Raw genomic sequence first — 144179 nt, 5'->3', positions numbered from 1 at the left:
GTAATTCCTTTACCTTTTCACCCATCCCCCAAACACCTCTTCTATCTGGCAACCATTAAAATGTTCTCTGTATCTATGACTTTATTTCTGTTCTGCTTCTTTATTTTGTTTTGAGATTCAATTGTTGACAGATATATACTTATTGCCATTTTATTGTTCATATTTTTATCTTTTCTTCTTCTTCTTAAAGAAAACCCTTTAACATTTCATGTAATACTGGTCTGGTGTTGATGAACTCCTTTAGCTTTTACTTGTCTGGGAAGTTCTGTATATGTCATTTGATTCTAAATGATAGCTTTGCTGGATAGAGTGATCTTGGTTCTAGGTCTTTGCTTTTCATCGGTTTGAAAATTTCTTGCCAGTCCCTTCTGATCTGCAAAGTTTGTTATTCTTAACAGAATATTAATACAGTAATTAGTTTTTCCATATTAATATTAATATAGTAATTATTTTTTCAGTTGACTGTCTTAGGGAAGCTCCCTTGTAGGCAACTAACTGCTTTTTTCTTGCTGATTTTAAGCAAGAAAAAATTCCAAAGGATATCTTTATCCTTTGGCATTTTAATTATGATGTGTCTTAGTGTGGGGTTTTTTGGGTTCGTCTTGTTTGGGACTCTCTGCACTTCTTGAATTTTCATGTCTACTTCCTTCATCATGTTAGGGAAGTTTTCTGTCACTATTTTTTCAAATAGGTTTTCAATTCCTTGCTCTCCCTTTACTCCTTCTGGCACCCTCATGATATAAATATTGGTATGCTTGAAGTAGTCACAGAGGCTCCTTATGCTATCCTCATTTTGACGGGATTCTTTTTTTCTTTCTGTTGTTATTTTTTAAAATGATTTTATTTATTTATTTATTTATTTTTAGACAGAGGGGAAGGGAGGGAGAAAGAGAAGGAGAGAAACATCAATATGTAGTTGTCTCTCATGTGTCCCCTATCGGAGACCCAGCCCACAACCCAGGCATGTTCCCTGACTGGGAATTGAACCGGCAACCCTTTGGTTCGCAGGCCAGCACTCAATCTACTGAGCCACTCCAGCCAGGGCCTTCTTGCTCTTCTAATTGGGTGTTTTCTGCTTCCTTACATTCCAAATTGCTAATTTAATTTTCTGCTTTATCTACTGTACTGTTGATTCCCTGTAAATTATTCTTTATTTCAGTTAATATATCCTTCATTTGTGACTGGTCCTTTTTTATAATTTTTATGTCCTTTTTTGTGCTGTTGAAGTTCTCTCTTAAGTTAATCTACTCTTCCCCTAAGTGCTTTGAGCATTCTTCTAACCAGTGTTTTGAACTCTGCACCTAGTAGATTGCTTGGCTCCATTTTGTTAGGTGTTTTTTTCTGGAGTTTTTGTTCTGTTCTTTCATTTGGGATATGTTTCTTTGTCTCCTCATTGTAGCAGCCTCCCTGTGTTTGCTTCTATGTATTAAGTAATGCTGCCATGTCTCCCAGGCATCATAGGGTGCTCTAATGTAGTAGGTGTCCTGTAAGGTCCAGAGGCACTGCCTCCCTGTTCACCCAAGCTGGGAACTCCAGGTGTGCCCCACCTTGTGGGTTGGGTACACCCTCCTGTTGTAGCTGAGCCTTGATTGCTGTTGGCATATCAATGGGAGGGACTGACTCCCCCCCTGCCTCAAAGCGATTGGCTGCAAGAAGTGGCTTCAACCATTGTGGAGGATCAGCAGTGGAGGGGTCCACTCCACAGAGCAGGACTTACTTCATCATGACTCTGGTGCCTGCTAAGTCCGCTCCTTGAGTGTGTTGCTTGTGGAAGTGGTTTGGTGGTTTGGTCTGAAGCTGTCCACTGTGTGTGCTGGCTTGAGGTCTCCTACAAAGTGCAGGCCAAGGTCACTCACCACCTGTATTTTCTTCAGGGCCACCCAGAATGAACTACAAAGTGACCTGTAGACAATTGCTTCTAGTGCTGGCTTTATAGGTGTCCAAGAGATGCCAAGCTGCAGACCAAGGCTAGCTGCTGCTAGTGCCAAGCCTGGGGTCATTAGCAAGAGGTATGGCATTTGCAGAGGACTGATGCTGCTTGTTTGAGATACTTTAGGAAAGTATGAAGAGTGAGCCAAGACAGACCATTTGTATGGAAAAAGCCACTGGAAACAGTTAGGCTAGGCTCAACAGTTAGGTGGGGTAGGGTCCCAGGGAATCACCAAGGTGGGGTGAACAGTGATAGACAGGTTGCTGGGGACTCAGATGTGACATCTGTCTGACAGTTCTGTGGGAGGAGTGCCCGGAAAAGGAACAATGGCCTCCGTCAGCACTTCTGTCCAGGATAAAGCTGCTCCTCCAGTTCTCACCTAACACGAGACAATTCAGCTCCTCCCTGTATGTCTCTGATGCCCCTTAAGCTGCTTCCCCAGTGCTTGAACTCAGAGAGAATGAATTCAAGTAGCCTCTGGAGGAACTGCCTGGGGCTCTAGAAGCCCTCTGTCTCACTCAGCCACATACCCACTATTTTTACAGCAAGAAGTTATGGACACTTCTGTTCCTGGCACTGGAACCCTGGGCTGGGGGGCCCGGAGTGAAGCTGGGACCTGTCATTCCTCATGGGAGACCTTCACAGCCAAGATGTCCCTCCTAAATTTTATCCACCATTCATGGGTGTGGGACCAGCCTGGTCCACATCTCTGCCCCTCCTATCAGTCTCAATGTGGCTTCTTTATATCCTCGGTTGTAGGACTTCCATTCAGCTAGATTTCAGGTGGTTCTGAATGATGGTTAATCTGTAGTTTAGCTGTAATTTTGATGTGATTGTGGGAGGATGCGAGTACCACATTTACTTATACCACCATCTTGACCAGAAGCCCTATTCTTATATATCTTCTGTTCAAGTTGTTGGGACATTTTTAAATTGTAATTTTTCTTATTATTGAGTTATAGTGGTTCTTTATTATATTCTGGGTAAATATCCTTTGTCATATATATGAATTCCAAATGTTTCCATAGGGGTGCACCATGCTTTTCAATTTTCTGAAAGAATCTTTTGAAGTATGACATTTTTCATAGTTTATATGAAGTCCATTTTATAATTTTTGTCTTTTATGATTTGAGGTCCTCCAAAAAACAGATGCTAAGATAGAATTAGATGAAGTTTATTGGGGAAAACACAGGTGGAAGATAAAGAAAAGAGAGAGAAGAAGGGACAAATGAGGGGAATCTGCAGTCTATGAAAGGAGAGGGAAAAGTAAAGAAGAGCTTCAGTCTGCAGTTCAAATCTGAAAAAATATCTCATGGGAAACTCAGAGCAAAAATTTTTGTTATTGTAGTTGTGTGTCAGACAGGGATGGCCCAGTTCTAGTACCCCTCCACTGCTCATTCATTGGCTGCTAGTAGCCTGAAGAACGCCTGATCACAGTGTGACTACTACAGTGAGTCCAAATGTATAGTAGCTGGAAGGTGGTTGCTCACTATTATCATAGGAGATTGTCTTGAAGGGAGATCCAAGTGGCATACTTCCCTGTCACCTCAGTGCACCCCTTGTACAGCACAGATGTACTTTTCTGTGCAAGTTAAGAGAACATCTTTTTTATGGTTGATATAGCTTTTCTTCCTGAGATAAAACTTAGAAGATGTTATTGGTGTAATGAACTACAGCCCCATTGCTGTTATTGCTCTCCAGACTACAATTATGCTTAATCCTCTTCCTTTTCCACTATTTAAAATTCCATCATCTTCAGATATCACCTTTCAGGTCTTGGTGGTTTACCTCGTGTTAAGGGCTCGAATCCTTGCCAACTATATTCTTCTCAGCCCAGGGTCCTGCAAATGTGCAGCAATTCACACTTAAAATTGAGCAAAGTAGTACCAGGAGGTGCCCAAGTGAATTGCCTGGGTTCAAACCAAATAAAGTTTGTTTCCTTCTTCTTCAAGTCTGAATAATATTCCATTGTATGTATATACTATGTTATCTTTATCTATTCACCCATAAATGGACATTTAGGTTGTTTTCTTTGGCTATTGTGAATAATATTGCAGTGCATATGGGAGTGCAGTTTTCTCTTCAAGATCTCGATTTCAATTCCTTGGATACATACCCAGAAGTGGGAATGCTAGGTCATCATATGGTAGTTCTGTGTTTAATTTTTTGAAAAACTTCTCATACTATTTTACATAAAGGCTGTACTAATTTACACTCCCACCAATGGTGTGCTAAGGTTCATCTTTCTCCACATTCTTACCAACGCTTGTTTTTTTTCTTTAATAATAGCCATCTTAATAGGTGTAAGATGATATCTCACTGTGGTTTTGATTTGCATTTTCCTACTGATTAGTGAGGTTCAGCTCTTTATTACATATCTGTTGGCCATTTGCATGTCTTCTTTAGAGAAATGTATATCCGGGTTCTTTGCTCAATTTTTAATTGAGTTACTATTATTATTTTCTCTTGAGTTACAGAAGTTCATTATATATTTTGGATATCAGCTCCTTATCAGATATGGCATTTGCAAATATTTTCTCCTATTCCATAGGTTGACTTTTCATTTTGTTGATTTTTTCCTTTGCTGTGCAGAAGCTTTTAATTTGATGAAATCCCACATTTTTTTTCTCTTGTTCCCTGTGCTTTCGGTGTCACATCTAAAAAATTATTGCCTATACCAATGTCAAGGAGATTTTCCCTGCGTTTTCTTCTAAAATGTCTTATGACAAGTCTTCTGGTAGATCTTATGTTAAGTGTTCTTATACCACACACATGTGCACACCCACAAACACGCACAAATAATAATAAAGGGGGTAGGAAAAAACATTGGGAGGTGATTGATATGTCTATGGCCTCAATGGTGGTGATGGTTTTGTTACCATTGGTGTTTAGCTAGAAAAGAGGAACAATGGGGACTAAACATTGAGCTTAATAAACTGGGAAGCAGGGACCTGTTTGCTTCACCAGGAAGCTACAGCTTTTCACACTCCAGGGGACCACAGCATTGTGCTCTGATAAGGGGATTAGCATTCCTCCCTTCCCCCTCTCCAGTAAGGGATTGTTGAGGGGTGCAGAGGAAGGTGCTGGACCATTGAGGCCTGTCTAAGGGATGTAAACTCATCCAAAGCTCATGAAAGCTTGGGAAGTTGATTGGTTCTTTTGAGAAAACACCTGGTCCATTCCAAAGCCAGGCTCCTGGTTATAATCCCAGTGGAACAAAGAATCTGTCTCTCTCTCTCCCCCACCCATCAACACACTTGCCAGTGTGTTCTCACACTCTCTCAACCAGGACCACACAGCCATGTGGGTTTAACAACCACCAGGGCCCTCAGCAGATGGCATGGGCTCCAAAAAGACTAAGCTCTGTTCTCTCTTACTTGCCTGTTGACCCACACTCACACCGTGCACGTTCCTGTTCTCTCCATGACCACATAGCCCTAGCAGCCACATGGCCCAGGGCCTCAGGGACTCCACATACAGGCTCCAGGAGGGAGCCTGAATACCACAGTACAGCAGTGACCTGCAGCTGGAAACACACACTAAGCTAGCCAGACACTGAACTGGACTGCACTTTAATATGGAGCAGAAACTCTAAACACTGGCTTTTGTGTTGGCTGTGCTGAAGACAAGATTGGACTTTTTCCTTGGTGGGACAGGTGGAGATGGGACATTGAGAAGTTAGGAGGGGAATCCCCTTAATTTTACATCATCAATAAACAATACCACAGAGTCCCATCCTCTTGTGTGGGTCTCAGGAAATTCTTTTTCTGGAGACACCGTAAGAATTCATTTTCTACTGATAACAGTTTCATGGGTGTATACTTATCCCCAAACTTACAAAGTTTTATACATGGGTAGGCAAAAGTAGGTTTACAGTTGTTCATATTGAAAAGACATGCAGGTTATGATTATTACAATAGCTTTATTAACTCTTTCACATACTTACAACCATAAACTTACTTTTGCCCATCCCTGTATATTAAACATGTAAAATTTTTTACCTATTAATAAAACCTAAATAAATTTTTTAAAGGAGAGACCAAAGAACAACCTCCTCATGTGAGGATACAGCAGGGAGGTGGTCACTTGCAGACACGGAAGAATGTCCTCCCTAGGCACTGAATTTGCCAAACCCCTGATTTTGGACTTCCCAGCCTCCAAACTGTGAGAAATAAGTGTTTTTTAAGCCACCCATCTATGCTATGTTATATAAGTCTGACCTAAGACAGAGAGTGACTGATAATAAACATACATGTTTCTTTTTGGGGTGAAGTTGTTCTAAAATTCGATTATGGCGACATTGCAGAACTCTAAATAAACCAAAAGCCATTGACTTGTACAATTTAAATGGGTGAATTTTTAGTGTGTAAATTATATCTCAATAAAGCTGTTAAAATTAAAATAGCCCTAGGACAAACAGCATATTGATTAAGAGTGCAGGGCTTCTGGTATCTTCAATGTGAGTCCCAGCTCTGCCAGTTATTAGCCATAGGACCTCAGTAAAATTTGTATTCCTTGTTAAGCGTATTTCCTCAAATATAAAAGGTAATTAGCTTGTAGGGGATGTTGAGAATTAAAAAAGAACATCTGTGTAAGTTTTCTGGGATACAGAATGTGCTAAATAATCTTCAGTCATTTTGCTATTGTATAGGCCTTCATCTCTAATTCAAGGATATCCTTTAAATGGAATAAAGTGAGCCTTATGAAAATTGAGAAAATATGTAGATTTGAGAGGTTAATTTGTAGAAATGTAGTAATAAGTAGTATTTATCTGGACATCAAACAGATATGTACCTAAATTAAAAAAAAAAACAAACAAACAACTTGTTACTGCATTCCTTCCCCACAATCTTTAAGTGATTCTATGAACTAGCTCTACCTTTCTGTTGGTTTCCTAAATAATGAGTTAAACAAAACTTTGATAGGTGTTCATCAAGAAGCTATGTGAGAATTATGGTTATAGCATATAGAGAGTTGTGCTTTCAAGCTACTTATTACACAAGTTCTGTCTACCAGAATCGCAGTGGAACACAAGATCTCAGGACACTAAACCACTCAAAGGCCACTTTGTCCCCTCCATGCCTGCATTTCTTGTATTTTTTTGTATATACGTGCCACAAAATTTGTGAAATTATATCTTAATTATAGACTTTTCAAGTCAATATTGGCCCCAACCACTCCCCAAAATATTTTTAAAGTTTAATTGCATTTTCTTTCTCATGCCTCTTACATTTTTCTACCTTTTATCAGTCTTTATGTTTCTCCCTTCCTTGGTGCTCACTTGAATCGGACTTCATGATGGGAGATAGAATAGATTGCTGAGAAGTAAGGGAAACAAACCAAGAATGACAACTATAAGGGGTGAGAGGACCAAATCAACTGCTATGGACTGAATGTTCATATGTTCGTGCCCCTGCAAACCCATGTGTTGAAGCCCTAATCCACAATGTGATGGTATTTGAAAGTAGGGCATCCAGAGAGATTATTAGGTTTAGATAAGGTTAAGAGGTTAGAGTCCCTAAGATGGAATTACTGTCTTTTAAGAAGAGGAAGAGACCAGTTTCTCTCTTTCTCTCTCATTCTCTCTCTCCCTCTCCACCATGTGAGAATACAGCCAGAAGGCAGCCATTTGCAAACCAGTAAGTCAGCCCTCATAAGACACTGTTAATAAGCTACCAAAAAGCTGTGGTATTTTGTTATAGCAGCCTAAACTGCCTGAGACACTATTGAAAAAGAACCTACCTCCTCCCCTTACAAATAATATTTCTTGCGTCCCTTTATGAGATCTTGCAAAAATGTTCATGATTAATTGTTGCAACCTGTTAACCTTCTCTAAGACATTTGTAGCACATAAAAGGACTGGGGATGATACAACTAGTATAGATGAAAAAAATCCCTAAGACAGCCATTCTGGCAGAAGAAAGAAAACTGCCGGGGACATTTTTGCTGAGGGGATAGGGGGTTTACTGACTTTGTTCAAAGGATGCCCAGCATGTCCCTGCCCGTTCCAACTACCTCTAGAGCCAAGTGGATACAGACTGTAGGGGATATGCTGGACCTATTCCCAAAGGTCTTCCAAACACTTCTCAAATTAGCAGAATATATGTTTAATACAAAACAGGGAATATGCTTAATTACCATTATTATTCTATCTATCCCTCCAGGAAGGCAGACTGCCATCATATTGAATTGGAACCTCATAATTAGCCTGCTTTCATTTGTTTTAAGAATGCTGTGAACCATAGAAATTCTATTTTATTAAGCAATTCAAATTATTCCTCTGACTTCAAGACTTTGACATATTACATGCCATATTGCAAGTTAATGGCAGTTTCACTATTTGGAGGAACAAGAAATAATCAAGACACATAATATGGGTAATGTTCCTCCAGCTATATGTACATACAGTCCTGCAAACCACAGCACATGACTGGCAAAAGGCTAACTGTACAAACAAGAAGACAGAGGAATAAAAGTGAAAAAGCTCTGGTGTGAATTAATCCTCTATTCCATGTCTGGAAAATCACCAAAATTAAGAAATGAGGAAAAAAGTTGATTGTAAGATAGAAGGCAGCAGAAGAGAAAGACCAAAAATGAGATAGATTTACTCCATAAAAGAAACCATAGGCATAAGTCGGCAGGAGCTGAGCAGGGCTGAGGACAGGACATTGTGGACATCACTCATTCATAGGGCCGCCATTATCGGAGACAACTCAACAGCATGTAACACATAACTTTTAAACATCACACCAGAGAACGGTCTATAAGCCCACCTGTGGGTAATTTGACTTAGGATATTTAACTTTGTTGAACAACTAGTGAGGGAGCACAGGCTTTCTACATTACTACAAATATGAGGTTAAACTACATATAAACAAAAAGCAATGACTTTTTTCTTCTCATTAGATAAATGTACACTTTTATTGTCCTACAATTCAAAAATAAGGATGCTTCCTAAATATTCTCATTTCTGCATGTTTTTTGCCACCACTACTACATACATAATGAAGTTTCCATAAATGTTTTTTTTTAAATAAGCACCTTTGTAACTTTGCTGGTTCCCTGAAGAATGGGTTATTAAACTTTGACATTTTTCATCATGTATGTGGGATTTATGGTTAGGACCATATGGGTGCTTTCAAATCATGTTTTTAGAAATTAAGAAACCTTTTCAGAGAAGCCTCCTGGCTGACATTTCACAATGCTTGGCAAAAATAAAGATTTTTTTTTCTTAAGAAGCTTGGAACAATCTTAACTGGTTTAGGGGATTCCTCCTTTAGGATTGAATAGTGGTCACTAGGGCTACACCCCTGGAAACAGTTCAGGTTTCTGATTTAAAGTGTTACATGCAAGAGGGACCAGAGAGGATAGTTGTTTCTAACATGACTCAGAATGGTAAGGGATACATTTTCTGAACAAGAAATGGGCCACTTTCACAGGAACGGGAAAAAAAAAGTGCCAAATTTATTGAAACAATTTCGCCTTAAATGGTGTCTCACAATTACTGAAAATAAGACACCTTCTGTGCAGATAATATTGAGGAACTTGGTAGAATCTAAGAGTTATTCGGTTGACCATCAACCACATAACTAAGAAAACACTGCAAATTCAGAAGAGAACTGGATGCTGGGCAAAGCTAACAGGTCCACAGGAGAAAATGGGTGACTCGATTTGGCCGCCGGGCACCCCTGGGACCTGGCAGCCATCTCGCAGGAGCAGGAGGTGTCCCTGGGAATAGGGAGGAAATGGGTCCCGCTGAAGGTGAAAGGCTGGCCGGCCCCTCCAAGGGGTTGGTGAGCTGTTGGAATCATTGTCCAGGGGCTGTGGCCAGCTCAGATACTTCCTGGGCGAGGCGAGATCGCTGGAGGCTGCATTCTGTCGGTGGGAGGCGGTGCTTGGTGATAGCAGCCTCAGCGCAGGTCTCTGGGCACGTCGATGCAGGCCTGGTAGCCTGGCCGGGAGAGGCTGGCAGCGGCCGGACTGAGGAGGTCTGGCCAGTGTGTAACGGGAGCCCAGCTCGCAGCTGGAGCTCAGGACAGAGTCCAAGTGTGCATGGGAGGGGCCGGGCTGGCAGGGGGAGGGCGGCGGCGCGCTCCAGAGCGAGGCCCAGCGGCAGCAGCAGGAACCTGGAACGCTATTCCTGGAACAAAGGCAAGCACTACACGGGAGGAGACCGGAGCGAGGCGGAGATCACCGCGACTGGAACGTAAGGGAGGGGGAGGCGTGGCGGGAGGACGCCCGTGGCGATCTGGGCGGCAGCCACTGGCGCGGGGACCCTCCCCCGAGAGCACCTGTCCCCAGGCCCGGGGGTCTGCCGGCCTAGAAGTCCTCGTCCTCCACCCATCCAAAGACCCGCTTCATCTCGGCCAGGAAGCCCCGGTAATCATTGAGCAGGGGGCTCTCCTTCCTGATGTAGGGGATCACCCACTGCAGGGCAGGCCCCGTGAGGCGGGTGATGAGGAACGTCACCTTCAGGGCATCGCTGGAGAACAGGGTCTCGTCCACCAACATGTAGGCGCCCGTCTGCACGATGAACTCCGGGAGCCTATCGGTGTCGCCGTCAAACGTCTCGGGGAAGGGAATCGGGTTCCTCCACCGCCGCGTCTGGGGCCTGAGCGGCAGGGCCAGGAGGGCCTTAATCAGCTGCACTCGGCCGTCCATCGCACCGCGCTCGCTTGACTGGGCTGGGCGGGGCTGGGCGGAGGTGGGCGTGGAGGCGTGGCGGGAAGTGCGTGTGTGCAGAGGCGGGCCCAGGGCCGGGGTGGGCGGGGCCGCGAGCGGTACCCGGCGCGTGCGCGGCCTACGGCGACAAAACGGGTGATCGCTAGTACGCAGTCACAAAGCAGGAAAAATGGGACAACGACATAGGGCCGGGGAGCACGGGGGCAGGGATCAAGGAGTTGTGCTAACTCCCGTTGAGAGAAGCTGGGTCGAAATCGGAGGGGCGGGGCTGAGCTTTTCTGGGCCGGCCTCCAGGGAGGGACGGGAATCAGGGGAGGAGCCCGGGATACGTAGGTCTGTACCGCGAGGGAGGTGCCCGCTGCACGTGGGAACCAGAGGGTCCCTTTTTTAGGGTTGAGGAGTCCTGCCTCATCACCCTGTCGTCCCCTTGGTTTCTGCATAGTATTTCGTGAGTCTCGACTCTGGACGCCACTTGAGTGAGGTTCTGTGAACACCTTTTCCTGCTTATGGATGAACACCGCTGGTTGTAGATGTGGTGACCTTTCACCACGAAGGAAAAAGCCCTAAATGTTTGCCAACATAATCCAGAGCAAAATATTAAAAAAGATAACCCACCTCAATCAGATAATGTAAACAGGGTTAAATAATAAGAAATCTCTTAACGTTCTATTTAAGGAGCAAAAGGATTATCAGTATAGAAACCAAAAGACAAAAATAATGCAGCCAACCAGACAAGACCTTCTGCTATGTTGAAATTAACCTTCTAAAAAACCCTGAATGGGGAATACCCAGCTAGAAAAAAGGTCCCTTCATTATAATCATTTCCAACTGGGTTAAGATCATTAAAGTTTCTGGCACTAGCAGATGAGTTCCTTTGTTTACCTAGCTGCTAGGAAAAGAATGAGGCTGGGCAGAGCCTAGTCAGAGGTCACAAAAAGTTACATTGCATTTATGGTCTCATTCTGTTGCCGCCTGCTTGTATTGCATAAAAACACCTTCATGTGGGCTGTCATATGAACTGGGGTCTGCTTCACTTTGGTCTGCGCAGGCCTCATCACTGGTTTGTCTCACAATGCATGCTTGTACGACTTGACTTTTTAAAAAAATTTTTATAAAGGAATGCTTCTTGTGAGTTCAATAAAATTCACTGCAGAATAAAAAATAATAATAATTTAAAAACCCACAAAAATAGGTGAGGTGGGGTTGCTTTCCAAATGTGACTTTATACATGTTCTACGTAAGAATAAAGGAATGGAGCTACTAAGTGTGTCACAAATTGGAAAGGAGGAGGGAAAATTAACCATCACTCATTATATCTGAATTCATTTGTATGGCTGAATTAAAAATTAATATTAATTTATCACAGGCTTTGTATATACAGATACTAACCAGTTAAATATATATAGTGGTATTATATACCATGTGCAGAAAAGCAATTAAAAAGGAAATAGTGCCTGGGAATAATTTTTTCAGTTGTAAAAGCCACATTAAACGTTTTAATTGTTTTAGCCCTGGCTGGTGTGGCTCAGTGGATTGAGCGCCGGTCTGCGAACCAAAGGGTCGCTGGTTCGATCCCCAGTCGGGGCACATGCCTGGGTTGCAGACCAGGTCCCCGGTAGGGGGAGCGCGAGAGGCAACCACACATTCATGTTTCTTTCCGTCTCTTTCTCCCTCCCTTCTCCTCTCTCTAACAATAAAGTAAATACAATGTTTTTTTTTTAAAAAAAATGCTTTAATTGTTTTAAATGCTAAAATAAAAGGCTGCAAAAGAATACTCAAACAGACTGTAAGATATCCCCATGTCTTGGACAGGATGACTCAACATCATAAAGATGTTAACTTTCCCTAAGGCAAATTACACTCCCAACACACAAATAAGTCATGCCGTGAGTCAAAATTGTGTTTAATCCAACTATGGGCACTAATTTCCCCCCAACATAGCCTACCAAAACACCGAGAGGATTTTTTTTTGATTAGACAAGCTCATTTTAATGTTCACATGGAAGAATAAACCATCAAAAATAGTGTGAATATGTTTAAACCCCAACCCTGGAGGAACTCGCCTATCTTTCTCTGAGCTTCCAAAGAAGTAGCCAGGCTTTGTGGGTAGTCAGCCATGTGGGCCAATTGCTAGGTTCTTAACACCGCACAATAATCTGGCTAGATGTTTCTGGTGTTTTCACTTCCTAAACCAGGTTTTCGGAGCTGAATTTAACCCATTGTATACTGTTGATTCTTCGTATTTACTCTTGGAGAACTATGAGGCCATCTCTCTCAGCTACTGTTGGATATGGATGGATGATATTCTATTCTAGGGTGTGTAGGGCAATATCATGAAACAATTACATCACATGATGCAGCGACTATGTGGTTCACCTACCACAGTGGGGAAAAGTTGAGTTCGATACTGAAGGTACTCATTTCTAAGTGAGCTGCTTATCCATGCTTGAGTAGCTGTAAAATTCACTTAGCAGAAGGCCTCCTGAAAAGGATCAGGCTTACAGTCTCAATTATATGAAAGTTGGTACCCTTTCCAGACAGGATCTGAAGCCGGTTGTCTGTCATCCTACAGCAACAAAAGAAATCATTGCTCTGCACATGGGGGTGGACCCATGAAATGAGGGAAGGAGTCAGAGAAGAGTCTTGAAAGTGGGAAGGGTGGCGGGGTGGGGGGGGGGGTCTGGGTTTCCACAGAGAAAGGGAGGAAATGATCGGATATGGAAATCCTGAAAAGGGTGGTTGGGAGTTGTTTGAATTAATTGCTGGGACCAATCCTGGTAGTCTGCTGAGTAACCTTGTTGTCGGTTTCCCTTGCCTTTCCCCCAATTGTTGCCACTTTACCCGACTTTCCAAAATTCTAAGTACAAACGTTGGGTCCTTCACATTGTGCCCAGGCCAGGCTAGTATTATCTGATCCCAGAGCTCACACGATTCCCCTGCATTCCAGCTGTGACGTTTCCGCCATGCCTCCATCTAAAAAAACCAAAACCAAAACCAAAATCCTCACATTTACCCGTAGGGGTGGGAGGAAGAAAGCGTGGAAGGGTCTGTGGAGGAGGGTGCAATTGAACTGGGCCTGGATAAACTTCATTCGGTCAGCAAGATTTCCAAAATCAGAACTGATATAGAGGCCATGGTATATGCAAAGACCTGAGTAGTAGAGGTGCAAATTGAAGAATGCGCGTAGATGTAAAAGTGATAACGCTATGAGCAAAGATGAGGCGTTTGGTGGGACCTTGCGAGAAGGGCAAAGTTTCCACTCATAGACCTGGAGAGAGTGGACAGTCTCTCTGTCAACCCTTGCATGCCCTCCAATGATGATGTGAGAAGGCGGGGCCATAGAAGGCGGTCGAAGAAGCACTACCACGCGACCAAGCTCATCAAAATCTGGATTGGACGGTACGGCTTCCGTGGACGGTTTCACTCAGTGCTGAGGGAACATGGTGGCTCCCTGTCCTGCGATCTCAAAGTGTAAGTTTAATTTACTTTACTTCGCAGTTAGCTGTCTGTAGTGTGATTTTGAGAGACTTGGGTAGATGGTGTATCCTGAATATAATTTATTAACAGATGTGTCCCATGTGCTCCTGGGTTGATGACAAGGTAGGTCCCTTAGTCGCGTGCCGGCCTAGCATTGTGCTTTACGTGACGACGTGATGGGCCTTTCGAAACATTTCGGCTCTCTAAGTATGGGTCTTGGACGCCACTGTTCGTGGTCTTAAATGTTTTGTGGTGTTTGCTGCTTAAAATGAGGAAACGGCTAGTGCTTCTGGTTGAGTCGGTATGGGTCCAGGACAGCTTAGTGGCGGCTGGCCGCCAGCAAGCTGATTTTGCCTTTTATTGTACAGTGTTGTTGGGTGGATATTGTTGCCGGGTTTGTGTTTAAATCTTGGTCTAGGTCATTTTCTCGAGATTTCTTATCAGGGACAGGATTTCTCTCATTTTCGACCTGAAAAGACAAAGTACGGCCTTGAGGAGCGGGAGTGCGCTTCTGACAGCCATTGGCGGTGGCTGCCTTTGTGTGCAGTTTTGTTGTTGTTGTTTGTTGTTGTTGTTGATGATGTTATTAATGTGTCATTTAACCACATGACTGTATGTTCAATATCATTTGTTGGGTTAAATTTCAGAGTCGGCCTTTTTAATATGCAGCTCAGTAAGGAAAAAAGAATCCTGACGACTTCCGACGTCAAAATGGCTAAACAGGCCTGGCTGGGGCAAGGTTCCTTCACTGACCGGGGGAGTTGCCTTCAGTCACTATTGACCGCTGTTTTGCATTTGTGTCTAATGTACTTGTGTATTTAATATCATTCTATCCAGCAAAGAGTGCTCTGGTCGCATTTCTTGCATTTTCCACAAAACACGTTTTGTTATTTGCAAATTTCCAATAAGAAAATTGGTTGGCAAGTGCTTATCGCTTTAAATCCCTGAAGTGAATCACGCCCCCAAGGGATCCTATTTCTTGTTTTATTTTTATAATATAATGGTACGATGTTTCCCCCCCACTACATTGTAGTCATCAGAATTTGTTTAGTTTTTATTTTGGCTGTGTTTCATAAATATTCTTAGCATGAAAGTATTTTCAGTGTACACTTTTGGAAATGAGTTGTCCGGCTGGGCACTTGAAAGTTGGACGAACTCTGAAGTCCCCTGAGCCGCTCTTGCAGGCCATGACTGGACCTTGTTTGGTATTTAATTCGCATGTTCATCCTCGTGGATTCAATTAAATTTTGGTCCTGGAGCTACTCATAAATTTCCTTTAAATGGTTTGGTGTAAAGCTTTTTATTTACAGAGGAGGAACTTACATCAGATTGAGTGCCTCAAAGTTTATAAAATAATTGCATGTTTGACATAATTTATTTTGTTAAATTCTGTTCCTATTCCTTATTCATACATTTTCTTAAAAATTATGTTTTGGGGCACTCTGGATTTACATAGTGCACAACTGTCAGTTGGCTGAGTCCTTGGCATTTAACGACAGGGAACGCTGTTAACCATATGTCATCGTGGCCATTAACACAGTCTGGGATTTTGTTTTACAGGAAAAAAAAAATGTGCTTGCTATCATTTTATTCTATTAAATGCGGGTCCTGGCCCTTTTCATAAGCTTCGTGTTAAAAACTTTTACGTTAGCTTCAATTTAAAAATGAGGAAATGACTGTTCTAAAAATGTCCTTTTTCTTCTTGCTTGAGGACAGTTACTGACTTGGAGTGGCCTGGTAACCTAACCTTCCATTTTATTTTACCGTCAAAATTTTTTATTTGTTGAAAAATTCGTCCCTGTGTCTCATATTTCATAAGTATACTAAAAAATGAAGAGTGTTTTGTATTCATTGTAAAAAATCACACATATTGACCATTTGGATGAGCGTTTGTTGTTTTACATCAGTGAATTCCCGGAAGTACCAGTCACCGGCCACCACTAAACTTCGTTTGGGTTCTTTTGGAATTTCATGTTTGCCCATAATTGCATGTTGAATATCATGTTATTCAAGTCAGTTGTGCCCTTAGTCTTTTCATGAAGTTCCTTTGCAAATCGTGGAGCATTTTCAATTTACATGTAAGGAAATTCACCCCGAGAATGAGTGCTCTCAGTTCTCTAGTAGTGAATGGCTCATCCTGCATACTTTCGAATATTTTTGTTTAAAGACTTTATTTATTTATTTTTAGGGAGGGGAAAGAGAGGGAGAGAAACACCGATGTGTGTGAGAGAAACATCAGTCGATCGGGTTGCCGCTTGCCTCTCCCACGCCCCCTCTCCCACGGCCCCAACCGGGGACCTGGCCTGCAACCCAGGCATGCGCCCTGACCGGAAATTGAACCTGCGACTTTTCCGTCTGCCAGACGACGCCCAACCCACTGAGCCACACGAGTCAGGACTTGAATATTATTTTAGAACCATAATTGTGCCTTTAGTATATTATCACTTCTTTTAATGTTGGCCTAGGTTCTCCTTCCCAGGTGTTCTCCCATAGAAAAAAATTATTTGTGTAGTTTTTATTTACAAAAAAGGAGGGCATGCCCGTTTATGGCCTGGCCGGTCTGGCCCAGGACAACTCCTGTCCTCCTTGTTTGAGGTCCTGGGCCATACCGGACATGCTACTCCCTGCTTATTACAGAGGGTGGTGCGCCTTCCCCTTTGGCCACAAGTGCTGACTGGGCATAATGCCTCAAGTGCTAGCATACCGGCTTAAGAAACAGGCAGTGCTTGCTTATTTATATTCATGCCTCCATCATGTGACATCTAATGTGTATTCAGGGGGAGAATTAAATGAAAGGAAAACTGTTGTTTTACTCAAAACCTTGTGGTCCCTAGTCACTGAGAGTAACTGTGATACTTGTTAAATAAAATAGTTACTTCCTTTTGATGATGGTGATGATTGCCTTTTTGCTGGTTGATCCTTGATTTTGACTTAAATTATGTATAGTAACTCATGTAGAAATGATTTAATGACAGTATTTGTGAAACATTGATGAAATCTAAATCCACCTTGATTACATTTAAACATGTGAAAGATTCATTGCAGGTATTTGGGTTTTACTTTATCTGTGTCATTGGTGGCAGCAGGAATGCAGATTTCAGGAAGTGGGGCTCTAGTCTCACCGATCCTGACTTTTCAGGCAGAGCCCTAGACCTTGAACAATATCTAAGTGTGGAATGGAGGTACTTTTATTACATACCCATTACCCATAGTATCCTAGGGACATACTTGCAAATTAAAGCTAAAATTCATATATATATGTATATATATATTTACATATATAAAATATGAAATATTTATATATATTAAATATAAAAAATATATATTTAATATATATAATTTCCCAATTTTCTTCTGTTGTTTTCTCCACAAAGACTATGTTCATTGTCAGGTGGTAATAATATTACAAAATGTATGAAATTCCTCATGAAATTGCTGAGTTAAATTAGCTCATTTCTAGTTTTAGCAACTTTTGAATTTACTATGTTACCAATTACTGAGACTAATATAACAACGCAGTTGTATAATATGCATTTCACGGTCTATTAAGTAGGACACAGAGCCCATTTGAATGATTTGTTGCCCATGGTCTTGCATGGCGTGTGTCAGTAATTGGCAGCAAAGGGAGGACATATCACCGATTCCAAAGGTTTGTTGCTCATAATTTTGCATGCATCCATTGCCTTATTCCTGAAGAGAAAACAATGGGGTTCTGACACTTCCCTGCTAGCAAATGACTGGCAGTACCTCTCAACATAATATTTAATAATTTCCCTATGATGTTTGATGAAAGTTGGGACGAACCGTGGTTCATTTTGAAGGCACAATCAAGCCTCTAAAGTGGCAGTCTTGTCTTGTGGTTTGATTGATGCAGTTCCTGTCTCACATTATCTTCCACTCTTTGGCCTACCTCACACGGGCTGCCTGATTGGGTACTCTGGCCCTACCAGCCATTTTCAGAAATTCCTCTGGATAAGGGAAAGAGAAAGTTTGCCCCAGCCACTTGTCTTATGAGTTTCCAAGTTACCAATTTTTCTTGCAGTTATGCTAGGCTGTCCACCCACAAGCAAGTCATATTTGTACAGTCACCATCTCCTTCAGGACCTGTGATGGAAAAGTCCAGTACTGCTCAGCCCATGGGCTTGAAATGAGAAGAGAGTGTCACTGGAACCCATAGTCAAGACCAGCCAGACAAGTAAGAGCAACCTTATGTTATGTGAGGCCACGAATGTTGGGTGGAGGGTAGTACCTGTCCCCGGTCAGCTGTACCATTATTTAAGATGGTGTTGAAATCCCTTCCCTGAATGTCTGAGATAGGAACTTCCAACAGTATCAGGGTCACTCGCTGGGTACTGCTTATTAACTGCAAGGTAGAGACGCTATGCCTGTGATCAATTTTATTCTAACTGGTCAGTAGCATCTTTTCCCGGTCCTTATTTGTATTTCTCTGTTCACTGTGGGTGCCACGGTTACGGACACATTGACTTTACTAGAATGTCGGATTTCAAAACAAAACAAAAACTTATCCTGACATTTTCACATCAAAGTGTTTATTTGCCTCTTTATTCTTTTGGGGAAACCGTTGTAATACCAGGCAGGATGGATTGGATGGGACTGTCAAAAACAGACTTCGGGAATCCAGAGATTGTGGTAGTGCTGCTCATGCGATTTTTATTCAGGTACAAGAACGTGGACTTGGATGTGATTTAAAGCCAGCTCTGTCTAGAAAAGGGGGAAGGATGAGACTTGTACACCAAGTGGGTGCCAGAGAATGATAGTCTACCAGTCTACCCCCTACTATGGGCGGGCATTTAATTAGCTGTGGTCCTGGAGGCATAGGCTAACAACTCAAGTAATACGTAGGTTAATACTTCTTTAAACGTTTTCTCTTCCATACATTGTTGGCCATTTATTTTTGCCTTGCTGCTGTTGCTGATTTGCCTTGCAGGTGTCACTGAGACCACACATTGTGTTCATTCACAATACATTTCTAGTATCTTGAGTCTGAAAGACCCTCAGCTTTTTCTTACTCTCGTCATTGAATTCCAGTTTCTACACTTGCAAAATAGTAATCACACCTTGCTGTCAGTGATGCTGTGAGAATCAAGTGTGATAATCTTTGTAAAGTGCTCAGCACACTGGAGGTACTGAAGGAATCCATATATCTTCTAGAATCCATTTATCGAAGCAGAATGTTATGGCTTGATTTAGTTCCTCTCCCTATCTGGCCAGAACCTACTCCTGCTTCATTTCTTTAGATTTTTGCCATGATTTCAACTAAATATTTGTTTTCTTCCACAGGGCCTGCAAATTTCCTCAGAGATGACTGAGCATCTCTTTGGAAACCAGCCTTTTAATTCTGCGATGATGCCAGGAGGTAGCTCGGCAACCCAGACTTTGCCTTACTCGGAGCCGCGTTCTTTTCTGGCCAACTTGGATGCCTTACATTGAAGCCTGTGTGGCTCAGGACCAAGTTTGGGCTGGAGGGTGCTTGTTAACTTGCTGTGCCAAAAAGGTCTCCTCTCTCTCCTTGCCTATGTAAAGTCACTTCTTTTCTGGGCAGTGGTTAATCTGTTAGAAACGGTGAAGGCTTTTGACAGTATGGGTGGAGAGGAGTGCAAAAAATAAATAAGAACGGTTCTAGGGGGCATTCAAAGATAATTTGAACCTTTAGTTTCATAGATACCTCTGGTTCTTCTGTTGCTTTATTAGCATGGGTTTTGTCCAGAAGCTGGCAAAACAGAATCTGAAGTTTACTCACCAAGTGTGTGTGTGCGTTTACACACACACATATACACATATATATACATATATATACACAAACACACACATATATACACACACACATATATATGTGTGTGTGTGTGTGTGTGTGTATAAAGAAACCCACATTTCTTTGTGATTAGATTAGAAACTAACGTCTGTAGCTTTTATACAGCACGTTGACATTTCAAAGACTATTATTTATCCCCGTATTAGGTTAAATTACTTTAAAGACATGAAAGATGGGGATAGTTATGGTTTCCCCTCCCAGTGGGAGAAAAAAAGACCACAAGGCCTGAAATGCTTAGAAAAACTTGTACCTAAGTCCATGTTTTTTCACCAAGTGGCATGAGAGTGACCAAGACTGGCCTATTTCTTAGTCAAAAAGAGTTATGAAACTTAATAACTGTAGTGCCTTCTTGTTCTTCCACATACACTTGTTCCCTCTTCCCATCAAACTTATCTTGCCTCCCTTCTTTGGGGGTAAGGTAGGGAAGACTTAAATGAATGTTCTCATGGGTAAATCCACTGAGTATTGGCACTTAAAAATACTGCATTTTGCCATGTATAATGCACACTCACAGTTTTGTGTGCATTATACACGGGATTATTATGTCCATGGTATGTGACCATCATAGCCAGGTATAATGCACATCCTTATTTTTTCCTCAAAAATTTGGGCAAAAAGTGCACCTTATACATGGCAAAATAGAGTAGGTCACAAAGTTGAAGATTCCGAAAGGGTGACTCTTTAATTGGTGGCATTCTCAAAATCAGGAATCTCAGGGACAAAGAATGTGACCTTTCTCAGAATTTTGGGTGAGATCTGGCTCTGTGGTTCTTCCTCACTAAATCATTCCTCGACCAGCCATGTCACTCAGCCTCATGAGGCATGTGCTTCAGTGTCTACTCACTAGTGTGAAATGTTAATGTGCTATAAATTATCGGCATGAAGTACCCCACATCAAAGTCGTATTTGCCTTAAGTGTTTTCTCATTCCTTTTATTTATGTGGGTGATAGAAAAAGAATGGGTAATGTTGGACACTTTAAGGGAAGTCCTCTGAAATGAAGTGTATTTCTTTTTATACTGGCTTCCCGTTATGTGTAGAGGCTTTATAACTATAACTATATATATATGAAATATTTTCTTTATCCATTCATCCGTTGATAGACATTTAGGTTGTTTCGTACCTTGGCCATGGTAACTAACAGTATGATGAACATTGGGGTGCAGATATCTCTTTGAGATAGTGATTTAATTTCCTTTGGGTATATACCTAGAAGCGGGATTGCTGTTTCCTGTGGTAGTTCTCTTCATGACTGGTTTTCCAACCACTCCTGATTGTCGGTTCTTTTAAGGAGAAGAACTGTAGAGATTGGAGGGTTAAAAAGTGGGCAGGGCTTCTCTGATCACAAAAGATGGAATGACTAGCTCCCTATGGTCCTTCCTTCTGGTTCCTAAAGCCTAAAGTGGGGAGAGGGTTGGTAAGAGTGGCGTTCTGTAGTGCTGCTCTCAGAGCTCAAGAGGAAAGCAGACAGGAGGATATGGACCCTCAGTGGGAAAGGTGTGTTCAAGAGTGCCCCCTGCCCACTTCCCCATTCCTGGCACTACCTGGGATCAACACAGCTAGAGGACAGAAGATAACAATGCACATTGTTGACTGTGACAGGAGAGCATATGACCCTCTGGCAAAGATGATTTTTTTTTTTTTTTTACAATGGGGGCTGTTCCTTATTTATCCAGCTTCTCTGAGAATTTTAGACTTAGCTGCTGGGGAATGCCTTGCTGTTTCTGTCTCATTCTGGGAAAAAATGGCTCCAGAAATGGTGGCCCTTCAACCCTCCTACACTGTTGTCTAGAATATTACACCAAAGGAGTCTTCTGGGAGGCAAAATGCTGTCATTTCTGGTGAATAATAGCACTTGGTCGAGTTGGCCACTCAGTCTTTCACGTTGATAGTGAGCGGTGTTCCCATGCAGAGACTGATGAAACTTGCTAGAACAGTATGTTCTCCCGATATACTGGCCAGACACTTCTTCGTTCGATACTCCCATGGCCCCCACGCCTTGTTAACTCCTAAAGAAAGGACATAATGGCAATGGCAGCATCGGGGGCATGGGAAATATTGGGTTCCAGGGAAGAAACTGGCCATGGCCTGTCGTCAGGCTTCTGTGCTCTGACACCAGGGTGCTGAACGCAGTGACGTCCACTATGCAGAACAATGCATATTAGGAATCATCAGGAATTCCAATTCTGTGGGCGGGAATGCGGTTGGAGTGTTATCCAAGCGTTTCCATATTTTATCCAAGCATTTCTGCACTCTTCTGCTGATCATACGCTGCACGTTGGTGGGAAGAGAAGCGCGCTTGGGTCCTGTCAATGAACAGTAGATGAAGCTGGGGACATTTGGATCCTCATGGGCATGTGCAGATGAGCCTGGATGTCCAGGAACCTCCTGTGTCAGGTCTCCAGGCTGGAGGATTAACCCTTCCTATCCCTGTTGCTGAAGGGGGCACATATCCGCAGGCTGTAGCTGTCTCTTCGCCTATTTAGCTGCTAGAATGTGTTGCTGCTTGGCGGCCTGACCCCTATGCCATTTTGATCTTCTCACGGGCGGGGGATGGGGCGGGGGTGATGAGATTGCCCCAGGGGGACTTTGCCTGCACTCTCAAGGTAAACGGTGTTGTAGACACTATTGTGAGAGATTTATGCATCGTGTGTGGGACTGCAGCAACTGGAGGGGTGAGAGGTTAAAAGAGGGTTGCAGTTTGAGGAGAGAAGGGGCACTATGGTTTTCCTCATTTCAGGCTTTTGATTTATCTTGATTACTGAAATCTGTGGTCAGCACATGAGGGCCCGGCAGGGATATGAGGACATTCTGAGAGCATAAGGAAAAATTGATGGTGGCGGGAGATAAGGGACTTCGGTGTGAAAGTTGTGGTGCGCATTGTGGGTCCAGGGATGTCTCCTTGTCCCCTTTCTCCATTCTCCCAACACCACCTTTGGGTCAACACAGCAGGGGGACAGAATATAACAATGGACAGTGATGAATAAGATATGAGAAAATATGGCTCTCTTATAAAGTTGAAACATTTGTTACAGGGACAGGGCGTTCTTTTCCATTTTCCAAGTGAGTTGTGCTTTTGTGTATCGGTGAAGGGTTTGCCATCTCATGCCTGTTCTGTACCGCTTTAGGCCTGTGAAAAGTGGACACTGGGAGAACGTAGCTCTTCACCCTGTTATATTGTTGCATAGTACAATAATCTGAGGGAGTTCTGAGAAGGAACTGCTGTGGCTTATTCTGATTTTGTTCTCCAGAGACATTTTCTTCCTTCCTCCAGCATCCTTATTGACTCTCGGGCACTGCTTATGGCGTTCATTTCCCTCTCTGTTTTTCAGGAGGGTCTAGCTGATTTTCTGGTTTCAACTGCTTAAGTATTTCCCTCTTTACCCAGTTCTCAGGCATTGCATGCATTTTTGCTGCCAGGTCCTTTCCTTATGGAAACAGTCCTCGGTTGTAAAATTGCCAGGAGGCTCATTTGGCTGTTAAAAAGGTTTGCGTACATTGCCAAGAGACAGAGGGATAATGGAACTTTTATTGCTTATCCTCTAGCCTGCTTCTGCTTTTGCCCCTACCAGGGTCCTCAGGGGGAGTTCTCTAATGATCAATATGATCAATTTGAATGAGGATTAAAGCTACCGATCTTGTTTAAAGATGGCTTGAATTGATATGCTGATGTCAATGGTCTGTTGGCAAGTTGAGCTGCACTTTTCCTCTCCTGTCTTCCCGGAAGGAGCAGAGGTTTGATCTCCATGTCTTGTGATACACGGGACCAGATATCATACTTGGTAGGAGGTGAGGACTCACTCGGATCCTCTGTCAGGCATATTTAGTGTGCAGACCACTCAAAAAGGGTGGAAGGAATGTGTGCACTCCTGTACGTTTGGAATAATCTCCTCTAGATCCCTGTGGGTTTGAGTTTGCCCTCCTTGTCCTTCATGCTGACTCCAGGAGCACCATACATAAATTACTGACTGCTGCCGAGCCAGGCCACCTCACAAGTTATACTTGGGTTGGCCTTCTGAGCTTCCCTTGCCTCTTCTTATTCATATGCAGACCTACTGTACTGCTTCATATCAACTTCAGAAAAGACCAGCAGTGGGCTGTGTTCAGTGACTCCTAGGGTGATTCACTGATTTTCTCAATTTCCCTCATCAGTCAGATGCAGCAGCCTTACAGAATGCTGGAAAAGGCCTGTTGTAGATGCCACTCAATACCAGCTTGGAGAGTACAGATGCAGTCAGGGTGCTGAGCTACAGTATGGTTAAAGCCAGGAACCAAGCACCTGTGCTTCTCTTCCAGAGCTCAGAATAGACGTAGCGTATCCTGAAAATTTTGATGAGGGCATATCCTATGTCATGTTCTTACTACAAAAAAAAAAGATAATTATAATACTAATTAATGAGGGTGGAATGAAATTTGGAGGGTGTGGATATGTTTATGGCATAGATTATGGTGATGGTTCACAGATGTAAACTTATCTCCAAAGTCATTAAGTTGTATTTATTAAATATGTGCAGCTTTTTGTATGTCAGTCATAGCTTCACACCTCAATAAAGTGGTTTGAAAATAATAATAAAAAAGACCCTCCCATAAGTACAGATGAGTGCTCCCCCTCAAATATTTTTAGATCGTAGTAACTGAAGGGGAAGAATGCTTCTACACGGGGATATGGGAAATGCCACTTACTGCTTCTGTATTTTTGTTTTGCTTTCATTTTTTTTTCCATTTATATGTAACATCGGCATTGGCAGTGTATAAAGTTAACCTTTGGGGCATAGCATTTTGAATTTCATAGAATAACAGCTGTTCTACAGAAGCCACGAACTTCACCTCGAGGACTTTGACCCAAGGAGTGGCCCTGTGACGTCAGCTCTCTGTCACATGACCAGAAGTCGACTTTGGGGTACTGTGATTGGGGGATTGGCCTGGACTTTGGGTTGTTTTCATTACTTATACTATGTGTTGTTGCGCTTACTCAAAGCTTTAAAAATATTTTACATATGGCAACATGTCAGAATGCTTGTTTATGTGTGTGCTGTATTTGTATTCTACAGGGTGGAAGGCAGAAGCATCAGGCTGATTGGTCTATTCAGTATGCACCTTTTCTCTGGGACCTTCCCACACCCTTCTGTTTACTGCGTGAATGAGTTCCCCCAGCCAAAACTATTTGGTTTTATCCTTGCCACCTTATTCTAGTTGAGCCACACATACTTTTATTATATTTAGAGTTGGGACGAGGCCCCAAGAATAAGTGATAGCCTGCAAAGGCTCATTAATATCCTTTTGCTACAGAGACTGCAATTTAAAAAAAATCATTAAATAATTTTATTATTTTTCTCCTTGATATTACTGACAGTAGCCTACTGTTAAGCAGTTAAGAAAACCTGAAGAAATAAAAATATTTTGGTTTACACACACATGTATGTGTGTGTGTGTGTGTGTGTGTGTGTGTGTGGTATTCAGATAAGCAAATACTCTGTCCATTAAGTTGCCCAACTTTAAGAGTGCCAAAGGTAAATAAATGAAACATCTGCAGATTAAATTGAGAGGCCTACTTCATTTTGTTAAAAATCATATTAACAATTTCCGCTGACCAACGTAATTGTGCTAACGGAATTCAACTTAAAGTTATAGGCAGTTCATATGACAGAAAGCACTGTGTGCGGCCACATAGGAGTATTCCTTAAACAGAATCTGCTTTGTGCTTAGAACCTAGCTAGGTTTACAGTTTCAACTGTAAGCAGCAATAAAGATCAAGAAAATTCCCAAGTTGTCTAACAGCTGCTCTATAATAGCACGGAAAAAAATGGAAGAAAAATCACCATTCTTTTTAAACAATGGAGTCGATCGTAGGTATATTGTATGTATACCCAGTGCTTGGATTAAAAACTGCTAAGACAGTAGGATACTTGGTTAATTAACTTTGATTTTTAAAAAACCCACAAGACACAAAATATATGCTTGCCCATGTAACAGATTTAATTCATGAACAGTAACCTGAACTATCTTTCGGAAAATGTAATTCTAAAAACCTGCTGTTGGGTTCCCCTGAGGTATCCTCATATCGGTGTCTTTAAAATGTGCCTGTTCAAACATAAGTTAACAGAAGGAAACTAGACATGAGGTGGTGAGGACACAATGCAGTATACAGATGTTGACTTATAATCTTGTACACCTGAAAATTATATGTCATTAACCAATGTCAACTCAATAAATTTAATTTTTTAAAAAAGAAAAAAATGTGTTGCTTAGGTTTCTTGCATTTTGTAAAATACTTGTGTTCTTCCAATACAATTTATTTGCTTCAGTAGATCCCACTCGCAGATGTTTATTATTCATAATGAACACTAGCATGATCAAGGAAGCTGTGGTTCTGCCATGTGCAACGTTGGCAGAGTCCTGAGCTATAGCATCTGATGCATTAAGGATAGGGTTTTGGTAGTGAGGAATGGGGTTTCCAGGCCATTACAGGAGTTTTTCCCCTTTGTTAATCTCTCCCCTTTGTTTAGGGAAGTATTCCCCTAAAGGTTGTAGGTAATTTCATATCTCCCTATGAGGAACGATCCTTTTAGCCACTTCCTGCAGGCCATAATTACATATTTGGGGATCGTGAAGGTGATATGGGGAGTCTCTTGATACTCCCAATGTTAAGATAGGGGCAGGGTGTGTGAAACTGAAATAAAATTAAATATTTGGGGTTAAATCCAAATGCAAAAATGGAAAAAAAAAAGATAGAGGCAGGGTGACTCCCATGGTTGTACAGAAGATTAGTCCAGAAGTCAGTAGGACCAAAATTAGGAGCGGCAGGCATACATTTTATTCCTAGTGAAGCCTGCATTTGAACGTTGGTCCCTTGTATCTGAGGCATCTTTCATTATACCATGCCACTAGGTCTTATAAAAGATTCGTTAGAGCAGAATTAAACTTGTTAAGTGGGTAGAAGAATATTCTGGCCTTGTTTGTTTTTTAAACATATCAATACAGTTTCCAGTTCTTGTATAAAATTTCCACTTAACTAAAATTGCCTATTTTCTCTGCAGCTTACCATAGTATAAACATTTCAGAAAATAACATTATTGTAGTCATTAAAACCTCCCCCCTATGGGAAAAGAAAGCAAGACTGTGGCAGTCTGTTCTGCCTGTAGATATGTTATGCTGGGTCCCTCCCTGGGATCTTGGGCCACAGGTGTCAGCCACTCTGTTCTTGCCATCCAGTCTAGAGGGACCCAAACTGCAATGTTTTGTTTGCTTCCTGAGAAAGTTTATAGTTCTACTTTTTAAAAATAAACAGACCTGCTTAGTATTCATGAAGGGTTTATTCATTAAGACTTTCCCCCCTCCCAGATATACTCTTCCTCTGTCTTTCCCATCTTAGTAAATAGCAATTCTTCCCTCCTTAGTGCTCAAGCCAAACACCTTGATGTCCCCCCTTGGCTCCTCTGTTTGGTTTGTTTGTTTGTTTTCGTGCCTCACATGAACTCCATCAACAAATCCTTAGCTTGCCCTGGCTGGTGTGGCTCAGTGGATTGAGTGCTGGCCTGCGAAACAAAGGGTGGCCGGTTCCATTCCCAGCCAGGGCACGTGCCTGGGTTGTGGGCCAGGTCCCCAGCCGGGGGCACGCAAGAGGCAACCACACATTGATGTTTCTCTCTCTTTCTCCTTCCATTCCCCTCTCTCTAAAAATAAATGAATAAAATCTTTAAAAAAAATCCTCAGCTATACCTTCAATATACAACTAGGCTCTGACCACTTTTTTTTGCCCCTCCACTTGTCCAAACTACTTTTACCACTGTCCTGGATTGTTCTAACATTCTCTACTTCTTTCCTTGCTCTGTGTTATCACTTCTTGTGCGTATCTTTTGTTAAACCTCTGTATGTTTCTGGATAAAGAACTTGGAGTTACAATTGCTGGGTCACAAGGATGCTTATGCTTAGCCTTGGTAGATACTGCCAAACAGGTTTCCCATTTGCTTGGACCTATGTGCACTCCCACCAGCAGTGCAACTTCATAGTAAAGGCAAGGAAAGGACTTGCTTGAGGAAAACAACATGGCCACGACCCCATCCATTAACACATCGTGTATTCATTTTCCCTCACTCCTTTTAATTTGGGAAATGCCTTCTTCATGCCATTGAAAGGGCACGCTAGCATCTAGAAGGTTTGTGTATGTAGCTATTAGTGGTAAATCACAAGGCTTCAGTGGGGCATGACGCTAACCACAAGCCCACAAGATGGGGCAGACCAGGACTTGTGGGCCAAGATGGGCAGGGCCACCTCCTGTGGGATGTGAGGGCCAAGGCTGCATTTCAGAGAGGGCAGAACCTAGACCAACCACCATGAGTCCTCTCTCCTTCCTCTCAGTCCTGTCTACTCAAACACGCTTTTATGCAGTGGAGTTGCAGTGAGAATGAACATGCAAGAAGACAGCTTTGACAGGGAGCAGGAATTCAGAAAACGGTAATTGGCATCCTAGCAGATGTGTGATGGAGTGAGCGCCAACCCACATCTGTGCCTTGCTGCCCTGAGGATGGCTTGTGGGCTGCTTATATGAAGATGGGGTTCAGGGACTTCTGTTTGCCCTCTTGGAACATTCTGGGTCACTCTCCAGCTGCCAGCAATGCGGGGCTGTGGAGAGCAGAGGGCCATGAGCCATTGATCCTTTGTGTTAGATCCATATAGCAAGTCAGCATCTTCCAGGTTAGCTGTGAGGAAAAAACTCATGCCTGGCCTTGCCTCATGCTCAGGAGCTATGTGGCTCAGGAGTGTGTGTATCTATCTATCTATCTATCTATCTATCTATCTATCTATCTATCTATCTATCTATCTATCTATGTAATCAGAGCTCTGCAGGAGATTTAGGTTCCCAGCCTTCAAGAGAATAAGAATGGAAGTTCAAAGCTTCCATGATTAGGCTCAGAAATCCCACAATATCCCCTCCACCACATTTTATAGGTCAAAGCAAGTCACAGGGCAGCCCGGATTCAAGCAAGTGGAAACATAGACTCCACCTCTTGATGGAAGGAGTGGAAAAGTCCCAGTGCAGAGGGCTGCACTACCCAGGGGTCGGGGAGGAATTGTCATCTTCCCTGCAATCAACCTACCATAGTCTGTGTATGGAAATATGAGCCAATACCTAGAACAGGATCTCCTAAGCAGAATATGGGCTCATAAAAGGACATGAGCTAATACATAGGAGTATAAAGAGTGTATGTGGGATATGAGTTTCCCCAAGGTGTATGACTCTTTTATAATCCACTGCTGTGAACACAGACTCAAAAACTGGGTGTACAGGAACCATCTGTGGGTTTGTAAGGGGTTGGAATTTAAGCTCAGCCTTTCCACTTTGTGCCTTAAGAGGAACAGAAAAGAAAAGGAATCCACATCTTTTCCAGGAGAGAAGAGAAAATTAACATGTAGCTGCAACTTGGATGTTGGGCAAAGTTCAGATGCAGGCTTAGGATTTTGAACCACTGTCTGGCATCTACTAAACTTTGCTTTGTGATGATAAATAAGGCATGGCTTGACACCATCTGGGTTAGAAATGAGAATGTGATATGAACCAGCATTTTGAGTAGGCTCAGTATATTGGTTCCTGACTTGGTTGCAATGTTAGTTTAAAAAAAGACACAACTCCCAAAGGGCTGGTCATCACAGTAATACTTTGTTCTTTGACAATATCTTTCATCGGAGGCACTAAGAACACTTTGAAAATACACCCCTGTGAGGCTGTCTATGCGATTTTCCTTAATTTTATGAGCAATTATTTAAAAAAGAAAGTGATTTATATATTAAAGACTCTTAAGATGTAGACTCAGAGTGGTCTTGGATATCTCCTAGTGTTACAGCCTAACTTGTATCTTCCCACTTCCCACTCATATGTTGAAGCCCTGACACCAACGTGATTGTATTTGGAGACTGGGCATTTTGCAGATAATTTAAGGTTAGCTGAGGTCATGCCAGTGGCGTCCTAATCCACACATGGAGGAAAGGCCATGTGAGGACCCATGGAGAAGTCAGTCAGACATCTGCAAGCCACGAAGAGAGCTCTCACCAGAAATTAAATTGTCTGGCACCTTGATCTTGAGCTCCCCAGCCTCCAGATCTATGAGAAAGAAATTTTCTGTTGTTTAAGCTGCCCAGCCTGTAGTGTTTTGTTTTGGCAGCCAGAATTTACTAAAACACTTAATCGTGATCTGCGAAACACTGATGTGCCAGGACTGTTAGTAGGTGTTGGTTCTAACACCTTTGAGAATGTCTAATAACATTAACACCTATTGGAGATCCGAAACATACATTATAATATTAAAGGCATCCAGTACCCTAGTGTCAGGAGCACCTGTCAACAGTACATACCAGATTCCCTACTGGGGAATGCTTTGTAAGCATCTGTAGATGTTCGTTCGTTCGTTCGTTTGTTTTATACAGGTGCCCAGGTCCTGACTCTGCTCCACACACGCTGAACCAGAATATCTAAGGACGAGGCAGGGGCATACTATATTTTCAAAGATCATAGGTAATTCTGATGAGCGATCCTAATTATGACCCACTAAAAGCATGCAAGCTTTGTGGAGCTGAGTTTGGGAACAACTGAGCTAGGACAACCCTCTCATTTTACACGGCAGGAAATTGAGGTCCCAGCAGGGAAAATGACCTGCCCAAGTTTGAACACAGAGCAAATAATGTCTGAACTGTTTTTGCCTCTGATATTAATGACCTCTAGGTGGCAGCCTGTCTCTTGATTTTCGTCTGTGCCTCCACAGGCTGGAAAAGTTGATTATGGGGTGAATTTGAACATGGAAATACAACAGTTTGGTCAAGTGAGTGCTTGTGATGATACGGTGCCTTGGACCAAGCGGCTCATGAGCTGCTTTTGTATTCCCCACAGTCCAGGTTTCCAGCCTGGGAAGAAGAGAGCTGAGGGAAGATGATGTCTAAAATTGGGAAGGGAGAGGTCAGCGGGCAGCGGTATCTTTCCCATAGAGCCTATTGTGGCCAAGAAGCCAACTACTCTACCCAGAGCACCATCTCCTGAGTCCCGACTAATGGGCAGAGATATTTGTCGGGCTGAGACAACTGGTTTCTCCAAGCCACCCCTCACTTGGTATATTCTTTGAGAAGTAATAATTTTAAAAATGTATCTGATGAAGGGCCCTTGATAAGAGATACCTTTTGAAATCCAGTCATTTCAAGAACCTTTTGTCTCACCCCTGCTGTTGTTCATCAGATCCTAGAATATATAGAGAGTTCTGGACATTCCCAGGACAATTCCAGGTCTTGTATCTACGACTAACTTCCAAAGTGACATTGGGCAGGTTACCTCCCCTCACTCAGCCTCAATTTCACCATATGGTTTATAAGCATTAAATTCTTGTAATAAATTAGTGACAACTCGAATGATGGCTAATGCTTAACTTCGGCAAGTCTAATCCTTTATGTTGGGCAGGATATAGCATCACACACACACACACACACACACACACACACACACACACGAAAAGCACATGTGCCTTTCAAATACCCATAACACACTTAGTAAAAGCTTCTTTTTTAGTGTCACCAGGGAAGAAGTCCAGAGCATAGCACGCTCGAGACACACAGTTCCAGTTGCACTTCTTGGTGATTTCCTTGCAGCTGTCGCCCTCCACGATCTGGCTTCATTGTCAGGCTCTTGGCAACGTGGCTACAGGAGTTCCCAAGGGCCACATCCAGATCTAACAATTTCCACAGGGAAAAAAGGGCCACCCCTCCCTGCATTTACTTCTTAAGAAGAGGAAACCTTTTTCAGAAGCACCCTAGTACACTTTTTGAATTTCACTGGCCCTGATTGGATCATATTCCCATTGTTTCCCTCGCCCTTCCTTGCTAACAAAGGGAATGGTAGAATCATGATCGGCTTGCACTAATCATTGTGGGGGTCAAGGAGTATTGGTGTCAACTACTTGTAATCGCCCCCTTCCTCCCCAAGTAAAGAGGATACAGTGTTTATAGTGCAATGTTTGGGTCATTCTAGTCCACTGAGAAATATTAAATGGTCATTTTCATGTGAGTCAATAATTGCTGCCTCTTCTATTCCATGGGAGCAGTGTGTTTTTGTGTAGAGGGGGAGCGGCCACCTCATGGAGAGGATAATATCCACTAATCAGAGGTGCTGTTATCCTTCTAGATTACCTTAAGGCATATTATCTAGGGGTGGCAACTGAGATGCAGTGTCAATCGAGGGCCAGTCAAGGAATAGAATTAAATACAAAATGAGTGTCACGCCTTCATGAATTTTCCTCACTCTGCCGAGGCCAGGCAGCAGGCTGTGATTCTGTTTTCTGGGTTGTGTGATGCAGACCTGGACCAGATTCTGGCCTGTGATATATGGCATTGAGGGGCTAGAAACCCACTGGCATAACATAGGCTAAGAAATTCAAAACTTCTGAACACGAGAATAATGTATGGGATCTCAGGAACATTTGCCCATTCACTCCCCAACTTTGCCCTCTGAAGAAATTAAAACATGAGTCCTGTAACCCTTGCCTAGAGAAATGAGTGGAGCACGGAAGCATTAGATACTTTCAAAAGCACTTCTGCTGCCCCTTCTCTCCACACTGAGGAAGCCAGTAAGAAGCAGGTGCTGTTAAGACAGGCTCTCTGATTTGTAGCGTGTTGGAGGGATCAGGAATAGATAAATCCAGGTGGTGGCAGTTAACATCAGCAGCAAAGTGGGTATTATTCCCATAACAGGTATCTGGAGAATCACCTGACATGCTGTTATGGACTGAATTGTCTTCTCTCCCCCTTCCCAAATTCGTATGTCAAAGCCCTAACTCCCACAGACTGTATTTGCAGATAGAACCTTGAAGGAGGTCATTAAGGCTAAATTAAGTCAGAAGGGTGGGGCCCTATTCTGATAGGACTGCTGTCCCTGTAAGAAGAGGAAGAGACACCAGAGATAGCTATCTCCATCTCTACGTCTCTCTCCAAGGCAACCATCTGCAAGCCAGGAAGAGAGGCCTCACCAGAAACCAACCCTCCTGGCACCTTGATCTTGGACTTCCAATCTCTAAAACTATGAGAAAATAAATATCTGCTGCTTAAGCGACTCAGTCTGAGGTATTTTGTTATGGCAGCCTGAGTGGACTAATGCACATGGAGAGATCTCTGGCTATGGATAATTAACCTTGGAGTTCCCAGGGATGAAATCTAAACAACCCACCAAATCCTTAGTTAGTCTGTATAAGTGAAAAGACACTAAGGTCTGGTAAAGAGGGGCTCCTGGCATTTGAGTCACCACACTAGCCTAACGACGAGAGAAATAGCTTCAATACAATTCCCAGGCACGAATCATTAATCACACAGCCCCCGAGTCCTTAGAATGGAGGGTGGTCAGGTGAACCTGAGCGAGAAATCTGCTGTAGCACTTATGATCCTTCTCCTTGGCCTTCCCCCAAAAGCACCTGCATTAACTGACCTTGGCAAGTTGCGACAGCTCCAAACCTTTCAGAAACTAACTGGAAACTGCCTTTAAGTCAATGCTGCTGCCAGGGGACCAAGAACACCTCTGCAGTACTTCCTACCACAGAGTGGAGAGAGTGCTTGGGGAGGTTAGGGGAAAAGGGACCTCTTCCCTGAGTCAGCCATTCAGTGGGCTCACTGAGATCCTAAACCCCTCCCTGTGGGATTAGTCTGCCAGTTCCTGGATATACTTAGTTAGCCTCAGGCCACCTCTACACATTGTTTAGACTGTGTACTTTTGTTACTGTTGTTGAGGTTCAGCCTCACGGGGCCCCTGCTGTCTCAGACACGGACATTTGTGTCTCATCTTAAGCCCACCAGACCAAGTCCCCAACCACCACTCCAGGGCTCCTAATTTGGTTGGTATTTGTCAGGGATAACCCGAGGTTCTGTTGCTTTGTCTAACCTCTGGGCTCCTACACGCGGTGTCGTGGAAAACACTAAAGTTATCTTCTGTACCCTCTGAAGGATGTAGAGAGAAGGCATGGAGTGGGAGGTTACCCCCATCCTGTTCTTCCCAAGTCCAACATATCATGGTCCCTACTCACCCTGCGGCTACAGGCTGCTTCAGCAAGCCTTCTGACTTCAGAAATCCCCAGCCAGAGACAGGTGTCCATCTCTTACATACTATTGGGTTGGCCAAAAAGGTTTGTTTAGTTTTTCTTCCCATACGATGGCTCTAGTAGTGCTTAGTTGTCTTCAACTTCATTCGAAACAATTTTGTTCGATCGTATTGTGACAGCTTTCACATCAGCGTGCATTAAGAAACCTTATCAAAATTGGTGAATTTTTGTGCAGTTATTTAAATATTGAAGATGGAAGAAGAAACATAGCATTTTTGAAGTATTATATGCTTTATTATTTCAAGAAAGGTAAAAATGCAACTGAAACACACAAAAAAAAGACTTGTGCAGTGTGTGGAGAAGGTGCTGTGACTGATTGAACGTGTCAAAAGTGGTTTGTGAAGTTTCTTGATACTATTGACATTTTGGCCAAATAATTCTTTGCTGTGGGGCTGCCTTATGCATTGGAAGATGTTTAGCAGCACCCCTGGCCTCTACCCACTAGAAGCCAATAGCAGGAGATAGCCGACATACCCAAAATATCCACATCAATAAAGTTATTGGTGAGAATGTAAGATGTGTCTTTTATTTTACAGGAAAAACTACACGGACTTTTCGGCCAACCCAATACTACATTGGCTACCTGGGCCCTGGGGGAAGGGGTATTAGGGTAAGAAGGGGCAAATCAAAGCTATTAGAGCTCCTCTTCATTGTCAACAGAGGAAGTATAGTGCAATGTAGCTTATCCGTATGGGAATTGCAGAGATTTTTGCCACACTCCAAGACTTGAAAAATGCAGGTGTTATTCCTACCACACACAGGCTAATGTGGAGTCACAGCTAAAACAGACTCTCCAGCTAGTGCAAATCACCATGCTAGTAGGTCTTCCCCTAGCCTTTGGCATCTAGCAAATCCAATGCTGCTCAAAATACTTGGGGCAAAACAGTATGCTCTACAGAGTCTGTGGCAAGCCCCGACAGGAGAATCCACAGCGGACGCTGCTAGGATGTAATACATACTACGAACCAGCAGCCTATGTATAGTGCTGCTTCCCCCATTGCCAAGGTCTGCAAGTCTGGAAAGGGGGGACTGGAAATAAAGGTGGTGCCTCTCATAATTATAATAATACCACTGACTCCCCTCCAACAGCTTTAATTCCAGTCCCTGCAACTTTGATCTCTGCTGCTTTAGAGGTTTTAGTTTCCTAGAAGAAACACATCTAGTTTGGGGTGAAACAATGGGTCCCCTAAATCTGAAGTCACTCTTAGCTCCTGGAGACATTCAGAACAGGTGGTTACGGTGTTCATGCTATAGAATGAGGGCAGGGAGGAATATGGATGAGACTTGGGATCTCCTAGGGTGCCTTCTCATACTATAATCCTGAGGGGGTGCACGGCAGAGTACCGCAGCCCTACAAATGGCTGCCAATGGCTCAGACTCCTTAGGAATGAAAAACTGAAACCCTCCCCACACCCCGTAGGTAAAGCAAACGGAATGTGGAATTGATAGAGAAGTCAGTCACAAATAATGGCCATGTCATGGCTCTGTGCAGAAATGAGGACTGTACCTTCTATCTGTATTTCCATGCTTATTGTCATTTTTTTGAAACTTCTCTCACTTCTTCTTTAGTATTTTAAGTAGGATAGAGTGGTGCTACTGGTGGTGACTTCACCATTTATGTCATGGGATTGTAGAATATCAAGTAGGGATAATGGCAGAGCTAGAGAAAGAAGGGCCCTCACTGGGAGAACTTGAACTACAAACAGAGGTTCCACAAGCTCCCCTCTGACTATGGTAACTGGACATGTTTGTATGTGTTGTCTCTCTCTCGGTAGTTCTCGGCTGTACATGGAACAATTCAATTATGCCAGGAGGGAGCATTTTTGGATTCAGTGGAAAAAGGATGTTTGCCCTGGCTGCCCTGGTTCAGTGGACTGAGTGCCGGCCTGCGAAACAAAGGGTCGGCGGTTCGATTCCCAGTCAGGGCACATGCCTGGGCTGTGGGCCAGGTCTCCAGCAGGGGGCACGCGAGAGGCAAACACGCATTGATGTTTCTCTCCCTCGCTCCTTCCCTTCCCCTCTCTCTAAAAAGAAATAAATAAAATCTTTAAAAAAGAAAAGGAAAAGGGTGTTTGTACATGCTAGGGATACAAGGAGTAGAAAGTAATTATTGTCTATAATATTTTGCTGTCTACCTCCCATCCCCTCATTTCGGTAACTGCTGGAAATCACGGAGATTCACTTCTTCTGACCACAGGAGTACTTGGGATAGAAACACAGGTGATGGAAAAAATATGGGATATCCTCGCTTGCTCTGGAGCCTCCATGTTTTAAGGCTTCGGTCGCCTTGCCCAGAATCATTCAGATTCTTTTTGTAAAAAGAATTTGTAAAAAGTACCACATCTGTAAAGTATAGTGCGACTAACTATGCCTGGACTGGGCCCTTGGATTCTGGAGACAGTCTCGCTGAGTTGTTGGTGAAGGGAGCCCATGTGAGTAATCGCCGTGGTGACCAGAACCAGGCTGAGTCCGAAGGCAGTCACAGAACTGCGGAACTGCTTCCCAGGAAGGGGGTCAAGGCTTCCAACATAAAACCCGGGTCGTAGACCAGCTAGAGAGACACCAGGGCCTGGAACCTGCATCTGTGCCTGTGAAGTCAAAAGTTTGGTTGTACCAGGAGAGCACCTGGAGGACAGAATGGGGAATTGAGAGTCAAGGTAGAACAGATCTGGCAGGCAAGAGACAAGATCCCTCCCATTTGGTGATTTGAATGGACTGCTTCTCTAGGGAACCAGGAGTTAAAGCACATTTGGTTTTGCTGTATGGTAGTGGTAGCAGTAGCAGTGCTCAAGAGAACTGTACCGACTTCTACTCTTAGGCCTATGCCAAAAGTTACCAGAGATTCTCATCTCATGAAGGGTATTCAATTATGGAATAGAACATGTTAATAAATTAAGATGAAGTAGTTTCACTAGTTGTCTTTTTTTTTTGGTGGGGGGAGCTGTGGGATGAGAGGAATTTTACCTGCAGTGAATTAGAGGAAATGATTTGAAAAGTGAAACATAAAAATGAGAAGTCTGTGCTCTTACCAAGGAAAAATTTTAAGCTCTGTTTAGAATCCCAAAACACCAATTCAAAAGAACCTATGCACCCCAATGTTCATAGCAATACAATTTGCAATAGCCAAGTGTTGGAAGCAATCTAAATGCCCATCAGTAGATGACTGGATCAAAAAGTTATGGTACATATACACAATGGAATACTACGCAGCAGAAAGAAAAAAAGAACTACTAAACTTCGTGACAACATGGATAGAACTAGAGAGCATTAGGCTAAGCAAAATAACCCAGGGGGCAAAAGACAAATACCATATGATCTCACCTATAAGTGGAATCTAACCAACAATACAAAGATGCAAGGAAAATAAGACCAGCAACACTGAAAGGAAAAGAAACCAACAGAGACAAGAGGGAAGGAGGGAGGGGAGGCGGGGAAAAGCAAGGAAAGGGGAAAGTCAAGGAACATATAGGAAGGACTCATGGACAAAGCCAAAGGGGAAGAGTTGAGGGAGGGAGGGAGGGAGAGAGGGAGGGGGCAAGGGAAAGTGGTGGGGGGTAGGAAGAGACAAATGTATTTGAAAAAATAAATAGATTAAAAAATAAATCTATAAAAAAAGTGTGTATGCTTGATCTGTTAATTGGAAAAAAGCTATGTTTTCTTAGAAGAAAGTGATTATATGTGCATGTGTGTGTGTGTGTGTGTGTATTTATGTGGCTCACCTCTATTAAATACACTCCACCTGGATAAAATATAATTCCTTTTTTTTAATGGCTACCAAGTATACTGTTATATAGATGTTCTGTTTTTATTTAGCCAAGCTCCTTCTATTGTACATTTAGTTTATTCCCACTGTCTTGCTTTCTGACTAATACTGAAATGTTAAGAACCCCATGTAAACATCATGGGGCACTTATCTAATTTTTAAACTTTGAAAAATTTATCATTTTCTTTTGTTTTCACCTTAACTGACATTGTGGAGATTTACTTATGCAGTTTCATAGAGTGAGGAAGCTCTGGGTTATCTAAAGATTACTGGCCATTTTTAGTTTTAAAGCATTTCCTTATAGTTAATTGTTTGCTTGGAAAGCAAGGAAATCCTATTTTGTGTGATCTTTCAGGAATATTTTAGGATATACATACAATATTGTAGAAAAATAGGAAGGCAGAATCTACCTGGCCTAACATGCCACTCTACAACTCCCCCTCCCCCAAATTTCCTTCTAATTACAATAAATTTATTTTTATTTTTCTTGATTTTAAATAATTTATTGATTTTAGAGAGAGAGGAAGGGAGAAATATCGATGCAACAGAGAAACATCGGCCAGTTCCCTCCCTTATGCACCTCAACCAGGGATCAAACCCTGCAAATAACATAGACATGTACCCTGACCAGGGTTCGAACCAACAACCTTTTGGTGCATGGAATTGTGCTCCAAACAATCAAGCCATGTGGCCATGACATACATTAGGTAAATTTATTTTTATTTATTTGTTTTCCTAAAATATTGTATTTATTTATTTTTAGAGAGAAGGGAAGGGAGGAAGAGGGAAACATCAATGTGTCATTGCCTCTCAAGCGCCCCCTACTGGGGACCTGGGCTGCAACCCAGGCATGTGCCCTGACCAGGAATCAAACCAGCAACACTTTGGTTTGCAGGCCAGCACTCTCACTCTCACTTTCTCTCTCTCTCTAATGAAAAGCAGTAAATACCAGCCCATCCCTCTCAAATCTTCCCAACCCAGAGGCAGAACTTTTACACATGTCTGTTTAGTGGTCACCTCAATTTTTAATAATGTGCCATTATTACTATTTCTTGACTTGATGATATGAGTTTTCTGCTGACTTTCTGCTGTCCCCTCCACTTTCTTTCTCACTCCATATGGTTTTATCACTATTTTTAACTCTTATATTTGTTACATTGCTTATTTTAATATAATCACTAAATCTGTGTTATTATTTTTTAATTTGATTTTTAATTTTTCAATTACAGGTGACATTCAATATTATATTAGTTTCAGGTATACAGCATAGTGGTTAGACATTTATGTAACACATAAAGTGATTAGTGATACCTCCCAATATTCTTTGATCTAGAGACAGTATCTGGACTTCTCACTTCATGAGACTAACACTGTCTCATTTCCTCCCCTCTGCCAGTACTTGTATACTGTCAAATTTGGTGATATTCCATTCTGTTCCATAACTGTAATTGTCTTCCCAGTTGTGCGTAGAAATTTACTCTAAAAATGGAAAACTACAAGTAATATTTGCATTGTAATGATCATTTAAATATTTTTCACTGAATACAAAGTCAAATGCTATGACTGAATTTTCTCATCTGTGACTGCAGTCTTGATTGCCAACATTCAAGAAGATTCCCTTTTACACACACACTTCTGGTAACTATTCAAACCGGGTCACGTCTGAGGTTGCTTCATACTTGAAGCATGGTTTCTTTGTACAATTTGAAATGTTTCCTGTAGTTCCTGTTTACTTACCATTGTTTTTTTCTTTGGGAATGAAAGAAACGTATGACTTCCAGATCATGTCATTAATTTTCTCCACTTTCTAACTCCATCTGTCTATTGTTAAGAATCCATTTCATTCAGTTGAAACTGTTTACTTTTTATTCTAATTTGGAAGGCTGGCTTCCTATTTGGACCGTTCTTTCACAGTTTATCTTTATTTAAGTTGTTAGTAACCTCTCTTTTTTTCCCTTAAGGCATCCTGTGCCCATCATCATTTCCTAAAGTTTGTGTTCTTTTTTTTGTTTTATGGATGCAAAATTTTTTTCATTTATTTTTTAGGTTCTTTTCTGTTCTTTAAATTATCTAGTTCCTTGAGAGTCAACTTTTCATTGTATCTGCGGCTTTTTTGCTTATATTACAGGCTTTCCGTAAATCATGATTTCGAGCCGCCAAATTGCATTAGAAGATAAGGCACTGGAAACACAGACCTGCAAAGTCTGCGTGCGCGAGCCCAGCTGGCCGCTTTGCTCTAGGGCGGGTGAGTTGGTGGGTGGAAGTCAGTCATCCTGAGGGGGGCTCGCGACTGCCACAAAGTTAGTTAATCTAAATATGTACCTGCAGGCGGACGTTGAGAATCACAGAGGCCACGACGTAGAAATAGGGGAAGTTCATGCGCAGCCGCCAGGCCAGGTCAAAGAAGGTGAGCAGCGTGCGCGTAAGCCCCTTGCAGAACGCGCGGTAGGAGTCTCGGGCTGCTGCACAGCGCGGCACTCGCAACGCCAGGCCCGACAGGGTCGCTGCCGCCGCCATTGGTCTGATGTAGGGTCCCATACAGTGCAGAGTGCAGGGCCTCCAGCCGGCTCCGCAGACACACCGACCGACGGACAGAAGGGCAGACGCGGGAGGAATCCTTGCGGGAGGTCGACTGGGCGGCCTTCTTTTCCCTTGCAGCGCTCCAGGCAAGGCAATCGCGCGGGCCCACCTGACAAAGTTTGTGTCGGGACCCCCCTCGGGCCCGGGCGGGGCGGGGCGCCAGAGAATATGCGATCCCCCGGATGGGGAGGGCGGCACCGAGGAAAAGGAGGCCTGGGGTGGAGGGGGGTGGAGGAGAGGGGGGAGGGAAGCCAGAGGGGAGGGGGAGGGGCGCCTGGTTTATCAAGGTGATCTAGCTTTCTGAAGCTGAGGGTCCTTTTTAATTTTTAAATTTTAACGGAAGCTAAATGAAACTTGCTCAAAACGTTAGACAATGTCCTTCACAAGCACAATTTTGAGCAGCTTGGAAGAGTGAACCCATTTCCTGTTGCCTCAAATCCCTTTAGGAAGTTTTCCAGTGTCCAGCTGTGGGCTAGTACAATTATACAAAAGCCTACGAATTTTCTGAACTTTAAAATGTATGCATTCTGTTTTAATGACTCAAGCGACTTTCTGGTTTTCGTTTTAGATTTTTGGTAGTCTTCTAATGGGAGAAGTTATAGAAACAATTTTTTTTATAAATGGTTAACAGTACAAATAATTAGAATAATGGAAAGCAAATTCTCTGCATAGCTTCACATTCCCCACCTTACCCCGCCGCGAATACAATTCCATTTCCTGTATATACTTTCAGACTTGATGTTGATATGTTGCTCTTACCACATCAATAATATCCACCTACCTCACTCTTTTTGACAACTGATTATTACACCTATATATGCCGGCTAAAAATATTGAGTAATTAACTAGTCCTGAATTGTTGGGCATTCTGAATGTTTCTAATTTTTCTATGCCAAAATTGTTTTAGTGAACATCATTGTACACGTGAATTTACAAGTAGCAGACGAGTATGAGTAATATGATTCCATCTTTATTCATAAAGAATCACATAAACATAAATTTAGGGCACCAGGTCAAAAAGTTTTACTAATATAAGTGGTCCATCAAAAAAGTGTATAGAGACCAGGGCTCGCTACAGCATTGTGTGTTCATTTTGGAATTTTTCCAATACACTAGGCAATAATTGTGCCTCATTAGTCTAAATTGCATTTTTAAATTATCAGGGAAGCTGATCAACTTTTCTAAATTTCTTGATTTTTCAATATTGCTTTACTAATTGTAAAAAATTAAAACATTATAAATATACCTGGCTGGTATGGCTCAGTGGATTGAGTGCTGGCCTGCGAACCAAAGGGTCACTGGTTCAATTCCAGGTCAGGGCACATGTCTGAGTTGTGGGCCAGGTCCCTGGTGGGGGGCGTGCAAGAGGCAACCACACATGGATGTTTCTCTCCCGCTCTCCCTCTCTTCCCATCTCTCTAAAAATAAATAAATCTTTAAAAAAACATTATAAATACATATTATAAGTAAAGTAAAATTCTTAGGATCATGTTAGTTATATAAAACAAAAAGAGTTTGTCCACTGGGCACCAGCAGAGCCAAACACTGAACACTGAGAATTGAAGTCAAGAAATATTTTATTGATGAATGACACCATCCAGAAGAACATGAAGCTGATACTCAAAAGCCTGAACTCCTCCAACTCTTCCAATGGTTTTTAGGTTACAGATTATGCAAGGCAAAATCATAGGACTCTGTAGGTGAGGGGTTCAGAATGTTCTGGAAGCTGATTGGTCAGAGGTGAGGTTGAGGACAGCTCAGGTCTTCTGGCATCCCTCTGTCTGCCTCATGGTGTCAGTCCACCTTAGGGCTACTGTCTTCTGCTGCCTCAGTGGTTGCATGCATGCATATACAATGTTGATATTAATATCCTTGCATGTATATCTTTGTACACTTTTCTGATATTTTCTTGGGATACAATGGAAATCTTGGGTCAAAAGGATTTCATCTGTTTAAGGATTTTGTTATATATTGTCAAACTGCCTTCCACACAGCTTGTATTAATATATCCATGAATACGCTCATCTTTCCCAATAATGGGCATTGATAGTCTTTTAAATCTTAGACATTCTGATAGGTGAAAAAGATATCTCAGTGTTTTAATTTGCATATTTTGATTACTGGCAAGGTTACATATCAATTATATGTGTATATAGCTTTGCACATTTGTAACAAAGGAACTATTTTGTCAGAAGTTTTGCAGTCTTAATTTTAGTCAGTATTTCCAATTCCTGTGTTAAAAAGTTGTACCAATTTGTGTTCCATCAGGCAATGTGTGAGGCTGTTGGTTTCTCCATACCCTCACCCATATTATTATATATTATTGTATTACTGCTGATCTAAAAACAAGGCATTATTCCGATTATCTCTATTTATATTTGATTACTGTTGAGGCTGAATATTATTTTTATTGGCCATTCATAGTGGCATCTTTGCTCATTTTTATATTAAAATTTTACCTAAAGCAGGAAGAAAAGTAAAAGCAGCCTGAAAATGATAAAATCTCAACCATAGCCCTAGAAGAAGCATAGAGCAGAAAAACTGGCCTAAGGTAATGCATTAAGCAAAGGAAATCCTCCTCCCTCACACCACACATTGAATATAAAATAATAATAATAGGCCAAATTTATTGTCTTTGGGAAATTATACATGTCTTCTGGCTCTTCTTTCCCAGAGTGCATATACCTTGATTCTTCCATCTGAAGTATGCACTCTTAATATGTGGGAGAAATCTATATTTTAACTGCTATAATGATCTAGAGAGGTAATAGATTTAAACTGGAGGCTTTTGCAGAAGACGTTGAATTGAACACAGGTGTTTACTTCTCTAAAACGAGTAGAAACAATTATAAAGAAATGCAAAGTAAATTCATTCATAAAATTAGTGAAAGGGGAGAGGACAGTGAACCAAAAATTTGATAAATTCCTGAAATAAATGCAGATTAGCTCGAACTGAAGAATAAATCACAGTGGAGGGCATCGCAGCCCAGCAGATCTCTGGAATGGCTGCAGCAACAGAGCAAAGCATTTTCATTGAAGAATATAATATAATCAAATCTTATTGCCTCTTTTCTATTTTACTACTTTGTTTAAATTTCTCAAGAATGAATACCAAAACCTTGCTTAAATTCCTTTATAATGAGCACTAAATTTTTCGTTCTACCAATTTTTCATAAATTCATTGTTTTTCTTTGTCTAAATAGTATAAAAAGGGTGCCTCATTTGATAATTTTTTGATCCTCATTTTATGATCTGAGCATCATAATAATCTTCATACATGGCATAATACAAGGCCATTCAGGTGTCAGAGAAGTATATGAATTAGATTGAGACAAGATTGCACTGGATCATGTGTTTCTACAGGTTCACTTTTAGGAGCTGCCATTGATGTCATCAGGAATAACAAAATAGTTCCAGACTGGTCATATCCACATGAGTTTTTCTGTTTCATAGCACATAGAAGGGGATTACAAACTCAGCATCAAGTTGGATTGCCAGTGCAGCTGCTGCTCGAATCATATGGCAATGCCAGATCTAAGGGACAAATGTGGGATTAATTGCCCCACTGCATCCTTGCAGTTATGGAGGAGTAAAGTATTCTCTCCCAAAGTACTGGACTGGGCACATTCCCTCCACTGCCACATAATTGGTGTGTCCCATTCCAACTTCATCTTTTCTCCAGTCCCCCCTACTTGCTTTCAGACCTTTTGTCTTGATCATTGCCAAGAGATCCCTTTTTAGAAAGAGCTGCATTCAATGTCCAAATCCCCTGACTAAGGTGTGTGGACCCAGAGGAAGTAGAGTCAGAAATCGCCCCAGTGCTCAACAGTATCAGATACTAATGAAGTGTGGACAGTTCATTAAATACTTTGACTATTGGTCCATTACTGGGTGACACAACTGAAAAAGTTGCACCATTTGTCAGGCTGTAAACAGGTTGGAGAGCTGAAAGCATGACACAGATAAGACACACAGAAACCACAATGGTGTGGTGGGAGTCGGCTGATCAGACTGGAACAACAACATGTAACCTCAAAAAATGTCGAAAGTGATGAGAATATCAGTAGCACTGAGGGGGACAGTCAAAAAGGTCTGATGCAAACAATCTGTCAGGAGCGAGGTTGGTCAATGCTCCATGTTTGGGCTAGAGTCACAGGTCTGGCATATAGTAGTGGTTTCTGCACCAGAAACATAGTCCTTTACTTTGTGCCCAGTCCCTGATGGCAGATGTATTGTCATGTCTGTTGGCAAGCTGGGCAGTGCAGGCTTGATCAGCAGGTTGATTTTAATTGGTATTATCAGAGAAGAGACATTTACTGTGGACATCTCTGTAAGTACCCAGAAATTCCATCAGCATCCATACTTTATTTCTCATTTATGATCCCCATAAGATGTGTTTTTAACCTTCTAGTGTACAGTCTAACAAGTGGCAGATCAAATAACTAGGCCATTGGCAACAGGCTCAGGGTCAGTAAAAATATAAAAATTTCATCAAATGGAGGGTCGGCTGGACTTAGAACAACAGTCTTAGGTTCTGCCCATTGAACATAAGTGTGATAACACTGAAGTCAGTTTCTGGCAGTCAACCACCAGGACATCACCTATACAGTGGAAGCTTTGGATATCAGAGGATAAAAGCACTCACATTAAGTGCTGACCCCCGACCCACCAACACACACACACAAACATACACTGGTAGCAAATAGCAGATTTGGCTCAGCTAGCACTTCTCTCATTGCGTCAGTGCCCTCAGTGGGAGAAATCTCTGTTTATGAGCATTTACACTACAAGTATTTTAGCACATTAATTTTCTTATACATTTTCACAACAGTAGATTGAATTGTTACAGAGGGCACCATCCACAATGTCACTTAACTATTTTCCTTCACTTGAGAGTTTTCTCAAACCCTATCAGTTGAGTACAGGCTCTTTGTGTTCCTCACACAAACCAAGCCAAGGAATTTAACACCTCTGTATTTCAGAAGTAAACAGCAGCTCTGGGTAGTTCCAGGCAGGGAAGGAGAGAAGGGGGCAGGGAGAAGTCTGTAGGAGGCCAGCCTGAGGAGGAAGGCTGGAGGCTCGCTCTTCTTCTTTGTCTCCTAGCCCCAGGAGGTAACTGCACCTGGAGTCTTCCTTTCTTCCTCCTCAAATACCACAATGTGCCACAACTCTCCTCTGGAGACCTCAGTGCTATTGGCCACCTCTGAGTTCAGCTCCCTCTCTCTGCCGTAAGACAGTTATAAGAGTTTAATTGCCTCCCCTTACACATTCCCCTGCATACTTTTTTTTAAAGTTATTTTTTGAGAAAGGGGAAGGGAGGGAGAAAGACAGGAAGAAAATATCTATGTGTAAGAGATACAGTGATAGGATCTGTTGCCCTCTCACCCAGCCCACAACCCAGGCATGTGCCCGGATTGGGAATCTAAACAGCAACTTTTTGCTTTGCAGGCCAGCATTTAATCCAGGGCTCATTTTTATTCTTTAAAGCAGCTGTAATCAATGCAGAGGAAGAAGGGAGGGCACCAAGTGGTGTGCAGGAAGAGCAGCTCTGCACCAGTAAACAAGACTTCATTTACTTTCAGTTTGGAGTAGCTGCCCACTTGGGCTCAGTGAATGAACTTCCTAATGGTTTTTATTACCTAAAGCTGTCCTCATTTCTGACAGTGTTTACTTCAGCTTTGGTGACTCCATTGACTCATTAACCATAGTCATATTTCCTTTTAACTAGGGCTCCAGACCTGGCTGTTCACTGTCATGATAACATCTTGTCCTTTACATACCCAGAGAAGAAGGATCTAGGCCTAAGGTACCAAACTCAGAGGAAAAGATCAGATTTGTTGTGAAGGTAGGGGGAATTGGAGGAAGGTAGTCAAAAGGTAAAAACTTCCAGTTACAAGAGAAATAAGTACTAAGGATGTAATGTACAGCATGATGTCCATAGTTAACCACTGTAGTATGATATTTAGGGAAGTTATTAAGTGAATAAATCCAAAGAGTTCTCATTACCAGGAGAGCCTTTTTTTCCATTTCTTTTTATTGTATCTATATGAGATGATGGATGTTAACCAGACTTACTGTAGTAATCATTTCACAATATATGTAAGTCAAACCTTTATGTATACTTGAAACTCATACAGTAATGCATGTCAATTATATGTTAATAAAATGGGGTTGCAGAAGAGGACTAAGACACCCAGTGATGGAATATTATAACAAAGACTGGATGAACTTCTTTTTACAAGATTTTACTTACTTATTTTTAGAGAGGGGAAGAGAGAGAGAAAGAGAGGAAGGGAAACAGCAATCCATATGTGGTTGTATTTCACTTGCCCCCTGCTGGGGACCTGGCCTGCAACCCATATGTGCCCTACGCTGAGAATCAAACCAGCAACCCTTTGGTTTGCAGGCCAACATTCAATCCACTGAGCCACACCAGCCAGGCTAGATGAACTTTTGCGTGATAATTGAAAATGCCCTAGAGATTGGCAACTTCTGAAGTTGATACTAAGTCACAAGAAAAATAGGTGGTTGGGGGAAACTGTTGCCTAGAAGCTAAATAGCCTGTGTGTATGGATAACTTTCCCTTGAAATGGTAGCTACTGGTAAACAGAGAGAGAGGACAGCGAGAACTAAGGTACCAATCAGGTGGCTTGTTTAGTCTTACCTCTCATCACTTAGCTGCTAACATTCATTAACAGGTAGAACAATGGGAGATTTTTATGCCCTCTCACTTGCCCACCACTTGTGCAGGAGCATTCCCTACTGGATCCCAGAAAGTCTCCTAACATTTCCTAACCTGGCTTGTGTGGGTCCTCATTCTTTCTATTCCAGAAATCCCTGTTTCTCTCAGCCTCCCAACCTTATCTCCAAAACTGTCAAACACTTTGCAAAATTTGAGACTTTATCCTTCTTACAAACGATCGAGTTAGCCTGTTATTGTTTCATGGCTGCTGACAGAAGACATAAGGCTACAGAATCAGAGACAAGTGTATTATTCACTGTGAAAGTAGTAGCCAGTGTTTGTACATTGTTTATGCCAGATCCCAAGCAGCCAAGTACTATGGAGGTATGCAAGGGGCTCACCATAGGTGTCTGTGTTATAGGAGAATGTCAAGGTAAGGAGTGTAAAAATGTAGAGAATTTTTATGAGTTTATTTGAACCAAATGGACAATTGCCAGGAAGCAAAATCTCAATGAATTGAGAAAAATTCTCTGGAGAATGGCAGTTTTGTAGCTTATTTTATACATTAGAACAAAATAATGTGAGGAGACGTAAGGAGGGTTACATGAAATCTATTGGTGGTAGATTAAGGGGTTGGGAAAAAGCAACGTGAGGAAATCTCTGGGACCAGATAAAAAGTAAAACATATAAATACATGCTTTTTTACATTGATGGGTACAGAATAGTTGATAACATCTACTGCACATAAAGAGGATGTTCAAGGAACAAGATAACAATGAAGAGGTTCTTTGGTCTCATACTCTGGTGTGATGGGTGTGTCCTTAGGGGTCTGGAAAAAAAATGGGAGGGAGGGAGGGGGCAAGGGAAAGTGTTGGGGGGTAGGCACAGACAAATGTATTTGAAATAAATAAATAAATAAATTTTTAAAAAAGTGTTGAGTCTTGTCTTAGAAGCAAAGAGACAATAGACAGGCTCAGTTAAGGGAAAGATTGACCTTTGTCAAGGAGACTATAAGCCTAAGACATTACTACCTGCCACAACCCACTTTTACTTAGGAATTTGTATGTTCAGACCATCTTGTTTGGTTACTTTTGAGTTTGTAGGGTCCACCATGCAGGCCTCCCCTAAGCTTTTCTGGTTTAGTATATGGCCCCTTTTTTGCTCATGAGAAGATAATGAGGTTGGGGGATTCACTGCTTTTTATAACAGGCAGAGGCCAGCTTGCTCTTTGAGCTGACAGTACATCCTTCAAGGTGAGAAATTGTCAGGGTAAAGAGTGGTTAGGGTCTTACCCAGCAAGAACATGCAGGAACACACAAGGCCCATAGTGCCCATAGTGAATTGCCTCTCCCAATAGACAAAGACCAGGAGAAATATTGCAAATCACATGCAGTAGGCCCTCAAATAACAATGTTTCATTCAATGTCATTTTGTTATAATGATGAGAAAAAAATGGATTCTTTCCTAGGGCCACTGTCTGTGTGGAGTTTGCGTGTTTTCCCCATGTCTCCATGACTTTTCTCCAGATCCTTCTGTTTCTTCCCATTTCCCAAAATTGCATGTGAGGTGAACTGGCATGTCTACATTGTCCAAGTCTGAGTGAGTATGGGATGTGAGTGACCCTGTGATGGAAGGGTGTCCTGTCCAAGCTAGATCCCGCCCTGTGCCCTGAGCTGCCCAGAGAGGCTCTGGCCACCTGTGACTCTGAACTAGAATAAGCAGACTGGAAAATCAAAATCTGACTTGTTTTTATTTATCTTTCTTAAATCTATGTATAGCTCATTTATTTTAATGTTTAATGTTAGAAATGTTTAGATCTTTATTAAAAATTTTCTGATGTTTTGTGATGAGAAATATGCTGTAGGAACTTAACTCTTGTTTATATCAATAAGCCTCTGCTAAAATTGGTTTTATGTCCTATCACTTAAAGTCTCAGTTTCCAAGAAAATATTGACAACATTAAGTGAGTATTAGGGTGGTCAGTGACATGGGCTGTGAAAGAATTCACAAAGAGAAGAAAGTGTAGAGAGTAAAGTTTTTATTTACTCTCCAGAAAAGGAGAGGGGCATGGGGTGGAGAGATATACCAGCATTGAGGGGTTGAGGCTTTGAGCTTTTATTGGATTATAACTGGATTTTTAAAAGGATGTGGGGGGGTTGCTGTTGTGTGGCCCCTGGGCAGCTGGGGGGTTGTAACAAAGGCTGCAGTTTGTGTCAATGTTATCTTCTGCCTGTGGCTGTAGGGAGCAGTTAGTTCTGTTTTTGCTTTCCAGTAATTTCCAGTTCTGGGAACATAAGCTCAGAAGAGTAAAACGGCAGTCATGTTTAACAAGGTCACAAGCCTGCTCAGAAAATGGTGCCACAATAGCAAACGGCTCTGGCTTTACCCTGTCAGTGAGGACTTAGTGTATCTGACAAAGGACTTGTATCTACAATATATAAAGAATTCTCGACAGTAAAAGACCAACCCAATTTAAAAGTGAGCAAAAGACTGGAGCGGATGCTTCACAAAAGGGAATATACATATAGAAAATAAACACATAAAAAGATGTTCAATATCTTTCCATTAGGAAAATGCAAATTTAAATCACCATTAGATACCACTACAGGTTTGCAGAGGGCCATCTTCTCATTTTAGCCTCACGCAGTGGAGAGCAGAGGCAGAGAAAGCTTAGCTTTCTGCTTTCTCTTCTCAAAAGGGCAATAATCCCATCATGAGATCTCCACCCTCATGATCTAATCATCCATCCAAAAGGCCCCACTTCCTAATACCATCACGTTGGGGATTAGGGTTTCAATACATAAATTTTGGGAACACACACACACACAGTCCATAATGCCTATTAGAATGGCCAAAATTAAAAATACTAGTAATACCAAATGCTGATGAGGATGAGGAACAACCAGAACTCTCATATATTGCTTATGGGAATGCAAAATGGTACAGCCACTTTGGGAAACAGTTTGGCAGTTTCTTATGGAGTTAAACATACACTTACCATGTGACCCACCAATTCTACTCCTATGTATTTACCCAAGTGAATTGAAAACTTAGTATTTCCACACAAAAAATTGTTACACAAATATATATAACAGCTCAATTCATAATTGTCAAAACTGCAAACACCCCAAATATTGTGTTTTGGAGAGACTGGATAAGCAAACACCGGTACATATATACAAAAGAACACTATTTAGCAATAAAGAGGAATGAACTATTGATATACTTAACTACTTGTATGAACCTCAAAGGCATGCTGAGTGAAAGAAGCCAGTCTCAAATGTTGCATATTGTATGATTGTATTTATGTGGCCTTCTCAAAAGACAAAACTAGAGGGATGGAGAGATAAGTCATTACCAGAGGGTAGTGGTGGGGGGAAGGTGTGACCATAATGCCTTAGAGGAATATATAAGGCCTTGGAAAGACATTTACAAGATTCTGTTACAAAATAGAAACAAGATTGTATGTAGAGAAATACTACATAAAAATTGTATTTACATTTATGTAGAGAGGGAAAAGAATGTAAACAATATATCATTGTGTTCTGCATAGTTATCTGAGGTACGGGATATCAGGGGCTTTTTATTTTCTACTACTGGTTTATCCGTATTTTCTAAATGTTCGATGCTTGTAATAATAAACAATTAGAATTTACTAAACTTAGAGCAGCTTTGCCCCCTGGTGGCTCATTCACTAATTGTCTGCCTTTAGTCTGAGGGAAGAATGTTGTCGTTCATTCAGATTGAAGAGCACAGGCCACTGTAGGCTTTAATTCTAAAGCAGAGCTTTCAAGATTCACAAATCCTTTGGTGGGACAAGTGGTTATGAAATAGAGTAGTGGTCTTGTGTAATTCTGATTATTACCTTTGACTGTATCACATAATATGCTCTCAGTTGATATAAGACGCACAGAAACACCAACAACAGAGAGAGGAAAATAGGTTCCAGGATAGCTAAGGATCATTAATAGAGGTAAAGGCAATCCACATGATAAGATATTTGCAATGCATATATCTAACAAAGGATTTTTGTCCAGTGTATATAAGTAATTCTTTAAAAATAATTATAAATAATAAAACACTGGAAAAGATTAGGAACATGGACAAAAGATATGAACAGGTATTTCCAAATGTCCAATAAACATGAAAAAATATTTAGCTTCATTATTCATCAGGGAAATGCAAATTCAAACCACAGTGTGATGCTACCACATGCCCACCAAAATGGCAAGACTGAACACAACAACAACAAAACGCTAGGTGCTTATGAGAGTGTGGTGCAGGCAGAATTCTCATACTCCAATGATGTTAGCCAATACTCCAATAAATTTATGCAAGCACTTTTGAAAACCACTTGGAAAATCTGAATAAATGCATTCCCTTAATCCAGCAATTCTACTCCAAGGTTTAAACTTCACAGAAGTACATGTATATATTTACCAGTAGACATGTTCAAGAATATTCATAGCAGCATACTTTGTAATAGCCAAAAACAGGAAACTTACACAATTGTCCATGAAAAGGAGAATGGATAAATTATATATAATCACATAATGAAATACTAAGCAGCATGAGGATAAATGGACAGGATATAAATCACTTTCACAAACGTAATATTGAGAAAAAGATGAAAAATATATAAAAATACATATGGTCTGATTCTATTTCTATAAAGGTCAAAAACATGCAAAATTATTATGTTGTAAGTCAGAATTGTGGTTACTCTCAGTGGGTAATGATTGGAAGGAGGCCTGAGTGGGACTTCTGAGGTGCTGGTAATATGCTATTTCTCGATTTGGGAGCTGCTTATTATACAAATGGGCTCAGCTTTTGAAAATTGGTGTGCTGCACCCTTAAGACGTGTGCTCATTTCTGTATGTCTGTCATTAAGCAATTTAAATTTTAACCTAAAGAATATGTAAGAGAATAAGGTGAATTTTTATCTGGTCTCTGGTAAAAAATTTTAGGTATAATGACGACATAACTAAAAAAGAAAACACTAAAAGTTTTGATGAGTTAACAATTTGAAAATTGTATGTCAAAAGAAATTTAATGAAACAGAAAGTAATTTCCAGGACATTACAGATGTTTACTATATTCAATTACTAAAGACCTCATATAAGTAGATTTATTACTAGGAAAAGCTTTGCAAAGTTAATTTACAGATTATGAGGAAAGATGAAAGAATAATAAGGAAAATAAGAAAAAGCTTATTCACTATTGGCAAAGAAATTGAAATGAAATGAATTATTAGATACCCTTTTTGCTTACCAGATACAATGGTTATCAAATGATAATTACTTTTACTGGGAATGTAATGATGTGAATTGTCTTATACTCTATTATTAGCAGAAGTGGAAATTGATGTAACTGTTCTGGAAAGCAATGTGAGAAAAATTTTCAAGAGTCTGGAAAGGCCCTGGTTGGGTTGCTCCCCCCAAGGTTGTCCCCGTACACCAAGGTTGTGGATTGGATCCCTGGTCAGGGCACATGCAGGAGTCAACCAATGAATGTATAAATAAGTGGAACAACAAATCGATGTTTCTCTCTCCCCCCACATTCTCCTCTCTATCTAAAAATCAATACATAAAAATTAAAAAAGGGTCTTGAGAATGTTCATGCCTTTGATATAATTCAATTTCTAGAAAACTAAACTATGAGCACAAAACCAATATATATAGGGAAATGTGTATTACAACATTCCTTAAAATAGCAAAAGAATTAAAACAAATTAATATTTCCAGTTTAGGAATACTTGGTCCATTATAGTATATTCACACTTAAATGTACAAACATTAAAAACCATATTTTGATCCAATCATCTACTGATGGGCATTTAGGTTGTTTCCAACACTTGGCTATTGTTAATTGTGCTGCTGTGAACATTGGGGTGCATAGGTTCTTTTGAATTGGCATTTTGGGATTCTTGATTGGATCAAAAATTATGGTACATTAACACAATGGAATGAATACTACGCAGCAGAAAGAAAAAAGAACTACTATACTTCACGACAGCATGGATGGAACTGGAGAACATTATGCTAAGTGAAATAAGCCAGGGGGTGAAAGACAAATACCATATGATCTCATCTATAAGCGGAACCTAACCAACAAAACAAAGATGCAAGGAAAATAAGACCAGCAACACTGAAAGGAAAAAGAAACCAACAGAGACAAGAGGGAAGGAGGGAGGGGTGGGCAGGGCAAAGGAAGGGAATGGTCAAGTCAAGGAACATATAGCAAGGACTCATGGGCAAAGCCAAAGTAGGGAAGGCTTGAGGGACGGAAAGGGGGGAGGGTAGCAGGGGAAAGTGGTGGGGGGTAGGCAGAGACAAATGTATTTTAAAAAATTAATTAAAACATAAAAAAATCATATTTTGTCAAATTTTTAGCAATACAAGATTAATATGATACAGAATTATTGAAAAGAGCAGGACACAAAACCATATCAAATTATAATATATGTGTGGACATAAGTATATATAATATACATATTATTTTATACATATGTACATTTATAATGCATATATAACATAATTATATATGTAATATGTATCATACATATATAATATACACATGCTTACACATACATAGAGGACATATATATAGAGAACAAAAAAATGTTAACATCACGTAGTGTATTGGTTTTTTGGGCTGCCATAACAAAATACCACAGGTTGGGTGGCTTAAACAGCAGGTATTTATTTCCTCAGTTCTGGAGAAGTTAGAGACCAAGGTATCAGTAAGGTTGGTTTCCTCTGAGGCCTCTCCTTGGCTTTCCCATGGCTGCCTTCTCATTGGGTCATCACATGCATATGCATCCCTGATGTCTCTCTGTGTGTCCAGAATTCTTTTAAGGACACTAGTCATATTGGATTAGGGCCCACCTTAATGATCCCATTTAACCTTAACTACCTCTTTCTCTGCAGAATGCAGTCACATTATGAGGTACTAGGGGTTATGGAGGAGGACACAATTCGATCCATAACACGTAAACACCAAGTTTTCTACCAAGTACAGCAGGGAGTACAGGGGCAGTAGATGCCAAATGTGAGAAAGCCCAGGCAGGGTAGGGGAGGATGCCTTGATCATTCCCTGGAGGTTAGTACCATCATTAACACAAAGTGGGGAAAGTAGGGGAAGGGTCCCTGAGGAACGATAAAAGACCCAGTCATCACCTGAAAGTCACATTTTTAAAAAAAATTTCCTACAAACAATTGCATGATCATTCCTGTTTAAAACATGTAGGAAGGGCAAAAAATAAAAATACTTAGAATTTACTAAAACAGAGCCATTGTTGCCCCCTGGTGGCTCATTCAATAATTGTCTGTTTTGGGGTTAGTAAAGAATGACGTCTTCTGCTCACGCTACAGAGCAAGTATTACTGTGATCTTAATTCCAGAGCTCACTATATCTCTGAGTACATCAAAGCTTCTGAAATTTTAAATGTTACCCTTGTAATTATGTGACAATATGCTCTCAGCCACTGTAAAACAGAGAAACACCAAGAGCAAGAAGAAGAACATAGGTTCCAGGATCAGCTGGGCATTTGTGGCAGGTCCTCTACAATCAGTGGGCTAAAGAGGGAAGGTGATTGGAATTGGGGGAGGGGTCTGGGTTGAAGAAGAGAGGACCCATCTAAGAGTCTGGGGGCATAGTGGACTCTCTGAGGGATCAATAAGGGGGTGAGCATGAGGAGGACTCAAGATGAGTGGGAGAAGGTGGTCCAACCAGCAAGAAGGCCAAGATTAGCAGATTGCAGGGAAGATAAGCAGCTCAGTTGTGGGCCAGCAGCTACTGAAGCAAGCGGGTTCACCAAAGCCTTCTCATAGACATATTCTACCTCATTAAGATATCAAGACCCACTTCCACCTCCAAGGTTTTAGTTGTCCATAGTTTCCTCTCGAGAACCCCTTGAATTTTCCATGAATAGTGATTTCCCAGCTGACTTTTCCTTATTCACAGAGTATAACAGGGAATGGTGAGCACTGGACCTGGACCTGGGGCTGATATTGGAACTGCTCGTATCTTGGGGTGCTTGGATAGTCAGGTTTGACTAGGGGAGAAATATAAAGGTGGAAAGGGGAGAACTCATTGAAAGGAGCACTCACCCATCACTGAGATTTTGATGTCCTAGAAAGGACGCATGGAGCCAGGACTTATATGCTTCTGGGATAGCTACTGAAGGCTGGGGAATGGGGGATTGGGGAGAACAAACAATGACCACAATAAATGAAGTGAACATACCAGAACTGACTAGATATTGGGTAGTCAGAAAGTTCAAAATGTCAAGGATGTGGCAACATTAGGATAGAGTTACAATGTAAGCCCAGATAAACTGCTATCTGACTCTCTTTCCTGGGAAGGCTCAGAAGACATTTCTTCAACAGGAATACACTGATGAGCATGGACACTAGCTTCTTTGAGAAGATCAATAGTGATTGTCTTTTGTAGACCAGGATTAGACAGTAGGAATGCTGTGATGGAATTGGGCCCCCTAGTTCAGTATCAATGAAGATGATAGGATTCTGGTATAGCAGAAGCCAATGATTATATTTAACTGACCTAGGCAAGACTGACATAATTGCGGACTGACTTCCAGCCAAGATGGAGGTGTAGGTAGATACACTTTGCCTCTTTGCACAACGAAAAGAAGGACAACAAAAAATTTAAAAACAAAAAATAATGAGAACTTCTAGAAAATTGAACTGTATGGAAGTCTGACAACCAAGGAGCTCAAGAAGAAACATTCATCCAGACCAATAGGAGGGGTGGAGACAGGCAGCCGGGATGGAGAGGATGAATGGCAAGGGGGCAGCTGGAGGATGGGGCGGTCCAACATTTGTGTGCAGATAAACTGGAGGAACAGCTGGGGAGTGAGACAGACTGTGCAATCCAGGGTTCCAGTGCGGGAAAAGAAAGCCTCAAAACCTCTGGAGGTAAAAACCTGCAGGGATTGTGGCGGCAGGAGAAACTCCTAGCCTCACAGGAGAGTCCACTGGAGAGGCCCACAGGGTCCTAGAATGTACACAAACCCACCCACCTGGGAATCAGCACCAGAAGGGCCCAATTTGTCTGCGGGCAGCACAGGAAGTGACTGAAACCTGGCCGAAGGCCGAGCAACTGGCATTGATCACTCGGACCCCTCCCCCACATACAGCATCACAATGCAGCAACCTGGGTTGCCCTGCCGGGCAAATAACTAAGGCTTTGCTCCTTCTAACATAGCAGGCACACTGAGACAAAGAAATATGGCCCAAATGAAAGAACAGATCAAAGCTCCAAAAATAGAACTAAGTGATGAACAGATAGCCAACCTGTCAGATGCAGTTCAAAATACTGGTAATCGGGAGGCTCACTGAATTGGTTGAGTATGGTCACAAAATGGAGGGAAAAGGGAGGGCTATACAAAGTGAAACAAAGAAAAATATACAGGGAACCAACAGTAAAAGAAAGGAAACCAGGACTCAAATCAATGATTGGGAGCAGAAGGAAGAAATAATCATTCAACCAGAACAGAATGAAGAAACGAGAATTCAAAAAAATGAGGAGGAGTTGAGGAACCCCTGGGACAACATTAAAGGATCCAAATCTGAATCTCAGGGGTGCCAGAAGAAGAGTAAGAGCAAGAACTTGAAAACTTATTTGAAGAAATAATGAAGGAGATCTTCCCCAATCTGGCCAAGGAAATAGACTTCCAGGAAGTCCAGGAAGCCCAGAGAGTCCCAAAGAGGTTGGAGCCAAGGAGCACACACCAAGGCACATCATAATTAAGTTACCCAAGATTCAAGATATGGAATATTTTTTATTTTAATAATATATTTTATTTAACCCAATATACACAAAGCATTATTTTAATATATAATAGTGTAAAATTATTGATAAGTTAATTTCAATTTTTTTATTTTTAAATCATGTTTATTCTCTTACAGTTGTCTTAAATTTTCCCCCTTTGCCCCCATCCACCCATCCCATGCTGCCCCCCTCCCACAGTCAATTCCCATTCTTGTCCATGTCCATGGGTCATTCATACATGTTCTTTGTTTAGTCCCTTCTTCTTTCCACCACTGTCTTTCCCCATCATTTCTGGTCACTTTCAGTATCTTCCATGTTTCTATGCCTGTGGTTTATTTTGTTAGTTTATGCTGTTGAATAGTTTCCACTTATAGGTGAGATCATATGGTATTTGTCTTTCACCGACTGCCTTATTTCACTTAGCTTAATATTCTCCAGTTTCATCCATGTTGTTGCAAAAGGTAGGAGTTCCTTTTTTCTCTTTTTTTTAAAAAAATGCAGATTTTATTTATTTATTTTAAATGTCAAAATCCATTATAAAATATTAAAAAATTTAAATCCATTATAAAGTCTTTGCAATTAAAACATCATGACACCAGCACAGAAATAATCAAGTAGATCAATGAAATAAAATGAGCATTCTAGAAACAAATGTATATATCTAACAGTGTAATAAATGATTAAAATGATATTTCAAGTCAATGAGGAAAATAAGGCTTATTCAACAAATAAGGTGCATGGACCACTATTACTTGAAATAAAACAAATATACAGCCCTATTTCACACATTATGCAAAAAATATTCAGGTAAGTTAAAAATCAATATGAAAAATCTAAGGAGTTTTAGGAGAAAATACACTAATATTTTTCTTACCCTCAAGTAAAATATTCAAACCCAGAAACTATAAAGTAAAATATTGACAATATGACTATATTAAACATTTAAGACTATATAGTAATATACATATAAAAACGTTAAAGGACAAGTAATAGAATAGGAAAGTATTTGCAACACATCTAAAACATGGTTAATAGGTTTTTGTTTCATTTTTAGGGAAAAAAATTCTACAAGCATTACATCAGAAAATGGATAAAGAATACCAAAAAGTCATTTAAAGCTATTTAAAAATAATAGAAATAGGCAAGAAATAGACAAAAACAGGCTTAGTTTCAACAAATAAAGGAACAATGAAAATAACACATCATTGTCACAATCAGATGAATAAGTATTAAAAATATTGGTAATATGAAGTATTGGTGACTGTGAGAGGAACTGGGTATTCATAGAAATTTTTTCTTTATCTTTTTAAAGCAGTCCCTTTAGCATATCTTGCAATGCTGATTTGGTGGAGGTGTATTCTTTTAGCCTTCTTTTGTCTGGGAAAATCCTTATTACACCATCCATTTTAATTGAGAGCCTTGCTGGGTAGAGCAGTCTTGGTTGCAGACCTTTGCTTTCCATGACTTTGAATACTTCTTGCCATTCTCTCTGGCTTGTAGTGTTTCTTTTGAGAAGTCAGCTGCTAGCCATACCGGGGCTCCCTTGTATGGTACTACCTCTTTCTCCCTTGCTGCCTTTAGGATTCTCTCTTTGTCTTTGATATTTGCCATTTTAATGTTGATGTGTCTTGGAATGGGCCTCAGTGGGCTCATCTTAAATGGTACGCTCTGTGCTTCCTGGACTTGTATGACTTTTTCTCTCCTCAAATGAGGGAAGTTTTCCATCATTACTTTTTCAAACAGGTTCTCTAACCCTTCCTCCTCCTCTTCTTCTCGTATCCCTATTATATGGATATTATTATGTTTCAGGTTGTCCTGCATTTCCCTCAATGCCTCTTCATTCTTTTTGAGTCTTTTTTTTTTTCATTTTCTTGCTCTTTCTGGGAGCTTTTTTCTACCTTGTCCTCCAGCTCGCTGATTCGATCTTCTACTTCATCTAGCCTGCTGCGATTCCTTCTACTGTGTTCTTCAATTCAGAAATCGTATTCTTCATTTCCTATTGTCTCCTATTGATAGTTTCTACGTCCTTTTTCATCCTGGTATAGTTTGCAGTAAGTTCCTCGTAGTTTCCCTGTAGTGTTTTGTAATTCTCTCTGAGCTCACGGAGCTCATTGAGCTTCCTTAGAACTGTTGTTTTGAACTCAATATCTGATAGTTTAATTGCCTCTATTTCATTCAGTTCTCTTTCTGGGGATTCCTCCTTTCCCTTCGAGTGGGGCGTATTTCTTTGTCTTCTCATTATTTGTGATACTCTTCTTTTGCTTCTGATTCTTAAGTTGATCTGTCTTGGTTTCCTGAATTTGTGGTGTGAACTTCTATGGTAGGATACCACAGTTTTTCCTTTCTGGATCTGCCTCTGATGATGTCAGATGTTGTCCCTGTGTGACCTTAGGCAGTTTGTTTGAGACTTCCAGGTATCTACTGTCTGTGGCTGTCTCCTTCATTTGTTAATCTAGTCATTCTGCACTCAGCAGATTGGCTTAGGCACCACAGGGCATGGTAGAATCCCTTCTGGGGGCAGGGTTATTTCGTCCCCTCACACTGGTGCCACTTAGTGGTGTGGTCTGCCTGAGCAAAATAGCTGCTGCCATATGGGGGAGGAGTCAGCACTGGGATCCTGCCAGCTACTCTCTCCATTCTCTCCCCAAAGCCGCCATCTCCAGTCTCTTCTCAAGTGTCTCTAGACCACTCTGCGCTCCCTTTAGCCAGGGACTTACTATCTGTGGCTGCCACTCTGTACTCAGCAGTCAGGCGTTAGCACTACTGGGCCAGGGACAAGTCTCTCCTGGGGGCGGGGCTATTGTGTCCTCTCACTTTGCTGCCGCTCAGGGGAGTGGTCTCTGCCTCAGCAAGATGGCTGCTGCCATATGGGAGGTGAGCCAGCATTGGGATCCCGCCTGCTACTCTTTCAGTTCTCTCCCCAAAGCCTCCTTCCCCAATCTCTCCTCAGGCGTCTTTAGCCCACTCTGCCCCTCTCTTTGCCGGAGACCAGGGTAAGTGGGTGCAGAGAAAAACTTATGTGTTATCCTTTTAAATGGCTCTTTGCATCTCCTGCCACCTGTCTCTGGCAGAGAGCAACTCTGCCGGTTTTCACAGCTGGCTGTTATCTGTGTACATTTTGGGCTCTGGTGCTGTAGGCTGCATATCCCCACTTTTGGTTTAGACCCTGCTCTTCTCAGGGGAATGCAGCTGGCCATTTCAATATCCTTCTGGTGTTACTGCCCGTGGGAGCCCTGCTTGCCTTTTCTAGTCGCTACCGCACTCCATACCAGTTAAGTTGTGCTAATGCTGATTCTTCTGTCTGTCAGAGGTAATAAGGATCCTGCCTCAACTTTGTTCAGTTGTTTGTTCCAGGTGACTTATCCACAGTTAAATTGTAATTCCAGAATGGTCCTGGGAGGAGGTCAGTGTGACTTCCATCCATTCCTCTGCCATCTTGATTCCAGGAGAGAATCTTAAAATCAGCAAGAGAAAAGGAGACAGGTACCTACAAAGGAATTTCTGTAAGACTATCAGCTGATTTCTGAAAAGAAACATTGCAGGCAAGAAGGGGCTGGCAAGAACTTTTCAATGTCATGAAAAGCAAGACCTTCATCTAACATTACTCTATCCAGAAAAACTATCACTTAGAATGGAAGGGCAGATAAAGTGCTTTCCAGATAAGGTCAAGTTCAAGGAGTTCATCATCACCAAGCCCTTATATGAAATGTTAAAGGGTCTTATCTAATAAAAAGAAGATAAAAACCTATGAACAGTAAAACAGAGTGGGGGGAAGGGGAAGAATGGGGGTAAAGGTTCAGGGAATAAGCAGCATAAATAGTTGGTACAGAATAGGCAGGGGGAAGTTAAGAATAGTATAGGAAATGGAAAAGACAAAGAACTTATATGTATAATCCATGGACGTGAACTAAAAGTGAGGGAATGCTGGGGTGTGGGGTAGTGGATGGTGGAGGGGACTAAGGGGAGGAAAAAATGGGACAACTGTAATAGCATAATCATTAAAATATTTATTTAAAAAAAAGCACTGACAGAATTGCCGTAGTGAGCCATGCTATGGGCTGAATTGTGCCTCCCCAAATGTGTATGTTGAAGCCCTAACCTCCAGTATATTTGAATGTGACTCTATTTGGGAATAGGGTCTTTAAAGAAATAATTAATATAAAATGAGGTCACATAGGAGGGCCCTAATCTAATATGTCTGGTGTCCTTATAAGAAAAAATAGTTAAGGACACAGATATATACACAGAGGGAAGACTGTGTGAAGACATAAGGAAAAGGCAGTCACTTACAAGCCAAGGAGAAAGGAGTCAGAGGGGAGCAAGCCTGCCAAAACCTTGATCTTGGACTTCTAGCCACCAAAACTGTGAGAAAATAAATCACTGTTTTATAGGCCACCTAGCCTGAGGTACTTTGTTATGGCAGCCTGAGCAGACTAATACAAGACACAAGGCTAGAGTAGAGACCAGAATGCCGTGACCTGTAGAAATCCCTAGCAAGCGTTAATAGGCATTGTATTCTTAGGGACAAGAGAGATGGGCAGCCCACTAGGGTGACAGTTGACTTGTATGCTCTCTAGAAATTTACAGCTGGGGAGCAAAAGGCTAATGTCAGCCACTGTAATGGAAAATCATGATCCTTCATCTGATTTCCAATCTAAATTGGTTCACAGATCCAGAGTCCAACAATTGAAAAAAAGCTGGGTGCCCTTGGAGAAGAACCACATAATGCCACTACAAGTATGTATAATCAATATTCCCCCAGTGCTTCCCAAAAGGTGCCAATGTCCATTTGCCTTCAGTTATATTGAAAAGGATGTTGAAGAAAGCTGGTTATTCAACAAGGCCAGTATTCATAGGTAATGGATGACAAAGAAGCTGCTATGGACTGGATGTTTGCGTCTCACTCAAATTTATATGTTGAAGTCCCCCAAATCTTCAATATGATGGTACCTGGAGGTAGGGCCTTTGGGAGGTAATTAGGGTTAGATTATCTCATGAGTATGAAGCCTCCATGATGGGACCAGTGCCATTATAAAAAGAGAAAGATGACAGCACCTATGAAACTGGATGAGTTTAAAGGATGGTGTTGCTCCTGGTTTAAAATCTTCATAAATGAATGCTGAATGTTTGCTATTTGTTATGAGAATCCTCTTAAGAAAGGAATTTTAGTACTGACATTAATGGAATTCCTGTAAGTACTTTAGTAAATAATAACACATGCAGCAGGGACTTAGCAAGAAACTTAGGGCAGAAATTTCTTTCTTTTAGGGGTACAGTTACCATGTATTTAAGATTATTGTTTTCTGTCATGGAACAGATTTTGTTCTGTACATTAACTGAGTAGCACATGAGTTTTTTTAACCTACCAACTCAATTCTAAGTTAGGCCCTCACACTGAAGTGAAAGCTTGCTGGGAAGCATTTGTGTCAGATCTCAGGGCAAGGCAGAGTTGACTGCAATGAGACCACACAGACTGAGGATCTGAGAAATCAGCTGGAGTCTTCCCATGAGGAACAGCAACAGGCACTGAGAGACAGATGTGCTTTTGGAATCCCAGATAAGGTGGGTTGAGGATTTCCAATCTGAAGATACAAGAAGCATATTGACAGAAACTTAGAGCAGGGAATGAACTAGAACATTTGCAGAGTTATTCTGAGGAACCAAGACCCTGTTAGTTAAAGGGGGAGGAAGGTCAGCTAGTGGGAAAAATACAGGGGCCTAACAATTTTGGTGGGCACCCTTGAGTCTCTACTGGAATCTTAGTGCTCCTAGAAAATGATGCCTTCTTCCCCCCACATCCCCCCGACACAAACATATAAGGAAGCCTAATTTATAGCAAGGAACATAGGTTTTTGAGTCAAGCAGACCTGGGTTCAAATCATGGTTCTGTTATTTATTTACCTGCTGTGTGACCTGGAACACATTACTTACTGTCTCTGATCTTCAATTCCTGCATCTATAAAATAGGAATAATAGGAATACCTACCTTATAGGATGTTTTTAGGATTAATGGAGGCAGTGAAAGTGTAATAAGTTTATTGAGCTGTCTTAATTGATTGGGCATACATAAGATCATTTCATTTTATCCCCCAACTGTGCTGTACCATTGATGGAAGCATAATACCACATTCCACTGAGGGGTGAAACTTTTTGCCTGCACACTGTAATAGTTTTTGGCAAGCTCATGGGCCTCAATCTTATTATCATTTTGGGAAAATTTCCCCAGACTTTCAGGTGTGTGTGTGTATGGCTTTATTTATTTATATTTAGAACGAGGGGAAGGGTGGGAGAAAGAGAGGGAGAGAAACTGACCGGTTGCCTCTCACCCACCCCCAGCTGGAGACCTGGCCCACAACCTAGGCATGTGTGCTGACTGGGAATAAAACTGGCAACCTTTCAGTTTGCAGTCTGGTGCTCAGTTCACTGAGCAACAGCAGTCAGGGTCATATATATCTTACCTACCCCTAGGTAAGATAGGTAAGGTAGAATGGCCCTGTCCTTGCCCTCTCTCCACCTGGAAATCCCCCAGGCCCCCATCTCTCTTGACTCGGGGAAGGAAAACATTGTACACCCCCAGACTAGACCTCTTATATCAACTGGACAGCTGGTTTTTCCACAGCAAGATCTTCTGGCTGGTGTCTGGCCCTAAGAGTCTGGTCCTCTGAACTTAGAGTAGGGGTATTGAGTATCTTTTGCTTCCAAGAGAAAAGGTAAGCTATAGGGAAAGAAACCAGATTAGTAGTTGCCAGGGGATCAGATTAGGGGTTAGGGGACTGACTGTGAAAGAACATGCATAAACTTTTTTGGGGGGATGGAAATGTTCTACATCTTATTCTGGTGGTGATTGTGTGATAAAACTCATTGAACTGTGCACCTAAAAGAAATCACTTTCACTGAATCTAAATTATACTTTAATAAAAGGGAAAATATGAAATGGGAAAATCTCTTTGGGCATTTAAGAGTATCTTATCACAAAGTCAAGTGCTTAGTGTCTGGCACACAGTATTCAATAAATGGTAGTCGCTGTTCCCATTGTGGGCTAACTCTGTTGGTGATCTGCCAGAAATGTCATAGTTGCAAAGTTATGTATCTAGTCACCCCATTGCTACCTTCCCTGGACTGTCCTGTTACCTGTGGCTCCTAGTATAGCACCATTAATGCACGTGCTGGGGTGAGGTTCTTATTTTTGTGGGTCTTAGGCAAAGGGAGGATCTGCTTCAGCATTCCAGCTCTGGGTCCTTGAAAGTTTAGAGCCAAGGTGAAGAAGAATCCCTCCAGAGAGGACCAAGTTACTGACCACTGAGAAAGCCTGTCTAGGACCTCCCAGAAGATTGTCTAGGTTGATACTTTGGTCTCTGCACACAACACTGCCTTTCCTGATGTCCCTGCAGAGAGGCATGACCTCATATTGAGCCATACTCACTTATTCTCATTCCCAGAAGCCTTGTACTCAGCACAGAGGATATGATGAAATATATCAGGACAAAGAGACTTGTATTTAGCTTACTGCTGACTTAGGATAGCAGCTGATAAGGCCTTATGCATTGCATATGCCTCCTTATTTTCATCAGAAACTTTTACATACTTTATTTAAATATTTCAAGCTCTTTAACTTTGACATTTTGAAAAGGAGGCTTTTGAAAAGCTGTTAATAAAGTAAATGAGTGACCATATGGGGTGGGCCAGCATTCTGTAAAAGTCAGATGTCACCCTGTCATTTGAGATTCCCATGTAATTTGCTTAACCTCCTGTCCACATCCATAGGAGCCCTAGTTTGTGTTTGGCATTCTGAGGAGAACTTGATTTTCTCCTAATCACACACCTCTGGCTCTGAGTTCTTGCTTGAGCTGAATTAGCTTATTAGCAAACAGGTGTCCTTTCCACCTCACTCTCACTGACTCTGTTCCCCACACTGGAGACAGTGAAATGTCGAAGCTAAAAGCCCAGCCCAGGCTGCACATTTGCATCACTTGGGGAACCTCTAAAACTTCCAATGACTAATGCCTGAAACCCAGGCATTAGTGTTTTTTAAAGCTCCCCATGTGCTTGTGTTGTGCTGCCAAAGTTGAGAAACATTGATTTTGAAGTTCAGACAGACCTGGGTTTAGTTCTGGCCTGGTCTGCTGGCTGTTGATGTACCTTGAATAAATTACCTAAGCTTTCTGAATCTCAGTTTGTGCATTTATAAAAGGGTTTGCCTAAGGAGTCGATGAGTTGATCCCAATAAAGCATCGTGCCTGGCAGAGAGTAAGCATGTCATAAATGGAAGCTGTAAATGTATTTTTCAGCTAGCAATAATTGTACCTTGGATAAACCTCATTGACTATGATAGTGCTACTGCATGAAACTTGTGAATATATTTTTATAATATGCTCTATTGCTATTATTTATTATAAATAATGGACAAGTTAATGCTCTCAAATCCATGAGCTCAGGAAACCAGTGCTCTGAATGGGGAAAGAAGAGAAGATAAATTTTAGCCATAAATATTTATTGTGATTTTAACTCCTGGTAAGCCTTGAAGAGATGAAGAGATGATGTGATCTAAACTCTGTAGGGACTCACAAATCTAATTGTGGGGAGAATATATGTGTAGACAAAGAAAAAGTTAACCTTAACTTACGCTACAGACAATAAATAAATTCAGACTCTGTCTGGACTGGTGAGGAGATTTTTCACAGAGTAGGGTGTTGCTTTGAAATGATCTTGTCTTTGAAATATGGGTAGGGCTTGTTTGTTTATTTTGTTCATTAGATTCCATATATAAGTGAAATCACACACAATATATAGATGATGCATATTTTCTTAAAGAAGAAAAAAGAATTGTACACTTGAAACCTATATAATTTTATTAACCAATGTCACTACAATAAATTCAATAAAAATTAGAAAAAATATGGGTAGGATTTGGACTGGCAGAGAAGATTGGAGACAGCACCTCAGAAAGAGTAAATAGCTAAGTAGAGATCCAATGGCTGGAATAAAGATGGGTGGATTGTTCTGACTGGAACACATGGTTTGTTATGGAAAGCACTGAGAGATAAGTGTGGAGAGTCAGGTTCAGGAAGAACTTGAATCACAGATGAAGGACTGTGGACTTTATCCTGTAGGTTCTTAAGGAGTGTGTGTGTGTGTGTGTGTAAATATATAAATGGGGAAGGGGGGGTCAAAGATGTGAATTAATTACATTCCCCCTATGGATTCTGAACCAATAGAGAAATATACACATGAATCAGAAAGTATGAACTTTGTTAATAATAAAGTTGTGTTGGAAAACATAATAATGACCTCAAGGCCAAAATGGACTTCCTACTCTTTCCTCCTAAATTAGATGTAATTCGTCATTTGGTCACAGGTGGGAGAAGTCCTAACCTGGTTGCATAAGCAGGAAGCAGAAAGAATATTTGCCACTTGTACAGAGAAATGGAGCAAGGTCAGGTCATTTATTTGCAGTGACACGACTTTGAACATATTAACCCTTCCCTGAATTGGAACCAATGAAATAGGCTGTCATAAAATGGCATATTTTAAATATAATTTCAGAAAGTTGACTCCCTTGGAGTTCATGAACTCCAGAATAAAGATCCCAAATGTAGGCAATATTAAGCCACAAGCTTTCCTTTCAGTAGGGAAATGAAGTAGTAGATTTATTCATAGTAGCCTAAAATTGGAAGCAACCAAAATATCCTTCAACTTTTGAATGATACATCAATACCATAGAATAATACTCAGTAAAAAGAAAGGACAAAGAGGATGTACTGAAACATTTGTGCTTTTCAATTTACACTCTTCATTAAGAGAAAAGTAAATAAACTTATCAAATTTAAGAGGTGAGTGGGTAAGTGGGGACTCCAGATAAGTGGTTTTCATCAAAACTCTAGAGCCCAGAGGGAGAGAATGGCTCCGAGTTTATGGGGCTCTTAGCACATTCAACCTTGTTAATGCTGAAGCATTTTCACTTTTATCAGTTATTTTTATTGGGTTTTAGTATCTGTATTAGTGAAGATGAGAGAAAGACAGACAGAATGAATTGGAAAAACCTACAGTTCCTCTCCTGTGCTTTCTTTACTATCACACAGAACACTCATAACAATCGGATACAAGATAGGGGGTGGTTCCCCACCAAGCAATACTCTGTGACTGACACCAGCTGGATGTTAAAATCAAAGGTTAAGGACTCGGTCCCAAGACTGCTCCTCACCCCCACTTCAGACACCAAATCGCGAGTCCAGGTTGTCACCTGTGCTTTTGACTCATTGGATATAAATAGGAGGTTTTCATGACCTCTTCTTTGTGCTTGATTAATTTGCTACAGTGGCCCACAAAAGTCAGAAAAACACTTATGTTGTCAGTTTACTAAAGGATATGATAAAGGATATAGATGAACAGCCAGATGAAGAGATATTTGGGCATGTTCTGGGAAGATCCCAAGTGCAGGAGCTTTTGTCCCTGTGGAGTTGGGTGTGTCACCCTCCTGGTACATGGATGTGTTTATCCACCAGGAAGATCCTTGAACCCCATACTATTGGGACTTTATGAAGGCATGATCAATAATTATTGGGACTTTGTGAAGGCATGATCAATAATTAACTCCTTTTACAGCCCTTCTCCTCTCTCTAGAGAATGGAGGGCGGGGCTTAAAATTCTAAGCTTCTAATCATGGATGGTTTGGTCTGTCTGGTGATCAGCCCCCATCTAGCAGCTATCCCAGAGCCCTGCCCATTGTCCCCACATCTGTCTCATTACAACAAAAGACACTCCTAGTGTTCTTATCACTTAGGAATTTACAAGAGTTTTAGCAGCCCTGTGTCAGGAAATGGGGACAAAGAGCAAATAGATATTTAATGGAAGCTGGTAAGTCCCAAAATGTACAAGGTGGATTGGCAAGTTGGAGACCTAGAATTGCTGATGGTTTAGTGTTAGTCTGAGTACAAAGGCCTGAGCCAGGAGAGCCAATAATATAGTTATAGCCCAAAGGCCAGCAGTCTTCAGACACAGGAAGATTGGATAATTCAGTTTCAGTCTAAAGACAAAAAAATCCAATGCTATACATTGAAGGCCATCAGGTAGAAATAATTCTCTCTTTTTTTATTTAGGCCTTCAGCTAATAGGATTAGGCCTACCTATATTAGGAAAGCCAATCTGCTTTACTCAGTCTACCAATTTAAATGTTAATCCATCCAAAACATTCTCACAGAGACACCCAAAATAATGTTTGATTAAGTATCTTGGTGCCCTGTGTCCTAGTCAAGTTCACACATAAAGTTAACCATCACAGTGACTAAAAAAATGTGTGAATATCATTGACCTACTAAATATCCACCTTTTTACTGGTGAGAAAGTTGAAGTCAGAAGAAGGAAGGCCCTTGATCTTTTGATCTTCCTTAGTAGATTTACATCTGCTGATCCAGTTTGGGTACAGGGCTTCATTTTCTTGTGGAGGCTCCAGGGTAGAATCCATTTCCTTGCTTTTTCCATTTTTTAGTCTACCACATTTCTTGGCTTGTAACCATCTTCCTCTGTCTTCAAAGGTAGCAGTGATAGATTGAGCCTTTCTCACATCAGATCACTCCAACACAGGCTTTCCTGACTCCCTCTTTCATTTATAAGCTTGTTTGTGATTACTTTGGACTAACCAGGATTACCTCCTCATCTTTACCTCTGCTGACTTACAGCCTTAATTCTATCTCCAACCTTAATTCCTCCCTGTGAAATAACAGCATATTCACAGATGCTGGGGATTAGGAAATGGACATCTTTGAAAGTCCATTATTCTGTCTTCCTCAATACTACTGCCAAAGACATCTGCAAGAACCTCTCTCTTCACACTGTTTACCTGTTTCCAGAGGGACACAGGCTCCCTAGCCAGTGTCCAGGTGGCTCTATAAGAGGTTCTTACCCTACTTAGCCAGTATTATCTTCTCAGAATTTCTTCTTTTACTGATTGTTTTACCTGGAAAGTGGACATTTCTTTTTCGCTGAGATTACAGAACCAAAGTTAACCAACTGACCTAAGGTAAGCTTCTCATTGTTGAATGGCACCTTTAATCAAAACTCTAAATAGTTTCTATACACTTTAGGGCCTTTGCATTTGCTATTCCTCCTGTTTTTGAATGCTCTTTCCCCAGATTTCCTTATGGCTGCTTCATTTGTTTCAGCTCTCTCCTCTATTCCTTCACAGATTACTATATCATAAATGGCATGTCTCTGCCCCACTCCATGTCTGCCTATTTCCATCCCTTTATTCTGCTTTATTTTCCTTAGCATTTATCATGACCTCACATACATCATATATGAAATTTCTTTGCTTATATTTTTAATTTTTAAAAATTTAATTTTTAAAACATTTAAGTATGGTTGATACACAATATTATACTAGTTTCAGTACTATAATCTAATGATTCTACATCTACACACCTTACAATGTGAACACCACACCAAGTCTATTAATCATCTGTCACATGTAAACTTGTCACAATATTATTGACTATTCCCTTTCAACTTTTTTACCCATCCCCCACACTTATTTATTTTTCTTCCTTCTCCCACTGGAATGTGAGCTCCATGAGAGTAGAATTTTTTTTGAGGAGAATCAAGATGGCAGAGGAGTGAATGGAAGTCACACTGACCTCCTCCCAGAACTAATCTGGAATTAAAACTAAACTGGAGAAACCACCTGGAACAAACTGAACAATAGCAAGAGAGGAGCCTTATTACCTAGGACAGACAGAAGAATCACCTTTAGCACAACCTCACTGGTAAGGAGTACGCAGGAGACTCAAGAATGTATGTGGGGCACCCATGGGCAGGAGCACCACAGGGATATTGAAATGGCCAGTCGCATTCCCCTGAGAAGAGCGAGGTCTAAACCATAAGCGGGGATCTGCAGCATACAGCACCAGAGCCCCAAAATTACACAGATAACAACCAGATAGGAAAAGCGGCAGGGTTGCTCTCTGCCAGAGACAGGTGGCTGGAGACTCAAAGAGCTGTTTAAAGGGCCAATGCATAATTTTTTTTATTTTCAGCCCCTTACCCTGGTCTCCAGCAAAGGCAGGGGACAGAGTGGGCTAGAGACACCTGAGGAGAGACTGGGGAAGGAGGCTTTGGGGAGAGAACTGAGAGAGTAGCTGGCAGGATCCCAGTACTGACTCATTCCCCATATAGCAGCAGCCATCTTGCTCAGGCAGACCACTCCCCTGAGCAGCAGCAGTGTGAGAAGACCAAATAACCCCACACCCAGGGGGACTTTGCCCCGCCATGTGGTGTCTAAGCCAGCCTCCTGAGTGCAGAATGACTAGATTAACAAATGAAGGAGACAGCCACAGACAGTAGATACCTGGAAGTCTCAAACAAACTGCCTAAGGTCACACAGGGACAACATCTGACATCATCAGAGGCAGATCCAGAAAGGAAAAACTGTGGTATCCTACCATAGAAGTTCACACCACAAATTCAGGAAACCAAGACAGATCAACTTAAGAATCAGAAGCAAAAGAAGAGTATCACAAATAATGAGAAGACAAAGAAATACGCCCCACTCGAAGGGAAAGGAGGAATCCCCAGAAAGAGAACTGAATGAAATAGAGGCAATTAAACTATCAGATATTGAGTTCAAAACAACAGTTCTAAGGAAGCTCAATGAGCTCCGTGAGCTCAGAGAGAATTACAAAACACTACAGGGAAACTACGAGGAACTTACTGCAAACTATACCAGGATGAAAAAGGACGTAGAAACTATCAATAGGAGACAATAGGAAATGAAGAATACGATTTCTGAATTGAAGAACACAGTAGAAGGAATCGCAGCAGGCTAGATGAAGTAGAAGATCGAATCAGCGAGCTGGAGGACAAGGTAGAAAAAAGCTCCCAGAAAGAGCAAGAAAATGAAAAAAAAAAAGACTCAAAAAGAATGAAGAGGCATTGAGGGAAATGCAGGACAACCTGAAACATAATAATATCCATATAATAGGGATACGAGAAGAAGAGGAGGAGGAAGGGTTAGAGAACCTGTTTGAAAAAGTAATGATGGAAAACTTCCCTCATTTGAGGAGAGAAAAAGTCATACAAGTCCAGGAAGCACAGAGCGTACCATTTAAGATGAGCCCACTGAGGCCCATTCCAAGACACATCAACATTAAAATGGCAAATATCAAAGACAAAGAGAGAATCCTAAAGGCAGCAAGGGAGAAAGAGGTAGTACCATACAAGGGAGCCCCGGTATGGCTAGCAGCTGACTTCTCAAAAGAAACACTACAAGCCAGAGAGAATGGCAAGAAGTATTCAAAGTCATGGAAAGCAAAGGTCTGCAACCAAGACTGCTCTACCCAGCAAGGCTCTCAATTAAAATGGATGGTGTAATAAGGATTTTCCCAGACAAAAGAAGGCTAAAAGAGAGTAGAATTTTTTTCTTCCCTGCTATAGCACTACCACCTAGAACTCAATCTGTCACCTACTAAGTGCTTAATAAATACTTGTTTTAATGAATCCCCTTGTCTCAATTCCTATTGACACAAATTTAGTTTGAGTGTTCATCATCACTTCTCATTTGGATAATTGAAACAGTCTTCTATCTCGTCTCTAGCTTCCCCATTGTCCATTCTGTAGTCAAAATGATCTTTCAAAACCACAGATCCAATCATGACATTCTCTTATTCAAAACAGATAAACAAACAACATACAAACAAAAAACATTAATAGCTCCTTATTTTCTTCAGGATAAGATAACTTGGCACAAAGGCTCTTCATAATCTTGTCCCTGTCTACTTGTCATTCAATCATGAAATAAGTATTTCATGAGTACCTACTTTGTGCCAGGTACCATTTCTAGGTTCTGAAGCCACAATAGTGAATGAAATATGGCCTGTACCCTCATTAAACTCATAGGACTAGCTCATAGGTCTTGAAATTGACCGGTACAGAGAGCAGAGTGGGTTAAAGGATGGAAGTTGGGGTGGAACAGCTAGGTTTCCCAGGTATAAGCAGCAGCATTTGTAACCAGTACCCATCCCAGGAGCTGCTTTCTTAAAAAAGTAGAAAATTTACCTTGTATAAATTGAATATGGAGATAAGGCAGAGAGTATAACAGAACCTTGGATTTACTTCTGACCTCCACAACAGACCTAGAGGGAAAACAGGAAGCAGCATCCAGGGATAAAATACACTAAGAATGAAGTCCTCCTTGCATTGGCAAAGGGGGTGTTGGGAAAGTGACCTGAGATGGCTTCTCTGCCCAGTACACAAAAGGGAGTCTGCTTATTGGGGGACCCATCTGCTCATACAGAGGCTGAAGTCATGCAGTCTTTTTAAGGAAGGTGATTTTGGAGAAATAGTTCTATACAAAGGCAAAGCTGTTTCTCTTATTCATCAAAGTCCTCTAGACATAAACATAAATGATCAACCAAGAAATGCCAAGTATTTGAAGGAAACTAACAAAAAATAAATATCTGATCCTGAAGAAACCAGATCAAAGGATTCAAAGGATCAAAAACTATCTTTAACAAGTTTCCTTATTTAGCATTTCCAGAAAGATGAGAGAATATATTACATACATAAGACCAGAAAGGCAATCAGAAAATGAGAAATTTCTTGTATAAATAAAGACATGATTAGAAAGTACAGTGATATGAAGGACACAGAGAGCTAAATTAGATTCTCAGGAAGATATAGAAAGTATGAAATAGATACAATCTGTAATAAAAAGCTTATAAAAGAGAAAATATTTTCAAAGCAATTTTTACAATCATTCATAAAATTCCTGCTTTTGCATTCTATGTCGATGGGCTCTTGCAATTAGTCTTTAGGCCTACAATTTGTTCCATATTTGATGACATAAATATATCATTGTGAAAAACAGCATCCCTGCAATCTGGAAGATTTAGCTCTTCATATCATAGTCAATACTTAGAAACAGTAACTAATAAAAGAAAAAGTAGCCATTTATAAGGACTGTAATTATCCAGATATTTAAGAGAATAAAGGGATATTTCAATTTATAGAATTAGAGATGCATGCATATGGTCACAATTTTAGGAAAAGAAAGATGAAGACCATAGAGAATAGGGGGAGGGGTTTATAGTTATCCAGAGCTTTAGTGCAGAAACTGGTCTCTGCCATAGAGGAATGGAAATTAGTTTAAAGGTAATGAACAAACTTGTCTCAGAGTTTCCTAAGTTACATGATTTTTGAAAGTTTATGCATTGCTTCAGTTGAACAGATTTTCATTAATAGAAAAACAATAGCTACCTTACAAAAATTATTTCTTTTAAATTATATTTCTTTATTTATAATTAATTAATTAATTTTATTGTTCAAATACATTTGTCTCCAATTTCCTGCCACCACTTTGCCCTGCCCCATTCACCCCCCACCTCCCACTCTCAATCCTTCCCCACTTTGGCTTTGTCCATGGGTCCTTTATACAGGTTCTTTAACTTGACCCTTACCCTTCTTTCTCCCATTAACCCTTCCCTCCTCCCCTCTCATTACAGTCAGTTTGTATTTTGATTTCGATGTATTTTCTTTCGGTTGTACTTTTCTTGCCTTTTTTTTAAAATTAGGTTCCACTTATAGGTGAAATCATATGGTATTTGTCTTTCACTGCCTGGCTTATTTTACTTAGCATAATGCTTTCCAGTACCATCAATGCAGTCACCAAGTGTAGTAGCTCTTTCTTTCTGCTGTGTAGTATTTCATTGTGTAAATGTACCATAGATTTTTGATCCATTCATTTTTAAATTTTTTAATTTTTTTACTATTATATTTTAAATTTTATTTTAATTTATTTTTTCAAATACATTTGTCTCTGCCTACCCCCCACCACTTTCCCTTGCCCCCTCCCTCTCTCCCTCCCTCAGCTCTTCCCCTTTGGTTTTGTCCATGAGTCCTTGCTATTTATTTTCCTTTCAGTGTTGCTGGTCTTATTTTCCTTGCATCTTTGTATTGTTGCTTAGGTTCCACTTATAGGTGAGATCATATGGTATTTGTCTTTCGCCCCCTGGCTTATTTCGCTTAGCATAATGCTCTCCAGTTCCATCCATGCTGTCGCGAAGTTTAGTAGTTCTTTTTTTCTTTCTGCTGCGTAGTATTCCATTGTGTATATGTACCATAACTTTTTTGATCCACTCATTTATTGAGGGGCACTTAGGTTGCTTCCAGTACTTGGCTATGGTAAATTGTGCTGCTATGAACATTGGGGTGCATAGGTTCTTTTCAATTGGTGTTTCGGTATTCTTAGGGTATAATCTCAGCAGTGGAATTGCTGGGGCAAAAAGCAGTTCCATTCTTAGATTTTTGAGGTAATTCCAAACTGTTTTCCATAGTGGCTATTTATCTGGGTCCTCTCCCTTCTTTTCTTGATGAGTCTGCTTAAAGGCTTGTCGATTTTGTTTATCTTTTCAAAGAACCAGCTCCTGGATTTATTGATCCTTTGAATTGTTCTTTTAGTCTCTATGTCATTCAGTTCTGCTCTGATCTTGATTATTTCCTTCCTTCTACTCACTCTGGGCTTTGTTTGTTGTTGTTTCTCCACTTCTTGAAGCTGGAGGGTTAGGTTGTTTATTTGAAAGGTTTCTATCTTTTTTAGGTAGACCTGCATTACTATGAACTTCCCTCACAGGACTGCCTTCACTGTGTCCCATAGGTTTTGGACTGTTGTCTGTTCATTTTCATTTGTTTCCAGAAACTTTTTGATTTCTTCATTGATCTCATTATTGACCCATTCATTGTTTAATAACATGCTACTCAGTCTCCATGAGTTTGAATGGTTTTGAGTTTTTTTCTTGAATTTGTTAAGGCTCGTTTGTGTCCTATCATGTGGTCTGTTTTTGAAAATTTTCCATGTGCATTTGAAAAGAATGTGTATTTTGCTTCTTTGGGATGAAAGGTTCTATATATGTCAGCTAAGTCCATTTGATCTAATGCGTTGTTCATTTCCACAATACCCTTGTTGATATTTTGTTTGGAAGATCTATCCATTGTTGACAGTGGGGTGTTAAAATCCCCTACTATCAGTGTGTTGCTTCCTATATCTTTGTTGAAGACCTCCAAGAATTTCCTTCTATATTTGGGTGCTCCTATGTTGGGTGCATATAGGTTTACAATGTTTATGTCTTCTTGATGGATTCTTCCTTTGAGTATTATGAAGTGTCCTTCTGGGTCTCTTTTTATGGCCTTTGCTTTGAAATCTATTTTGTCTTATATAAGTGTTCTACCCCAGTTTTTTTTTTTCTCTCCATTTCCTTGGAATATTTATTTTCCACTCCTTTTCTTTCAGCCTGTGTAGATCCTTTGTTCTGAGGTGGGTCTCTTGTAGGCAGCATATGTGTGGGTCATGTTTTCTCATCGGTTCAGCTATCCTTTATCTTTTGATTGGAGCATTTAATCCATTTACAGTTCCCTAAATGCACTTCCGTATATGCCTCTTCATTGTTTTTGAGATTTTTTTTTCATTTTCTTGTTCTTTCTGGGATCTTTTTTCTACTTTGTCCTCCAGCTCACTGATTCGATCCTCTGCTTCATCTAGCCTGCTTTTGATTCCTTCTGCTGTGTTCTTCAATTCAGAAATTGTATTCTTCATTTCCTATTGTCTCCTATTGACAGTTTCTATGTCCTTTTTTCATCCTGATATAGTTTGCAGTAAGTTCCTCTTAGTTTCCCTGTAGTGTTTTGTAATTCTCTCTGAGCTCACGGAGCTCATTGAGCTTCCTTAGAACTGTTGTTTTGAACTCAATATCTGAAAGTTTTCTTGCCTCTATTTCATTTAGATCTCTTTCTGGGGATTCCTCCTTTCCCTTGATTGGGGGTTGATTCTCTGTCTTCCCATTATTTTTGAGACTCTCCTTTTTTGTTTCTGCTTCTTAAATTGATCTGTCTTGACTTCTTGACTTTGTGGTGTAAACTTTTATGATAAGAGACCTGTGAGATTCAGTGGTGTAGTCTCCTTGATTTCCTGAACTTGCTGCTCTTTGGATGCCTTTTATGCCATTTATTTGGCTCTCTGGAAGTAATTGGATTTTTATTGTTGTTTGGTCATTCTTTGGTGCATCATACCTTCCAGCTGGTTGACTGAGGGTCACTCTTCCCACCATGTCTTGTGTATCTTTGTACAGCTGCTTCCAGGACAAAACCACATAGTTCAGAAATCAAACCCACATTTCCAAAAATAACTACCCCCCCCCGCAATCCCATTATCAAGAGCAAATGAATCAGTATTAATAAGGCTGTAAATAGATTAAGACTATTATAAGAAAGGAGAGAAATAAACTATTATTATAAAATCTAGTGACTTAATATGCACAAACTTGATGGACCTGAAGTGAATGTTAAAAATCTATATAGTAAAGAAAACATTGAAAATCATGGGGAAGACCACAGTGGATTTTGTTTCAGTAGCCTCCAGTATTTTACGCTGTGTTTTCTTTCTGGATCTGACTCTGATGATGTCAGATATTGACCTCATCTGACCTTAGGAAGTCTGTTGGAGATTTCCAGGGATCTACTGTCTGTGGCTGTCTCCTTCAGTTGTTAATGTAGTCACTCTGCACTCAGCAGTGAGGCTTAGACACCCCAGGGTCAGGCAAAGACCCTCCTGGGGGTGAGGCTATTGTTTCCTCTCCTGTTGCTGCTCCTCAGAGGAGTGGTTGCGTGAGCCAGGTGGCTGCTGCTGTATGGGGGATGACTCAGCAACAGCATCCTGCCAGCTACTCTCTCAATTCTCCCCTCAAAGTCTCTATCTCCAGTCTCTCCTCAAGTGTCTCTAGTCTACTCTGTGCCCCCTTTAGCCAGGGGTCTATGATCTGTGACTACCACTCTGCACTCAGCAGTCAGGCTTAAGCACCACCAGGCCAGGGCTCAGTCCCACCTGGGAGTGGGGTATTGTATCCTCTCCTGTTGTTACCCCTCAGGGGATTCGTATGCATGAGCAACATGGCTGCTGATGTATGGGCGATGAGTCAGCATCGGGATCCCATTGTCTACTCTCTCGATTCTCTCCCCAAAACCTCCTTTCTCAGTCTCTCCTCAGGTGTCTCTAGCCTACGCTGCCCCCACCTTTGCCAGAGACCAGGGTAAGTGGCTGCAAATAAAAAATTTATGCGTTGGCCCTTTAAACATCTGTTTGAATCTCCAGCCCCCTGTCTCTGGCAGAGAGAAACCCTGATGCTTTCCCCATCTGGCTTATCTGTGTACTTTCTGGGCTTTGGTACTGTAGGCTGGGGATCCCTGCTTATGGTTTAGACCCCACTTTTCTCAGGGGGATCCAACTGGCCACTTAAATATCCCTGTGGCACTGCTGCCCTTGGGGGCCCAGCCAGCCTTCTCGAGTCTCCACTGCACTCCTTACCAGTCAGGTTGTGCTAATGCTGATTCTTCTGTCTATCCAAGATTATAAGGCTTCTCTCTCGTTCTAGTTCAGTTTTTTGTTCTGGGTGATTTCTCCACAATTTAATTGTAATGCCAGATTGGTCCTGGGAGGAGGTCAGTGTGGCTTCCGTTCACTCCTCTGCCATCTTGCCACTCCCCAAAAAATCATTTTAAAAGATGTCATACAAATAGTTTTAGAGAAAACAATTCAGTTCAACTGCTGTTGTGGTAGCAGGCAAACATTAGTCTTGACCAAGATGTAAATGCTGTCCTCAAGTAAATGTGTACAGTCTTAATGACATTGTAGGGCTTGTAGACACAAGTTCCCACAGAGATATGATGACCAATACAAAAACGACTTCTTGGTGCCTTTGATATTTTATGAGTGATGTCTGTGTAGCCTTATCAATATGGGCTCTACTTTTGGGTCTGATGCTTAAGACTATTAAGACTTTGGACAAGTAAGTTCTCTGAGCATTCAAGAAGTTGTAGCTATTTTTAGTATTATTATCACTACTACTATTATAAATTCCCTCTTAAAATGGGGATAATTACCTCATAGAATTTTTATGATAATTAAATGACATAATGCACTTAGAACTTTGGCATGTAGTAATGCGCAGTAAAAGGTAGTAGCTAACAGTAGCAGTAGCAGTGTTATATCTAATGTGAAAGTTAAGTTATAAACTCTGCATGTCGAGACAAAATCGCATTAAAATTATTCTTGAAAATCCCTATAAGTTTCCCATAAAGTATACTATCTGTGCTTTTGCATATATCCTGTCCAACTGATTTACTTCTTTTTATGCTCATCCTGTGGTATATACTTACTGAATGAAATGGCAAGTGAAATTGCTCTTTGTATTTCTTTTATTTTCCTGTACTGGGTGGGGAAGGAGGGGCATCATGCGCACATAGTTGAATTTGCATAAATTATATGCAGTATATGGGGCACTGCTGGTTTATTAGTATTAGAAAGCTGGCTTCCTTCAAGGTCACCTACTGTGAACCCTACCCTTTACTACTTTCTTGTTTTCTGAGACAAAAGAAATGGAAAGTATTTAAAAGCCTTACCATGAGATCCCTTCCTATAAGAACCACAGAATTTTACTGTTTGAAAGGATGTTGAAGGTGTTGGCCAATGCACTCAGTAGGTGGCAGAATATCAGAGTTCAGATGTGACTGGGCTACTTAAAGCCAGATGAGTCACTTAACTCTTCTGCCTTTCAGTATGCTCACAGGTAAAATGATAGCCTATTCTTGCCAATTTCAAAGTTGTGGAAAGGCTTCATGAGACAGTAATGATCATAATAAAGATATCAGTGATAGTTAACATTTCCTGAAGGCTAAGTTATCTCATTTAAATTTACAATACCTTTGAATCAGGTAGTGCCCATAATTATCTCCAATTTGTATATGGAGAAACTGAGGCACCAGAAGGTATGTCAAAACACTTGGAAAACTCTAAAGGCTATGCAAATGTAAAGAATGATTGGGATGAGAATGTTGAGAGATAGAAATACAAATGTGACCTTGTGCAATTTACACCCCAAAACTGGACCTGGTTTTCTCATTTGTAAAGTGAGGTTTAACTCTTTCAAGGTAGATCCAAAATTTTGAGTATAAATAGAAAAGCTTGGAGTAAGGTCCATGGTATATACACTATAAAGTAAATAATTTCAAGAACAAAATTCTACTAAATTTACTTGTCAGGCTCTCTATAGCAGCTCTATTAAGTTCACATGTTGAAGCATGCATGACATTTCACCCATTGCCAAACCACCTCTTTGTTTCATGTTTATTTGACAGGCATGAATGCTTCAAAGTGTTCTCAATGTTTTCTCCACAGAGCACAGTAAAAGGACTAAGGAATATTTCCCAGTAAAGCCTGCTTAGTGTGGGTTATAATTTACTAATATATTTGTGGCTACTTTGGTATGCTTACTGAAATATTTAATGTGCATTTTTTGTAAGGCAAAAAGAATGTATTTCTTTTCCCATGTTTTAATTGTAAACATAATATTAAATTTTTTCAGAGAGAGAAGGAAAGGAAGGAAGTATAGAGAAAAAAGGAAGAAAAGGAAAGTAAAGAGGGAGAGAGAGGAGAGAGGGAGAAAGAGAGAGACTGATTCTGCTCTAACCCAATCCCAATACTTTTCATTCTCAGATGCTTCTTTCAGTCCTCATTCAGGTCCATCCAGGTTTTTCCCCAGTTCATTCATTCAGTTCACAGGTATTGATTAGACCATACCATGTACCAGGCACTCACTGTCTAGGGACTGAATATGCAGCAGTAAGATTGTTGCAGCCCTAGTTGCAAACCCTGTGTATGTGCACTTTTATCCTACCCTTGCCTTTTATTTTCTGTGATTTAACATTATATTTTAAGCATTTTCCCATGTGTGTGCCCTAAAAGAGTGAGGGCAGAGAGAATAAAATGGGCTTTGTGGTTACAGGGAATTGATAAGTTAATAAAACATTTGTGCAGTGCTGCTGGGGAAGAGATTAGAAGATAATAATGACTTTTGAGTACTTCCATTGTGATAGGCACTATCTAAATGATATTCATACATGATCTCATTTACTTTAATCTTCACTACAACTCTATGAGGTTGGAAATATTATCTTAGCCCCATTTTACATAAAAGAAAACTGCTCAATATTATATAGTTTATAAATTGCAAAGCCAGAATTGGAGTTCCAGTCTGCATTGCCTCAAACATTTCTTCTTAAGATGCATTGGCTTGGTTCCATTCTTTCTTTTTAAGGAGAGTAGGTAGTGGAAAATCATTCTACACCACTTTTTGCTCAAGTTCATAACTACTTCCAGGCTTAGAAAGAGATAGAAGTAAAGAGAAAGGAAGCAACATGCAATTTAGAGGAAACAAAATAAGTACTCTTCCTTGTCACAAGCCCTGCTACTGCATCATTTTTGTTTGGAAAAACAACTGAGAAAATAATACAAACAATCTATTAGCAATAACATAAAATACATTACTTTTTTAATTTATAAGTCATGTTTATTCTATTACAGTTATCTCAATTTTTACCTCTTTATCCCCCTCCGCCCATCCCACCCCTACCCCCCACTCCCACAGTCAGTTCCCACTCCGTTGTCCATGTCCATGGGTCATTCATACATGTTCTTTGTCTAATCACTTCCCCTTCTTTCCATCATTGTCCTCTTTCTCCATCCCCTCTGGTCACTTTCTGTCTGCTCCATGTTTCTGTGCCTGTGGTTTATTTTGTTCATTAGATTATTTTGTTGAATAGCATCCACTTACACGTGAGATCATACAGTATTTGTCTTTCATCAACTGGCTTATTTCACTTAGCTTAATATTCTCCAGTTCCATCCATGTTGTCACAAAAGGTAGGAGTCCCATCTCTCTCTCTCTTTCTTTCCTTCTTAAATGCAGATTGATTTTATTTATTTTCTTAGATGTCAAAGTTAATTATAAAATATTTTTAAAAACTTAAAACCATTCTAAAGTCTCAGCAATTAAACCAACATATCAGCACAGAAATAATCAAATAGATCAATGAAATATAATGAGCATTCTAGAGACAAACGTATATATCTAACAATATAATATATGATTAAGCTGATATTTCAAGTCAATGGGTAAAATAAGTCTTATTCAACAAATAAAGTGCATGGACCACTATTACTTGAAATAAAACAAATATAGAGCCCTATTTCACACATTATACAGGAAATATTCAGGTGAGTTAAAAATCAATATGTAGAATCTAAGGAGTTCTAGAATACAATAGAACTAATATTTTTCATGACCTGAAGTAAAATATTCAAACCCAGAAGTTATGAAGTAATATTGACAATATGACTATATTAAACATTTAACTATATAGTAATATACATATAAAAAGTGTTAAAGGACAAGGAATAAAATAGAAAAGTATTTACAACACGTCTAAAACATGGTTAATAGGCTTTTGTTTTTTTTGGGAAAAAAGTTCTATAAACCTTTAATCAATAAATAGATAAAGAATACCGAAAAGTCATTTAAAGCTTTTTTTTTAAATAATAGAAATAGGCATGAAATATAGTAAAACAGGTTTAGTTTCAACGAATAGGAAAGGAACAGTTAACATCATTGTCACAATCAGATTAATGAGTATTAAAAATATTGGGAATATCAAGTATTGGCAACTCTGAAAGGAACTGGGTATTCATAGAAAGTTTTTCTTCACCTTAAAGCAGTCCTTTTAGGATATTTTGCAGTGCTGGTCTGGTGGAGGTGTAGTCTTTTAGCCTTATTTGTCTGGTGGGAAACTCCTTATTTTGCCTTCCATTTTAATTGAGAGCCTTACTGGGTAGAGTAATCTTGGTTGCAGACCTTTGCTTTTCATTACTTTGAATATTTCTTGCCAGTCCCTTCTGGCTTGCAGTGTTTCTGTTGAGAAGTCAGATGCTAGACATATTGGGCCTCCCTTATATATTACTGTCTCTTTCTCCCTTGCTTCTCTAACCCACTGTGCCCTGGCTTTAGGATTCTCCGTTTGTCTTTGATATTTGCCATCTTAATGATGATGTGTCTTGGAGTGGGCCTCATTGGGTTCCTCTTGAATGGGACCCTCTGTGCTTCCTGCACTTGTATGACTTTTTCTCTCCTCCAATTAGGGAAGTTTTCCATCATTACTTTTTCAAACAGGTTCTCTATCCCTTCCTCATCCTCTTCTCCTTCTGGTATCCCTATTACATGGATATTATTATGTTTCAGGTTGTCCTGCATTTCCCTCAATGCCTCTTCATGCTTTTTTAGTCTTTTTTTTCATTTTCTTGCCCTTTCTAGGAGCTTTTTTCTACCTTGTCCTCCAGCTCGCTGACTCAGTCCTCAGCTTCATCTAGCCTGCTTTTGATTCCTTCTACTGTGTTCTTCAATTCAGAAATTGTATTCTTCATTTCCTCTTGTCTCTAATTGATAGTTTCTATGTCCTTTTTATGCTGATATAGTTTGCAGTAAGTTCCTCATAGTTTCCCTGTAGTTTTTGGTAATTTTCTCTGAGCTCATTGAGCTCCCTTAGAACCCTTGTTTGGAACTCAATATCTGATAGTTTGCTTGCCACTATTTCATTTAGTTCTCTTTGTGGGATTCCTCCTTTCCCTTCAAGTGGAGCTTATTTCTTTGTCTTCCCATTATTTGTGAGACTCTTCTCATTTGCTTCTGCTTCTTAAATTGATCTGTCTTGATTTCCTGACTTTGTGGTGTGATCTTCTATGGTTGGAGACCGCTGTTTTTACTTTCTGGATCTGCCTCTGATGATGTCAGATGTTGACCCTGTCTGACCTTAGGCAATCTGTTTGAGACTTCCAGTAATCTACTGTCTGTGGCTGTCTCCTTCAGCTGTTAATCTATTCACTCTGCACTTAGAAGGCTGTCTTAGACAGCTCAACATGGGGTGGAGTCCTTCCTGGGGTCGGGGTTATTGGGTCCTTTCCCGCTGCCGCTGTATGGGGGAGGAGTCCGCCCTGGGATCCACCGGCTACTCTCTCCATTCTCTCCCCAAAGCCTCTGTCCCCAGTCTCTCCTCAAGTGTCGCCAGAACTCTCTGCGCCCCCGTTAGCCAGGGATCTACTGTATGTGGCTGCCACTCTGCACTCAGTAGGCCACTTAGACAGCACAAGGCGGGGTAGAATCACACCTGAGGGCAGGGCTTTTGGGTACTTTGATGCTAGTGCCGCTCTGGGGGAGTGGTCTCTGCCTGAGCAAGATGGCTGCTGCCGCATGGGGGATGAGTCAGCACCGAGATCCCACTGGCTACTCTCTCAGTTCTCTCCCCAATGCCTCCTGCCCAAGCCTCCTTCCCCAGGCGTCTCTAGCCCACTCTGCTCTGGCCTTTGCCGGAAACCAGGGTAAGTGGCTGCAAATAAAAATTTATGCGTTGTTTTTAAAGTTCTTTGTGTCTCCAGCCACCTGTCTCTGGCAGAGAGCAACCCTGCCACTTTTCGCAGCTGGCTGTTTTCTATGTACCTTTTGGGCTCTGGTGGGCTACAGATCCCCCATTTTAGTTTACACCCCACTCTTCTCAGAGGGATCCAACTGGCCTTTTCAATATCCTCCTGGTGCTGCCGCCCATGAGCACCCCGCCTGCCTTCTCAGGTCTGTGACCGCACTCCTTACCAGTTAGATTGCACTAAAGCCTGTTCTTCTGTCTCCGTGGTTACAAGGCTTCTCTCTCACTATTGTTCAGTTGTTTGTTCCAGGTGATTTCTGCACAATTTAGTTGTAATTCCAGGTTGGTCCTGGGAGGAGGTCTGTGTGACTTCCACTCACTCCTCTGCCATCTTGATTCTCTCCTAAATTACTAAAATATAGTAGCTAGATTGAATAGTCAAGGAATTCCAAAGACCCACAACTTTATTTCATACATGCACCAGTGAATGAAGAGAAGCTAAGGTCACCTTGAGCCCTTGAGATAGTTCCAAAGTAATAACAACAACAAAAAACAAATTTCAATAACAGGAATCTCTGGGCAGTCATGAAGCTGTTTACAGTGATATTATCTTTAAAGACAATATGATATTATCTTCAATCCCTGTACAGCAGTTTTTCAAATATGAGCAATGTGTGAACACTTTCTATTGGGGAAAAAAGTCCTTTAAACACTCAGTGTTGATCTTTTATTATATTTGTTAAATATATGTTAACTTAAAATGAGACATAAACTCCTTATGTTTATAGTAGTTAAACAGCTGTAAAACCAGATTGATTTTGCATATTAAATGCAAACAAAACTACAAAATCAATGAAACTCAAATCAGTAATATTAATTTCATATAATGGACGATGCTGTTTTGCTGAAACTAAATCACTTTTCCCAGTATTGGTATGTGCATTATTAAAACCCTTCCTCTGAATTTGTAGCAAATACATCATTTATGTATTAGGTCTACCTGTGATCTTTTGTTTTGTATCCAAAACAATCAAAACAGTGCTCTTTGTACCATTTTGATTGTAAATAGAAATGCAAATTCTGATGTTGAAATTGCATGACAATACATAGTCATAAAGTGGTCATCCACTTAATACAACTCTGGGAGACAACTTGAGGACTGCAGTTTTGGAAGCACTAATGATTAAGAAGAACATACGTTTGACTAAGTTTGAAGTCCTACAGATGAGTTTGTATCCTGTCTTTGGCTTTGTCATTTTCCAGTTACAACTTTTTCTGTTCCTCAGGTTTCTTCCTGTATAAAATAGGGATGATAATTATTAGTACTTTAATTTTGCCAGCAGAGAAAGGCATCATGACCCACTTTCTAGACATGCATGATGCTTAAGCCTGAGACTGTAGAGAAACTTCAGAGCTCCTCTGTAACTTATTTCACAGCTCCCCTGTAACTCAAGAGCTACACAGAGTTGGGCAAGTAGAAAAAAACTATTTCTCTGGCCTCCTACCTTACTACCCTCCGAATATCTGCACACGCTGTCCCAGGTTCATGTTTTAGACTGGAAACGAAATATATGATTGAGCCTAAAAAAGGAAACAATTGGCAATGCCAGTAGACAGTTGAGAATTATTTGAACCCATGCCTCTGACAGCTGTTTTTATCTGAAGCCCACCAAGAAGGGCTTGCTGTTTTGCTTCCTGGCCTGGCATGAATCCCTTGATTCCTGAGGCCCCCAAGGTTGAAAATAGCCTAACCACCTGCTAATGGTTGGTATATTTTTAGAAAGGGCAGGATTGGAAACAGGCCTCTGTATGCCTGGAACTTGAGCCAGACTACTGGGTAGGTCTCTCACCTCCATTAGGTTAGGAGCTCCTGAGCTGCTGGATTAAATCTAGCAGCCAGTCATAGAAGAGGTAAGAGAGCTCTGAGAGGAGTAGATTGGAATAATGAAAAGAGGTAGTGTTTATTTGTCTCAGTGGGGAGAATAGATTGAGTAGAGGGTTTAAGCTAGTGGATATTTGGGTAAAGAATATAGGAAAGTTATATAAAAGGTAGAACCTCATAATAAGCAGATATCACACCACTAGACCCTTTGTTTAAAAAGAAAGTATAGTTAAAATTGATCTTATCATCTCTTTCCAATCTCTCAAAAAAAAGCCCAATATGCTAGAAATTGTTCAAAAACCGCGAATTTATCAAATTATAACAGAGATCCAAAGGTTTTGTTCTTTCCTTCCTCTTATCCCCATCCCACTCTAGAGAAAAGTTCATTCTTATCTCACTGTGAGTGTCTCACTCTTTTCTGATTGATTTATCAAAGTCATCCTTCCAAACTAACACAAAATTTGTCGTAAGCGAATACATACTTACAGAGAGAATAAATGAATACATGAGAGAGCAGAACATGAGGACCTAACTTAATCTAGGACACAGAAAACATTTCCCAGAGAAAATAATAAGATTAAAGCTGATTGTACACAAATGCTCATAGCAGCTTTATTTATAATACCTGCAAAGTATAAACAGCCCAAGTCTCCATCAAGTGGTGAATGGATAAGCAAACTTTGGTCCATCCATATAGAAGGAATGAACTATTGGCACATACAACAGCATAGATGAATCTCAGGATAATTATTCTGAGTCAAGGAAGCCAGACCAAAATTAAAAGGATTCCATTTATGTTAAACTCGAAAAATGCAAACTATATTAAATATATACAGCTTTTTACATGTCAATCATACCTCAATAATGTGATTTTTAAAATGCAACCTAATCTTAACTGACAAAAATCAAACCAGGGATTGATTGGAGAGCGGGGTAAGGAGGAGAGACAAGAACTAAACAAAGTCATGAGAAAAGTTTGGGGGGTGATTTATGTGTTCATCATCTTGATGGTGGTGTTGGTTTTCATGGGTGTATACTTATGTTGAAACTTACCAGTTTGTACACTTTATTTTTTAAAGATCTTATCTATTTATTTTCAGAGAGAGGGGAAGGGAGGAGAAAGAAAAGGAAAGAAACTTAAGTGTGTGGCTGCTCCTCGTGTACCCCCTACTGGGGACCTGGCCTGCAACCCAGGCATGTGCCCTGACTTCGAATTGAACTGGTGACCCTTTGGTTTGCAGGCCGGCACTCAATCCACTGAGCCACACCATCCAGGGCTGTACACTTTAAATATGTACAGTTTGTTGTAGATTCATTAAACCTCAACATGTTTGAAAAATATTTTTAAATTGAATTTAAGACCTGAAGAATAAACAGTGGGAAATTGTTGTGCAGATATGTGGGGACAGGGGTGGTGGACTGGGGACTGAGGGCGCTCCAGGTAGAGAGAACAATGTATAAAGTTTCTGGGGTCGGGGGAAGAGTATGATATGTTTGAGGAATTCAGAAAAGTCCTATTTGAATGAGTTGAGAGATCAAAGCGAAAAGTAGCGGAAGATGAGATAAGAAAGGGTAGCAGAGACTAGATCATGCAGAACCTCACATTCACCTATTAATAAGTATTTGCTGAGTGCTTAGTATGTTCCAGGAGCAGTTCTAGGTGTTTGGGATTGTATTCATTTGCTAGGGCTACTATAACACAGTACCACAGACTGGGGAGCTTAAACAAGACATTTAATTTCTCACATTTCTAGAGCCTAGAAGTTGGAAATCAAGGTGTTGGTAGGGTTGGTTCCTTCTGAGGCCTCTCTCCTAGGCTTGTAGATCTCCATCTTCTCCCTGGGTCTTCACATCATCTTCTCTCTGTGCATGTCTGTGTCCTAATTTCTTCTTCTTATAAGGGCACCAGTCATATTGGATTAGAGTCCACTCACATGACCTCATTTTAACTTAATTGCCTCTTTAAAGACCTTCCTTCCAAATACAGTCAAGAGCAGGGGGAGAACACAGTTCAGTCCATAACAAGGATATAGCTATGTATGAAACAAAGATGCCTTCCCTCATGGAGGAGGTCTCATTTTAGAGGGGGAAGACAGAATAAACAATAGTCACAATAAATATGTAGATTGTTAGAAGTACATAAGTGCTATGGGGAAAAAAGTAGGGCAGGATGAGGGGATTAGGAATATGAGCTGTGTGACAGAAGGTGGAGGTGGGGGTAAAAGTAAAGAGGGAGAGTTGTGGTTTTATTTTTTATCTAGGGGGAATGAAAAGCTATTGATGGGTTTTAAACAGAGTTGTGGCATGATATTTGCTTTTGAAAAAGATCATTTTATTTATGGAAAGTGAATAAAAAGTTAGGGGAGACAGGTAGGAGGATATGGCAGTAGTATAGATGCAAGGTCATACTGGCAAGAACTAGGGTGGTAGTAGGGGAATGAAATGATGTGGATAAATTTAATATATGTTAAAGAAATTGAATTAGTAGGATTTGGTGATTGATTGAGTGGGGAGAGTGAGGGAAATGGACAAAACAAGTATGACTCATAGGATTCTGTCTTGCATAACAAGATGGTGGATGGTGTCATTCACTGGGATAAGGAACACTAAAAGTGGACCTGGTTTGGGAGAGAAGATCTTGAGTTTGACATTGGATGTGGTGAGTGAAATGTCTATATGATACTCAAGTCAAGATATCCAATGGTCAATTATATATGTGAGCCTGGATGGGAGAGGCAATGCATGCACTGAAGTTATAGATCTGGGAACCAGAAACATAAATAGTAGGTGCAGTGGGACTAGATGAGATCAACAATGTCTGGTAAGACTACTTTGTTTCTCTGGTCTTTTTGCTTTCCTACTTTCTGCAATGACAATTTGAAGAGGCATCCTCTTCAATACTTCTACCACTTCTACTCAACCAACACACAAACATATACCACAATACCACCACCATCACCATCATAAACTGAAGCCCATATCCCAGCCTCTCCTCCTGAATCTTGCCCACTATTCCCTCTCTTCTGTACCTTTGCTCACTCCCTCTATTTTCTTTATCACATCAGTATTTATACATACTCAAGACTTTCACATCTTTCTCTTGACTTCACTTCTCACTCCAGCTATCATTCTATCTTTTTACACTTCATCGTGAATCTTCTCCCAAGAATTGTCAATTCTCACTGCTTCTATTTTTTTTCACTTCCCATTAATTTCTTGATTTACTTTCATCTGTATTCCACCCCCATTGTTTACTGAAATCTTTCAAAAATGTTGGCAGGACCTTCATGTTCCTACATCTAATGGGCACTTTTTAAAAAAGATTTTATTTATTTTGAGAGAGAGGGGAAGGGAGGGAGAAAGAGAGAGAGAGAAGAATATCAATCAGCTGTCTTTCACATGCCCCCAAATGCGGACCTGGCCAACAACCCAGGCATGTGCCCTAACCGGGAATTGAACCGGCAAACTTTCAGTTCTCAGGCCAGCTCTCAGTCCACTGAGTAACACCAGCCAGAGACTAATGGGCACTTTTTGATTCTCATCTTGATTTTCCTTGATAGCGCAGGAGCATTTGTAACAGGTGACAGCAATTGAGAACAAGGTTGCTCTGTTAAAGTGCCAGGCTCACTTCATCCACTTATGAAAAAAAAAATCTACCAAATACTGAGATCTAAATAACCATAGTTTGTTGATCATTTTTCAAATAAAAATACAGTTCCATGAAAAAAGCACCTAGTTCAGTTTGTAACTCAGCTGAGCAAGTTAATTTTTTTGAAATGACCATCATACTTTTTTATGCAGAAGTACTTTATGTATACTTCCTATTTTGCTACACAGAATATTAAGAAGGCCTTATTCAAGGGTTGATATTTAATAAAATTAATACTTACTACTGCCTTCTCAGATAAAATTAGATATTATTTTTCTTTCTTCACATGTATGGAGATGAAAACTACAATGACTATTAGTGAATTCTGATAACCACTGCTTCAATTTGTGCCATTGAACCAGCAGTTTTACCCGCCATCACTTTCACATGATCAGTGAAAATGTGCACACAGTAAAAAAGAAAAAGGCAAATAATGACTATTAGTATGTACAAATAGTTCTTATCTTGTGGGACCTTGGAAAGGTACATCCAGGAACCACCATTTGAAAATTATTCTTTTAAATTAATCAAGATTACCCCTAAGCTGGAGAATAAAATCACATTCCCTGAGAGGTGGGTAGTGGAAAAAAATGGGCTTCTTTTATCATAAAACAGGAACAAAATCAGTGTTGACAGCAAATGAATGTCTTCACTGAGAACAGGTATAGATGGAATAATTAAGGGGGAAATGGCATAATGGTAGGTTTGATCAGAAAGTATGATTTGGAATTAAGGTAAATTTCTGTTGATTTACAAGGGTAATCTGGAGTGTAACTGTTGGAGTGAATGACTGGAGGGAGGGGAGGGTCAGAGGTGAAGGGATAGAATGGCCAGGGCAATGGGTGGGTTGGCCATGTGGACATTGAAGGCTCTCAGGATGATGGCAGCAGGGTTGGTGGTAGAAAGGAAGATTAAGAGCCCATTGCTAAGGTCTCCAGTGGATACAAAAGAGTAACCCGAAGTTCAGTAAATAACAGGGACCAAAATGGGGAAGTGTTAACAGAGCAAAACAGTAGGGACCTCAAAGCATGAAGTAATGTCTTGAAAGTGGGATTCCCCAATATGGAGAACAGTAACCCCACCTCCCAGATTATGGAATGTGGGGTGTTGAGAGACAAAATAGGCACCATTCAAGAGGGCTACAAAAGAAATGGTGTCCTCAGAAGAAAATCAGATTTCCATTAAGGTAAGGAGGTGGAAAATGCTCAGAAAAGGTATTGAGGATATAAAGGGGTGTGATAGCTATATAGTAGCCACTCCAGAAAAGGCAGGATGGGAGCTTTTGTTTGCTGAGAGTAGAAATTCGGGTAACAAGAGAAGACACAGAATATCATGGTGAGAAGTATGAGCTCTGTCTAGAAAAAGACCATCTGCTGTAATATAATGAGAACAGCTTGTATGCCATCAATGCAAACTGGCAGCCAATGAGAGTGGACTTGAATGTGCATCTGTGAACAATGACAACTTCACTGTACTAGTCAGTGAGGGTGGTAGATGCCATTGAGTAAGCATGAGTACTCTGTGGCTGTTGCATTCAAAATGACTGAGTGAGACTTCCAGTCAAGATGGTGGTGTAGGCAGACATGGCTCACCTCTTTGCACAACTGCATCAAACTAAAACTAAAATAGAGAACAGTTATCACTCAGAACCATCAGAAATCAAATTGAATGGAAGTCTCACAACTATGTAATTAAAGAAACTACATTCATCCAGACAGGTAGGAGAGGCATGGACACGGAATGGGCTGGTCCCTCACCCACATGTGATGGATAAAAATTTGGGAGGGATATCTTGGGATCCAGGAGTCCCAGCCCCACACCAAGGCCCCCAGCCCAGGGATTCAGTTCCAGGAAGATAAGTCCCCACAACTTCTGGCTGTGAAACCCAGTGGGGATTGAGTTGGTGGAAGAAACTGATGGAGCCTCATGCAGTTCCTCTTAAAGAACCCACACATAGACTCACTCAGATCACTTCCTCTGAGCTCCAGCACCGGAGTAGCAGCTTTATAAGCACCAGTGGCATACAGGGAGAAACTGAAGTGTCTGGCATCAGGGTGAACAGAGGCCATTGTCCCTTTTCTAAACCTTCCACCCACAGAGCTGGCAAGCTGGAGCCATATCTGAGACTCCATCAACCTGGCTTACACTGCTCTGCCTTGGAGATCCCCGGAGGCTCAGCCCCACCTAGTTTACCAGCCCATCCAAGCTGCTATTCCACATGAATGGTTGGCCTTGGGTAATGCTTCACAATTCCTAAATCCTATCAAACAAGCAACAGCTGGCCTCAGTGAGCCCCAGGCCTAGCACTAGCAGCAGCCATCCTAGATTCACAGCTTGGCTTCCCCTGGGAATCTCTAAGCCCAGCACAAGTAGCAGCCATCTCAGACTGCTTTATAGCTCCTGCAGGGTGGCCCTGGGCAAATCACAGGTGGGGGCTGACCTGGGCCTGTACCACCGAGGGAAATCCCAGAGCCTGCGCACCCAGTGGACAGCTACGGACCACGTCGGAGCACCACCACCCTGTCTCCACACAGCTGATCCTCCACAGAGGGCGACAGTTGGTGGTCAGTAGTCACAGCCAGTCTTTGCAACTGACTGGCCTGGGTAAATCCCTTGCATTGATCTGCCAACAGCAACCAAGGCTCAACTACAAGAAGAGGATGTACTCAGCCCACATAAAGGGCGTACCTTGAGTACCCAGCTTGGGTGGTAGGGGAGGCTGTGCCATTGGACCTTACAGGACACCAACTACATTAATCCTACACTACCAACACAGAAAGTCATAGCAGCTCTACCTAATACTTAGAAACAAACACAAGGAGGCTGCCAAAATGAGCAAAGAAATGTAGCCCAGTGAAAGAACAGATCAAAACTCCAGAAAAAGAGCTAAACAAAATGGAGGTAAGCCATCTATCAGATGCAGAATTCAAAACACTGGCTATAAGGATACTCAAGGAACTTGGTGAGGACCTCAACAGCATAAAAAAGATTCCATCAGAAATGAAGGATACGCTAATTGAAATAAACAACAATTTACAGGGAAACAACAGTAGAGTAGATGAAGCTGAGATTCAAATCAATAATTTGGAACATAAGGAAGCAAAAAACAACCAATCAGAAAAAGAAGAAGAAAAAAGAGTCCAAAAAAAGTGAGGATTAGTATAAGTAGCTTCTGGGACAACTCCAGGGGGTCCACATCACACACATCACAGCGTGCCAGAAGGAGAAGAGAAAAGGCAGGAAATTGGAAATCTACTTGAAAAAATAATGTAAGAAAACTTCCCTAATTTGGTGAAGGAAATAGACATGCAAGCCCAGGAAGCACAGAGAGTCCCAAACAAGATGGATGCAAGGAGGCCCACTCCAAGACACATCATAATTAAAGTGCCAAAGGTTAAAGATAAAGAGCAAATCTTAAATGCAGCAAGACAAAAGAAGTTAGTTACCTACAGGGGAGTCCCCATAACACTGTCAGTTGGTTTCTCAAAAGAAACTTTGCAGGCTAGAAGGAATTGGCGAGACATATTCAAAGTCATGGAAAGCAGAGACACAGCCAAGATTGCTCTATCCAGCAAAACTCTTTTAGAATCAAAGGGCTGATAAAGAGCTTCCCAGACAAGAGAAACCAAAGGAGTTCATCATCACCAAATCATTATTATATGAAATGTTAAAGGGACTTATTTAAGAAGAAGAAGATCAAAACTGTGAACAATAAAATGGCAAAACCCCCCAAATCTATCAAGAATCGAATCTAAAAAAGAAACTAGGCAAACAAGAAGAACAGATACAGATTAATGAATATGGAGAGAGCATTTTGATGGTTGCTAGATGGTAGTGGGCTGTGGGAAAATGGATGAGGGGATTAGGGAGTACAAATAAGTAGTTATACAATAGCCATGGGGGTGTAAAATATAGTATAGGAAATGGAGTAATCAAATAACCTACTCATGACCCATGGTCATGAACAATAGTGAGGGTATTGCCTGAGGGAGTGTGGGTGTGGGGTGGAGGGGGTCAAAGGGGGAGAAATTGGGACACTCTAATAGCATAATGAATAAAATATAAATAAAAAAAATAATTATTTTACAATACTGCTCCAACCAAACAAAAAAATATTTGTTACTTATACCTAAATAACCTCTACAGTTTTAATCTGAATAAAGAGTATTGGTTTGTCATGTGTTTTATCAAGGTAATATGAGTACAACTAATCACTTCCATTGTGGTCAATTTTACCTAAAATTGTGCAGCACTAGTATATGACTAAATGCATGGAAGTGGTTTGAGTTGTGGATGGATAAATAGCTGTAGTAGTGAGGGTGTTTTTTTTTTGTGTGCCTATTTTCATGGGCTTGCATTAGGCCACAGAAGGGTAGCATTGGACCCAAAACTCCTTGGTCCTGTGTAGTTAGAAAGGAAAGGCAATCATGGGCTCTCCATCACTGCTGAGAATATCCAGTTAACACAAGCTCGAGTGTCCCAGCTTAAAATACCACTAGCCAATCAGAGTGTATTTTGATAACATAATTATTTGTAATAGTGTTCATTGGTTAAATATGGTTTTATTTGGGGATTTTTGTTTTGAAGACTAGGAACTTGTTTGGTGTGTGTAACCAAATTAAACTAGATTTGACTTCTTATACATGGAGATCAGGTGTTTTAAATGTTGGATTTCATTTATGTAGTAAAGTTATTGATTCTATATGTATATATAGACTCTGATTTTTCTCCAAATACCAACATTAAAAATGCATTTTCTAAAAAGAAACCAACAGAGACAAGAGGGAAGGAGGGAGGGGTGGGTAGGGGGGAAAGGAAGAGAGGGGCAAGTCAAGGAATATATAGCAAGGACTCATGGACAAAGCCAAAGTGGGGAAGGATTGAGGGAGGGAGAGGGGGGAGGGGGCAGGGGAAAGTGGTGGGGGAAGGCAGAGACAAATGTATTTGATAAAATAATTAATTAAAAAAAAAAGAAAAAGAGAAAGAAAAACGTGCATGGCCTGGGAGTGAAGTAGGAACAGAGGATGGCCAAAAGACCTAATAAGATGTTGTTAAGGTTAATTTTAAATGTGTCAATTTGACTGGACCAGAGTCCCCAGATATTTAGTTCAACACTATTGTGGGTGTGTCTGTGAGGGTGTTTCTGAATGAGATTAACATTTGATTTGGTAGACTGTACAAAGCAGATTGCTTCATCTGATCCTTGAACTGAATAGGGAGATAATTAGCACAGACTTGCAGTCTCCCTCAATATTCTTCCAAATCATTAAAGCCTATTCAGATTCTGTAAAAAAAAATAAATAGATAAAAAATTTAAAAAAGTTCTTACATCCCAGACGCCACCTGGGACAACAATGGTTACTTATCGGTCTTACTTACCTTTGTCAATGTGATGGGGTGAAAATGTCCTAATCATTTCTTTAATTTCAATGTCTTTAATTACTGCTGATGTCAAGCATCTTCTCATATTTATAGGTTGTATTTCTTTTGTGAAACACTTGTTCATTTCTTTTGCTCATTTAAAAAATACAGTTTATCTTTTTTCTTTTTTAAAAAAGAATGCATTTTCTAGAGTATACAGAAAACCTCAATGTTTATACAGTCACTCCCATTTTACATATACAAAAACTGAGGCTACAAGGGGCAGACTTGTCCAAGGTCACATGCAGTGAGTAAGTGTCAAAGCTGAGGTTTTTACCCAGATTTGAATGCCTCATCCATGCTCTTAAACCACAGTAGTACCTTCTGTAGTGGCCATTTGGGAAAATACTTAAAACTGGATATTGGGGCTGGTTACTTTTGAAGTACAAAATCACACGGGCTGAAATGAAGTATAATTATAAACAAGCTACAGCTTAAGTATGTGTTATTGCAGGATGTTCCTGCCTTGGCTTGCTCATCCCAATCAGTGAAATCATCTGTGATTCTGTAATGAAATGTTCCCAGATGTGCAATGGCATGTGCATGCTTACCTTAAAAACATTGTTTTCAAGTATATTAGTTCAGTCTGCCTTCCAAATGTGCCCATGAAGTGAGTAGATCAGTAGGTGAGTGTGCCAAGTTGTACATCTTGGATGCTTAATGAAATCTTAGGGCTGCCCTTTGGCATGTTTCCCCAAACAGGTGTCTCCAAAGTCTTAGTGCCATTTTAAGCTTTACATATAAGTATATTTTACTGAGCACCTACTGGATTACTAGATAGAAAATTTTATATTGGTCTTCAATTTATGAGAGAAGCCAAGGAGTTAATCATGAAGGGTGAGTCACAAGGAATACAAACTTGGGAAAGGAACAGAGTGAAAGGATGAAGACAGCAAGATAGCAGAAAGCTACCCAGGGCACCATGTGGGGACTCTGTGACAATCCTTAACATTTTCAGTAAAGTTACCAACTTTAGAAAATGTTGAGTGTGTCTGGATTTCTTGTGGGAAATGACAAAACTCATCTTAATGCAGGACAGAACCAAACTGGCATGCATAAGTGCCTAAGAGCATGGAAGCAGTGAAGTATGAGGCTGTGAAAGCATGAAAATCTTCTGGAGAGTGCTGATATATGAGCTGAAATTTGGGGTGATTCTAGTCAGTATCTGGAGTACACTATCATTAGATAGTATGGGCTGCCCATAACTTGTTACAACAGTGTTGCCTAGTCTCAGTGGCCCATGGTCCTTATTTCTTTCTTTATCAGGTTTCATATTCTTCTTAATAATATCTAGTATGTACTGAATGCTTCTATGTTCTATTCTAGTCTTTTTAAAAACATGCATATGTTCAGGCCATCATCTGAAGGAAGGTTTTATAGATGAAGAATGTACACCCAGAGAAGTTAAGCAACGTATCTTAGTTTTGATAGCTCATGATTTCATGCTTCCTCTAGTAAATCATACTGGCTCACATGCCTTATTCCACAATTGTCTTCTACATTCAAAAGGAATTCCTAACGTTGGCTTCTTTTCCCTTAATACTATGCTTAAGACCACATCCTTGCCTTAGTCAATTTCCTGTAGCATAGTGAATAGGGAGCGTTTTGTAAGTGTTGTAACCTGACAGGTGTAAAGAGTATAGGTGCTCTGTTGTCAGAACAGAACGTAAAAACCATTCTTAGCTATACTCACAAGATCACTAAATTAGAGGCTCCTCTTGGTGTCACTGAGGCCACCTCAAGCTCCTGGAACATGGAAAATGCTTCCACTATTTAAATAATAAAAACCAATTAACTCATACATGGTGTCGACATCTAGCAGACAAGTCAAAAAGTGGTTTTGTCTGTTGTTTTAGTAATTTATAGTTATAATATGTGTAATGTGATATAGGAGGAAAAAGAACAAAACAATTTATCTGTGATTCATTTAATAAGTTTGGGGTGGGAACTGGGGCAATAGAAAGTCTATTTCCAAGACCGTGAACAGAAATTTCTAGCCAGACCTGCCACAGTCCTATTGTAGTCTAGCAATCTCATTGTACAGGTGGGTGAATTTTTTTTAACTGAAATATTTATTTATTTATTTATTTATTTATTTATTTATTTTTCAACTACATTTGTCTCCGCCTTCCCCCCACCACTTTCCCTTGCCCCCTCCCCCCTCCCTCCCTCAACCCTTCCCCTTTGGTTTTGTCCATGAGACCTTGCTATATGTTCCTTGACTTTCCCCTTCTCTTCCTTTTGCCCCACCCCCTGCCTTCCCTCTTGTCTGTTGGTTTCTTTTCCTTTCAGTGTTGCTGGTCTTATTTTCCTTGCATCTTTGTATTGTTGGTTAGGTACCGCTTATAGGTGAGATCATATGGTATTTGTCTTTCGCCCCCTGGCTTATTTCGCTTAGCATAATGCTCTCTAGTTCCATCCATGCTGTTGCGAAGTTTTGAGGTCCCCAATGAACAAAGGTCATACAGCTAGTTAGTGGTATGATGGAAATCAGTTCCTACTTTTGCAAAAAGGACTCTAGGCAATTAAAGCTGCCACCCTTGTATGTTCTGCCACCTGCAGTTATGATTGCTATTACTTAATTTTTTCCAAAATGGTAAAAATAAAGAGGAAAGAGGCTCTGATTAAAGGCTTCCCAAGTAGTTTAGCAATGCCATATGTCTGAACATTCTAGAATTAAAGGTATGGCCTTTAACACCATCATTTGCATAGTTTTGGATGTATCTCCATTGTCAGCAGATAAGAATTCAGCCAAAGGCTTGTTGGTGTTCAGCTCTGTGTTAGCTACATCTTCCAGTCCCAGCCTTTGACTCAAGGTAATGGGACAACTAGGCAATATTTCCCACTCTTCCCAGAAGGTCCTTCCCAAAGTAAGCTCAGTTCCAAAGTAGCATGCCTGAATAAAGGCTATAAGCCATAGGTTCTCCCTGAGCATTAATTCCAAGATGGCCAGTGCCAATTCCACCCTCTAGGCAAAATTCCCGAGGCAAAGGTTTGTTGATAATGGAAAGGAGTCTTCATTCAAAAGTTACACAATTTTGGAATAACAGCTTTCCACATGCATTAGTCACTTAAGCCTATCAATTAAGGCTAAACTCTTTAACTCTTTAGTTATAGCATTAATCACTTAACCCTATCAAGTAAGACTAAACTCTTTAACACCTGAGTTCTCTTATCATTTCCCCCTGTTAGTTTTTAATTATTTATATAGGATTATTTTACAAACTAAAACAACATAAGATACAAAAGCTACACAATTTTGGAGGAATGGCAGGCTTCTGCTGCAGAGCCTGTCCCCTCTAGAACACCCAAGGGAGAATGGCCCTGCCACCCTTTGCCAGGCCAACCTTATCCTAGGCTGAACCCAGAATTCCTTCCCATAGAAAATATCATCTGTTGGGAAATGCAGGCAGCTGCAGCACGATCATCCAGGCATCCTCGAGGAGGAAGAAGAGAGCCCGAGATCCAGTCTCTGCCCTCTTTATTTTAAATGTTTTTTAAAAAAAGATTTTATTTATTTATTTTTAGAGAAGGGAAGGGAGGGAAAAAGAGAGGGAGAGAAACATCCATCTGTGGTTGTATCCTATGTGCCCCTTACTGGGGACCTGGCCTGCAACCCAAGCATGTACCCTACACTGGGAATCAAACCAGCAACCCTTTGGTTTGCAGGCCAGTGCTCAACCCACTGAGCTATACCAGCTAGGGCTTTATTTTAAATCTTTTGGCCCATGAATCCATGCATTCTGTAGGCATTCGGATTCCTGTTCTCGACTGTTTATCAGGGTGTGTTGCAGCCTCCCTAGGCTAGGCAGGTCCACTTGAGACTCAGGTAGACAAAAGAATGTGCGTGAAGCCGTGGAAATAAATGCCTGTCATGCCGTTGTTTGGGAGTCACACAGGCCACAAACCCGTGTCTGTGTCAGCGCCCCGACTCACTCCTTCCCCCCACCCCGCCTCCCCGTCTCTGTTCTGTGAGAAGTCCCTATCTCCTTAAGTACTAGCACAAACAAAGCCGGCTTCAGGCCAGAAAGTGAAGTAATCTAGCAGGAGCTGCACATGCAAGCCTACTCAAGGCTAAGGGGCAGTTTATCGCACCAAGGCTCAAGGCTGTGAGAACACTGCTTTATCAGCTTCAAGGTTGTGAGAAGCTGCTCCCCCTAGTTACCCAAGCATCTGGGTGAGGATGCCAGACTGCCTCCACTTACCCTACAGATGGCCTTGGGCAACCTCCTCCTATGTTCCCTCCCTACGCCTACTCAGTGTTCTGATCAGATTTCTCTGTATCACTACCAAAAAGGAGACCATTCGCTCTTTTTTAAATTTAATCTTTATTATATATTTTTCTATTACCAGTTAGTCCCCTTATACCACCTCCCTCCAGCAATCCCCATACTGTTGTCCATGTCCATGAATCCTCCTTCCTTTTTATTCAATCCCTCCACTCACTCTTCAACAAACATTTGCTGACTGATGATTTTTTGCATGGCATAAGGCTAAGACATGAGGATACAAAGATGAACTGTGGCTGCCCTTAATGAGCCCCTAGTCAAGTAGTTTATGCAGACAGCAAACAATTTCACAGGGAAGCTCAACACCAGTACCTACAATACATCAGGCACAATGCCCTGTCTTGGAGACGCAAGGGTAGATAAGACCAAGTCCAACCCATACCACCTTAAAGACAAATAGGAAAACCATGATGATACAGTGTTTAACTGCTGTGAAAAAGATCTACTCAGAAAGCAGGGAGAACTCTGAAGAGAGGGATCTAAAGGAGTGTTGGTCTTAAAACCTGGAAAATCATTAATTGGACTGAAGCAGTAAAGGCCCCTGCTTAACACTTTGGTGTATCAGATTACCTGCAAGCCATATAGCTTCAAGTAAGTTTCTGAGAGTTTAGGATAAGGACAAGGAAATCCAAGGGGAAGGTTTTGCCTGTACTAGTAGCAGGTACAATTGTTGACTAAAGTTTGTCCTTCTGGAGCCTTCTCTCAAATTCTGTTCCATTTTTTATTTTTCATCTTATCTGAAAGGTCTTTCCAGAAAGAATCCTAAACTAATTCTTGATATGTGAATAACAGGTAATAGCAATGTCTTCTAGACTTGTCTGAGGATATGAATCACCTGGTGTCATTCTTAATTGTACTGCTGACCTTGTTTTTCTTCTGGTGAGACATTGTAATTTATAATGAATATATATTTGATCTTACTCCTGTTTTTGGCACAGAGTTCCTAAAATCCTTGGAATTTCCTAAGCGATGAGAGCAGATAAAGATATCTGGATATTTGAAAAATGTAATCTTTATTGTATTTTACCATTACCATTTAGTACCCTAATACTCTCCTCCCCCCAGCAATCACCACCCTGTTGTCAGTCCATGATCCCTTTTTCCTTTTGGTTCAATCCCTCCACCGTCACCTCCCCACAATTAGCTGTTATCCTGCTGCCCCATCTATGAGTCTGTCCCCACTTTCCTTGTTAGTGTCACTGAATTGCAAGTGGGGTCCTGCTGCCTGCTGCCACCCTCTAGGCAAAATTCCAGAGGCAAAGTTTTTGAGATAAAGGAAAGGAGTCTATTCAAAAACTACACAATTTTGGAATAACAGCTTTCCACTTGCATTAGTTACTTAAGCCTATCAATTAAGGCCAAACTCTTTAACACCTGTTCTCCTATCAGTCGCCACCCCCACCATTAGGTTTTAATTATCTTATTTCTATAGGATTAGTTTACAAACTAAAACAACATAAGATACGAAAGCTACACAATTTTGGAAGAATGGCAGGTTTCTGCTTCAGAGGACACCCCCTTTAGAACACCTAAAGAAGGATAACCCTGCCACCCTCTGCTGCCAGGCCGGCCCGATCCTAGGCTGTTTCTGGAGTTCCTTCTCATACAAAATACCATCAGTTGGGAAATGCAGGCAGCTGTAGCATGATCAACCAGCCATCCTCAAGGAAGAGAGCCCCAGAGAGCCAGTCTGTGCCCTCTTTTTTATTTTAAATCTTCCAGCCTATAATTCCATGTGCTCTGGAGGCATTCAGCTTCTCAGCCATTACCATTTCCTTGGGCAACCTCCTCTGATGGCCCCTCCCTATTCCTTCCCAGTGATCTGATCAGATCTCTCTGTATCATTAATTCAGTTTGTTCATTAGGTTCCACATATGAGTGAAATCATATGGCATTTGTATTTCTCTGACTAGTTTATTTTACTTAGCGTAACGTTCTTAAGATCCATCCATACTGTCAGAAAAGGTAAATTTTTCTTTTTTTTATTACCAAGTAGTATTCTATTTTGTAAATGTCCCATAGTTGTTTTATCCACTTATAACCCCGTTCATGAATTTATGTTAATGAGGTGACTTGTACTCTACCTAAGGATGGGGGAGCTGGTTGTCAGCTCCCTGGGTGAACCAACCACATGATTGGAAGGTTCGAACTTTTAGTCCCACCCCACCCGTGACTTCTTGGAAAGGTTAAGGGGCCTGGAGGTTGAATCAATCACCAGTGTTCAATGATTTCATCAATCATGCATGTGTAATGAAGCCTCCATACAAAACCCAAAAAGACAAGGTTTAGAGAGCTTCCAGGTTGGTGAACCAGAATTCTTCCACATGCTGCCATGCTGGGCCTCCAAATCCACAGAAACAGAAGCTCCTTTGTTTTGGACCTCATCTATTTGTCTCTTCTTCTGGATGTTAATTCATATCCTTGGTTGTAAATCAGTAATTTAGTGAGTAAATGGGTTTCCTGAATCCTGTGAGCCACTTCAGCAAATTAACCAAACCCAAGGAAGGTGCTGTGGGAACCTTGGATTTATAGCCAGTAGTTCAGAAGTACAGCACATGTAACAACCTGGACTTATGATTGGCATATGAAGCAGAGGGCAGTCTTATGGGACTAAGCACTTTACCTGTGGGAACTGACATTATCTCTGGGTGGATATTGTCAAAATTGAGTTGAATTTGACCCAGTGATTCTACTTCTGGGTATATATCTAAAGAAACCCAAAACATTAATTTGAAAGATAATATGCACCTCTGTGTTCATTACAGTGTTACTTATAGTAGCCAAGCTATGGAAACAACCCAAGTGCCCATCAATAGGCAGTTGGATAAAGAAGTTTTAAGTACATATATACAATGGAATTGTACTTGGGCATAAAAAAGAATGAAACCTTACCATTGCGACAGCCATGGATGGACCTAGAGGGTATTAGGTGAAGTAAGTCAAAGAAAAACAAATACCATATGGTTTCACTTATATATGGGATCTAAAGAATAAAATAAATGAACAAACAAAATAGAAACAGACTAATAGATACAGAGAACAGTCTGGTGGTAGCCAGAGGGGAGGGAAATTGGTGGACTGCGTGAAAAGGCAAAGGGCTCAAGAAGTAGAAATTTGTAGTTACAAAATAGTCACAGGGGTATAAACTGCAGTATAGGGAATATAGTCAATAATATTGTAATAACTATGTATGGTGCCCGGTGGGTATAGAAAATATAGGAGGGGCACTTTGTTGCAGACCTAAAACTAATACAAAATAATATTGAATGTAAACTGTAATTGAAAAATAAAATTAAAATTAAAAAATCTAGTTGAATTATAGGACACACAGCTGGTGTCAGAGAATTGGTGGTGTAGACATACCCACACTTTAGAATTGTGAGAGCAGAATCTTATCTGGAATTTTTTATACAGTAGGTCTAGTGTAGATCCTAGGAATGTGTTTTTAACCAGGTCTCCCAGTGATTCTTATCTTCTGGCAAATTTGGGGAACTATGATTTAAAGCATTATGCCCAGAAATTTGCAATAAAGGCTTTGATTCCAAATGTGGAATCTCAAATGTATATACCTAAGTAGTACAGTGTAAAGGTTTCTAAAATTGTAATAATAAAACAGACCTTATATTTGAAGAGCATGCTATACTTACATTATCACACATTCTGTAAATATTACCACCTTAGAATCTTTTAACAGGCTGGCAAACTGTTAAAAGGGTAGGCCAAGGATTCTTGTCCCCATTTTAGGGATGAGAAAACCCTGCCAGGGTGTACCTTGTAATATAATTGGAGAAAAAATAAATATTCATTCAATGATGCAAGAACAATACAAATCAAGATGCATACATTGTTAAAAAAAGAATACCTTATAATACAGAATACAAAGTCTGAAGGGATATGGAGCCCAAGCATAGCCTGGGCAAATAGGAGTCAAAAACCTTCCAAAGTTAGGAGTTATGTCTGCATGTGGAAACTCAGTTATTTTCTATGGCACCAGGAAATTTTTCTACACTGGATTCTCATGTGAACTGTACTGGTTACATTTTCCACAACCACATACTGTACAACAAACCAGTCTGACCTGCAAGGGAAGTACAAGCGTTGGTCCTTTTGCAATGCTCTGCTGCCTAACCAGTTTGTGTTTGCAAAATGACATGTGGCTGGGTCAAGATGGAGGTTACCTAGGGAAGGGAGTGTAGCTATATGAGGCATAGCCTAAGATCCTTTTTGGGCTTGCTTAGGGCTTCAGATGCTGTGGAGTTGAAGGATTTCATTTCATCCAATTGTACTGATGTCTTTTCTTGATTAGGTATTGGTGTTGGGAGCTGAGGAATTCATAGTCTAGGTAGGAAAGAAAGGAAGACATTTATATGATTAGTGATTATGTAATTCAGAAAAAATTGCAAAGCAAAATAAGCAAGATTCTGTGGTGATGAAGCAGGAGTTAATAGAATTTCCATTTGTTTATTTTTACTTTAGTTTCCCTTGCTCAAGGGGACATATCAAAAAACATATTACTCAGACTGAGGTCAAATAGCTTACTACCTATGTTTTAGCCACCTACGGGTTTTATGGTTTCAGGCCTTACATATAAGTCTTTGATCTATTTTGAGTTTATTTTTGCATATGGTATAAAAAGAGTGATCCAGTTTCATTTTTTTTGCATGTGTGTGTCTATCCAGTTTTCCCAATACCACAACCTACTGAATGGAAGAATATATTCCCATGTCCAATAAGGAGTTGATTTCCAAAATATACAAAAAAGTCATTCATCTCAATAACAACAACAACAAAAAAATCCAATCCAAAAATGGACAGAGGACATGAAGAGACATTTCTCCAAAGAAGACATACAGATGACCAACAGATATGAAAAGATGCTCAACATCACTAATCATCAGGGAAATGCAAATCAAAAGCACAATGTGATATCAGCACCTCACACTTGTCAGAATGGCTATTATCAAAAGGTCAACAAATAGCTCTGACTGATGTGGCTCCATGGGTTGGGTGTCATCCCACAAACCGTCACCCATTTGATTCCAGGTCAAATCCTTGGATTGCGGTCCAGGTACCCAGTTGGGGCCATGTGAGAGGTAACTGATCAATGTTTCACTCAAACATCGAAGTTTCTCTCCCTTTCTCCATTTCTTCTCCTCTCTCTAAAGAAAAATAAATAAAATCTTTAAAAATAATAAAAAAATAGTTTGAAAAAATCAACAAATAACATGTTGGCAAGGATATGGAGAAAAGGGAACCCTTATGCACTCTTGGTAGGACTTCAAATTAGTGCAGCCACTATGGAAGACAGTATGGAGCATCCTCAAAAACTAAAAACAGATCTACCATAGGACCCAGCAATTCCAATTCTGGATATTTAACTGTAGAAACCAAAACACTAATTTGAAGATATATGCACTCCTATGTTTATTGCAACATTATTTACAATAGCCAAGATATGGAAGCAAACCGAGGTGTCCATCAATAAATGAATGGATAAAGAATGGGAAATTTCTGGCTAAGATGGAGGCATAGGTAGATATACTTTGCCTCCTTGCACAACCAAAAGGAGGACAACAACAAATTGAAAAACAAAAAACAACCAGAACTGCTAGAAAATTGAACTGTATGGAAGTCCAACAACCAAGGAGTTAAAGAAGAACTATTTATCCAGACCAGTAGGAGGGGTAGAGATGGGCAGCCAGGGCAGAGAGGACATGAGGCAAGGTGGCCTATCGGGCAGGCAAGACTGCAGCTGGCAGTCCCACATTTGCATGCAGATAAACCAGGAGGAACAACAGGAGAGTGAGACAGACTGCGCAATCTAGGGTTCCAGTGCGGAAAAAGAAAGCCTCAACCTCTCGCTGTAAAAATCTGTAGGGGTTGTGGAGGCAGGAGAAACTCCCAGCCTCACGGGAGAGTTCATTAGAGAGACTCACAGAGTCCCAGAATGTACACAAACCCACCTATCCAGGAATCAGTACCAGAAGGGCCCAATTTGCTTGTGGATAGCAGGGAAGTGACTGAAAATGGGGCGAGAGCTAAGCAAGTGGCATTGTTTCCTCTCTGACCCCTCCCCCACATACAGCTCCATAACACATGCTCCACCCTGGTGAATACCTAAGGCTCTGCCACTTACAACATAACAGGAGCACTGAGACAAAGAAATATGGCCCAAATGAAAGAACAGACCAAAACTCAAAAAAAAAAAAAAAAGAACTAAGTGACAAAGAGATAGCCAACCTATCAGATGCAGAGTTCAAAATACTGGTAATCAGGATGCTCACAGAAATCACTAAGTATGGTCACAAAATGCAGGAAAAATTGAAAGCTATGCAAAGTGAATTTAAGAAAAATATACAGGGAACCAAAAGTAAAGGGAAGGAAACCAGGATTCAAATCAATGATGTGTAGCAGAAGGAAGAAATAAACATTCAACCAGAACAGAATGAAGAAACAAGAATTCAAAAAAATGAGGAGAGGCTGAGGAACCTCTAGGACAACTTTAATTGTCCCAACATCCAAATCATAGGGGTGCCAGAAGGAGATGAGGAAGAGCAAGAAATTGAAAACTTATTTGAAAAAATAATGAAGGAGAACTTCCACAATCTGGCCAAGGAAATAGACTTCCAGGAAGTCCAGGAAGCTCAGAGTACCAAAGAAGTTGGACCCAAGGAAGCACACAACAAGGCACATCATAATTATACTACTCAAGATTAAAGATAAGGAGAGAATCTTAAAAGCAGCAAGAGAAAAGGAAACAGGTACCTACAAAGGAGTCCCCATAGGACTATCAGCTGATTTCTCAAAAGAAACCTTACAGGCAAGAAGGGCTGGAAAGAAGTATTCAAAGTCATGAAAGGCAAGGACCTACATCCAAAATTACTTTATCCAGCAAAGGTATCATTTAGAATGGAAGGGCAGATAAATTGCTTCCCAGATAAGATCAAGTTAAAGGAGTTCATTATCACCAAGCCAGTATTATATGAAACGTTAAAGGGACTTATCTAAGAAAAAGAAGAAGATCAAAACTATGAACAGTAAAATGACAACAAACTCCCAACTATCAACAAATGAACCTAAAAAGAAAAACAAAAACAAACTAAGCAAACAACTGGAACAGGAACAGAATTACAGAAATGGAGATCACATGGAGCTTTATGAGTGGGGAGGGGGATGGGGAGAATGGGCGAAAAGGTACAAGGAATAAGAAGCATAAATGGTAGGTACAAAATAGACAGGGGGAGGTGAAGAATAGTATAGGAAATGGAGACACCAAAGAAGTTATATGTAAAACCCATGGACATGAACTAAGGAGGGGTGGAATGCCGGTTGGAGGGTGGGTGCAGGTCGGAGGGGGAGAAAAAAATGAGACAACTGTAATAGCATAATCAATAAAATATAGTTTAAAAAAGTGACCTAGCCACATTAAAACAAACAAAAAAAGGATATTATGCAGCCATAAAAAGAATGAAATCTTGCTATTTGCAAAAACATGGATGCATCTAGAGGGCATTATGCTAAGAAGTGAAATAAGTGAAACAGAAATACAAATATACCATATGGTTTCACTTATAAGAGGAATCTAATGAACAAAATAAACTAATGAGCAAAATAGAGCCAGAGGCATGTAAACATGGGAACCAGAGAGGAGGGGAGGGGGATAATGGTAGAAAGAATGTAAAGGCAGTAGTCAAAGAACATATGTGAATGACCCGTGGACATGGACAAGGGTGTGGGGATTGACTGTGGGAGCAGGGGTTGGGCTGGGTGGAAGGGGACAAAGAGGGAAAAAATTGGGACAACTGTAATAGAATAACAATAAAAATTTTTAAAAAACAGGTCTACTGGGAGATTCCGGAAGGTTTATTTGAGGACATGGCATTTCCTCCAGGCCTTGAAAGACAGATAGTATTCCAAAGACAGAGAAGGACATTATAAGTGGAGGGAATCTGTGAGCAAAGGCATCAGAAGCCTGAGCCCAAGGAAGATATGCTGACAGCCCATTGCTCAGATGGGCAACTGGGGAGAATTCTTTGGGCCTTTGACTTGTGGGGAGGGGACCTGTGGCAGCTGCACCTTTGTTTTCCTAATGAACATCATTAAAATTTAACTTTGAAAATTCTATTGTTAATGATACTTTAAGGGGCCTGTGAGTGTTACTGACTTTGTGGTCTCCTTACAAGGGGGAGGATTTGAGGTAGCCAACACTGGCTGAGTTGTCCCAGGCCCTGCTGTCTTTCATGGATGGCCTGTTTGTTGGGTTAGAGTATTGGGTGCATCAGTAAAGGATTACAGAAGGCCTTATATACCATGTTAATGGGTGTAGGTACTGCTGAGGCATTAAAAGGTTTTAAGCAGAAGAGTAACACAGTCAGCTATACATCTTAGATAAATCCCTCTGGTTGCTGTCTGAGAGATCGGGTAGACAAATGTAGGAGTGAAAGGAGAGAGTCCAAACAGGAATCTAACTGAGCAAATGGTCATGGGGCCTAAACAGAGCCTGCTGCACTAAGGGTGATAGAGTGGAGAAAGGTGGTCAATAAGACATGTCTCAGAGGTAGAATCAAGTAGCCTTGAGTACTCACTGGATCTGTGAGTGTGTAGGGGAGTATGAAGGTGGAGGAGTAAAAGGTGGCTGCATAACAAGTGCAAAGGCAGGTGGCACATCTGTAAGAGTCCCCAGTCTCAAGGAGCATTGGGAGAGTACGGAAGGGGAGGAGAGGGTCAAGTGAGAGACAGGAGGAAGTTTGGAGTATGAGAATGAAGAAACCCCAGATGCCAGGTGGCAGTATGGAAGCCCCGCCCTCGGCTCCGGCCCCGCCCCTGGCTCCACCTCTCCTCCCTTTTCCCACCCACCCTCCAGCAGCAGCTCTCATCCTCGAGGGCGGAGAGAGGTGGCATTTGAGTCCTCCGGTATCCCAGCAGGCAGTGCAGCCCAGAGACGCTGACAAAGGACCGGAGGAGCAGTCGCAGCTGCTTTCTGAGGAGCCAGTGTTGCCGAGGTGAGAGTCCCCTACCGTCCTGTCACCCACTTCTTCCGACTTCGGGAAAACATGGAAGTTACGTTGCTGAGAGACCCCGTGGAAAGAAAGAGCAATCCCCAAACCCCGAGCATGGCTCCGTGACTGACAGCAGGGCTCCGAAGAGCCAGGATGCGGGTGGGAAGTGGAGAGAAGGAGTCAGATGGGGTCCTTTCTGCTTCATCTCTGTCAGTTGCCCTGCCGTATGCGGATCCCAGTCCAGGGTCTGGCCGGCCAGTGTGTGTGTCTCTTGTTCCCGGGCGGAGGCAGCAGGCTCGGAATCCTCACTATGTCTGCCCAACAGAGTTCGGTTACCCCGGGGATGCGACTCCGGGGACAACTCTTTGGCGGATGTTTTGAAGAGGACTGCAGGAGGGAGTTTGACTCTCTATTCGGGGTGACACAGTCCTCGCATTTCCTCCTTCCTCCAGCCCTGCTGCCCCCCCCCCCCCAACCCATTGAGCAACTGGAAATCAGCGGGGCTGGAGAGCTGCGTCCCGGGGTGGCTGGAGGGAGATGAAAGTGGGGTGGAGAAGGGCAGGGAGGAGGAGTGAACGTCTTGGAATAATGGAGGGGGGGTGTAGGAGGTATGTGGCCTGTATGCTTCCCCCTTCCAGGACCTCCGCACGAATCCTGATGGTTGCACCAGCTGCTTGGCTGTAAACAGGCTCACATGACCGGTTTCACGTGGAGCCAGCCGGTGTGGGGATGGGGGCTGGAAAGGCTGGGCCTGACCCAATCAGGTAGAGCTGAAGTCCTAGGACGGACTGTTGATACTCTCTTCCCTGCCCTCCCTCACTTATTCAGTGTTCTGCGGTTTCCCCTTCTGGGTAAAGTAACTGACATCTGTCCTCCCCGGACTATAGTAACATTTCTGCACCAGTAGACTCAAATAGATCTCTCATGTTGGGGAACGAAAGGGCAAATATTAGATGAAAACAGTCCCAGATATTTGACCTTTGAAAGGAAATGAGATCGACGCAAACCTGAAAAATTGGGTCCTTTGGATCTTGCCTAAAAAGCAGTCTTGTTCTTTAGGAATGCATTCTTAATGTGAATTCCAGACAGGGAAAAGGTCTACGTTTTCAGGCGGGGCACACATGGGGTTTAGTATATCCTTGATGGTGAAAATCTTGTCGATGCTTTCTGTAAGTTCTGCGAAATCTCTCTGACTATAAGATGCTATACATAGATATTTTATAGAGGGTGGACACCAACTTTTAGATTGTGGTATATTTGGTATAAAGCAGTGGGAAGTTTGGAAACAGGGTTCAATGTGCCGTTCAAGTTGTTCATGTCTACAAACCCAAACAGGAGGCCAGTTTAAATTAGTTTTTGAAGCATTTCTAGAACTCTCAAAATAAGAAGTTCACTCAAATACCAGGATATTTGAAAATGTGTAACTTTTCAAATCTGTGAAGGGTAATTATGATAGAGTCCCTTTAAATGTAATATATAATTAAATATAATGCACCAAAATATATCATGTACAATATTCAGTATAGTTACCCCTTTATTGGCAAAGATAGAAAATAGAACAAAGAACACATAAAATAATGCATGCTTCTCCCCTTAAATTGTTCATGTACGTTTTCTCCCCCCAATTTTTTTTTTTTTTTGCTATGGAACATTTACATTTAACTCCAATTCCTGAAAACATATAACAAGAAACTACCAGAAAATCTTCCCATCCCAATAAAGTAAGTAATTTGCTATTCTTTTTGTGTTAAGAAAGTTAAAAATGGAAAATAGAGGAATTTAAAATCTTGTCTAAAGTGTAAAGGAGCAGATTATCAGTGTTGTTCTTAATCTTGTTTTGTCACCTTGTAACATTCTGGAGACTCTTACCCTGCAATAAACAGATTAACTGATTTACTCTTTGAGGCCCTCTGTTTTCCTCATTTGTAATATGAAAGTTTTGTTTTAACCTCCAGGTTCTTTTACAGTTCTCCAATTCCATAGAATAGTGCAGTTTTTGATTGGGAACTATTCTTGGCCAAAATAAGATGGTCAAATAGGCCAAGATACTAGTAACAACTAAAATATGTGCAGTAAGTAATGAGGTATCCAGAGTCCTAATAGAAATAGAAATCACACTCTGAAAAAATCTTATTAGATAAATTAGCTGAATAGGTTGATCTGTACCTCTCTTTTTCATTCTTCTCACCATCAGGAAATTGAAGATTGCCTCAGAAAAATAGTGCCTCCAAAACTAGAAATAACAGTCCCATTTGACTTTCATGACATTCACAGCATAGTACTAAGTTTGATTCTTTTACTCATTCCAACTTTTACCTGAAATAAGTGGGCTACGTGATCAGTGGTAAAGTTAGAATAAAAAGAAGGTAGCTTTAGCAGGACTTCACCTTGGTAGTACCTTGGTTAGATCACCAGAACCAATGACTTTTTTTAAAAAAAAGATTTTTAGGGTTTGAAATTTAATTTTGCAGGCACATCCAGAAATTATTTACCAGTCTCAGAGATTGATTTACATTAACCACACTCATAAAAGTTATTATGTTAATATATGTTAATATATGAATGCCAGTTTACTAACTTACAGTGAGAAGTAGATCTACCAAGCAGACCAGACTAAAACATCTAGTGGTCAATATATTCAACAAGAGTACAGTATGCTTTTATGTAAAAACCATTACAGTCACACCTTTGTATGGATTTATCCTAGTTTCCTGATAGAACTTGGGCCACCTGATAAACATTTCTAAAATCTGTTTCCTCTCTATTCCTACTTTCTGAGACTAGTCCTCATTATTTCTCTATGCCACACGCATTCAAACAGTTTTCTTCTCATTATGACTACTCTGGAGTCAGGTGCTGTGCTTGACTAGGCAGTGGCAACCAGTTTCCTACTTCAGATTTTATACAGTTAGTAGGATTCCTATATAATATATATAGGAAACATATTTCATATAATGAATTAATATGACCTTTGCTTTAAGAATTGCACATACATCTTGAAATAACTGAAGACATATTGGGATGTTGTAAAACAAATGTTGGAAATAACTATCTTAAAGGAAATTTTTTCCAAAGATTTTATGTAGTTATTTTTCGAGAGATGGGAATGAATGGAGAAAGAAGGAGAGAAACCTCAATATACATCAGTTGGTTGCCTCTTGCGTGTCCCCAAGTGGGGACCTAGCCCACAACCCTGGCCTGTGCCCTGACTAGGAATCAAACTGGCGACCTTTTGGTTTGCAGGCCAGCACCCAACCCACTGAGTCGCACCAGCCAGGGCAAAGGAAATGTTTTTTAAAAAGACATTACTGGAGGGCATCCTAATTTTTTGAATGCTTAAAGCATGCGGCACTTAAATTTATATCTTGAATATGTAGTAGCCCATCACTACATATCATTTATAGCAGTCAATCCCATGTGTAAGATACCAAATTATACAAAAAAGTAGGAAATGTATAAAAACAAAAGTTGCCTAATATTGAGCATTGAACCATTTAAAAATATAAAGTGAATGTTACAACATCACTTGTGGAAGAGTTGACTTTAGGAACATAGTGGCCATTAAAAATCCCAATAGATAATACTGGACATTCAAAGAGGAAGAGAACTGAGTTTATGAAATGGGAAGGAAAGAGAGGTTTTAATACCATTGAGAGTAAAGCAAAAGAACTTATTGCTCTTAACTATTTTGTATTTAGTTGGCCATTGGCAAGGACTGCACCAAGTATGGAGAAAGAAGATAACCCTTGTGCCCAGATAAAAGGGAGCAGACCTGGAGGTGGAGCTAGGAACCCTAATCAGAGTAAACAGAAGAGCCAGGGGACAGGTAGTAAGTAGCTGGTGCTCTGAAGCCAAGCAGATGGGTTATTAGTTTCTGGGGGAAGTCTGTACTTCGAATCATCCCTGTTTCAAACTTTGATCCACTTCAGTACAAGAATACCTAAGTTTCACTTACTTCATTTGATTTTTCTTGTAGCTTCCTCTTCTCAGAAAAGGAGGGGCAAATGACAATATGCTTTTAAAGTGGTTTCTGTGGTCTTTAATAGTCTCCAAGTTTTGAATCTATGGTGGTAAAAGATATTGAAACTCCCCTGCATATCTCATTTCCTTTCTGGTCGGTCCAAAGTGAGGGAGACAGAAAATAATTATACTTTTGGGATATTGGTCTCTCTGGACTGATGGTGGAAAGTGAAGGTTTCAGGGTGTTTAGGCTCTGTGTGTGTGTGTGTGTGTGTGTGTGTGTGTGTGTGTGTGAGAGAGAGAGAGAAAAGTTTGCAAACTGGTCACAAGGTGGTGTACATACATAGGGTTTTCTTTCAAATTTCATTCAGGATTGCATTGTTGTGCCTTTAGTGTGGAGGAAAAGGACAAGGTAGTTTCCTGTAGCACCAGCTCCTAGCTGCACTGTTTACTTGAAAGGCTGAAGGTATGGTGGTCTTTTGGAGCCTCAGATTTCTAAACACTGCTGGCCCTTACTGCAACCCATGGCAAGCAGGCACTATAGATTTACTGTTCCTCTAATTGGGTTCCTTTGCCTGTCTTCAGATGAAGTATGTTCAGCTACATGGAAGGGGAGTGTTCCCTGATGAAGGGGTCAATTATTAGTAGACACCTGTAGGTTAACTGAAAAGCTCAGTATCTGCTAAGAGACTAACACTAAGCTTGGGTATATGAAGGATGAAAAAAAAAAAAAACCCACAGAAAAACAACATGGCATTATGCCTGAAGTCTGGGGAGTCAAAATTAATCCCCACAAAGCAAATGTCAAAATAGCCAATCCATACAACAAATACATTAAAAATAATAGAATTAGTGAGATTCATGTAAATCAGTGTAGTAGAAGAAAATTGCAAGGAGAGGGAATTTGAACTAGGCTTTGAAGAATGAGGAACATTTTGGTGTCCAGAGAGAACAAATAAGATAACACTTGGTTATTAATGCCCTAATGAATAGTTACTGACAGCCATAGCTATTCTTTCATAATCAAGAAAAGAAAGGTGACAACTTAATGGAACTGTCTCTTGATTTTTTACTTTATAAAACTGAAAAGGAAAAATAGGTATCAAGGCTTGAATTTTAGATCATCTTTTGAGAGCTCTCTGAAAAAGCAGGGAAATTTTCTAGAGACGAGGGCATGCATGGATGTCAGCATCAGGGAGCAGGACTTTTAAAGTGAGACACAAAGGAGATGATGACTGTAGGGAAGGGTGAGTCTGGAGACCAGAGTCTTGCCACTAATTCCCTGGTAAGTCCCTTACTCACTCTGCACCTGCTTTCCTCAGCAGTAAAATGAGAAGGGTCAGGAGCTAAAATTCTTTGACTTTGTGTATGCTTTTATGAAAGAAACCTTATAAACAAATATTCAGTATGGTTTTTCTGGTTTAGTATATAATTTCTCCGCAGAATTTTTGGACTTTATCATTTTGTAATATGGACTGGAACAAGGAGAAAGTGTTAGTCTCCGGAAATCCATCAGTTAAAGGCAGGTTTTAGCTTCATTAGGTTTGTTGGCAGAGTCTCTAATATTGCCTTGGTGACCTGGTGCTAATTCCTCTCTAATTTCCACTGGTTGGAATTCAGGAGGCAATGTATATCTTAGCCAAGATAAGCGAGAAATGGAAATAGGGATATGAAAAGAAATAATAAACTGCTCAAAAATGATTAAACACTTATGGTGACCAGAGATAGTCTAGTCACAATTCGCGGGAGAATGTATACATATTCAACTGGTAAAGGGAAAGCTTAAAAATTAAAAGAATAAAAATTTATACTAAGCCAATACGTAAAGCTTGTAAAATTTCTTCTCTGATCTGTGATGACTAACTTCTTAATTTTAACTTCCTGGTTAGATTTATAAATCATCTTATACTCCTTTATAACAAAAAGTTTTACATTTTCCTAAGTTTGCAAGTTGTCTTAAATAAAACTTTATTTTCTCATTGCAATGAGTTTGTTGCATGTAAAATTATTTTAAATAATTGGAATCACTCTACACACAGTTTTAAGGTTTTCAAATTTATGAAAGGATCATAAATTGGAAATACAATTAACAGATTTTTTACACATCGTTTCTAAATTCCTTATTCTGTTTCAAATCTGGCACCTTTTTCAAATTAGGCCTTAGCAGAGTTGTTGTTTAATTCAAACTTTTCGAACTTAAAAAAAATTGAATAGTTATTCATAGCATTCAGAATTCAAAAGATACTAGAGGGTATTTGAAGAAAGCTCTCCTACCCCTGTTCCCAGTCACTCAATTTATTTCCAGGGGTGACCTGGGATACCCCTCCAGAGATATTTTATCCATATCTAAGAAAATAAATTTACATATTCTTTTATCTCCTTTTTTTTCATACAAGTGGCAGCATCCTGTGCATTCAGGATAGCACCTTGCTTTTCTCACTCAATGCTACCCTTGAAAATAAGTCCAAATGCACACTAAACAAATAGCTTCCTCTTTCTTCTTGACAGATATGTTATCCAACAAATGGCTATATTTTGTTTAATAAATCCTCTATTAATGGACAGATGGGCTGTTTCTAATCTTTTGCTATTGACACAACTAGCTCTTATTGAGTGCCAAGCTTTGTTCTATGTGCCTCACATAAACTTTAATCCTCAGTGCTGGAAAAAAAAAATAAAAACAAAAATTCTTTCACATACACTATTTCACATGGGGAATATTTATGCCAGACAAATTCCTGGAAGTAGCCAAATTCCATGGATATAAATCTCTAGATTTGAGGGTATGTGCATTTAATTTTGGCAGGTAGAGTACATGTGCCAATTTATATCTATGCCAGCCATGTTAAGAACATACCTGATTGCTCCAACCAGGTGCAATGAAACTTTTTGATTTTTGCTAATCTGACAGGTGAAAACATTTATTTCAGTATAACTTTAGTTTGTATTTCTCTTGTGAGTGAAGTTAGGCAACCTATTGTAAGTTTAAGAACAATGTGTATGTCCTTATCTATAAAATATTGTAGTGTTTGCTCATTTATATATTGAGATATCTCTTTGTAATGATTTGTAGGACCTTTATATATAGTAGGAAAATTAGAAATTTCCTATGATATAAATTGAAAGTGTTCCTTTGGCTTTGCTTAGAAAGCACTTTGCCAAACGTAAGTTTTTACGTAGTTGATTTACCAATATTTTTTGGTTTCTGGTTGTTAGAAAACCTAAGATTATAAAAAAAGAAAATACTTCCCATGGTTTCTATTGTTTTATGGTTTTATTTCTTTACATTTGAAGCTTTGATCCATTTGGAATTTACCTTAATAAAATTTTGGAATTTTATAAGAAGTGAGGGATAAATTAACTTTTTTCCCCCTAGAAGGAGACCCAGCTTTATTAACATTTATTGACTAAACTATCTTCTACAAATCAGAAATCCCACCTTTTATCATAAGGTAAATTATCATTCTAACATTTTTAGAATGATATATTCAATTTTATTTAGTGATGCCAAATTTGGATGTTTTATTCCTAATATCCAAGCTACTAAGGAAGTAATTATAGGGCTTATTATTTTGTATTGAAAAAATAAGATACCAAACCTGAGAGCAGATTATCCAAATACAAATGTGTATGGCTCTTAGAAAAAGAAAGAAATTTTGGGGCAAATAAAAACTCAAAAATAGAATTATTTAATTAGATGCTTTTCAGAATAATCTTAGTTATATTTTATTGAAATGGACAGGTACTTTGGTATAGCAGAAAGAATACTGGACTAGGAGGCAGGAGGCTTGCTGACATTTTTTGTCTTAGTCTGGTCTCTTCCTAATTTAATAACAACAACAAACACTTAGAACATTGCCTGGCCTAGAGTAACTGCTAAAAGTTTTACATATATTAATTCATTCAGTGTATGTAATTGATGAAAATTTGCAATTTGTTATGAATTATACAAATGTTAAATATTACATATAAAAGTGTCCATAGGTCCTTTTAGCTTGATGAAAAAAACAGTTATGAACTACATGCATGGTATGAAATAAATGGATATAAATTACCATGATAATCTGGGAGAGCCTGTGGATTACAACCTTTTCAACATTTTCCCTTACCTTCACATTTCTGTGCCTTTGCTTATGCTGTTGTTCCCTAGTTCTGAATGCCTTCTCTACCAAACCATCCCCCCAGCACAGAAGTCTGTATCCTTCTTTTCTTTTCTTTTTTTCTTTTCTCTTCTCTTTTCTCTTCTCTTCTCTCCCTCCCTTTCTTTTCTTTTTTCTTTTCTTTTTTATTTTATTTTCTTTCTTTTCTCCTTTCTTTGCCTCTCACACACCCCCAGCTGGGGACCTGGCCCGCAACCCAGGCATGTGCCCTGACTGGAATGGAACTGGTGACCTTTTGGTTCACAGGATGACGCCCAACCCACTGAGCTACACTTGTCAGGGCGTGTTTCTTTCTTTTATTTAAGGACTACCTCAAATGCCACCTCCTAGCTTCTCTTCCAGGTAGAACTACTCATGTACTCTCTTAATTCCCTAGTACTTCATATACAACAGCATGCATTATAATAGGGGTAGATTCAATGTTTATTTTGTTTTATCAATGAGACTTGAGTTTCTTGAGGACAAGGTCTGTGCATTATTCATCTTTGTATCTTTGTGCAGCTCCTGACATAGTGCCAGGCCTATAATAGGCTTTCAGCTGAGAGAAAAGGATAAAAATTTGCATACATGACTATACAGTATCCTATCTGGTAAAAGTTGGAAAGGCTTTAATCAGAATCAGCTTGTGTGCCCCAATAGCTGGTAAAATAAAAAATTTCAATCATTTGTTACATTTCTCTTTGAATGTATGGGAACTTGAATGGAAAGTATTAAATTCTTTATGGCCTATTTTAAAGGTGTGATCTACAGGGTCAAAATCAGACATTTTCTGTGATTATATGTTTAACTTTCTCATTTTATTTGAAAAAAATTCACACTTAGGTTGCTAGCTAAATAATGTTGTTGCTTAAAATTAGATTAGGAAATAAATACAGAAACATTGCATTTATCAGACAGTCAGACTTCTGCCAGTTACAACTGTCTGGAACATATTCAAGAATCCCAGAAAGAATCCAGAAAGATCTTTGAAGTTGGAAGAAAATAGCTCTCACGAAGTCTGTGCACTTGACGTAGGAGGGGAGGCACAGTGCCACTCGCATGCCAAGGCCTACTTACTGACTTTGGATTTTCATAGAAAATGCCATGGACTGCTTAGCAAGTTTGGATATTTGGCTTCCTTTCCAGACATTTTTGCTTATCTTGGGTTTGAATAAAACAAAGATTAAAACAAATCTCCCATCCATACTGTCTTAAGGCACTAAATAAAGTATTGTTGAAATAAGTGTGAAAGTGATTCTCATGTTTTTCTCCTATAAATCACGGAAACTTACTTTGTTTTATATTTTTTAGTTTTTTAAGAATTCTGATTGGCTAACATAAAATTGGTGGTGACAGTACTTAATTTATTCTACTTTTTTACAAACAGGTTTAAAAAGAATGATATCTCTGATCTCATCTCTTTGAAAGGGGGTGATTAATTTGAGGTAGAAAGCCTTTATTCATTCAAGTATTAATGTTATTTATCATAGGTTGAAATCTTGAAAGTGGAAGGAACATGTATAAATTTCTTGGCATAGTTTGGTAAAAACTATATAAATAGACCAGGAGGAAAAGTCAAAAGACATGTTTAAATTATTCGGGGGCCTATTTTAATGCATGCTTTTTGTGGTGGGACAACAAATGAAAACAGGTATCATTCAGTTTTCTTTTTCTCTTCTCTTTCTAGATTGCCAAAATGCTTTGGAATTTTTAACTAACTATAAGAAAAATCTAAAATAGATTTAAGACTGTAAAAACAGAAGCTGCAGCAAGGGGGATTCAGTGCCAATGCATCAACAAAAAAGACAGCTAGAGTTAGTGGAAGGAAATCTTCCTGTTTTTGTGTTTCCCACGGAGTTAATATTTTATGCAGATGACCAGTCAACGCATAAGCAAGTGTTGACTCTATATAATCCCTATGAGTTTGCCTTAAAGTTCAAAGGTGAGTCTCCTAGGTCTATTTGATGGATTTTAACTAGTCCCTACTAAATTTTTACTTGTAGAAACTAATTTTTTAAAAAACACTAATGGCCATTGTGACTTTTTCTTTCAGTTTTGTGTACTACTCCAAATAAGTATGTTGTCGTTGATGCTGCAGGTGCAGTAAAGCCTCAGTGTTGTGTGGATATGTAAGTCCCAATCAATTCCTGGTAACATGTTTTAGTGTGTTAATATTTGTGTTTAACTGTTTAACTTGAAAATTGTTTTTTCTTGAAGCTGTTCCCACATAGGCATTTATTATACTTTTTTTTTGCTGAAAGTGTTAGTCTATCAAAATACTTGGGGGCTGGGGGTAGGAAAGAGTAAAGGGGGTCAAATATATGCTGACAGAAGGAGATTTGACTTTGGGTGGTGGGCACACAATACAATATACAGATGATGTATCATAGTTATACACTTGTAGCCTATATAATTTTACTAATCAATGTCACCCCAATAAATATAAGTAAAAAGACAAAAATTCTTGTTAAGACGTTTCTAAGAGATTCTAAACAGGTCAATAAAAAATATTTCATTATGTTGGAACTGATTGTGTGTTACTCTTTCCATGAACATTTCCTCATAGTTGTGCTTTTAGTCATAACGGACATTTGTGAAGGTAAAGTTCTAACTTATTCCTTTACATTTCTCTAGCTATAATAAAAATTTAGCTTTCTTTGAAACATCTTGCTATTATAGTGACATTTGGGAAACTAATACTATACTCTCAGAACAATGGTAATGTAAGTTCATCTGAAATAATTCAGCTAATAAGCTTGGAAGTACATCTATACAAAGAGGAAGCAAGTACGTTTATCTGTAAAAGGTTATCTGAGCTCTTCCAGATAATTTCTTCTTAGAATGTCAGATAAATGATTGTTTTTTTCAAGCTGTTTATATTTAATTTTCGCTTTAGAACTGGTGGTGACCAGGTGAATCCATTGACCTGCCCTAAATTTAAACCACCAAATAAACTGCATTTGTTTAAATTTTCTGTGAGAATGAGAAGCAGAAGTATTTTTTTAAATAGACTTAAAGCTTTAAAATAATGTGTATTTAAGGATGTATTTTGCACATTTCTTTTGATTTTCATTCAGTGCAAAATAAGCAAGGACTATTCCAAAGAAATATAGTCTCTAGTCAATTAAATGTGTTACCTTAGACCTAATTGTTCTGTGTTCTATATTAAGAATGAAGTAAAATGTATTGAATTGCAGATAAGTCATAACATGAAAGTACCTTAAACTTTTCAGAGAGATATAGACATGTATTGTTAGCTTTTGGTTGGATTGCTCAGAATGGATTACTTATGCAAATGCTTATTTTCACCTGCATTCATGGATTTCAGTTTTAAATCTAGGGTGAGGTTTGTTACTTGAACAATAAGAGGCAATAGAGATTTATGAGACTTTTGTGGGGGGAAGAAACAATTTCATATATTTTATTTAGTAAATATTCCTGCACACAGATATCCAGAAAAAATGTCATTGCCAAAGGAATTTTCTTTACCTGTCAGACTTCTATTCTATGTTTCAGAGTATGTGCTTTTATCAAATATTTCAGAATTACCCATTTCTTTTTGGGTTTTACTATAATTTTTTATTTTTATTAGCAAATTTCTATATTTGAGTATTTGGTTATGGTAACTTAATATGGTTTTATTGTATGAAATCTCTTGCTGAATTTTGTTTGATAGCCCCCCAGAAACCTAAACATCATTTGTTATTTTTTAATGTTTTCAGTGTGATTCGTCATAGAGATGTTCGATCCTGTCACTATGGTGTAATAGACAAATTTCGTCTGCAAGTTTCTGAGCAAAGCCAGAGGAAGGCTTTAGGAAGGAAAGAGGTTGTGGCTACTCTTCTCCCTTCTGCAAAAGAGCAACAAAAGGAAGAAGAGGAAAAAAGAATAAAGGAACCATTAAGCGAAAGTTTATTTTTTGAGCAGCCATTTCAACCAGGTAATTTTGGTTTGTTTTTAAAGCTCTTTTGAGGTCTTACGCATTTCTAACTTTAATCAGGGAGCTATGAATAATTACTAGAAAAATAATCTGTCACTTTAAACCTAATCAGCTACTTCAAAACAGAACCTACAGGTCAAGATCTAGAGCTGGACTTCCAGAGAGGACTAGAGGATGATGAAAGGAGAGGGCAAATGTTGTCATAACCTTTAAATCTATAAAACCTGGGGAATGTACTTTATAATGCTAGCACAATTTGGCAATTATATACTTTTGTTCCTGTGACTTTCCTATATTCTTTCTCATTTAATTAGTTCAGAGAAGGAGAGAGAGAGATTGTCTTTGGCAATAGGCCAAGCTTGGTGAACTGTTCATATTATTTTGAAAAAAATCTCATTAAAGTTGAAGTTAATTAAACTAAGTAGATTATAATATCCCTTATGGGCTATTAATTGAATCCCTCTCCATTCCTCATTTCCTTCCAGCTCAGATATTCAGAAATGTTATGATATATTCTTTCAACATTGACGCTATCCTCATCTTCAACTCTTTGGATGTCTTCCCCCCTGCCCTTAACTTCTCATTATCTCTGTCCAACCCTATTATTAAAGGAGGAAGATAAATTTTCCATAAGAAAACATGGAAACTTTTTTAATAGTGATACATGAATGTGACAGTAGCTGTCCTTGAAATTGCCACATAAAGTCTACTTCTCATTATATTATACCAATTTGTTCATCTTAGCATGTTTATTTCAATAACACAGGGAGTAATGCCTCTTTATTTACTGTAGTCAAGGCTTCTCAGTCCATGTAGAAAATGCTCAGATTTTTTGGTGGAACCATGGCTAGGGACCAGGTAGTAGCTAGTAGATTGTTCTCTTCTTAGCAATTGTTATTGACTGATAGGACCAGCTTTTCATCTTTTGAAGCTGTAAGAGCCCCTTTGTCAAATGTCACTTTGGCCTCAGATCAATAGTAAGTTGACTTATAAATATTTATGAGATACAAGTTTCCCCTTTTAAAATGCCTTCTCCAGAACAAGAAAGGCCATATAATGAATATTTGTTTTTCTTTTTGAATAATTAGAGTTAAAAGTTTAGCCTTGGTTGGTGTGGATCAGTGGATTGAGTGCTGACCTGTGAAACAAAAGGGAAGCCAGTTGGATTCCCAGTCAGGGCAACATATGCCTGGGTTGCAGGCTGGGTCCCCAGTAGGTGGCGTGTGAGAGGCAACCACTCATTGATGTTTCTCTCCCTCTCCTGCTCCCTCTTTCCCTCTCTCTAAAAATAAATAACATAAATTAATTAAAAAATAAAAATAAAAAACAACAATTACTAGCAAAGGAGGAACACTATTTACAAATTGCCTGAGTAATATCCAGAAAAGTGATAGAATAAAAAATTTTAAAAAAGTTCAGTTATAGTTTTTATCCTCTATTATTTTTAAATGTATTAGAAATCAAATGAAAAATTATCCTGAAAGGCTAAATAATTAAAATGTGTATTAATTGAGCATTTTATTCATGTTTTAGTTTTATAATGAAACTTTTGTATCTGAAGTATATTAAAATAGTCCTCTAATTGTAAAATTGGAGTAGGCAGATGAATGAAGATAGGTAATATTGGAATAACACGTGGTGATCTCTGTCTTGGAAAAAAAAAATCTGTCTAAGCCATCCATGTCAGGAAGCTCAATGAAAACAGGCCTCTTATTTGTCTTGTTCACTATTATGTCCTCTGCAAAGAGTACAATCATCCTTTGGTATCTAAGGGTAACTGGCTCCAGGACCCCTCCCTCCCCAGCCCTGAATGCTAAAATCCACAGATGCTCAAATGCCATTTTCAGCCTTTTGTATCCATGGGCTCCACATCCTCCAACTGCAAATCAGCGGTTGGTTGAATCTGAAGATATGGAACCCATGAATATGAAGGACTGACTACTTACATGGGAAATGTGTGCATGGGCTACACTAGGACAGCTGGACTTCTTATTTTATAGGGTCTTTTGGATTGGTTTCCTTTGTCTTGTAAGGTTTCTGTTGCTATGGACACTCTAGAACAAGGGCAATACAACAGTAAAGTCCTATGTATAGTCTTGGCCAACATGTCCTGTTTGTGGGTAGATACCCCAATGTTTCTAATATGGAATTGAGTAAAATTTTCTTCTTTAATAGAGTGTAATGGTGACTGATTTAGTCTGTGTTGGCAAAGTGATATTTTTAACTTCTGTTTATTATTTTAATACAGTCATGTGCCACTTAATGACTGGGATATGTTCTGAGAAATGTGCCATTAGATAATTGTTGTTCATATATCATATAGTGCAATTACACAAACCTAGATGATATAGTCTACTACACACCTAGGCCATATGGTATAGCCTATTGCTCCTAGGCGACAAACCTGTACAATGTGTCACTGCACAAAACAACATGAGATTAAATCAAGCACAAGAGAAAATGATGTAATCAAGAGATGTTGAAAACATGAGACCTATGAGGCTGCTGTTGCCTGCTTAACATGGCATACTTTTTTACAGCAAACTCTATAAATAGAAAGAGTATACTGTAAAAATAATGATAAAAGTCTATATAATATAGAAAATACAGAAGCCACTAACATAGTTATTATCATTATCATATACTATATACTGTACACAAGTGTATGAGCTATACTTTTATATTACTAGTAGCTCAGTAAGTTTGTTTACATCATATTCACACAAAAATGTGAGAAATGTGTTTTGCTATGACACTAGGATGGCTAAAACATAACTAGGTGATAAGAATTTTTCAGCTCCATTTTAATCTTATGGGACTGCTGTTGTATATGCTGTCTGTAGTTGACCAAAACATTATTATTCCACACAGGACTGTAATGAATTAATTATGTGTGTTTTCCAGTATGTATCATTCTAAGGTTTTTCATTAAGTTTCTCTAAGCTAAAATGTTGAAACAAATTGAGAATATTTTTGGGAGGTTTTGAAGTGGTATTATTTTTATGTCTTTAGCTTGAAAGGTGTTTATTAGACATATTTCAAGTATAAAAATGTGAGGCTCTTTGAACTAGCTGGAAAATGGCCAAAGGCTTACTCATGATAGATTTAGATTTTTAAATGTATTGAGGCAGTAAAAATGAAATTTTTTTCTCAAGTTGATTGTATAAAAAACATATAGCAATATAAATTTTTAAAAGAATATAGCCTCTATAATTTCATATACTTAACATATCTGGCTCTGGACAGGTAACTAAGTTAGAGCATTGTCCTGATATACCAAGGTTATGGGTTCCACCCACAGTCAGGACACATACAAGAATCAACTAGTGAATGCATAAATAAATGGAAGAGCAAATCTTTCTCTCTCTCTCTAAAAATCAATAAAATAAAAATTTAACCAAAAACCCCCCACAGCCAAATCATGGACAAAAAGTCTGCTGATATAAATGTTCATGTTACTTTCCAGGCCTTGTCTATGCACATAAATATAATTTTATATATATATATTTTTTTCATTTAATAGAAATTTAACTAAGAGAAACCCACAAAGCATACTGTTATAAAATACCACAGCCCGAGTTATTAAAGAGATGTTTTAAAAAGATGCAGCTGAATCTTAGTGGGTTTGACTTAATTATGTTACTAATGAATTATGACTTTGCAATGTTTGAGTCAGTGCCCTCTGGCTTAAGAAAATTAGGCTCTTTCAAAAATCTTATTGTTTATTATAATAAAAGATTGAAGGTGACCTAAAAGACTATCAGTTAAGGCTTGGTTAAATTTTGAATATTTTTGAAATGGGATGCCAGGCAGGCATTTATAAGGATTTGATAGAATGATAGATGGTTATATATTGACATGGAAAGAGGTTCAAATATATACCTAAGTGAGAGGAAAAATAAGGCTTAGAACAGTAGGTATAATCTCATTTACATAAAAATTATTTTACATATTTATATGGATATTAATAAAATCTGAAAGGATTTATAACAAGCTGTGAATAGTGTTATTTCCAGGAAGATGGGATTACATAGGAACCTTTATGATTTCTATATCTCTATAAAATTCTTACAACAATAAAAAAAAAGGTATTTCCATTTTGAAAAATTTCAAGCATTTATGTAAATGTTTTTGGAATTTCTCTAAATACTAAAGATTCCTTAAAATTATCTTTAAACAAAACCAGAATCCTGGCAAGGGCAACAGTATATGTGAAAAAACCTCTAAGTTGTTTTTAGAAGCAAGCTCAGGGATTTTTGTCTTTTTGCAGAAAATAGAACTGTCTCCTCAGGACCTAGTTTACTAACTGTCTTCCTGGGAGTGGTGTGCATTGCAGCTCTGATGCTTCCTACACTGGGGGATGTGGAATCGCTTGTGCCTCTCTACCTCCACTTAAGTGTGAATCAAAAATTAGTGGCTGCTTACATCTTAGGTAAGTGTTTTAAAGATGCACTTGGGGGCATATATGTAGGCATTTTTTATGGCTTGGAGGTGGTAGTGATGGTCTTATGTGTATGAGGTGATTGTGGTGGTAGTGGTTTGATTTTTTTTTTTTTTACAAAAACATAAAAGATTGCTTTAAAAGCATGTTGAGGTAAAGTGAATTTTAAGATTTAATTCTTGGCTCATATTTAGTTCTTTTCAGTTTAACTAGTACCTAATACTGTATTTATTCAATTATTTTTGCTGACTTACAATGGTATAAAACATGTAAAATGCATTTATTCCATGAAACACCATTTCTTCTTCTAGGAATTGATTCTAGGGAAACACTTAGACAAAATGTACACAGTGATAAAGAAGAACAATGCAGCCTTGTTTAGTATTGTGAACATTTCTCTTCAAACCAGTTCTCTTTTTTCCTGTTAAGTCATTCTTTCAGTCATCCTAACTTGAAATCTTATAATTAGTTCAACTGAACATTTATTCAGCACTTCCTGAATGTGTCAAGGATTAGGGTTCTGGTGACAAATGACTCTTCATAGTCTCTCACTTCTTCTGAGATGCCATATCTTTTCAGTATTCTCTTTCAGTATTCCTTGGTGTGCTAAATTCAAAATTGTTTTCAATTAATAAATCGTCTCCCTTCCTTCTGTCTGTGTCCCTTCTCTTGCTATTCCTGTCCTCTTCCATTATTTTTCCCCTCAAACCATCTATTATATTGCTGTCAGACTACTTTCCATTCTGTTTTGGTTTCACCAGCACCACTCCCTACTCAAAAACCTTCAATGCTTCCCTACAGTCAATAGAATGAAGTATAATTCCATAGTTTGGCATTTGAGACTGTCCATACTCTTTTTGAGACCTCTGTGAGCTACTGTTGTCTAGCTGCTGCCTTACATAAATCCTTGAATAGAGCCATTAGATTATTTGTTGATCCCTGAAAAGCTCATCTAGAGTCCCAGTCTTACCTTGATGCCCTTGCCTTTGCCCTCTCCTCACCTGAATGTCTGCCCATCTCATTGTTCTATATCTTTCTTGTTCATTTTTTAGCATATTTAAGCTTTACCTTTTGGGGTATCTTTTCTGACTGCCTCATTCCTTCATGATAATTCTCCTTCTCTGTACTTCATCACACACTTTTTTTAACCACTCATTTAAGAATGAGCATACTATTAAGTTTTTATGATTTTAGGTCTGGAGTTTCTTCAAAAGAGACAAGCCAAGCAAGAATACTATGCTTCTGTCTATTTGTGGCCCTAGGACCCTGGGATGCAAAAAGGCCCACAGTTTTTTTGTTGATGAAGTCAGCTGGCCTTACAGACACTTTATAATGGCATGTCTGCTATTACTATAGTAATGAAACTAGAAAAAGAGGGAGATATAGATGATGGTTTAAAGATTAGCTATGTTCAGACATTAGTGATTTAATTAAATCTGTCCAGTGACAGCTCTTTGCTATCAATTGGATTTCTTCTGTATAATATCAACTAAATTTGAATTGAATTCAAGTTCTTGACAGAGTACCTGCCTAGGTACTGTATTTTATTTGCTCATTGAGGGATAAACAATTGCTTATTGAATTCTATAAAATACGTATCTTTAACTGTTCTCCAATTTTTTTTTCTTTTAGGTCTTATCACAATGGCTATACTGAGAACATGAGCAAGAAATTCAGTTGACTTCTGAAGTAAATTTATCTTGAAAATATGAATGTGGACTGCCTTTTATCTCTTTCACCCTATTAATATACTACAAACTATTGAATCATTTACAATGATTATAAATATAACCTATATTTTAAATTACTCTATAATTTTATTCAAAGGACTACAGCACATTATGTAATCTTATAATTAGTTCAACTGAACATTTATTCAGTACCTACTGAATGTGTCTTTTCCAGACAACAGGATGTGTCTTTTCCAGACAACAGGATGCTTCTGAGTGACACTTAGGAAATTTTATTTGCAATTCTTTTTATAAGCTGGGGTAGCAGTACTTATATCAGACAAAGTAGATTTCAAAACAAAGGCCATAAAGAGAGACAGAGAAGGACACTTCATAATACTGAAGGGTAGAATCCATCAAAAAGACGTAAGTATTGTAAACATATATGCACCCAACATAGGAGTGCCCAAATATATGAGGAAAATCTTGGAGGACTTCAAGAAAGATATCAGTAGAAACACACTTATAGTAGGGGATTTTAACACCCCACTGTCAACAATGGACAGATCTTCCAAAAAAAGAATCAACAAGGATTTTTTGACACTGAACAACACTCTATATCAAATGGACATAACTGATACATACAGAACCTTTCACCCCAAAGAAGCAAAATGTACATTCTTTTCAAATGCACATGGAGCATTTCGAAAGATAGACCACATAGTAGGACAAAAAACAAGCCTCAACAATTTCAAGAAAATTGAAACTGTATTATTATGCATTTTCTCAGGTCACAATGGCTTGAAACTAGAAACCAACAACCTCAAGGAAAAAACTCAAAAACAATCAAATCCATGGAGACTGAATTACATGTTATTAAACAATGACTGGGTTAACAATGAGATCAAAGAAGCAATCAAAAAGTTTCTGGAAACAAGTGAAAATGAACACACAACAGTCCAAAACCTATGGGACACAGTGAAGGCAGTCCTGAGTGGAAAGTTCATAGTCATACAGGACCACCTAAAAAAGATAGAAACATTTCAAATAAACAACCTAACCCTCCAGCTTCAAGAAGTGGAGAAACAACAACAAACAAAGCCCAGAGCGAGTAGAAGGAAGGAAATAATCAAGATCACAGCAGAATTGAATGACATAGAGACTAAAAGAACAACTCAAAGGATCAGTAAATCCAGGAGCTGGTTCTTTGAAAAGATAAACAAAATCAACAAGCCTTTAACCAGACTCTTCAAGAAAAAAAGAAAGAGGACCCAAATAAATAAAATCAGATATGAAAGAGGAGAAATTACAGCCAATACCACAGAAATACAAAAGACTGTAAGAAATTTCTATGAACAACTATATGCCAAGAAATTTGAAAATCTGGGGGAAATGGACACATTTCTAGAAACATATGATCCTCCAAAATGGAGTCAAGAAGCAGAAAGCGTGAACAGACCGATATCAGCTAGTGAAACTGAAGCAGTAATCAAAATACTCCTGGCACACAAAAACCCTGGACCAGTTGGTTTCACAGGAGAATTTTACAAAGCATTTAAGGAAGAGCAAATCCCTGTCCTTAAATTATTCCAAAAAATCCAAGACGAGGGAAGCCTCCCAAACTCTTTTTATGAGGTCAGCACCATCCTAATCCGAAAACCAGATAAAGACACAACAAAGAAAACTACAGGCCAATATCACTGATGAATATAGATGCTAAAATCATCAACAAAATATTGGCAAAACACATCCAGCAATACATTAAAAAGATCATACACCATGATCAGGTGGGATTCATTCCAGGGATGCAAGGATGGTTCAATATTTGCAAATCAATAAATGTAATACATCATGTAAACAAAATGAAAGAAAAACCACATGATTTTAGCAATAGATGCTGAAAAAGCATTTGATAAAGTGCAGAACCCACTTGTGATAAAAACAGTCAGCAAAGTGGGAATAAAGGGAGCATACCTCAACATAATAAAGGCTCTATGTGAGAAACCTACAGCCAATATCATACTCAAGGGACAAAAGCTAAAAGCTATTCCCCTAAGATCAGAAACAGGACAAGGATATCTGCTTTCACCACGTCTATTCAACATAGTATTGGAAGTTCTAGTCACAATGATCAGACAAGAAAAAGAAATAAAAGGCACCCGAATTGGAAAGAAGGAAGTAAAACTGTCATTGTTTGTAGATGACATGATAGTGTATATAGAGAATCCTACAGGCTCCACCAAAAAACTACTAGACTTAATAAGTGAATTTGGGAAAACAGTGGGATATGAAGTAAGTATGAAGAAATCAAAGGCATTTTTGTACACCAACAATGAAATATCAGAAGCAGAAATCAGGGGAAAAAAAAAACCCATTTGCTATAGCAACAAGAAAAATAAAGTACCTAGGAATAAACTTAACCAAGGAAGTAAAAGATCTTTACACAGAAAACTAAACAGTGAAGAAAGTAATTAAGGAAGACACAAATAAATGGAAGCATATACCGTGCTCATGGATTGGAAAAATTAACATCAAAATGTTCATACTACCCAAAGCAATTTATAGATTCAATGCAATCCCTGTTAAAATACGAATGATGTATTTCACAGACATAGAATAAACATTCAAAAAATGTATATGGAACCATAAACTACCCCGAATAGCCTCAGCAATTTTGAGAAAGAAGAACAAAGAGGGATCACAATACCTGACATCAAACTATATTACAAGGCCACTGTAATGAAAACAGTCTGGTACTGGCATAAGAACAGACACATAGATCAATGAAAGAGAATAGAGAGCCCAGAAATAAACTCATGTCTCTACAAACAATATTTGACAAAGGGAGAAGGAGCATAAAATGGAGTAAAAATCGCCTCTTCAACAAATGGTGTTGGGAGAACTGGCATATTATATGCAAAAAAACATGAAACTAGACCACGAACTTACACAATACACCAAAATATACTGAAGATGTATAAAAAACTTAAATATAAGTTGTGAAACCATAAACGCTCTAGAGGAGAAGATAGGCAGGCAAATATATATCTCACACAACAGTATTTTCACAGATGTGTCCTCTAGGGCAAGGGATATAAGGGAAAGAAAAACAAATGGGACTACATCAAATTAAAGGCCTCCGCACAGCTAAAGAAAACATCAGCAAAATGAAAAGGGAACCAACCATATGGGAAAATATTATTTGCCAGTGATACCTCGGGCAAGAGTTTGATCTCCAAAATATATAAAGAACTCATGTGACTCTACACCAGGAAGACAAAAATCCAATTAAAAAATAGGCAAAGGATCTGAAGAGACACTTCTCCAAGGAGAACATACAGAGGGTCCAGAGACATACGAAAGGATGCTCAACATCTCTAGTCATGAGAGAAATGCAAATTAAAACCACAATGAGATACCAGTACGCACCAGTCAGAATGGCCATCATTAACAAATCAAACAAATACTGGAGAGGTTCTGGAGAGAAGGGGAACCTAGTACAAGTTGGTGGGAACACAGACTGGTGCAGCCACTGTGGAAAACAGTATGGAATTTCCTGGAAGAAAAAAAACAAACAAAATGGAACTGCCTTTTGACCCAGTGACTCCACTGCTGGGTTATATTCTAAGAATTCTGAAACACCAATTCAGAAGAGCCTATGTGCCCCAATGTTCATAGCAGCGTTATTTACAATAGCCAAGTGCTGGAAACAGCCTAAGTGCCCATCAGTAAATTAATGGATCAAAAGACTGGTACATATACACAATGGAGTACTACACAGCAGAATGACTACGCAGCAGAATGAAAGAAGGAACTCCTACCCTTCACGACAGCATGGATGGAATTGGGGAGCATTATGCTAAGTGAAATAACGCAGGCAGTGAAAGACAAATAGTATATGATCTCACCTATATGTGGAACCTAGTCAACAAAACTAACAAACGAGCAAAATAGAACCAGAGACATGGAAATAAAGAACAAACTGACAGTGACCAGTGGGGAGGGTGGAGGGAGATAACAGGGGAAAGAAGGGGAAGGGGCAAGTTGAAGAACATGTATAAAGGGCCCATGGGCATAGACAATTGGGTTGTGATTAGGAGTAGGGGGTGGGCAGGGCAAGGAAGAGCAGTGGGGGAAAAAGTGGGACAACTGTAATTGAACAATAAATTCTTTTTATATTTAAACCTATTGTGCAAAAGACTAAAACGTTATTTTTTTCATCTTTTTTTCCTAATTTACTTTAATTTTTAGCTTATGTGTCCTTCAAAGTTAAAGGCCTAAAAGAACAAACTGACCAGCCTAAAAGTAAAATTGCATTTATTTCCTAGCTATGAACATCAATGTTACTATGTAAATTATTCTGTGGTCTCTATCATTATAAAGAGTTGCCATGGTGTTTCTAAAATGAGTTTTACAGTTAATGTGTGGAGGCTTTTAAAAAAAGCACAAAGTACTGAGGAATCACAGTTATCCTAGTGCTCACAGAAGGCAGCATATTCATCTTCTGAATTACAGAATAGATTGTGGCCTAGACACCAAGCATGTGTGGTTATTTTAAACCTCATAAAAGTAGGGTGATCTCTATTTGATCTAAGAATTCTAAAGGAAGGTAGCCAGGTGTTTAGTTGGTTCACCCTGACTTTACCTCTGAATAATGCTTTATTGTAATAGGAGAAAAAAATCCGTCTTTTCTCCCCAGCCTCTTGCCTAACTGTAAATGACTAGCCCAGATTGGGATTATCAGTTGCTGGGTGGTTTATGTGGAGATAATTTTTCATCTTTAAACCCTAAGCCAACTATAGAAAATCCTTGATATCTTTGTCTTTTATATCAGTCACTGAGACATTTTTTAAGTTTATATTTATTATTAAAACAACTTTATGAAAAAATCCCCGAAGCACAACTATTTGCATTTCTTTATAGCCTCTTCTGATCTCTAACATATATATGCAGTTTAACCGTTATTGTCATACTTACGATTTTTATCTGCGAGCACAATGCATTGAGTCTCTTGAAATTCATTTTTCAGATCTTTTTACAGAATGAAATTATGCACTGCTACTGTAGTATTCTCAAGGAGTATATGTAAACCCAAAATGTATGCCTGAGGCTGCTCTTTGCAGGAAACAGTACTTTGCTTCTAAACTAAAAGCTTTTACATATACTTTTTCACAGAAAATCCCTATTGGTTTAACCATTTGGGGCGCATAAATCATTAAGTGGATCATGCCTGTATATTGTGTAATGACTGGAAAGTACATAAATGTTAATGTAACCTATTTTGAACTTTGTAAAAAAAAAACTTGTTTGGAGGGTATCCTTGTTTCTTTGTTCATATCAAGTCCCGTGTATGTGTGTGCACACATGCAAGTACACGCACATGTGTGTATGTGTGTGATAACACATTGTAAAAAATTACTTTAAAAAATAAAAGAAAATGGAAACCCAAGTTTCACATTGATTTACACAGTTTTGGGGGTTACTCTGGGTAACTCAAAGCTTTAGCTCTCCTAACTCCTGAAGCTGTCTCTTGTTCCTCTGGGTTAAACAGGAAAAATAAGTGAGATATGTGCGCTTAAATATCAAGTTTCTTAATCTCCAAGGTAGTTAATGTTTTAAATTATTGAATAGGTAAGTCATATGCTTCAGAAGTAAAAAATTATAAAAAGGTATATAGTGAAAAATTACTCCTCTCCAGCCCTGCCTACCCAATTCCTTTTACACTTAGCCCCTTCAAGTGACCACTTTTATTAGTTAAATATGGTTTTATTTCTTTATCCAAATACATATATACCAACATTGCCTGCTTTTTGAAAGTTTGCTTTAAACCACTTCTCTTTTACAAACGTCTTATGCAGTACCTGTTTCCCCTAACTGAAAGAAATATGAAAATGATTTTCATTTCATGAAAAAAGGCAAAAAGCAAAAATATTGTTCGATGTTTGTTTTGCAGAGCACACCCTCAGCAGCAAGAGTAGGCCCACCAAGCTCCTTCCCTGGGGATTACACTCAGCCTGTCAGCATCAAACCACCATAGCTTTGAACTCTGTAAGCATGTATGATTTATCTTGCATGTGTTAGATTATTATCAGTGAGAGTAAATATTGGGACAAGTATAATTGCTTCTTTGCTTTACACCATTTAAGTGTACCAAAGATTTTTTTTTAGGAGTCATTTGTTAAAATATTTTTTTTTAGAGAGAGGGGAAGGGAGGAGTAGGGCAGGAGAAAGAGAAGAGAAACATCAATCGGTTGCCTCTTATATGCACCCCGATGGGGACCGAACACAACCCAGACATGTGCCCTGATGGATTCGAACCAGGGACCTTTTGCTTTATGGGATGACACCCAACCAACTGAGCCACACTGGTCAGGGTACATACAAAGGGTTTAATAAGGATGTAATTCCTTAAAAGTATAAAAATGAGAATAGTTTTGAATAGTGGGGAAAACATTTTTATGCCTCTAAATAAAAATGGTAACATGTTTTATACACAATATTGCACCTGTTTTTTTTTCTTTACACTGTATCAGTAATTGAATTTTCTATATCAGTAATTGAAGAGTATCTTCATTCTTTTTATTACAGCTGCATAGTATTGTTTTTTGTATGGCGTGTATCATAATGCATTTCACCAGTTCACTCCTGACCAGTTCTATCAGCAAAGCATGAGTGCTCATTCTTTCATAGTCTCATCAGCCATGTGGTTTCTAATCTGATTGATGAGAAATGGTATCTTAGTGTACTTTTAATTTTTATTAACTTATAAGTGAGGTTGAGCATATATTTTCATAGAGCTGTATTCGCATCCTTTATCCCTCAACCCCTGTGTTCTGGTGGGTAGGTGAGTTTTTCTTACTGACTTGTAGGAGCTGTATGCAATATGAGTTGGCAATATTTCTTTTCAGTTTATAACTTTTCTCTTTACTTGGCTTACGGTGTCTTTAGCATACAAAGTTTACTCCAGGGTAGTTGAATTTGTTAATCTTTTATTACTTCTGTGTTTTGAATCATAGGTAGAAAACCCTACCCCACTCCAAGTTTACAAATCATGGATACATATATACACAAACACCAGCTAGGAGATTTAATAATTCAATAGCAAAAAATTAAATTAAAACCCCCTAAGTTTGAACTTTAAAAAGTCCCAAAATCTTTAAACTATAAGACACTCCTGGTAAACATAAAAGTAGTCTTTTTTTTTTTTAGTTTTTTTGTTTTTCTCTTTTATTGATTATGCTATTATACTTGTCCCAATATTTACTCCTTTGCCCTGCTCTGTGCAGCATCCCCCACTCTCTCAGGAAATACCCACCCTTAGTTCATGTCCATGGGTCATACATACAAGTTCTTCGACTATTCGATTTTCTATACTGTTCCTAACCTCCCAATAGCTAGTCTGTAATAACCTATTTGTACTTCTTAATCCCCTAATCTTTTCACCCATTCTCCCACACCACCCTCCCATCCAGCAACCTTCAAAAGGCTCTCCATATCCATGATTTTGTCTGTTCTTGTTTGCCTTGTTTGATTTTTAGATTCAATTGTTGACAGATATGTATTTATTGCTATATTATTGTTCATAGTTTTTATCTTCCTTTCTTAAATATGTCTCTTTAACATTTCATATAATAATTGTTTGGTGATGATGAACTACTTTAATTTTTTCTTGTCTGGGAAGCTCTTTATCTGACCTTCAATTCTAAAAGATAGCTTTAAAAGGTGAAAGATTTATACGATCTGAAGAGAAGAAACCAACAGAGACAAGAGGGAAGGAGGGGGGCAGGGAAAAAGGAAGGGAAGGGGAAATCAAGGAACATATAGCAAGGTCTCATGGACAAAACCAAAGGGAAAGGGTGGGGGGGCAGGGACAAGGGAAAGTAGTGGGGGGAAGGCAGAGACAAATGTATTTGAAAAAATAAAAACAATAAAAATAAAATTATATCTGTACTAGAAAAAAAAGTCTAGTATCATTTCAAAAAAATAAAAAAAAATAAAAGATAGCTTTGCTGGGCAGGGCAATCTTGGCTGTAGGTCTCTGCTTTTCATGACGGAGTATTTCTTGACAACCCCTTCTAGCCTGCAAAGTTTCTTTTAAGAAACCAGCTGAAACCAGTCTTATGGTGACTCTCCTGTAGGTAACTAACTTATTTTCTCTTGCTGCATTTAAGACTCTATCTTTAACCTTTGGCATTTTAATTTTGATGTGTCTTGGAGTGGGCCTCTTTGCATCCATCTTGTTTGGGACTCTGTGCTTCCTGGACTTGCATATCTATTTCCTTCACCAAATTAGGGAAGTTTTCTTTCATTATTTTTTTCAAATAGATGTCCAATTTCTTGCTCTTTCTCTTCTTCTGGCAATCCTATGATGTGAATGTTGGACCCCTTGGAGTTGCCCCAGAGGCTGCTTATACTATCCTTGTTTTTTGTATTCTTTTTTATTCTTGTTGTTCTGATTGGTTGTTTTTTGCTTCCTTATGTTCCCAAACCTTGATTTGAATCTCAGCTTCATGCACTCTACTGTTGTTTCCCTGTAAATTATTCTTTATTTCAATTAGTGTATCCTTTGTTTCTGACTGGACCTTTTTTTATGCTATTGAAGTCCTCACTAAGTTCCTTGAGCATCCTTATGACCATTGTTTTGAACTCTGCATCTGATAAATTGCTTATCTCCATTTCATTTAGTTCTTTTTCTGGAGTTTTGATCTATTCTTTCACTTGGACCATGTTTCTTTGTCTCCTTGTTTTGGCAGCCTCCCCATGTTTTATGTATTAGGTATAGCTGCTTTGACTCTGTGCCTTGGTAGCATGTAGTAGGTATCCTATAGGCATGCAGTGCACAGCTTCCCCTATCACCCAAGCTGAGTACTCAAGGTACGCCCTTCATGTGGGCTGAGTATACCCTCCTCTTGTCGTTGAGCCTTGGTTGCTATTGGCAGATCAATGGGAGGGCTTTACCCAGGCCTGTCAGCTGCAAGGATTGGCTGTGACCACTTACCACCAACCTCCTCCCTCCGTGGAGGATCAGCTGTGCAGAAGCAGGGTGATTGCACTCTAATGTGGTCCCTACCTGTCCACTGGGTGCAGAGGCTCTGGGGTTTCCTGGGTGGTGCAGGCCAAGGTCAACCACTACTTGAAACACAAAACTAGTCTTGAACAAAATAGAAGATATTTGGGATGTTCTTGAATATGTGTATTCTTGACATAAAAATTTCTTTTTCCTAAGTTATATAAATTTAACATGATCCCTCCAATAAGATGTTTTAGTATCTTTTTAAAAAATATCTAGGTAAGTTGATTCTAGAGTTTATCTGAAGAAATAGGCATAACTAGGGTCATTCTTCAAAAGAAGAGTAAAGGGAGAAATTTTTCCAGAAATTAAAACATAACTCTGAAATTCCAACTGTGTGGCACTTGCCCATGAACAGACCAATGGCAAAGAATTGGACAGTACAGAAACAGACCAAAATACATCCAGGAATTTAGTATATGATAGACCTTTCTCTTTAAGCAGTGGTCAGTAAATATTATAAACCAACTGGATAGTCATGTAGGAAAAAAAGAAGTTTGATGCATTTCACCAAGATAAACTCCAAAAGAATAAAAAATTTAAATGTATAAATAACAAAACCATAAAGGAGCTAGCCAACAGTGTGGAACCATTAATTTCTGTACAATATCAGAAGGGGTTAATTCTTGATGACTCAATAGCACTAGTTCATCTCAATGACTAAATTTTTAAAAAGATTTTCTCTATTTACCTTTAGAGAGAGAGGGAAAGGGAGGGAGAAGGACGAGAGGGAGAGAAATGCCCTGGCTTGTGTGGCTCTGTGGATTGAGTGCCGGCCTGCGAACCAAAGGGTCACTGGTTTGATTCCCAGTCAGGGCACATGCCTGGGTTGCGGGCTGTGGGCCAAGTCCCTAGTAGGGGGTGCACGAGAGGCAACCACACATTGATGTTTCTCCTTCTCCTTCCCTTCCCCTCTCTCTAAAAATAAATAAATAAAATATTTTAAAAAGGAGAGAAACATTAATGTGTGAGAGATACATCAATCAGTTACCTGTCATGCACCCCCAGCTGGAGACCTGGCCTGCAACCCAGGCATGTGCCCTGAGTGGAAATCGAACCAGTGACCTTTCTATTCACAGGCCAGCGCTCAATCCACTGAGCCACACCAGCCAGGGCTCAATGACTAAATTTGTAACAAATCTCTTCCCCTGGCAGTTTTTCCTTTCCTACTCTGTGTAAATTTCCCAGTTTTGTAAAGAGCCTCCACAAAATTTTCCAAAGTAGATTCCCAGAATCATAAAACAGTTGGATCTTCCTATTACAGATTATGTATTTCAACTTATTTAAAGCTTGCCCTTTAATTCAAAACCTGATGCATTTTGACAGACTGTAATCAATAAGAACTTGGGGCCTGGCAAGTGATCATAAACTGTGTCTGCACTGACTGCATTTACAGTCCACAGTTGACTGTGTGATGGTGTTGGGGAAGGGAAGAAAATAGAATTCAGAGAGCCTTTGATCCAATTCCATGCTTAAGTGTGTGGCATACACCACAAATGCTGCAGCAGTTGGAGGGCCTAACCTGACTCTTAAAGGATGGGCATGATTCATATACAGAAAGGAGTTGGGTTCACAAGAAAAGGCAAGGATGAGTGTGCTACAATGTAAAGAAAGTTGTTTTGAGTTTGTAGGGAGATATTTGAGATTGTTAAGTGTGTGCCGTTGTTACCTGCCTACCTTGAAGAAAACTACCTTGAAGAAAAGTTTTGAAAAAACTTTTTTTTTTCCTGCCATGATTAAAGGGGCTGAACATAGGGTAGTAAGGAAAGAAACAAGCTTACTAAGGGGCCATGAGCATAAAAAAAGTTTAATCAAATACAAAGTAAAGAGGTAGTTGTCATCATGAAAACAATTATTATTCATCCTAAAAAGGAGCTAGCAAACAGGAAACACACAGCAAGAGCCATGGCAATAGCTATAATTATCTGTCACTGCAGGTGTTTCTGCCACCTCAAAATTGTTAGGCCTGCACAATCTGCCAGCTGAGTTCACTTCAAAAGGAGTTGTACAAAGTCAGCATGTAAAGTTTGAGCTTTCTAAAGGGATATTGGAAACCAGTGTTTATGAGATATTTTCATTCACCAAACAATTGAGTGGAAAAACTATATAGCATCTGCCCAGAAGACACATCCAGGGTTTCAACATGAAAATGGAAACAGAATGCTGAGGTTTCAAAACTTTCCTATAATGAAAGAGATTGAAGATTCCAAGTAGCACCGGAAGCTTGACATTTTGAGAGAACATGCCTAAAGGAAACAATTTAAAATAGACCTAAAAAAAATTGGAGGAAGGGTGGAACTGGGACCATGGAGCTGCACTAGAAGATTCCCCATAGAACCTACCTGTAGTTTCCCAGAGCATAATGTCAACTTAGTTATTACTTCATTAGAAAAATATTTGCTACACCTATAATCTAGAGGTGATAAACAACATACCAGAGTACATTACTCTCCAGGATTACATACCAAATAAATGACAAGAGTTGATGCAGACTATGGGATGAGGCCTTGTCCAGTCACCACATCAAAGACCCTTTAAGTAAGCCATATGCAGAAAAAAAGAGGAATCAATTAGGGCACTGCTTTGGAGAGTCTTTATATAACCAAGGGAAAAAAGAAATGCAAATCAAACTCAAGCTGTATATTTTCTTGATTTTGTTCATTTAGGTTCTCTCTGATTTGCCCCTCTCACTTGGTTAATCAAAACATGTCCAAAAATTTAAAGTGACAACTACCTTCAGCTGTTTCAGCTCAGTACCTAATAAAAACTGGGTCCAATGGGAAGATAAGGGGAATGTCCAGATCAATAAATGCATTTTCCAATTAGTTGGGCAATTGCTTTGTGAATCACTGACTTTATGAACCTACAAGCCAGAAAGTTTAGGATGTGACCAAGGTAGGTGCGGAAATGCCCTGATTCTATGAATGGAATGATTCATGAGGATATAGACAGATTTTAGTCCACCAAGGGAGAGAAAAACAATGCAGAATCCATCCTGATAAAATGAAGTATGAGCTGTGCTAATGTTAAGGGAAAACATGTGCTAAACCCTGGGATGGATGGATAAACTACTTTTGCAGAATCATGGCTTGGGAAGCAAGGTTAGGAGTGGATTTATTTAGAGAATTGAAATGAAAGCTCTCTCTCTCTTTCTCCCCTAATGAACAATTCTGGGAGCTAATCACTGTACTAGGTAACTTGTATCTTCCGCTGTTTTCAGGTTATTAGGAAACAGGTGTTTTCTGTTCATGGTTTTTTTTTTTATCCTCACCTGAGGGTATGTTTATTGATTTTAGAGGGAGGAAGGGAGAGAGAGGGAGAGAGAGAGAGACATTGATGTGGAAATATTGGTCAGTTGCCTCCCACATGCACCCTGACTGGGGATCTAATGCACAACCTAGACATGTGCCCTAGCTGAGGCTTCAACCTGCAACATTTTGGTGTGTGGGGTGATGCTCTAACCAACTAAGCAACATGGCTAGGGCTGTGTGTTTTTTAGCTTTATTACTTAGAGCAGTTTGGGGTTCACAGTGAAAACTCAGTAGACACTAGAGAGTTCCCATATACCCTCTGCCCCCTCAAACACATTTATAGCTTCCCCACTATCCACATCACAAAATAGTACATTTGTTACAATGGATGAACCTACATTGACACATCATTATCACCCAAAACCCATTGTATATGTAGGATTCACTCTTGGTGTTGTATATTCTATGGGTTTGGACAAATGTATAATGACATGTGTTCACTGTTATAGTAACATACAGAATACTTTTGCTGTCCTAAAAATCCTGTTGGGGTTTTCTTTTTTAACTTAAAATATGTATTATGGAAATGTTAAACATGTACAAAAGCAGACAGAATAGTATGAACCTCTCTCATGTATCCATCACCTACCTTCAGAAATTACCAAATATGACCAGTCTCAAAGAGGCATTTTGCAAAGACTATAGGAACATAACTACAGGCAGATGGGTATTATATTTGTGGAAAAAGGTTTCTTCTCAGTAATTTTTGAATGGTTGAATTATTTTGGGGTGACCATGTATTAAGCAATAACTGTACTAGGCACTTTGCAATTGATATCTAGAGCCTTGTGACTCCAAGTGTACCCTATGGACCAGCAATATGGGAGCTTATTGGCAATGAAGATGCTGGCCTCACCCCAGACCAACTGAATTGGGGCAGCAGTTTAACAAGATCCTCAGGAAATCTGTATGTGCATTAAAAGTCAGGAAGCACTGACTTCCTGGCCCAGAGTAGACACAACCCCCTAACAACCCTGCAACAACACGTCAAGGCAGATATCATCATGCCCAATTTATAGATGAGAAAACTAAAGCTCAGTTATTACTGGCCTAAGATCTCACAACTAACAAATTTAGATCTGTCTGGCTTCAGAGTTTATGACTGTACCACTTGTAGTATGCTGTCTCCTAGCTAGTTCACTTTTGGGGCAACTCAGTAGAAACAAACAAACAGAAGGATATAGTGTGTGTTTACACAACACAGAAGCAACTACTCATCTTGATTATAACAACAATAATAAAAAGAAAACAAACTGCTGTCATGCAAGCAATCACTGGTTCCACTAAAAGATCTTTTCATTTTCCAAGAAGTTATTATGGTATCATGTAGATAACTAAATATTTCAGAGCTGTCAGGAAAAAAAACAAAACTAAAAACTGGAGGGATCATCAAAATTACCCCCCTTGACAGTTACTGTTGATCCAAATATGAACCAAACTGCAAACTGCAAGCTCTCCCAGAACAAAACATTTTGCTGTAAACCAAAATAACTAATAAATGCATTAAAAACCAGACCAGTTTGACAACAGGCAGGAAGGGCAGGTAATTGACTGCTATTTCACTTTCCAACCAGCTGCGGGGGTCTAAGCCTATAGGTCTATTGGAGCGTGAATTGCTTAATGTCTGAGCACTGCTGGGCAATTCAATAGGCCCTTTTCTTTTTTGGGTAGCTTTTTGAAAGGGGTATTTACAGGGAGGGGTAGAAAAGTCATAATACCTGGAGCAGGTCCCAAGTGTAGCAGGAACTCTTTAGATCTCAGGAACTTCTCCCCTCTAATCCTGAAAGATTGGACCATTTCCTTTTTCTCTGCTGCCCTAATGACACTGGGGACCTACATTAATGGATCAGCATGGCTACTTGGTTTTGCAATGAGCTAATTTGATAATTAATTAGCCTCAAGCAGGAACCTGATTAAGTTCTTAGCTCAAAGCTCCAGAGATCTAGTTCAGGACAACTCTCTCTCTCTCTCTCTCTCTCTCTCTCTCTCTCTCTCTCTCTCTCCCCCCCTTCCCCCCCTCTCTCTCTCTCCAGGTGAAAAGGCACACAGACTGGCTTGTGATAGGCTCCATCAGGGGTTATGATTCACTTTCTACTTTACAACCAGATGGCCTGGACATAACTTGCTGTTGTGAAGCAGTAATCCTACTGAAAAGCAGTAAACATACTGAATCAATGAAGCTAATTGTCTTTATGCATGAAATCAAATTCCTAGTGTATCTTCTCTGCCTTATAAAGAACTATTTGGTTCCTTTTACTCCACATTCTTTTTTTTAATCCTACATTATAAATGGATGACAGGAGAAAAATTCTGAGATGTTTTAAGTTACAGCAGCTGGAGAGTAAGAAACAGGAATAGTTAAGTAGTTAATAGCTGTGGGGCAACTAACAAGACTGCTCACATTCCTCAATGTCTGTTAGAGCTTTAAATCAACCTCCAGGCATCTATTAGCCAACCACTAGATGCCACCACATCCTGTATATGCATGAACTTTCAGGACTGTGGCCTGTAATCAATCAAAAGTAGTAAATATTTCTTCCTTAAGGACTGTGCACCTACCACAGAGCTGCCCCCACTTCACCTTTTCCTGTCTTTCTTATCTGTAGCCAATGTAAATTCTTTCAAAACAACTTACATATTTATTTCCCAAAACATAATGTATAAAACAGGCTGCAACTCGAGGACAGTGGACATGTTGTCTTTTCCATCTGACCATGCTCCTGATGTTTTAGACTAAATGCCCCAGGACCTAGTCCTTTTCTGGATAGCATTTGGCTTGATAAAACCTTCCTTTTAAAAAAGTTTTCGGCCATGGAACTTGATTTTTTTAACACATATTTCATAATATTTTATGGCCAACATTGCCCTCATGCTAAAAAATATAACAAATACTAAGAACGGACTCAAAATAGGCCAAAAAAACTCATCTAAGGTAAAAATAGATCACATTTTAAGTTACTTTTAGAATGTTTTCCTAAACATTTAAAAAATTATTTTTAATTGTTAAATATTTTATTGTTTATGCTATTACACTTGTCTCACTTTCCCCCCCTTTGCCATCCTCCACTCAGCCCACTCCTCACTTCCATAGTCAGTCTCCACACCATCGTCCATGTCCGTGGGTCCTTCATGTATGTTCTTTGACTAATCCTTTCACCTTGTTTCAGTTAGTCCCCACCTCCCCCCGCCCCTCTTACAGCTGTCAGTCTAATCCATGATTCTATGCCTCTGGTTCTATTTTGCTCATTAGTTTATTTTGTTCATTAGATTCCACTTTATAAGTGAGGGAATCATATGGTATTTATTTCACCAACTGGCTTATTTCACTTAGCATAATAGTCTCCAGTTCCATCCATGCTGTCATGAAAGTTAGGAGCTCCTTCTTTCTTTCTGCTGCATAGTATTCTATTGTGTAAATGTACCAATGTTTCTTAATCCACTCATCTATTGATGGGCACTTAAGCAGTTTCCAATTCTTGGCTATTGTAAATAGCACTGCTATGAACATAGGAGTGTAAAATTCTTTTGAGTTGGTGTTTCAGGATTCTTAGGATATATTCTCAGCAGTGGAATTGCTGGGTCAAAAGGCAGTTCCATTTTTAATTTTTTGAGGAAATTCTATATTGTTTTCCACAGTGGACGCACCAGTATGCATTTGCACCAACAGTGCACTAGGATTCCCTTTTCTCCACATCCCCACCAGCACTTGTTGTTTTTTTATTTATTCATGATACACATTTTGGCAGGTGTGAAGTGCTATCTCATTGTGGTTTTAATTTGCATCTCGCTGATGGCTAGTGTTGCTGAGCATTTTTTCATACGTTTATGAGCCCTCTGTATGTCCTCCTTGGAGAAGTGTCTATTCAGGTCCTTTGCCCATTTTTTTAATTGGATTTTTTGTCTTCCTGGTGTTGAGTCATGAGAATTCTTTATATATTTTGGAGATCAAACTCTTGTCCGAGATATCATTGGCAAATATGTTTTCCCATGTGGTTGTTTCCCTTTTCATTTTGGTGATAGTTTCTTTAGCTGTGCAGAAGCTTTTTAATTTGATGTAGTCTCATTTTAATTTTTTTCCTTTATTTCCTTTGCCCTAGGATATATATCAGCAAAAATATTGTTACGTGAGTTATCTGAAATTTTCATGCCTATGTTTTTCTCTAGGATTTTTATAGTATCATGACTTATATCTAAGTTTTTTGGTCCATTTTGAATCTTTTCTGGTGTATGGTGCAAGATGGTGGTCTAGATTAATTTTTTTTGCATGTACAGGTCCAGTTCTACCAACACCATTTATTTTTATTTTTTTATTTATTGTTGTTCGGTTACAGTTGTCCCACCTTTTCCCCATTGCTCACCTCTATCCCACCCCCACTCCCACAGTCAATTCCCCACATTGTCCATGCCCGTGGGTCCTCTATTTGTGTTCCTTGTTGAAGAGACTGTCTTTACTCCATTGTATGCTCTTGCCTCCTTTGTCAAATATTAATTAAAAAAATATGGAATACTTCATGGATTTGCATGCCATTCTTGCACAGGGGCCATGCTAATCTGTCAGTCATTCCATTTTAGTATATGTTGCTGCCAAAGCAAGCACTGAAAAAAAATTAAATAGTATTTTTAATACTGTATTTGAATGTTTTAGTCAGTAGATTTTCCCTCTGAAACTTTTACAATAACTTTTCTAAGATTTGTTTATCTAACCTTTGTAAGGTCAGGAGGGCAGTTACTATTTATCCCTCTCTAGCAAATGAGGAAACTGAGGCTCTGAGAATTGAAGTCACTTGCCATATACAAGAAGGCCTCTCACTGAGGAAGAGGCAGGACCAAATTTGGCATCCATAACATAATCTGACCCTGTTTTCTTTCCACTTACCACAGGTTAAAGAAAAAGACAGCACAAGAGTAGCCACACGATTATCCACTAAAATAAAACCAAAGCATCTGAGGACATTTCAGGATTATTAAATCAGTTGGAAATATCTCCTCACTTTGGAAATTACAAAGTACACTTGGGTTATTTGGTGAGGGGGAAAACATTGAGACATGAGTAACTGCATTTGTCATGTATATTGAAGGCCTTTGGGTTGTAAACTGTGACATAGACCCAGAGCAATGGCACTTGGAGTGGGGCACATAGCTAGCTGCTTTCTCTCCCTCACTCCCTCATGGCTCCCTATCCTCTTCTCACTTATGGGGAAGTAACGAGTATTCTGGAAGGAGGGGGCCCATACTCAGAAAGTAGGGAGCTGGGGCACTATTGCCCAGACTTTAAGAAGGAAGAGGACATTTCCTAGAGTGCAGTGTCTCCTGGCCCAAAGTCAGATACACACCCCACCTCTACTTTTGAGGCTGGCTGTAGAGGTAACTGTTAGTTTGAAGTCATTTCTTCTAAAAGGCACATCCCAATGGGTCTGAGTCTGGATTTGTATATGTGCTGCTATCCAATTGAGAGTACAGTGTTCTTTGTGATGTGAAGAGCAAGTTAAGTTCGTGCAAAGTAGAAAGACTTCAGAATAGTCCAGAGAAGAGGAGGATGGGGTTCCAAATTAATCCTAGTCATGGAACCCCCAAGGCTTTACTTTTGCTAGCCCCTCTGGTCTTGGCAAGACTTAGAGTCATTATTTTCCGATGCTGTGGGCTATAGAGTGCCCTGTAAAGCTCTCTTTCCCACAAGGGAGTGCTGAGAGTTGGGCTCCAGTTCAGATTATCTCAAGGAATGACCATTGTAGATACATAGATAACACACTCACAATCAGCCCAGGAAATAAATTCCATACACGAACCACTTATATTTGAAAGGCCCCAATTTCTGAAGGCCAGACTATTTAATCTACAGTTAAGGAAAGAATTTCTGAAATTTTCTGTGAGCCTTCCAAGGTTTCATGCATATCATCTATCTCACTAGGTAAAAGGCATAGAAAAGGGAGATGCTTTTTTTTTGATACAACAGGGTATGATGGGAAAATCAGTACACAAGAGGGCATTTTGTAAAATTTAATCTAAAGATAAGAGTTTTGCTAATTATTTAATAAGTGTATGGAAGAAAACAATGTCCTTCGTCTAAAATTTTTATATGAAATAGCTCATTACTCCCAAAATCCTAGATAAGGCTCTAGTTTATGGTAGGGGCTAGATGGACACTTGGAAGAGATATTGTAGAGAGAATTTGGGCATGGGACAGGAGATTGGGCTGGATAATTCACTAATTCAAGCCTGAGATTCTGTGAAAACTAGAGGTGCCAATCTATTTTCTTAAGCAAATTG

The 144179-nt window shown here is 39.8% G+C and overlaps 2 protein-coding genes and 1 pseudogene across 4 annotated transcripts; 1 reads left to right on the top strand and 2 right to left on the bottom strand.

Moving 5' to 3' along the window:
* Nucleotides 1-40061: 40061 nt before the first annotated feature.
* Nucleotides 40062-40342, bottom strand: LOC129073383 (small integral membrane protein 10-like protein 2A). The gene has a single exon (XM_054577050.1). The coding sequence runs from the start codon at nt 40340-40342 to the stop codon at nt 40115-40117; it is 228 nt and encodes a 75-aa protein (XP_054433025.1). The 3' UTR covers nt 40062-40114.
* Nucleotides 40343-46166: 5824 nt separating this feature from the next.
* On the top strand, nt 46167-125584 carry MOSPD1 (motile sperm domain containing 1). 3 transcript variants are annotated; one of them, XM_054577048.1, is made up of 8 exons: nt 107263-107384; nt 108020-108145; nt 109071-109102; nt 117168-117422; nt 117534-117609; nt 119203-119420; nt 123691-123852; nt 125494-125584. In XM_054577048.1, the coding sequence occupies exons 4-8, from the start codon at nt 117269-117271 to the stop codon at nt 125523-125525; spliced, it is 642 nt and encodes a 213-aa protein (XP_054433023.1). In that variant the 5' UTR covers nt 107263-107384; nt 108020-108145; nt 109071-109102; nt 117168-117268; the 3' UTR covers nt 125526-125584. The 3 variants fall into 3 exon arrangements, with proteins under 3 accessions (XP_054433024.1, XP_054433023.1, XP_054433022.1); XM_054577049.1 differs by lacking the exons at nt 107263-107384; nt 108020-108145; nt 109071-109102 and adding exons at nt 46167-46190; nt 61532-61598; XM_054577047.1 differs by lacking the exons at nt 108020-108145; nt 109071-109102.
* Nucleotides 125585-142405: 16821 nt separating this feature from the next.
* On the bottom strand, nt 142406-142505 carry LOC129073392 (uncharacterized; annotated as a pseudogene).
* Between the last annotated feature and the right edge of the window lie 1674 nt (nt 142506-144179).

Source organism: Pteronotus mesoamericanus, unplaced genomic scaffold, assembly GCF_021234165.1.
Source record: "Pteronotus mesoamericanus isolate MK-2021 breed Mesoamerican mustached bat unplaced genomic scaffold, CSHL_Meso_final contig_40, whole genome shotgun sequence".
Taxonomy (NCBI): Eukaryota; Metazoa; Chordata; class Mammalia; order Chiroptera; family Mormoopidae; genus Pteronotus; species Pteronotus mesoamericanus.
The sequence above is the reverse complement of the archived record's forward strand: the minus strand, read 5'-3'. Positions and strand labels throughout refer to the sequence as shown.

Coding starts and splice junctions, on each gene's coding strand:
- LOC129073383 (XM_054577050.1), bottom strand. CDS start 40,342: ATGGGACCCTACATCAGACCAATGGCGGCGGCAGCGACCCTGTCGGGC.
- MOSPD1 (XM_054577049.1), top strand. CDS start 117,269: ATGCATCAACAAAAAAGACAGCTAGAGTTAGTGGAAGGAAATCTTCCT. Junction 117,423..117,533: donor GTTTGCCTTAAAGTTCAAAG/GTGAGTCTCCTA, acceptor TTTTTCTTTCAG/TTTTGTGTACTACTCCAAAT. Junction 119,421..123,690: donor TGAGCAGCCATTTCAACCAG/GTAATTTTGGTT, acceptor GTCTTTTTGCAG/AAAATAGAACTGTCTCCTCA.